Source organism: Strongylocentrotus purpuratus, unplaced genomic scaffold (genome assembly GCF_000002235.5).
Source record: "Strongylocentrotus purpuratus isolate Spur 01 unplaced genomic scaffold, Spur_5.0 spur5_scaffold_14, whole genome shotgun sequence".
Lineage (NCBI taxonomy): Eukaryota > Metazoa > Echinodermata > Echinoidea > Camarodonta > Strongylocentrotidae > Strongylocentrotus > Strongylocentrotus purpuratus.
The window spans coordinates 35712830-35857008 of NW_022145599.1; the positions used below are offsets into that span (position 1 = coordinate 35712830).

General features: G+C 38.1%; 1 protein-coding gene and 1 long non-coding RNA gene across 2 annotated transcripts; both read right to left on the reverse strand.

Annotated features, from left to right (window-relative positions):
- Positions 1-8344: 8344 nt before the first annotated feature.
- Positions 8345-40428, reverse strand: LOC105446965 (toll-like receptor 3). The gene is made up of 5 exons (XM_030985264.1): positions 39985-40428; positions 21827-22399; positions 12968-12993; positions 11083-12500; positions 8345-8715 (listed from the first exon to the last, which is right to left on the reverse strand). The coding sequence occupies exons 1-5, from the start codon at positions 40426-40428 to the stop codon at positions 8345-8347; spliced, it is 2832 nt and encodes a 943-aa protein (XP_030841124.1).
- A 1466-nt stretch (positions 40429-41894) lies between these two features.
- LOC105443167 lies at positions 41895-72156 on the reverse strand. Its single transcript, XR_004064047.1, has 2 exons — positions 72088-72156; positions 41895-42365 (listed from the first exon to the last, which is right to left on the reverse strand). It is a non-coding gene; the product is annotated as an uncharacterized LOC105443167 (long non-coding RNA).
- Positions 72157-144179: the final 72023 nt, after the last annotated feature.

Below are 144179 nucleotides of genomic sequence, written 5' to 3' on the forward strand. Positions count from 1 at the left end.
CTTATCTGAATTCAGTTCTCCCCTTCCCTCGCGAAGTGCGGAAGTTTTGACGTTTCATTAAATTATTAGATACAGTAGAGAGTAGACGATTCGTTGAACCGTGCTCGACTCTTAATACTTGTCTGAATGAAGTTTCTCCATCCCGCGCGAAGCGCGGAAGTTTTGACGTTTCATTAGATTATTAGAGAAAGAAGACGATTTGTTGTACCGTTTTCGACTCTTAATAAACCCTATTTGTCTTAATTCAGTTTCCCCCTCTCGCAGACGATTCGTTGTACCGTTTTCGACTCTTAATCCTTGTCTGAATTCAGTTTCCCCCTTCCCGCGCAAAGCGCGAAAGGCTTAGACGTTTGATTTATTTATTATAGAAAGAAGACGATTCGATGTCCTGTTCTCGACTCTTTATCCTTATCTGAATTCAGTTCTCCCTCTCGCGCGAAGCGCGGAAGTTTTGGCGTTTCATTAAATTATTAGAGAAAGCGATTTGGTGTACTGTTCTCGACTCTTAATCCTTGTCTGAATTCAGTTTCCCCCTTCCCGCGCGAAGGGCGAAAGGCTTAGACGTTTGATTTAATTCTTAGAGAAAGAAGACGACTCGTTGTACCGTTTTGACTCTTAATATGCTCTATTTGTCTGAATTCAGTCTCCTCCTCTCGCGCGAAGTGCGGAATCTTTGACGTTTCCTTAAATTATTAGAGAAAGCAGACGACTCGTTGTACCGTTCGCGGCTCTTAACCCTAATTTGTCTGAATTGAGTTTCCCCCCGGAGTTTCCCTCCTCCCGCGCAAAGCGCGGAAGCTTTGACGTTTCCTTAAATTATAAGAAAAAGCAAACGATTCGTTGTACTGCTCACGACTCTTTATCCAAGTTATCTGAATTCAGCTTTCACCCCTTCCGCGCGAATCGCGGAAGCTTAGACGTGTCCTTAAATTATTAGAGAAAGAAGAGGACTCGTTGTACCGTTCTCGACTCGTCTAAATGAAGTCTTCCCCCTTCCGCGCGAAGTGCGGGATTTTTGGCGTTTCATCACAATATAGAAAAAGGCAGACGATTCGTCGTACCGTTGTTGACTCTTTAACCTTGTTTGAATTGAGTTTCCCCGAAAATTTAAACCTCTGATTTCTTTAGCTGATATTATAGGAAAGTGAAACTTCGAGAAAATACAAGTATTGTAGTTGTAGTCACTCTCGAAGTCGTCACAGTGGATACAAAGTCACAGTTCGTAGGGAAAAGCACTTGTCGGCCGACCGACAATATACATCTCACCGACTTCAAACTTCTGCATTGATATAGTACACGAGGATCGAGCAAGAATACCGACACAGCTGAACCGACACAGCAACATATTTACCCGTGTCTTTCTTGCTCCCTCGACGAGACGACTCCACCCAAAAAAAACCCTCTCTCTCTCTTTTACTCCCACTTCTCCTCTCTCAGGCTCTTACCTCCCCTCTCTCTCCTCTCGTTCTTCCCCCGTTTTTTGTTTTTTTGTTTGTTTCCCTTTTACTATTTTGTTTTCCTTTTCTTTCTTTTCTTTCTTTTCCTTTCTTTCCTTTCTCTTCCTTTCTTTCTTTTCTTTTCCTTTTCTTTTTTTCTTTTCTATCCCTTTCCCTCTTTTTTCCTCTCCCCCTTTTCTCGTTTTTCCCGACGGCGGCGCAATTTTACCAACAATATCCTGAGAGGTGGAGGGGTGTCGCACCCCCCACACCCCCCCCCCCCCCCCTTTGCGACGCCCCTGCTACCATTACTACTACACACACAGAAATATTTGGGTAATCTTAATCAAAAAGGCAAAATAAACTTTGATACTATAGTGACACACTTTATAGCTGAATGCATTAACTCATTAAATTGAGATTAATAACGCACAGGAAAGAGTTTTGTTAATTTGACATTATAGTGACATGGCAAATGAGTATTTTAAATTATTGAGTTATTTAACCTAATGTTGTGAGTAAATCGCTCCAACTCAACTAGTGAGTAATGCTTCAATTACTCAGTAAGTCAGGTTATATCGCCGTTCTTATGGCCCTTTTTCTGCTTCTGGTCTTTCCCGGCCGCGCCGGAGCTCTCGGCAGTGGTGCCGTCAGTGGTGCCTGTCACGGTAGCGTCAAAACCATGTATTTCCATGTCGAGAAATACGATAAAAAAAACCACCAAGTTGATTCACAAAAATACAAAATCGACGTGGAGTAATACAGACCGAGGTCCATTCAACAAATGTTTGTTCAAATATAAATCGAATAACGTCCGAAAGCGGAGATTTCGACGGATTCTGTGCATGCGCGGGTTCTCATATATTCTCGAACGAGAATTATGAAGTAAAATGAGTTTGTATGTTTGTCACTGTAAAAATGGAAGTCCTTCGCCATGCACTCCATACACTTCGGTTGTGCACAAGAAGAGCTTCAAAATTTCAGCACTAGATCTAGATTCTATATCTGATCGGTAGCCTTAACTTGTTTTAGAAAAAGTCTGAATAAAATTCAAGGGATCCCCTTACTACTAACTGATTCAAAATTAAGAAAAATCAAATCTACTTATACTTATTCTGTGGCTCGTCGGCGGCTAAAAACGTGACGATCGGGTACTTACGTAAGATCACGAACGCGTACGAATATTCATCAGCGAAATTACACACATGCAAAGAGTAAGATAACTTCTAAGACGAGTACAGCTTCGAAGAGACTGAGGTTGTTGGTTTTTTTTACTCATACAACGAATAAAGAGTCTGTGACATATTAGGGATAACAAATCCACTCTACACACTTGTGAATATTTTTTCTCATTCGGTCACTAAAGTTGGAGAATACTCACCCAATATTAACTTACATGTACTTTAATGAGTAAAAAGACTCATCGAGAAAATAATCGGGTCACATACTCGTTTTAAATAGCATGTGTGTAACATTTCACCAAGAGAAAGGTGGTGTATTCACCAAATGTGTAAAATAATGCATTTATTAGATATATTCTCTCGACTGAATGAGTGAGCTACGATTTTTACTCACCATACTTAGTGCACCATTTTTTGTGTGTATACTACTACTACTGTTACTACTACTAGTACTACACTCATAACCTTAATTATAATGATAATGAACAAAAACAAAGAACAACAACAACAATAGTGCTATATAGGCCTACTATTACTGCTATTACAATACTATTGAATTCTTTTTCGTGGTTCGTACTCGTTGGAATATAATCCAAATAAAGATGAATGGTATTTCACAATCGCAATAGATATGACACTATTATTTCTAGACATTAACATCAAATCCGTATAATTTCGTTTAATTTACAAATATTATTGATAATTGTATGTTATATATTTTATTCTGTTTTCTCTTCACCATTATGTAAATATTTCAATAGTGATGTGTTAAAACGTACGATGTTCCTACTTTGCATGTAAATTGTTGGCAGTATTTATTAACTATGTATTGTTTAAAATGTATGAAATGGACCTTGTGGCAGATTGCTATACTAATATGCCCTACTAATACTACTTCTACAATGATAATGCCGACAGTAGTAGTGGTAGTAATAATAAGTATAACAATAACAATGATGACGATGATAATAAAACTATTAACAATATTGTACGTATTTGTTAGAGTGATTATTACGGCCATGGCGTAAAATAACTAAAATAATTTTTCAAAAATTATATTTTTTCAACACACAAAGGATTATGTAATCATATAAACATGTAATATGCAATAAGTAATAAACACTCTTTTCAAATAACTATTATGGTATCCTTACATTGAGAATAGTATCTTCGTGAGCGCGGCGGAAAAATTACATTTTATTATAAAGGGATTGTCCGGTCACTCGTCCAATCAGCGTACATCGAACGGTGTAGCCTTGTGGGCGGAGTTAATTTTCCTCGAATAAATTAGGGGAAAATTTCCCGACAATCGAGACAAGCCCGAAGTTGTAAGTATTCTAATGCTATTGTTCATATAAATCACTCTTTAGTTGATTGTATCGTCGCTGTTTTCACGAAGTGACGGTAGTGAAAAAAAATTGCATTCACTTTGCGTTACGATTTTCCTCACTACCGTCACTTCGTGAAAACAAGGACGGTATGAGGCCAAAGACGGCACGATAAATAAATCTAGCAGTTTCTGTAATGTTAAGATGGAAAGTATGAGGTGTCATCTGTGCATGTAGCACCACGTATACACAGACGTGGGATAACGTACGTGTGTGAATGCACAGTTTGTGCATAATCTGTTTGGATTATCGACAAGGTAGATTAGTGTATAATGAGTGATAATTTACATAAAACAAGAGTATGAAGTGTTTTCATTTGTTATAAAGAATTTCGAAGGTGAAGTTTATATTGACAAATGAGGCAGTGATACAGTTTTGTGTTTGCACAGGTGAGCTTCACTCATAAACTTTATTGAAGAAGGTTTCTTTACACAGTGATGTATAGCAGATACAATATGCATGTAAATTAAGGTAATTGTGGCAAGCTAATTGTGCAATACAATAGATGTTTTGTTTATTCTTGGAAATTCATGAATGTAGATTTTTACCCATGCTTTAATATGATTGTTTGTTTTATGTTATTACAGATGAACTGCATCTTATGCAACGTATCCTAACTTGGCTGTCATCGTCTTCTCTACTTGCCTACTGTTGGGCCACTTTAGCAGATTTAACGTCATAAGTAATTTTACTGTACAGAATTGTAAACCAATTGATATTGTAGAAATGCGTGAATGATTGAAAACGATACCTGAACGGCCTTGATTTAGAATTACCAAGATATTCTAACTCTGTTTTTTGTTTTCATCCTAATCTTCACAAGTAGTCTGATTAGTTATAATGTTCAGTCTATTTAGGAACTTTAATTTTAGGTCAATTAGTATCATTAACACAAAATATTTGTACAGAGCTGAAAATCAACCAGATCTAAAGCTGTTTTACAAAATGAATGGCTTATTAGAACACAAGAAGTCTATCACTGCAGTTGTAAAGATAAGAATATACATAGAAACATAACTTAAGCCATATCTTTTCAGGAACACTTAACATATAAATTCTTCAGCGATCCATACGTATCATGTCATTTGTGAACTTATTTTGATGTGAAATATTTTCGAACATGCAGATTATAAACGTCTCATACTAATTAGAACACTAATGAAAATTAATGATATTACAGATTAATTGTTCAACAGTTTAGTATTCTTCACTGCGATTGACTAAAAATTGCAACCTGACAGTATCAGGGCTTACACATGGTACATGTCAATGATTCGACAGAACGGATGAAAAAATAAAAACAGAATACAGATAACTGTCATCATACGTATCAGGACAATTACCCCCTGGGTAATCATCCCCCGGAAAATTGCCCCCCGAAAAAAATACCCCCATAGGACGGTTACCCCCCGGAAAATGACCCCCCGGAGAATTACCCCCCGAGGACAATGACCCCCCGGAAAATTACCCCCCGGAGAATAACCCCCCGAGGACAACTACCCCCCGAGGGCAATTACCCCCGAGGACAACTACCCCGAGGACAATTACCCCCCGAGGACAACTACCCCCCCCCCCGAGGGCAATTACCCCCCGAGGGCAACTACCCCCGAGGACAATTACCCCCCCCCCCCTAAGGACAACTACCCCCGAGGACAACTACCCCCCCCCCCCCCGAGGACAACTACCCCCCCCCCCCCCCGAGGAAAATAACCCCCCGAGGACAACTTCCCCCGAGGACAATTATCCCCCAAGGACAACTACCCTCGAGGACAACTATTCCCCCAAGACAACTACCCCTCCTACTCCGAGGACAGCTCCCCCCAGAACAATAACCTACGGAGGACAACTACCCCCCCAATGACAATCACTGTGACGTATTATGCAAGCTTCTCTTCAAATTGCCATTTACAGAAAATTTCATGAACCTTCATTTTCTTTGTTATTTATGAAGTTCATTTCAGTCTTTGCAAATTATTCGATTTGATATGAGGGGGGGGGGGGTGGCGGTTTGCCCAATTCCCCCGTAGTTTTGCTACCGAGTAAAAAACAGAAATTTAACAATTCACTGCGCGCAGATGAGTACGCGTTACAGCCTTTCTCACCAACAATGGCACAACAAAGAAATTAGGATGTAAGATTTCCTTTATGCATCCTCTGTAACTTTTTTAATCAGCTGATTGTGTCTTTGTCTTTATCATGGATGAGGGCCCTCATCCATGATCCAAAATTAAGGTTTTCTTCACGTTATCTCTGTTGTCATGCTCTCTGGTAATTCATCTCATTTGATTTTGTAACTCCAGCACAGCGTTTTTCAACCGGGGTGCCGCAAAAGAATGATTTGGATAACGTTGATTTTGGATCATGCAGGGGATCTTATGGGCTCGTAGCCATCTCTGAATGTGTCAGATCGTCTTTTGCTATGGAATCCTGATTGTCCACGGGGGTAGTTGTCCTTTGGGGGTAATTGTCATCGGGGGGGGGGGGGTTGTCCTCGGGGGGGGGGAATTATCATCCGGGGGTAGTTGTCCTCGGAGGGTAATTGTCCTCTGGGGTAATTGTCATCGGGGGGTAGTGGTCAACGGGGGGGGGGGGTAATTGTCCTCGGGGGTAGTTGTCCTCGGGGGGTAATTGTCCTCAGGGGTAATTGTCCTGGGGGGTAGTTGTTCTCGGGGGGTAATTGTCCTCGGGGGGGGGGGGGTAACTGTCCTCGGGGGTAATTTTCCTGGGGGTAGTTGTTCTCGGGGGGGGGGGAGTGATTCTCGGGGGGGTAATATTCCAGGGGGTAATATTCCAGGGGGTAATTGTCCTTTGGGGGTAGGTTTCAGGGGGGTGATCTAAGCTAAATAACGATAGTAATACAAATATATACATTTGTTTTGTGCACATATCATTCCCAGGAGTGCCCAACTTGTTCAAGGTGCCCACCAAAAAGTATCATTACATTGGCTGAAGCCCAGCTGCCCTGAGGCGCACAATATTTTCAATCTATAAGTAATTCCTACGAAGTACCCATTTACTACACATGGGTAGAATATGATACATTTAGATAGATGTCTCACTAATAATAATAATAATAATACTCAGTTTTTATATAGCGCAAATTACAATTAAGTCTCTAAGCGCTGTGGAAATAGAAAACAAATCAAGAAGTGAGTACAGAAGAAATGAAATGATAAGAACATAATAGCATGATGAATATCCAAACTGAAACTACATGTACATGTATAATACATTGTATTGTATAAAGAATGGTACACAATTACATTTGAAAAAGGTAAGACTTTAACAGAGGCTTGAATATATCAAGAGAAGAACATTCTTTGATATTAATAGGAAGTTTGTTCCATAGTTGAGGGACTGCATATTGAAATGCTCTATGCCCATATGATATTGTAGATACCGTAAGGGGGACAAACAACTGTCTTGAACTAGAACGAAGCTGCCTAATTGGGTGATACTCATTGAGAAGCTGTTGTAAGTAGAGAGGAGCCAATGTATGCTGACATTTGAATGCTATTACAAGAAGTTTAAATATTAATCTATTTTTAACTGGAAGCCAATGTAAATTACGAAGTATGAGGGAAACTGATTCTCGTGAATGTGTTCTAGTAATGAGCATGGCAGCGGAATTTTGTATACGCTGCAGTCTACAAATCAGTGTATCAGGCAGACCGTACAATAAACCATTACAGCTATCAATATGGCTAATTACAAAAGCGTGGACAAGTCTTTCTGTTGTATCCTGATCAAGGTAAGGCCTTATTTTTCCTATCTTATATAGTCCATAAGCAGCATTACGGCATATTTTGCTTATGTGCATTGACATTGCTAATTGATTATCTATCACAACCCCAAGGTTCCGAACACAATTTGCTGGCTGAAGTCTTGAGTGGTTGAAAATGAGAGGAGGAAGCAAACTTCTTGTTCGATGTCGAGAAGCCAAGTGACTTAAGTGTCGGGGCGGGACTCGAACCGCGAACCATGTGATCCACAGTCCGGTGACGTATCCTTTAGATCACGACACATCTAGTGAGGTAATAATGTGGAGCGCCAGGAGTGTCAAGTCCGATAGACATGAGCGCTATACGAGAACCAATGGATTTTGATCAGTCGTTAATCTATTAATGTCATTTTCTATTCGTTTGGAATCCAATCATTCGTTCTTAGATTTATGGTCAGATATTTGGTCAGTTCATGCCAAAAATACCCGTGTCCTCTTACGTCATCAGTCCAGTAGAGATACGGTCTACCATCACTGAGGTACAACCTGGCTAAGAAAGGTATCTCCTCGTCTGGGATGTCTTCGAGAAAGATCACGACTACAAATTCGGTCTGGGTATCACTTACATGGCGCGGTGCGGAGCTTGAGCATGAACCAGCGATCATGCACAGCGGCTCTGCTGAGCAGAATGATGGTCTTGTAACTGTGGCTCACAACGTAGTCAACGGAGTCCAAGTAATGCATTCCTACAACGAGGTCTCCATCGCCAAAGACGTTCCTGTGAAACTGCGGCAGCTGATCTGCAAGAGCTGCTCGAAGATGCTCCCGAATCCATTCTTCGTCATCGTCGTAGAAGATGAAATTCAAGTCGAACTCAAAGTCAATGTGATCTCGGGCGTCTCGCACCTCCCTGTACCCGAGAGCCGCAAGTTTCAGCAGAAAGATCTTATTCTTCACCTTCCAGCGATAGTGGTGTACGAGTACGATAACTCAAAAGGAGCATGGAAATGTTTAGAAACCATGACTGATTATAAAAGAAAAGAAAATGCATTTGTAAACATTGATGATCCAAAACAAAAAGCTGATCAATTAAATGTTTTCTATTGCCGATTTGACAAACACGACTTTCATGATACTATCAAGGAGCAGGAAGTATTGCTCCGATCAATGAATGACCAGCCGATCTCGATCGACGAGCAAGAGGTACGAAGGCAGTTCAAAGCTGGGAACCCCCAGAAGGCTAACGGCCCAGATGGCATTAGAGGTCGAGTGATGAAAACGTGCGCCAGCCAACTGGCTACCCCGTATACGGCGCTTTTCCAGATGTCCGTTGACCGATGCAAAATCCCGGCATGCTGGAAATCATCCGTCATCACTCCAGTAGCCAAGAAACCCCGCCCTACAGAAGACAACGACTTTCGACCAATAGCGTTAACGTCGATTGTCATGAAATGCCTTGAGAGAATTGTCTTGAGAAATCTCATTGGACCGATTCGCTCTAGTATTGACCCCCTTCAATTTGCATATCAACCGCAGAGATGTGCGAATGATGCCGTTCTTTCTTTTGTGCACACGCTACAAGAACATTTGGACACACCGAGACGTTACGCAAGGGCATTGTTCGTTGACTTTTCATCAGCCTTCAACACGATACAACCGCACCGTCTTATAGAGAAGCTGTTGCATCTGAAAGTGAAACCGTCTCTTATTTTGTGGATAACGGACTTTCTCCTCACGAGAAGCCAGAGAGTGAGAGTAAACAACATTTTGTCCGAACCACTGCACACCAACACTGGATCACCCCAGGGCTGTGTACTTTCCCCGATTATTTTCATTCTATATACTAATGACTGTCTATCCCATTTTAACAATGTTCATACTTTCAAGTATGCAGACGATACTGCCATATTAGGGCTGATTAAATATAATGAAAAGGATTACAGAGATTGTGTAGATAACTTCAACTCATGGTGTGTGGAAAACTATCTAGAACTGAATGTGCAGAAAACCAAAGAGATCCTGTTTGATTTTAGAATCAAAGTAGAAAGCAAACCAAGTGACCACCCTGTAAGCATTAAAGGGCAAGATATTGAAATTGTTACTTCATACAAATATTTGGGTATAAACATTGATAATGAACTGGTCTGGAATGGGCATACAAAAGCCCTCGCAACAAAAGGGAGCCAGCGAATGCACTTTCTGCGAAAGCTGCGTTCATACCATGTTGATAGGACCATACTGTCACTTTTTTATCGGTCCGTAGTTGAAAGTATAATGACCTATGATTCTGTAGTATGGTACAACAGTGCTAGAAAGAAAGACCAAGGAAAACTCAAAACCATTGTCAAACAAGCAGCCAAAATAATAGATAGACCAATGGATCTTGATGATGTTTGCAGAAACAGAGCAGTGGAAACGGCTGTGAAGTTGTCAAGGGATTCAAGTCACCCCCTGAATGGAAATTATGTCAGGTTAAGAAATGGTAAAAGGTGGCAATCAAAGAAATCCCGCACTTCGAGGTACCTGAACTCTTATGTCCCGTATTCTATCCGTCTGCTGAATGAAATATAAAATGTAAAAATGTATCACCCGTATTTTATTTTGTTTTATTTGATTGTAGGAAATGATCAAAATTCCATTTGTATTTATTCTAGGACAAGTATATTTAACTACTTACAATAGCCATCTTTTCTCAAATTAAATGAAAAAGTTTCTATTTCTATTTATACTCACATGTCGTAATATATTGCATGTTTACTAATAATTATCTCATACTGCCTCCAATAGGTATTCATATCTCATACATACTGCACTGAGTGCACTCATACTTTAGGTTTCATTTATAGGCCTGGGACAATAATTGTTGTGGATCTATCAGAATATCAGGATATATACATGGTTATTTTTATTTGTTTCCACCATATAGACATTATGATAAATCTGTTTTATTGTTAAACTGTCTGTGTTTTATGTGTGCCTTGTTATATTTTGTTATCATAATGATATAATGAGTCAAACTAATGATTATAATAACAATTCAAACAATAATAATAATAATAATAGTATTAGTAATATTGATAATGATAATAGTAATAACAGTTACAATGTTATATTGTTTTGGTAATTACTCTGGATACATAAACAAATATTGAATATAATGTAAATTCAAAGAAAATATCTATATAATGTGAATGTTAAAGTGCTATATGTTCATTCTTCTCTATATACTCGTTGTATGTTGTATGTATCATGTTACATGTACATTTTATTTATTCTTCTATGTGAACAATGCATGTAAACGAAACGAATTTCCTTTTGGACCAATAAAATTTGAATTGAATATATTTCAATCAAGCACATGGAAGCGAGTGGAAGCGAGTAGAAGAGGACAATACTGCGCTCACAGAGTTCATCGGGATCAAACTGAAGAAGAGGTCTCGCGCGAGCCGGATCTAAAGATCCTTCGGAACAGATGGTGTAATCTGCATTGATGAGCATAAATTGTCCATTGAGCAAACTGGGGAGCCACTTAAGATCACAGTTACAGACAATTGGGTTCATTGAAAGATCGAGAGATGAGAGGGATGAGATGATCGGTTGAAAAGTGCTTAGTTTGAGATGAGTCAAGTTATTGCATGATAACGCAATACTTGTCAACTTAGGATTGTTCAAAAATATGCTGTCTTCGAGGTATGCTAAATTGTTATCGTCAAGATTGATGATTGTTACTTGCCCCAGTCCTTTAAAGACATTTGGATTCAAGGTTGTCACATCGCAATCGTGTAAATAGAGCTGTTGTAAAGCAGAGAGTTGCCGGAAAACCCCAGTTGTCAAGGCACCTTCACGGCCAAGAAGATGGTTTCTACTCAGGTCCAAAGTCGTTAGGTTGAAGAGTCCGTCAAAAAGAGAGATATTCATAGTCGCATCCCATACATTCAACGTCCCAAGATCCGTGCTGCTCAAATCAAGATGCTCCAGGAATAGTGACTGTTTAAAAGATTCGCTTGGTTTTAAATGGATCCTGGTGTTTTTCAAGGTCAGTGACCTTAGTGTTGATGATTCCAATTGCCAACGGAAAATACTACAATACCGTACATGGATGGTTTGAATTCTACGAAGGTCTGTAAAGGCCGTTTGTTCAAACACAAGGAGCTTGTTATAACTTAAATCTATGAAGGTTAGATTTTCTAAACCGAGAAACGCAGATTGAGAAATCACTGTCAAAAGATTAATTTGCAAGTGTAATTCCAGAACACCTATGTTCCATGTGTGATTCCGGGGGTTGATATGACGTATGCGGTTGTTGTTGAAATACAGTACTTTAATCTTCTCCATGCCGTCAAATAAGTTTGGTTCGATTATATCTATACGATTACCGTACAAGATAAGTTCATCTATTTTGGTCAGATTCGAAAAGACGATGGGATAGACGTAGTTGTCGGTCAGGTCGAGCACAGACAAATATTTATCCAGCAGCGGGTCAAAGAAATCTTTTGGCAATGCATTCAAAGAAGCATTCTCAACTGAAAGATATTCTATTTCAGAATGGGCAACGCCGATGAATACGTTTCTCATCACCTCTGAGTTCAAGGGGTAGTCTCCCAGATGCAATCGTCGCACATGCAGTGATGCAATCACTTTAGGATCGACCGATTTGATGGGGTTTCCTGCTAGAAACAGGGCCGTAGCGTGGCACACAAAGTTAAAACTTTCTACAGTGAGGTCTTCTATTTGATTTCGATCGAAGGAGGCATATCTGATCGTGCCACACACGCTGATGTTTATAAACGAGAGTTCATTGTTGGACAATTCGATAGAATACGGAACCGGGTCTTTTCCCCCAAAACGTGTTGTCCATTGCAGGGCGTCGCTAGGAAGCCGTTTCAAATGTGTGTTTGATAAATTCAAATTCAGATTTCGTGCTAATCGGAAGAGGCCCGTATCTGGAAGCACAATATGGACGTTGAAATTTAACAATAAATAACTTAAATTGATGAAGGGGTAAAACGCAGTGGAGTCAATGGCTCTTATGTCGTTATGTGCAAGATTCAAGTATGTAATTAGAGGGTATCTTGCAAAAGAAGTGCTTGAAAGATAAGTGAGATTATTGAACGACATATCGAGATACTCGATATCCTCATGAAGATTTTGGGGGACCAGAACAAATCCTCTTTTCTGGCACTGAGCTGTCTTCAGCAGAGGATCACCGTCACATTCCCAATAATCATGATAAGAGCTCACAGAAGCAGTCCCCGTTGCATCTCCAGCTAAAATAGGGATGGAGAAGGAGAGAAGATAACAACTTAAGACCAATGGTAGAAGACCTCGCCGGGTATCAAATGCCATTCTTACCAGCCCGTGTCTCAATAGGAAAAACTATAGAAAATGTATATTCTGCACTTATTAAATCAAGGCTGAAACAATGAGAGTTTAACTTTTCTGTATGCTGGAGTAGGACCTTTAGCAAGCAACTGACTGAAGCACTCCACTAGCTCTATTGATATGCTAGAAAAGCGTGGAATAAACAAAATGTTATTTAAAGCAATATGGTAACAAACAATTTATAACGAAACCAAAAGAGCAATTAATATAACCTCAATTATAATGAATTGCAATGACTCGCATTTTGGAGTAGGACCCTCGGCGAGCAACTGACTGAAACACTCCACTAGCTCAATTGATAGGCTAGAAAATTGTTAAATAAACGTAATGTTATTTAAAGCCATAATCATGGTGACAAACAGTTTTGAACGAAACCAAAAGAGCAATAAATATAACCTCAATTACAATGAATTGCATAAATTCTGTATATAAATATTATTGTAAATAGCTGTTATTATATGATGTGAACAAATAACGTCCCTCGAAAGAGGATAAATACATGGGTAGAAAAGAAATATAACCTCAACATTCGATCTATTACACGAAACCGAAAGTCGCTCAGAATTTCCGTCGAAACTTCCGCAAATATCTTATGAATCTGAAGACGCCCTTTTGTATTTCCTGCTGTGTGTAACACGGATTGTAGAGCTAGCAAAAATCCCTACTTCATCCGAATTTTCAGATAAAGCCAAACATTTAAGATTAATTCATAGTTTCTCGTCCGGGTTTTTTCAAAAATGAGAAGAAAGATGTTACATATTGTTTGATGTAACAGATCTCTACAGAAATGCCGTCCGGTCAATTTCAACAGAAATTTTGTGTATTCAGATTTAATTAGTACATGCACCACAAAGGCTTAAAACAAGGTGACCTATTGCATTGACTATTGTATTCATGATTTGTGTTGACCCCCTTATCTCCGTGTCCCGCCTCAGAATTTTATTGATTTAATTTCAAAACAAAACTATCAAATAACAATACCATTTAGGCTGGCATAAAAAGGATGGGGGAGGGGGGGACGAGAAACTAAAGTTTATTTTCATTAGGTCTGTACTAGTAACCTCAATTTTCTTGAATAGTATTAGTAAAAGGATTCTCCATGGTTTAAAAGTCATGCTGGTCCTATTTCCATCTGAAAGTTCTAATTGTTACGTTCGTGTAGTGTCAGAGAATTTTATAATCTTGCTGAAGTTCACCATGTTCCAATAATTGTAAGTACACTTTAAAGGACCCTCGATTACTACTCTATATGGCAATGACTCCTACTGTCTGTGTATATAGGGGACAAACATGCTCAAATTAATGTATACTTCTATATTTTAGTTGAGATCTAAATATCATCATAGCCTCAAGTTGTGAAGAAGAATCTAATGACTTGATACAGACTGAGAGCGAATCTGTTTGTCGCCCTCTCATTCCTTTGCAAAGCATTATTATAGTTGCATGTATCTTTAGCAGTATAGAACATTTCGTAGTTAGTACATGGGTCAAATGGCCCCAAATATCCACAGATCTTTTACTCAATATAGAGAAGTCCCACTTTGTGTATTTTAGAATAATCAATGCCAAAGTCATGTACGTGCTTCATGAAAAGCTTTTGTTTGCCCTCTTGTATCATAGAATGAACCTTAGGTGCACACATGAATATTAGGGACTTTTAGATTTGCGCGGACTGATACGTGTGACGTCCATTCAAGGCAGTGCATTTAAAGGACGTCGATCGTAGCATAGACCTATTGTCTTTGTGCGAATCTAAAAGTCCCTAATGATTACATAACATGAGCACGTATTCATCTCGGTGGGTTTTACAATTTTATCAGAAATGACCTTTCTCTGCCCATGCGCAGATAGTATTTAAGAAATGGCTTGAGAAAACAATAATCCGAACTAAAACTGTATTTTTTTGTGCACCTCATTTATTCCAACCAAATAGATTTATTGACTTGTATTTCAGACTGGACATGCCATAATACTTTATACTGACATCTTGACAAGATTTCGTCACCCGTAGGCATTTTATATTCACAGTTGTATATTTATTGACTTGGCTATTAATGAAGGAAAAATAATAGTTTCACAAAGGGGTATGTATAAATAGATTTGCATAGTTTTGATGCATTATGATTAAAAATATTCTTTAGAGAAATAACAAAATTGTTTTATTTTGTGTACATAGTAAATGGAAGGGGACTCTTCAAGATACGCCAAAGGTATTTTTGTTAGATGGATTGCAACCTAAAAAACATAACTCTAATTTCTACTCAGATTTTGCTCAAACTTGTCACTGATCTTTTTCTCTTTATTTCATACTTTTAAACCATCTATAGAAATGTGGACCTCCACTTTAGGAGAGAGCCTGCTTTCTCAATATATAATGTTATCATAGGGAAAACATGGATTAACCTATATTTTGTCCCATAAATATGAAGTTGTATCACGTCATGTCCCTTGGTTTTACGTAGTCCAATAATATGAAGTGTGTTATATATCTCTGGGGCTTCGATGGAGAAAGTACAACGATCCCTTTTAAATAGATCGAATTCTCTGGCGATATCACCAATTTCATTTTGAAGTACAGTGTATAGATCTTGACGAAATTAACTCGCAAAATTGCTACGGTACACGCAATAAATTGAAGGAAGTTCGATGTTTGTAATCAATTTAAACTAAACAGTAAGAGTAAACAAAATGTATGTGGTTGTTAGGAATAATTTTTGGAATATGGAATATTTGTTTGTTTGAGAGGGTCATGCGTAGGTAGGTAAACATAACTTAATTAGGGGCGTAGCATGGACATTGACATTGACATGAAGCAATACTGATTTTCTTGGGATGCAGTTATTTGGTGGGAATCACATTCGCTGAGCAACACATCTCAAAATCCATATATGTTTTTGTTGGTGTCGTTTACCAATGATTTTCTTCTAAAGTCCATGTTTGTGTGTGTGAGGGTAGGAGGAAGGGGGGGGGGGGGTAAGTGTTCTATCGCATGCACACTCCCCCGATCCATTCCGAAACCCGTCCGATACCAGCTTTTATGTTGCCTCTGTCTTTCTCTATTCCTCTTTCTATTCGTTCCTCTAATTTTAATCTCTCCCTCCCATTCTCTCTCTCTCTCTCTCTCTCCCCATCTCTCTATCTCTCTTCATCCTTTTTCTCTCATTTATATTTCCTATATCCTTGGGCCCTCAATAATTTTGCCCATTTCTTATAACTACAACGTTTGTTTGCGCAAGAAACAGCAGCGTCCCAAGCCGGCACGGAGCAATTTGTGTAAGCCTAGCGGAATAATTCGATTTTTAAAAAGTCGATCTAAATCACATTACAACCATCTTGTTAAATATCAGAATAAAAGTTCATTGGGGAACTTAATTCTTTCATCGATGGGACGATTTCAACTGCATCTCCACCTGGTTCAATGTTTGAGGTCAGAGGCATCTACTAAATGTTCCACTGATTGCATATGAAGCCATACAAAATGAATTTCTAAGAAAGTTGGGGTGTCAAATTACATTTGCGTTTTCTAAGCCAGCCCCATGGATTACTATTTGATCAATACTCTGTAAAAGTCGTTTGAAATATTCGAAAAATCGAATTTGAGATTTAAACTGTTTATACAATTTTAACTAGCCCGTGCATGTGCGATTGTTCTGAAACCATGTTAACTTCAGAAATAATAGCATAATAACACTATAAATATTACGGAAATTAATGTACGTAAATGACAGATAACTTGAATAAGAACAAAACAAAAACAGGGGAAAAACCCGATGGTGTTTCAAAAATTAGTGTTCGAATTACCTCGTCTTAGATAACTTGCACACGTTTTGAATAGTAGCAGAATATTATATTTATTGCATTTTTTTTTCTTTTTCTGCGTTAAACTGCAGCTGAGAATATGCGGTGAAGAAACCAAAAATCGTCATTTTACCGCAGTTTTGTGGATTCACGCCGTTTGTGATAAGTTCTAGTCACAGTTTCGTTCGAAGACATCACATCATCAAAGTGAAGAAACAACGCACAACGTTCGGATAGCAGTATAAAGGTGTAGTAAATAGACTCAGTGACAAAATATCAGATTAGAAAGCCTTTCTCAACTCCCTCTAGGAAAAGACGAAGGAAGAAAACATGAAATTACGATAACACACACGCGCACACACACTCTCTCTCTCCCCCCCCCCCCCCCTCTCTCTCTCTCTCTCTCTCTCTCTCTCAGGGAATAGAACTATCCACTCGAGATGTCTTTTTGTTACAGCACTGTTTAGATTGTTTGGAAGGCAATGATTATGGACAAAGCAATAACATTATGATGTGTACAGGGGCGTACGCAGGGGGGGGGGGGTTGGGGGTTCAAACCCCCCCCCCCTTTGGTATTTTTATGTGTGTAAACCCCCCTAAAAAAACTACCCCCCCCCCCTTTGTTTTTTTTTAATTTAAAAAAAAAATAATTATGCCCACGGCTAACGTAAAGTGACCTTACCCCCCCCCCCCCCAACGAAAAAATGTCAAATTTTCAAATTTGGAGACCAACAAAAAAAAGGGTGTCCGCTGTAAGTATAGCTGCGACCATTAACATCTCAGAATATGTAATTGTGATATATAGTTTCCAAACGGCAATAGCTAATTGGTCGATTCTAGTCATGAAACATTGTTTCATAGCTTAATTAATATCTTGACCTTGGGAGGGAGCTATATAACATAAAGAGTTTATTGTTTACAATGTCATTACTTTAGACTCGATTTCAACCGCGACAACGATCACTGAATATTGTAGGATCGCGTATGCTTCCAATATGTTCATTTGAACCGAATTCATGACCCCTTACCAAAAATTTGTATTACCTTTAAGAGGCATGGTTGTGCTGCAGGGCTCCGTTTCTTGTTCCGTTTCTGATCTTTAAAAAAGGCGGAAAAACGAGATGTAAACATATTGCCGTTTGTCATAGTTTTATCAAAATGAAAGTTATCAAAACAAATTATTGACATAGACAATAAGGATATAATAGATATTTTATTTTCGTTCACCAAAAAAATAAATGCAGTGAGGGATAACTTTTAGTTACTATGTAGCAACACAGTAATACAACAAAAAACTTATACGATTCGATATAAGTTAAGTATACAACCCTTTTATTCTCCGTATATTTCTTTCATGTATTTGACTTAATGTATTAAACCACAATAACCCCACCTTTATAGACAAAGGGAAACTTATGTTTTTGGTTTAATTTTACAGTATGTCGCATATATGTAAGGGTACTAGGCTTATTACGTCATTTATTTTAGGCGAAACGATTACCTATTGCATTTCATGTACCTCATTCGCCTGTTTTGTATAGCATGAGTTATGATTTATTTAGAAAATTCCTATATTAGGTTTTATATATCTGAATCTTTGGATGTATCATGGTACATAACATTATTTCCTTTATACGTAATGTGTCATGTTATTACAAAAAAAAAGATTTATTCTGCTGTATATAACCTTTCTTCCGTTTTGCTACACTACATAGTAAATTGATTTATATGATATATATATGTTTACAAACAGAATATTGGTTTGTTACATTGCATTATAAATTGATTTATATGATTTATATGTTCATAAACAGATTATTGATGTACATCAATTAAGTTTAATAAATACAAAACAAGACGTGAACAGTTGTAGTTTGTTTTTCTTTGCATGGCCAATTACTCGCTGAATCAATGAATGAGGAATCTAAGACCACATGATTTGATTAACCGAATGTAATCAAAATACATGTAAGTAGTAACAAACATGTTAACATGACATTTTTTTGTTGGGAAGGATCACACCAAAGGTCGGAATACATGGGGAAAGATGGCCGGAAACACAAATACTGATCTCGTGGACTGTCAGTCTGTCGGTCTCGTGGGCATAGGATCCAGTGAACCATCGGAAGAGTGACTAGAAGTCCTACGTGATAGAGAATGTTGTTTTTCTTTGTTCTCGGACTGGATTAAACCCCCCCCCCCCCCCCCCAAAAAAAAAAAAAAAAAAAAGACATGTTGTTACTCGTTTCCTGTTGGATCAGGGGTTGTAGGACTCGTCGGAAATCGACTCGTATAAATTACAAATCCTCTGAATATTTCTTATGTAGTTATTTGCGGGGATTTCTCTTTCATATATTGGGAATTAAAATAAAATATGGAAACTAACAACAACAACATTGGAATTTTAATGTGCATAATTGTAAACCAATTGACTTTGAAGAAGAAAAAAAATCCTCGTATTATTTTTCTTTTATTGTGGGGATGCATGAATAGATACGACACCTAAACGGCCTTACTTTGAATTTACCAAGACATTTCAAGACACCTTTTGTATATATTTAAAATACTAATTTTGGCATTTTTTTTTTTGCCATACATTTTTCGGTCGTGATGATTAATATCTTTTTTTAGCCATTATGTGTGGAAATCACTTCTTTGATTAATTGAATATAACTTAAGGATTTACCGCATATGATGGAATTTGTTTTGAAAATAAAGAACCCTATCTGATGAAGGGGGAAAAACAAAACAGACATTCCAACTTTGTTTTCTTTTCTTCATCCTAATCTACACAAGCAGTCTGTTCATGATTTTGTTTAAGAACTTCAGTTCAATGGTTCAATAGAAGACAAGTCTATAGCACTGTAGTTGTACAGATAAAGAATATACATATAGATCCATAACTTGTGCCATATCTTTTCAAGAACACTAAACATAAAAGAATTGCTCAGAAATCCATATGTATCATGTCATGTGTGAACTAATTAGGATTAGAAACATTTTCGAACATGCAGATTATAAACGTATCATACTATTACTAATTAGAACACTAATAAAAACATTTATATTACTGTAATGGGCCCATAATGGGTCGGTGACTATGGGGTCAGAAACAAAATGAAAACGACAGGAGCTCAGATATACAGTTGAAGTCCATTTTATTATTTTTTATAAACTCAGCCGAAGCTCTAATAAAATAATTACAATTAACATTCTCTTTGTACAACAACAACAACAACATTTATTAATCTAATTAACGTATCTTTCTTCCAACCAATTGACCAGGAAGACTTGCAAATGCATATGTCTTGCCCACCTTGCAAATATAACCCAGCCAACAGAATATAATGTCAGGACGACGTTATGCCCTTCCTCTTCTTTGGAGCTGGTATCCCTAAACCTTCAAATCAAAGGCAGGTATAAACATCATCCCTCGATTTAAACTGCTCCCAAACATGGAAGGGTGTAACCGCTACAAGGACAACACAATGACATCCCAAAGTCAACTGGTAATTCTAATAATTAATAACATAACACAATCATATGGTACACAATGCTAACAACCTGTTAAGCATATATTACAAACAACCTACATGCATATATTCCTTAATTCCATTCTTTCCTCAAATCTTCATGAGAACAATTTCAACCGAACAATCACCCCTCCTTCAACACCTTCATCATGAAAACCAAACATCTCACTGGAAGTAATAATAAACATGCCTTATTATATACATGAAATTAACACCTTTTCTCATAAACCTTATGTATCATAATAATCTCAAAATCCCCAGTCTTAGCAATAACCAGCGGTGTCTAATTATCTCATCTGATTAATTTCCAACTTACATTATAATACCCAGACAAATCTATTTTGTCACAAATTATGTATTATTCAATGTCTACTAAATGTAGACTTCAACTGTTTAATTTTAACCTTTTTTTTATTTACAGTTACAAAAAACAAGTACCAACTTGGCACAGGATGGCTTCTCAAAAAAGACGTTAAATAAACTGGTAACAATAATATTGTACATCGCAAATATATGGAACTGAAAGGTTTCAGGAAAAAACATCATACAGGACAACTAATGGAACTGGATTTCCCAGGACCTCCACAGCGTACTCCGTATGATGTCACCTTCTATCTTTACAATATTAATTGTTCACCAGTTCATTATTTCTTACAGCGATGGACTAAAGATTGCAGTCTGACGTCATCGAGGCATACACATGATACATGTCAACGATTCGACATAACGGATGAACAAATAAAAACAAAATACACAAAACTGTCATGATAGTATGGCGGACCAATTTCATTTTTACGAACATTTTCATTGAGTTGGATCAAGCTTTTGGTCCACCAGTATGACTCTGAATTTTGTTTGACTATCATGAAAACTAAACATCTAGGCTAAATAATGACAATAATACCAAATATATACATTTTTGTGCACATATCATTCCCAGGAGTGCCCAACATGTTCAAGGTGCCCACCAAATTGTATCATTACATTGGCTTAATTAAGCCCAGCTGCCCTGAGGCGCTCAAAATATTCAATGTATAAGTAATTCCTACGAGGTACCCATTTACTACACATGGGTAGAGTATGATGCATTTAGATAGATGTCTCACTAAATGATATTAGTGTCGCGGGGGGACTCGAACCGCGAACCATGTGATCCACAGTCCGGTGACGTATCCTTTAGATCACGACACATCTAGTGGGGTAATAATGTGGAGCGCCAGGAGTGTCAAGTCCGATAGACATGAGCGCTATACGAGAACCAATGCATTTTGATCAGTCGTTAATCAATTAATGTAATTTTCTATTCGTTTGGAATCCAGTCATTCGTTCTTAGATTTATGGTCAGATATTTGGTCAGTTCATACCAGAAATACTCGTGTCCTCTTACGTCACCAGTCCAGTAGAGATATGGTCTACCATCACTGAGGTACAACCTGGCTAAGAATGGTATCTCCTCGTCTGGGATGTCTTCGAGAAAGACCACGACTACAAATTCGGTCTGGGTATCACTAACATGGTCCATCGCGGTGCGAAGCTTGAGCATGAACCAGCGATCATGCACAGCGGCTCGGCTGAGTAGAATGATGGTCTTGTAACTATGGCTAACAACGTAGTCAACGGAGTCCAAGTAATGCATTCCTACAACGAGGTCTTCGTCACCAAAGACGTTCCTCCGAAACTGCGGCAGCTGAGCTTTAAGAGCTGGTCGAAGATGCTCCCGAATCCATTCTTCGTCATCGTCGTAGAAGATGATATTCAAGTCAAACTCAAAGTCAACATGGTCTCGGGCGTCTCGTAACTCCTTGTACCCAAGAGCCGCAAGTTTCAGCAGAAAGATCTTATACTTCACTTTCCAGCGATAGTGGTGCACGAGTACGATGATAACAATCAAGCAAATGGTAGCGAGGGGAAGCGAGTAGAAGAGGACAATACTGCGCTTACAGAGTTCATCGGGATCAAACTGAAGAAGAGGTTTCGCGCGAAGGGGATCTAAAGATGATTCGGAACAGATTGTTTCATTTGCATTGGTGAGAATTAATTGTCGATGGAGGAAACTGGGGAGCCACTTAAGATCACAGTTACAGACAATTGGGTTCATTGAAAGATCGAGAGATGAGAGAGATGAGATGATCGGTTGAAAAGTGCTTAGTTTGAGATGAGTCAAGTTATTGCTTGCTAACGAAATACTTGTCAACTTAGGATTGTTCAAAAATATTCTGTCTTCAAGGTATGCTACATTGTTAGTATCAAGATTTATGATTGTTACTTGCTCCAGTCCATTAAAGGCGCTATAAGGAAGTCGTTTGATCCTGTTTCCTGCTAAATTTAACTTCTGTAGCGATCCCAAACCCTTAAAGACATTAGGATTGACGGTTGCCACATCGCAACCGTGTAAATTGAGTTCTTGTAAAGCAGAGAGTTGCCGGAAGACCCCAGCTGTGAAGGCACCTTCACGGCCAAGAAGATGATTATTACGCAGGTCCAAAGTCGTTAGATTGAACAGTTCGTCAAAAAGAGAGATATTCACAGTCGCATCCCATACATTCAACTTCCCAAGACCCGTGCTGCTCAAGTCCAGATGTTCAAGGAATGGTAAATGTTTGAAAGATTCGCTTGGTTTTAGAGGGATCCTGGTGTGTCCCAAGTTCAGTGACTTTAGTGTTAATGATTCCAATTGCAAACGGGAAATTCTACATAACGATAAATCGATGGTTTGGATTCTACGAAGGTCTGTAGAGTCTGTTAGTTCAAACACAAGGAGGTTGTTAAATCCCAAATCTATAAAGGTTAGATTTTCCAAACCGAGAAACGCAGATTGATAAATCACTGTCAAACGATTCGTAGACAAGTGTAATTCCAGAACACCTATGTTCCATGTCTGATTCCGGGGGTTTATATGACGTATGTGGTTGTGGTTGAAATTCAGTACTTTAATCTCTCCCATGCCGTCAAAGAAGTTTGGTTCGATTGAATCTATACGACTATTGGAAACGGTAAGTTGATCTAGTTTGGTCAGATTCGAAAAGACGAGGTGATAGAGCGTTTTGACGTGGTTGTCGGAGAGGTCGAGCACAGAAAGAGATGAATCCATCAGCGGGTCAAAGAAGTCTTTGGGGAATGCCTTCAAGTGAGCATTCGTAACCGAAAGTTCTTCTATTTCAGAATGGGCAACACCGATGAATACGTTTCTAACCACCTCTAAGTCCAAGGGGTAGTTTCCCAGCCGCAATTGTCGCACATGCAGTGATGCAATCACTTTAGGATCGACCGATTTGATGGGGTTTCTTTCTAGGACCAGGGTCGTAGTGTGGCACACAAAGTTGAAAGCTTCTACAGTGAGGCCTTCTATTTGATTTCGAGAGAATTCAGCATTTTTGATCGTGCCACACGCGCTTATGTTTATAATCGAGAGTTCATTGTTGTTACAGACGATATCCTCTAATCGTGTTGTCCATTTCAGGGTGTCGCTAGGAAGCCATTTCAAATGTGTGTTTGATAAATGCACCAAAGTCAAATTTCGTGCTAATCGGAAAAGGCCCGTATCCGGAAGCACAATATTGACGTTGAAATTTAACGATAAAATACTTAAAAAGCTGAGAGGGTAAAAAGCGGTGGAGTCAATGGTTCTTATGCCGTTATGTGCAAGATTCAAGTTAGTAATGAGAGGGTATCTTGCAAAAGAAGTGTTTGAAAGATAAGTGAGATTATTGAACGACATGTCGAGATACTCGATATCTTCATTAAGATTTTTTGGGACTAAATCAAGTCCTCTATTCTGGCAATGAGCTGTCTTCGACTGAGGGTCCTCGTAACATCTCTTATAACCATGATAAGAGCCCCCCGAAGCAGCCCCCGTTGCATCTCCAGCTAAAATAGGGGTGGAGGAGGAGAGAAGAAAACAAGTTAAGACTAACGGTAGAAGTCCTCGCCGGGTATCAAATGCCATTTTTAGCAGCCTGTGTCTCAATAGGAAAGAACTATAGAAGATGTAAATTCTGCCCTTATTAAATCAAGGCTGGAACAATGACAATTTTATAATTCCGCAATTTTGGAGTAGGACCATCGGTGAGCAACTGACTGAAGCACTCCACTAGATCAATTGATAGGATAGAAAAGTGTTTAATAAACGTAATGTTATTTAAAGCAATAATTATGGTGACAAACAGTTTTGAACGAAACCAAATATAACTTCAATTACTACGAATTGCAAAAATTCTGTATATAAATATTGTTGTAAATAGCTGTTATTATATGATGTGAACAAATAATGTCCCTCGAAAGAGGATACATACATGGGTAGAAAAGAAATATAACCTCAACATTCGATCTATTACACGAAACCGAAAGTCGCTCAGAATTTCCGTCGAAACTTCCGCAAATATCTTATGAATCTGAAGATGCCTGTTGTTATTTCCTGTTGTGTTACATGGGTTGCAGAGTTAGCAAAAATCCCTAATCCATCCACATTTCCAGATAAAGCCAAACAAGTAAGATTGATTTATAGTTTCTCGTCTGGGTTTTTCGTAAATGATAAGGAAGGTATTCCATATTGTTTGATGTAACAGATCTCTACAGAAATGCCGTCCGGTCAATTTCGACAGAAATTTTGTGTATTCAGATTTAATTAGTACATGCACCACAGAGACTGAAATCAAGATGACATTGCATTGACCTTTTCATTGACCATTGTGTTCATGGTTTAATCATTGATTTAATTTCAAAACAAAACTTTCAAATAAAAATACATTTTAGACTGGCATAAAAAGAGTGGAAAAGACTGGGAACGAGAAACTAAATATTAATTTCATTTAGTCTGTACTAGTAACCTCAATTTTCTTGAATAGTATTAGTAAAAGGATTCTCCATGGTTTAAAAGTCATGCTGGTCCTATTTTCATCTGAAAGTTCTAATTGTTACGTTCGTGTAGTGTCAGATAATTATCTAATTGCTGAAGTTCACCATGTTCCAATAATTGTAAGTACACTTTAAACTTTAAAGGACCCTCGATTACTACTCTATATATATGGCAATGACTCCTACTGTCTGTGTATATAGGGGACAAACATGCTCAGATTAATGTATACTTCTGTATTTTAGTTGAGATCTAAATATCATCATAGCCTCAAGTTGTGAAGACAAATCAAATGACTTGATACAGACTGAGAGCGACTCTGTTTGTCGCCCTCTCATTCCTTTTCAGAGTATGATTATAGTTGAATGTACCTTTAGCAGTATTTTAGAAAACCATAATCCGAACTAAAACAATTATTTGTGTGTGTACCTCATTAATTCTAACCAAATAGATTCATTGACTTGTAGTTAAAACTGAAAATGCCATAATGCTTCATATTGACATTTTGAACATATTTAGTCACCCCGTAGCCCGGGCATACTATATTCGCAGTTGTATATTTATGCACTTGGCTATTAATGAAGAAAAAAATCATTGTTTTACAAAGGGGTCTGTATAAATAAATTTGCAGAGATTTGGTGCTTTATTATAACAAATATTCTTTAGAGAAATTAAAACAAATTATTTTGTGTACAAAGTAAATGGAAGGGGACCCTTTAAAATAAGTCAAAGATATTTTTGTTAGATGGATTGCAACTTAAAAACCATAATTCTTATTTCTACTCAGATTTTGCTCAAACTTTTCACTGATCTTTTTCTCTTAATTTCATACTTTAAAACCATCTATAGAAAGGTGGACTTCCACTTTAGGAGAGAGCCTGCTTTCTCAATATCTAATGTTATTATAGGGAAAACATGAATTAATCTATATTTGTTCCATAAATATCAAGTTGTATCACGTCATGTCCCTATAGGTTTTACGTAGTCCAGCGAAGTACAGTAATATGAAGTGTGTTTTATATCTCTGGGGCTTCGATGGAGAAAGTACAACGATCCCTTTTAAATAGATCGAATTCTCTGGCGATATCACCAATTCAATTTTGAAGTACAGTGTATAGATCTTGATGAATTTAACTCGCAAAATTGCTACGGTACACGCAATAAATTGAAGGAAGTTCGATGTTTGTAACCAATTTAAACTAAACAGTATTAAGAGTAAACAAGATATATGTGTTTGTTAGGAATAATTTTTGGAATAAGGAAGATTTTATTGTTTGTTTGAGAGGGTCATACGTAGGTAAACATAACTTAATTAGGGGCGTAGCATGGACATTGACATTGACATGAAGCAATACTGATTTTCTAGGGATGCAGTTATTTGGTTCTTTGAATACTGCCCCCGTTGGACCTGTCGATACAAACAAAATGATGGCAAATTGGTGAAATTCGCTGAACAGCACATTTCAAAATCCATACATGTTTTTGTTGGTGTCGTTTACCAATGTTTTTCTTCTAAAGTCCATTTTTGTGTGTGTGTGAGGGTGGGAGAAAGGGGAGGGGGTAATTGGTATACCGCATGCACACTCCCCCGATCCATTCCGAAACCCGTCAGATACCAGCTTTTATGTTGCCTCTGTCTTTCTCTATTCATCTTTCTATTCGTTCCTCTAATTTTAAACTCCTCTCTCTCTCTCTCTCTCTCTCTCTCCCCATCTCTCTCTCTCTCTCTCTCTCTCTCCTCCCCATCTCTCTATCTCTCTTCATCCTTTTTCTCTCATTTATATTTCCTATATCCTTGGGCCCTCAATAATTTTGCCCATTTCTTATAACTACAACGTTTGTTTGCGCAAGAAACAGCAGCGTCCCAAGCCGGCACGGAGCAATTTGTGTAAGCCTAGCGGAATAATTCGATTTTTAAAAAGTCGATCTAAATCACATTACAACCATCTTGTTAAATATCAGAATAAAAATTCATTGGGGAACTTAATTCTTTCATCGATGGGACGATTTCAACTGCATCTCCACCTGGTTCAATGTTTGAGGTCAGAGGCATCTACTAAATGTTCCACTGATTGCATCTGAAGCCATACAAAATAAATTTCTAAGAAAGTTGGGGTGTCAAATTACATTTGCGTTTTCTATGCCAGCCCCATGGATTACTATTTGATCAATACTCTGTAAAAGTCGTTTGAAATATTCGAAAAATCGAATTTGAGGTTTAAACTGTTTATACAATTTTAACTAGCCCGTGCATGTGCGATTGTGCTGAAACCATGTTAACTTCAGAAATAATAGCATAATAACACTATAAATATTACGGAAATTAATGGAGGTAAATGACGGATAACTTGAATAAGAACAAAACAAAAACAGGGGAAAAACCCGATGGTGTTTTAAAAATTAGTGTTCGAATTACCTCGTCTTAGATAACTTGCACACGTTTTGAATAGTAGCAGAATATTATATTTATTGCATTTTTTTCTTTTTCTGCGTTAAACTGCAGCTGAGAATATGCGGTGAAGAAACCAAAAATCGTCATTTTACCGCAGTTTTGTGGATACACGCCGTTTGTGATAAGTTCTAGTCACAGTTTCGTTCGAAGACATCACATCATCAAAGTGAAGAAACAACGCACAACGTTCGGATAGCAGTATAAAGGTATAGTAAATAGACTCAGTGACAAAATATCAGATTAGAAAGCCTTTCTCAACTCCCTCTGGGAAAAGACGAAGGAAGAAAACATGAAATTACGATAACACACACGCGCACACACACACTCTCTCTCTCTCTCTCTCTCTCTCTCTCTCTCTCTCTCTCTCTCTCTCTCTCTCTCTCAGGGAATAGAACTATCCACTCGAGATGTCTTTTTGTTACAGCACTGTTCAGATTGTTTGGAAGGCAATGATTATGGACAAAGCAATAACATTATGATGTGTATCATATGTATTCTTGTTATATAATTGTGGTGACGAGCGTTGTCGTTCAATAAGCTGCCCCGTCCCAAATCCAATATGTCTAGAGTCAGTCGACTGACACAGTTACACTGTAGATGTGAAGAACACGCGAATTTGCACTTTCTAATGGGCGGTTATACGCGTAGTAGGAAACATTAATGCAAGCTCACGTATCAACTCTCAACCAGTAATTTGATTGGGATCTCCGCCTTTTGTACGATACAGCCATGCTCCTTCCCAAATCTGCATAGATTTATTTTCAACATCGTTCGAATTATTGACTTCATTCCTTGACTATACACTATATGATACCCAAATCTAATCCTAACCAAGTCATAACGTAAAACCAACTTACAGTTCTAAACCGAAACCTGTGGATGTGCCGATATACAGAACGGAGCAATGGCACCGGAGCAAATTTATATAGGATACATCTCTGTCTTCATTTGGTTTAAACAAAAACAGAAACACATCACAGTATACTGGCATGCTGGCATCATTCAAATAAAAATGACGGGAGATCGAGATCTTGGCGTGAGAATATGTCCTCAGCTTCACCCAATGAAATAGGTTAGAGCGATAGATCAACATTTACCCGAGCAGGCAGGGTAGGGAATGGCGAAGCTTGATTTAAGCAAATTGAAAAAGTCCACGGCGTGCACCCAAATCAAATTTCATCATAGGCACAGGTATAACAGGATCCCGATTGGACGTCTCTTTTTTCTAGTCACGTGGCGTATAAAGTACATTTCATTTCAATCGTGTCAATATGCGCTTTTTAACAATTAAGTTAAGCACCGTGTTTGCAGTATTGGTTCCCAGAGTTACAGAAAAAATATAACCGGAATATGGGAGGGTATTTTGGCATGCAAAAATGAAATAAATTGAATATGGTATGACAATTTCAAAGAGCATACGATTAGGAGCGTCGTTTTTGTTGAAATTGATGGGATGGGGCAGTGTCGTGGCTTAAGCGCCCCCTATAATACCAGTATCTATCAGCAAGCATTCTCGGAATGTGACGTGTGTGACTCATCGACCTTGGTACCCATTCCCTAAAAAATTGTATTTAACGATATTCATGTTCCGTTTATTCATATTTTTTATCGCCTTCCCTGTATTCTTTGAAAGTTTCAAACGTGTAGTTATTTTTTGCCGAAGTCGCAGAATGGCGGATAAACGATTCTCCCCCCCCCCCCCTATAAGATGAGTTAATCGTTCTAGAATCACACCTGCATGACGAATTTGGGCATTCTCTCAGATGACACGTCGTATAACCGTGGACAATACCTATTATTATCCTCTTAGGATCGGCCTACGGTGAGATTGATAGAATACCATTCTTTATCAGTATTAAGGAAAGACAGATAACCCTGTGAGTCGCAAAGGCTCGACCACAAACTGTGATGCATACTAGTAATATACATAATACATAATAATACATAATAATATACTATATTTATCTATCCATCGATACAACAAGAGAGGTTATTCCCATGTAACACAAATTAATAAAAAAAAATAATAACCCTATGAACTCTTAGGTTATGGCACCACGCAAATTAAGAATATGTGTAACTTATTTATTGATATTGTTTTCATTACAATTATAAAGAAATGTCAACAGTTGGGAAACTGTATCCGCACTCCTTAGGTAAACATGGTGAATAATAGGTCTCGCTGTTAGTGTTTCTGTTTACATTGCCTCTCAACCAAAACCACTTGGTAACAGAAAATGAGGTGTTTTGTTTCAATTAGGTTACCAGTAATTACGATTATCATTTCAAGTATGAACTGCAGGCTCTTAGCAAGAACGGCATTGATCCCGATCAAGTTTCCCCGTAAGATAGTATTGATATATCAGTGGTTTTCTGATTATTTGTTTAATAGAAAACAATATGTGGTGGTCGATGGTGTCGAATCTGATTATATGGATGTAAATACTGGAGTTCCGCAAGGATCGGTTCTCGGACCACTTTTATTTATCATATATATTAACGATATAATCAGTTCATCCAAATTACTTATGTTTTCATTATTTGCTGATGATACGGTTGTATATTATTCTCATTCTAATGTAGCATGCTTAGTTTCTATTTTAAATGAAGAGTTAATAAAAATGAATGATTGGTTTAAATGTAATAAATTATTTTTGAATTATGAAAAAACAAAATATGTAATTTTTCACACAAAGAAAAAGAATGTTCCAAATGTCACCAATCCTGTTAAAATAGCGAATGTAACTATTAAACGAGAACTAAGTGTTATTTTTTTTAGGTACTAATATTGAAGAAACTCCAGATTGGAAATGTCATATTGATTATGTTTGTTCTAAAATTTCTAGAAGTATTGGTGTTTTATCTAGACTAAAGAATTTTCTCCCAAGGAACATATTAATGAATATTTACAATGCAACACTTCTTCCCCACTTAAATTATTGCAATATCATTTGGGGTAATACTTACAAAACAAAACTGTTCAAGATTTATATGTTACAGAAACGTGCAGCTCGGTTAATAACAAATAGTCATTATATGTCTCCAAGTTTACCATTATTTATTAAACTGAAAATTATTCCTGTATATGATTTGATCAAACTTAATACATGTATATTTATGTTTAAATTTCATAAAAACCTGTTACCATCTGTTTTTAATAATATGTTCCAAACAAATTCTTCTGTTCACAATTACCCCACTCGTCAACGTCTAAATTTACATCACCCACTCTGTCGTTCAACTTCAATGTATAATTCTATATCATTTCTTGGGGTACGGGAGTGGAATTCCTTGAATTATAACCTAAGATCCAGTTCTACAATTACCAGATTTAAATCAATGTATAAAAAAAGTATTTTTCAATCCATGGTTGAGTAAGTACTTCTCTTTCCCATCTTTTTTCTACTTTTATCTCTTTCTGCCCTATTTTCGCTTCCTTCTATTCTTTCTCTGTAACCTTTATGAACGTGCGTGTGTGTTGATGTACGGCTGCGTACTTGTATTATTTAAGTCCTTTACTTTGTATTGTTAATTTATGTGCATTATCTTGTTATTGTTTGTTTGCAGGGCCCCGATTACAAGCAGATTTCTGCTTCTTAGGGGTCCTAACCATTATATTGTATATTGTATATTGTATTTTCATTGTAAATTGTTTTTATATTGGTTAAATAAATGAAATGAAATGAAATGATATAACATTGTCTCTATCTCTCCTCAAAAGGTTTCAAAATTCTATCATATGGATATTGGTACTGTACACATAAAAATATGACTCAATCCTCTTAGGTAGCCTTAAAGTTAATCGGTAACATTGTTGAAGGTTGATGAAAAAAAAACTGCCTAGTTTTGTTTGAAATGTTACAATATAATAAATATTCATTTTACTGTACTAACCCTCTAACATGCATAAAATCCTGAAAAAATTATCTAACCAAAAAGATATTTATGATTTTCTTTGAAGGCGTCAATGTGTAACTCCCCCTAACAGTAATAACCCCCAACCCGCCAATGTTTGAATCATCCCAACCATTTTCCATGAAAATAAGACATAAAACAGGCTTTAAAAATGTTTCCAACACTTAAATGTTTGAAATGATATATAGAGTTAATTCATTGCTTTGTGACGATTTGCATTCACCTAAAATTTAATCTAATTATGAAGGTTTGGGAGATTTTGGGAATTGATCAAATCCTCTTTTTTTCTCCAACTTTCATAATAAATAATCGTTTGTTTTCACTCAAAATTTCAGTACATCTTTAATTGTACATTTAGCATTGAAGTCACTACCTTAGGACTATTTTCTCTCATCATCATGAACTTAAACCAGAGTTGACGAAATAAGCGTTATAGTTACGGTTTGGAATTAAACTAAATGCTTCCTTGTGATCGAAGAGGATGGTTTGCCTTGCTTTGCCCCAGCCCTGTGATTTCATATCTAGATTAGATAGGAAATAACATGTCAGACAAGGGTGACGGGTGTGTATGTGTGTGTGTGTGGAGAGAGAGAGAGAGAGAGAGAGAGAGAAGGGGTGGACAGGAGAGAGTGGGAGGGAGAGGGAAAGAGAGAGGGAGAGAGGTAGAGAGAGGGGGAAAGAGAGAGAGAGAGAGAGAGAGATAGTGATAGATATAGAAAGAGATAGTGATAGAGATAGAGAAGATTGGGGTACTAGGTGAAAGAGATATGAAGCATGTGAAAAGGTAAGTGTGATAGGAGTTCGGAGAAAGATAAGGGGGAAAACACAAAGTGTCGGGCAGGAGCTTTTACAGGAAAAACTACTACTTTTGAGGGAGAGAGAGAGAGATAGATTTGATGAGGAAAAGAGATATAAACATGATACAGAGAGAAGAGGAAGAGACAGTATTTAAAAAGTATATAAACTAAGAAAGAAAATGATAGAGAGAGAGAGAGAGGATGAGTAGGGGGTAAAAAAGAGAGAGAGAGAGAGAGAAGATGAGTAGGGGTAGAGAGAGAGAGAGAGAGAGAGAAGGAGAACATAGACCTTTTAGTAGGTCCCTAGAAAGACCTTGCTGGATTTGGAAAGGAATGTAGACCATCTATATCACATGGAGCTTATACCGTACCCAACATAGAAGCCGATTATAATATCAATTCATGTGCAGCAATCTGATCCCTTCCGGGCCCACCGTGGAAGACTATGCATGGAGTCATGGTGTGCCCTGTCTACAGTGGCGTAGCTAAACTGGGAACAGGGGCACGTCAACCGCCCCCGACGAAGTTAAACTATATTCTTGTAACAACAAACAATATGGGAAATAGGGACAAAGACAAAAGAAAAGGATACAAACCACCGGCACCCTCAGCTTAAAGGCAACGTTTAACAATGTTAAATCTGAATGCAGAGCCCTATGTGTTAGCAGTGTATGTGAAATGGTGTAATATTGAAGCCCTAAAAAATATCGCGCTTCAAAATGATCAATAAGTGCCTCAAAAAAAGGAAAAATCTTTGATTGACCGGTTTTACCATACTCATTTCCCCCCAATAAAACCGTTTGGCAAACGCAAAGCTTGGTTTCGATTTCCAATCATAAATATCTTGATAATCAGACAGGCGATCGGCTTGTAAAAGTCATTGGGTTCCTGACTGACCTAAAGGTTTATAATTATCATTGCAGTATGAGCTAAATCCAGGATTTTGTTTCAGAATCTGAGACAAAGTTACTGGATCCCTTTAATCAGAACCTTCTCCCATTTCATTACTTCTGAGTATGATCGGTGCCCCCTCCCCGTGCCCCTGCGTGATGTGAGTAGCCCCATCTACACCTGGGGTCGCACTACGCTCCTGTCTGTTCGTGTCTGCTCATTCCTGCATGATCTAGTCCACTCCCGTCGCAACATTAAATACCAGATTCATGCCGCTGCTCTGTCACATTCCTGTAAATTCAAAATCAATTTACATACTACATTCAGACTCCACAGTGCAAACGTTAAACGAAATGCGATATCATGGAAATATTTGCTAAGGCCCTCCCCCCCCCCCCCCCCCCTCAAGAAAAATCGTCAGATTTCGTGATGGTGGTGGTGGTCACGAATTAAAGGTGCAATCAGTTCTAAGCTACTCTTCTATTTTTTTTTCTACGTAAAGTGAAATATTAAAAACTCGAGATGTGACAAATATTTTTATCTCGTAAGAGGACGTGAATCCCAACGTGATGCGGCATAGAGTTGAATTGTGCTTCTAGGTGCAGACGGTAGCCGGTAGCCTCACCAAAGACTTAATTTCCAGATATGTGCATTAAGATTCGTCGGAAATAATCCCAGTTTGGATGTATTTAATTGGAATATATTCAATCCATACACATTACTCCCCAGGAATACACATCCGCTCTTATATAATGTGATGAAGCGTTCATAATATTCTTATCTTGGAGGCAAGTAATATATTTATGATATGAATGTTGTTAACCTCCTCTCCGATTGACGATGACAAACATGAACATAAAGGCATCAGTACATACCTTTACAATGCAGTTGGTACACATGATTATGATCAATGTCTTTCTACACCGTACCGCACCCCTATCCTGACATGTTTGTACATGATGGCCAGGAATCAAATGCACATGTAGAGTGAGTATGTCTCTTAAACCAGTCGGTATTCATTATCCATATCGTGTTACCATGTAACAATTTTTTTCAGGATTCTAAAGTTTACGACGATTTTCGGTTATGAAAAGTGAGACAATGGTTGAACGGAAAGCATCATTTATGGTCTTCATACATGCACTCTACACAGTCAGGAGCGTCGAATATTCTGATATAATCCCTTGATTTTATTGCTCCCGTCAGCATCTACTTGTTACCATGACGACGTCGTTATTTTTGCTTTTCTTTTCTCTGAAACACAATTTAGACGATGGTCTATAACCATCCATTATTCATGGGTCGTGAAGGCGATACGCTAAAGCTATTTTAAAAGATCTAACTCCTTTCAACCCGTGAATTTTTTTTCTAGTACAATTTAATTCCCAAACAGATTGGATATCCTAATCGATGAGAAGTGTTTCTGACATGGTTGATATGATAGTGGGAAAGCCAAAATGACTTCAAGTTAATTTTGGTTAGTTTGTGTGCCTCGATAAGTTGTTGTGGAGAAGTATAAAACATATGGGATTATATGCATCGAATACTCCGTGTTCTTTATATGCTACTACTACTACTACTACTACTACTACTCAGGGCGGATCTAGCTTTTCGCCACTACCTACTACTGTTTTACTACTACTCCGCCCACCGCCGAAACACTATAGATCCGCCCCTACTACTACTACTACTACTACTACAAATACAATTACCACATGTACTACAAACAATGATAATAAATATTACTAGTAATAATGATAATGATGATGTTTGTAATGATCATGATAATAATTATAACAATAATGATGATAATGATACACTAATACTAATACAAATAATTATGATAATATTAATGAAAATGATACTACTACTATTACTATTCCTCGTCCTACTACTACTACTACTACTACTTATAATAATAATAATGATAATAATAATAATAATAATAATAATAGTAATAATAATGAAAATAATTATAATATTGTTACAATTATTATTGATAGGCTTAACTCAATATGATTCCACCCTTTTGCTAATATTTATGTAAACAGGAAACGGATTGGAAAGATACTAGGCGGAGAGAAGGAATTTCCCAAACAGGTAAAGGGACAGAAAAAATTATAGAGGAGGGAAAAAGAAACAAAATTATCACTGAACCATACCTTACACAATTTAGGCAATGTAGGATCGTCGGAAACGTCCTGGCAAAAGCTACAAAACAATTATCCTGAGTCCTCGACTTAACTTCTTTTCAAATTGTTACTGCTGCATGTGAATTAGGACAATATTGAATCCCCCCTCCCCCCTCCCAAAAAAATTTAATACAAAATAATAATATTTTATACTAAATGAAAATGAAATGAATAATCGAAATTATTACCCCTTTATAATTGTTTAGTGTAATTGTGACTCTGTTTGTAAAACCAGTGACCAACGAATTTTCATTTTTTAGCGGACAATAAATCAATTCAATTCAATTCAAGTAACATCGTGGCATAATACGAATCAGCTTGGTGCTTGTAATGCACACTACCCAATTAATACATGCAAAAGGGAGACTTCCAGCCTGTCGCTATTTTACACGGTTGCACGTGCTACTTCAATTTACAACGAGGGTGGCGCTACACCAGGTATACATTTCTACCCCTGGGTAGAGAGAAGATCGATACAAACTTTCATACTACAGTGCAAACCCGTAAACTGTTAGTTATTTAAGTCAAATTGCTCATTGATTCTACTTCCATTGGGTGAAAATTTATATTTTGTCCTCAAATTTTAGGAATTATATTACCACATTCTAAGACATGATTATCAAAACATGAAAATATGTAAATGTCAAACTGTGCAAAGATAAAATTAATTACTACAATCCAATTACTTGTATAAGTTACAACGTTTAGCAAATATTTTGCCATGCCATTGTCTAGGCCTGCCATTACAAAAATTACACTTTCCGAAAAAATTCATGTTGAATTATGGCCTTTGTTTGAACATGACCCATCAAACTCCTGCACTATTGAAATATTCACAGAGCTTCAATGCATCATGCAATATTATATATAGGCCTATGTTTTGTATTAAAATGTTAGGTCAGCGTTACAAACAAACAAAATGTTCACACTTAACTACACGAAGTAAATTTCCAGGCTGTGTTTATGTATATATGTGTGTGTATGTAGCAATTCATCTTAATTACAGAATTATGAAATGCAAAATAAAAACGCCATTCAACAGTTCTTTTAGTCGCTTCAAAAAGTTTATTGGGTGATTTCACCTACTCCTCTCGATTATCATATACATGTATCTTAACTCGTATGAAATACATCAAAAGAAATAATGAAAGGTCCCATTTACACCACCAGCCAAAAAGCGCGGTTTTGGAAAAATCGCAAATTTGGACAGTTGTGTAAATGACCCTCAAGTGGGCGTAAGACATAGGAAGGACCGTGAGCAGCTTAAAAGCTACACACCCAATTGTCTCATCCCCAAATGAATTCATAGGACAGAAGGGTTCAAATATTGTTTGCAATTAAATTGCCAGCGAGTTTGCGATCAGATGTTGCCATTTTGCCGAAGGGGTAAAACTGGGTAGGCAATCTGGAAAATTAAACTTTCTAGACCTCCTTGAGACTGTACGAGTGATCATTGCGATATTACAAACCGATTGCCAGAGGCAACCACTCTTTTGTAGGCGTATACAAAAGTAATTACTTTACAACAACAAATGTACTTTGAAATCGATTTTTGTAATTTCACCAAATGATTTTCTTATTTTCCATGCAACGCTTGTACCTCTGGACATTACCTATGCCCTTTTGTTTCACGAGTCAATATGAGGCACATGTACATGTATGTGGGAAGTGTTTCTTGAAAGTCAACGACATAAACAAGGAAAGAAAGAAACAACAAACCAAAGATATAAAAATAAAAGCATAAAGAATTTGGAACTCTTTCTCCCAATCCTTTTTGACATTTCTATTACTCCCGTGTTATACCATGATATATACACTGAAAAACGGATAAGAACGGACTGGGTTTGTGTGTGGTATCATGGATGTTTCCTATATACATACATTTCAATACATTATGTACATAAAATAGGTTGAAGACTGTAGGTTACTTGTCGTTTTACAGAAGGCTCATAATTCCGAAGGCTCTTTTTATTTTTACCCGAAGCTTCATATTTCCGAAAGTTCTTTATACTCAGATGGTTCGTAATTCCGAAAATGAAAACAAAGTTCATAATTCCGAAAATGAAGTAGGGTTAGCAATCTCGAAAATTGTGACAGGGTTCATAATTCCAGAGATGATTATGGCTTCATAATTCCATAAATAAAACAATTGGTTCATTTTTCCGAAAATGAAATGAAAAAAATAACAACCTTCAGAAAAACGAGTAACCCCGTGCCAAGACCTCTTATCCGATGCTACAATAATAATACGCCCTCTAAAGTTCAAATATAAAACCTTTCTCTTCGTATTAGTGTGAAAAATGCAAAGGTGTTTGTATTTTTTATGCCAACATTAAAGTTGGGCCACTCTGCAGATAGCAGTCGGTGTCAAATGTGAAGCTATTGAATGCAATCAACACTGATGTAGTTTTAATCCCTCCTTATACCAAATCTGCACTTCTATGACACATCAACAATCAGGTTTCTTTTGTAAACTACCCTTTCTGGCGCCACAAAGTTTACAAATACATATCACAGATTTCATTTGATGAGACAAATTTGAATATACACAAACGGCCATTTGCATGACATCGAAATAGAACGAAACATGTATGTTGTACATTTTAATCTCTGTTCTGTTGTTCTCGTTATACAGTGTTTTTAGCACGGTCAGAAAGTGCAAGATTGATTGATGTAACAGTTGAAAAGGAATTGATATAGATAAATATCTAAACTGAAGGGTTTACAGTTTTATCTAAAATTGTGTGTGTGGAGAGGGGGTGGGGATAAATGAAAACAACGTTGCTGTTTCGATCATCAAGACAATCAACAGATTAATCATCGGGTGAAATGTGTCAAAATACGGCATTATTATGCACATTTCTCTTTCAACGCACTTGAAAACTATATTTTTTTTTATAGTCAACACGTTTTCAAAATGAATGCTGGAGCAGTAAAGAATGGATTTAAGAATTATTCAATCATTTCTCACTTCTTAAAATAGAAAATGCTAATGGCACTTTCAAATTCAAAACCCACCACCATTCTCCCGTATTCCTTTTCTTCCCTTTTGTGTAAGACACGATTTCAGCATCAAATTCGCCCAAGGCTAGTTTCATGAATATTAATGTTAAATGGAAACCACAAGAACACAACTATTTGGCATGTCCACGTTACCAACTTGAACGATTTCCATCCATTTAAAAAAAATAGCAGACTTTATACTGTGAACAGAAATGGGAAATTTAGTCGAAGGATCCTGATTTTCCCAGAAAGAAATACTCTCCATCGTTAATTACGAAGACAAATACATCTAATACTTCCGACGGATATGAAATATCAGCTGTTTCGGAAGTTCCGTTGTTAAACATGTTTGTCTATATAATCTGGCAATACTTTTTTGTGTGTAAATTCACATGCATGAAACCATATTCTAGAAGCTTATGATGTATTATGACATTCCTGAGACATTCACGAATCAGCCGTGGCAAAAGGTTGGAAACAAGTAGTCTTGCAAAATCATGGTAGCAGCAGTTTTTGCATATTATTAATATTTTCACCAGCGTTCTAGATTATTCTAAACTTTATGAATTATGTTTTACCTTCATCATGTCTCCAATATCATCCAGAAGATTATTATTGACTATTGTAGATTTTAAATCACTGTGGTATAAAGTTAGCATTATAAAAAAAGGTAATAAAGAAATCGATCTTGATTAATCAATAGAGAACAGTGCATGTATTGACAAACGTCGTTAAGGCTACAGGATCATTATGTGGTTTCCTGTCCACTTTCTTGCCAGGACGGACAGTGGAATGCCATTACAAACCATCTTACAATCTTCAAACAGAGATTTTCATGAACTGTTAGTGTACCCACCTCAAGACGCTATAAACATATCTCTAATTAATAAAAGAATGTATACATTTATAGTGCCTTATCACTTTGACGAATTTTGTGTGCTTTAAACAGACATTATATCCAAAGAATTCTAGGAGATGTACTCCAATCCACACCTCTGTGCAATAGTTTCATTCCTTGAAGAGTGAGCCTTGTACGTGGACACCATGAGAGTGTAGACATCGACACTTAGGCGTGACCGTATAGGTCTTCACTAAGCCAGGTATCGATTTCCCTTCGGCGCCGTATCAGGAGTTTCAAACCTTGATCCTCGAATCCATAGCACCACGCTTAATCCACTACATCATGATCAGGGTCATAACCCTGGCGGTCTTGAGAGTACCCCTGACGCTCTTGTGATGTCCCTGCCTGACGCAACAACAGAACCGCTGTAGCTATCACGAAGCTGCATTATTCAGCGGATGGTATATGGCGCACGAGCGATCAGGCGGTTGTTCTATCAAGACGATCACCGATCGACAATTGTTTGTGGCCATGGAGGTCGATGACGTGACAATCAAGTCCAAATCGCCATCGTTCGATCGGTGACCTGTTGTATGTCATACCTCAGCTTCGGCCGAGACACTACTGGTCTGTCCGCGTCGGTCGCTCCCCCTGAGCGGCGACATCTTGTGGTAAATCCTTCTGATGGAATCCCGTTTCTTTAGTTTAGCCTCCTGCTCGGCGCGATCGAGTTCTTGGAGCATCTTCATCTGGACCGATGCTGTGATGATTGGTTCCTTCAACCAACATCGGCAGCCGAGACCGACAATGACCGCTCCGACGACGAAACCTATCAAACAGACAGCACCGTAGGGCCACCATCGGAACACATTATAGAGATCGGTGAATACCCCGATAGATATGAGTGAGGCAAGGATGAAGGCCACACCTAAGAGGATAAGGGACAGACGGCCACACTCGGGTAAGAAGATTGGTACATTCCCGCTGGGAATCGCGTGCTCAGGGCTGCTTCCTGAATGCTTTGGTGATTTCCTTACCGAACCCATCTTGTTAATTTAGTCTTCCTCTTCGTATTCAAATAAAACACACTCGTTTGCAAAACCGAATTGATTTCTTCTGATAGAATCACGGACGAAAAAATCAAACACTAGTGTTACAAATCTACCTTAACTTCTTTCTGACACTTCCTCACTGTGTTTCTCATAATATTTTCCAAGCCTCGAAAATCTGGTTACTGTATCGCTGTCGATTATGTGATGGATATGTCCCTTTCGCGCTCGACAATATCCGCTTTCCCACCGCAGAGACAGGGGGCAATGATTTATCAGGTAACACAACTCTCCTCTCCAGAAGAAACTCAATTCGTCGCCACAACACAATAACTACCACGTTACTTAGCATCGAATGCTAAACAGCATGAAATCCAGATTCTTATTGTGTCATAATCGTGAAAAGTACACCATGTGTATACAAAGCACAGCCTGGTGAGAACAGGAAGGGAGAGTTGGAAAGGGGGGTATTGATGAGACTGGATAAGCACTCCGTTTACCGTTTGGGTATAAACATCTGCGATCACTCGGTCATTAGCCTAATTCGTGTCAGGAGCTCTCACTCACTCTTGGGGCACGCTTCCGTAATTGAAATCAGATAATAGCGGTCGTTTACACTCCTCGTAAATACAACGTGCAGCTGCAACATGGACTGCTCATCAATCGCTCAGAAAAACGGAAAAGTGATAGAACGATTGTACTTCAGCATATTTTGAAAAAAATATCATTAATACGTTCTCACAAAATGTCATACAACGTGCAGTACATGTCCACTAAAGCCAAGTGAAAGCTTCGTGGAATACAGTTATCGATTCGCGAAAATTGAAATCGATTCGATCCATGTTTACTTGATGCAAATATCAAAGTTTCCTTCTCACTGTGCACATGGTGTGAATGTTTTCATCGGTTTATGATTGCTGGTCGCTGTCACTCATCATAAATGCTCGCACTAAATATCATACTCAATTCAAACTCCAAATTCATACAGTGCATATTCTCGAGAAAAGGTTACTAGAAGACAGGGATGCCGTGTGTTAAAATAGAAGTCTTATATCTGGATTTACAATCCAGACTGAAATTCGACACTGTTTAATACCGCCTGAAGTGTCGCCGCTTAGAATGCCTTCCGCTCGGTTGTTGTTTTTGCCTCGTAACCGGAGACACAGGAACTGCCGTTAACACTTTCAAATAACACTAAACTGCTAACGCGGGAAGAAATGAATAGAATTTGTCTCAAGCAGACGATCTCCTCACATCGCAGTTCGCAATCGATGTACGTCGCGATAGTAATCGGAGCGCAGTATCACCACGTATAACACGTTCACATCTAACGCAGACGACAGATTTTACTCCCTAAACCGGATAGAATTAATTCCCGCCAAAACACACAGGCGATGACTAACAATTGCAAAAGGGAGAGAAACTCGACGATTTCTGGCTGTGAATCAGTAGAGGGAAGTAAAGTCGATAATCTGCACCCTGCACTTCTCCGGTTGCATTCCGTTTAATTTCCCACGTGATGAAGACGAAAGCCAAACCCCTCTTGAAAGATGAAAACAAACCAACTCTCTTTTTCTTGAAAACCTTCAAAAGAGGAGAGTGTTTCCGAGTGACAGCGTCGTACGGATTTACGATCTTGATTAGGTGGAAATGTCAACTGGGCACGACGCACGCATTCGCCTCGCCGTTTACCGTAGCTCCATTTATGACGGGCTTTCCAAATTAGATAATAGACCCCAGCGCGAGCCTGTCGCAAGGGTAAATCGATGCAGAGCGCGAACCCCTCGGTGATCCGCTCCCTCGTCCGTCCAACTTCGTGAAGGTTTTGAGCAGGAAATAGGGTATTTCAGCTTAGCAGTAATCAAATCAAAGGCAGGCGAGGAGGATGGTGGGTGTTTTAACCGACGTCAAAGTAGATAGAGCGGAGGTATGACCTGCATTGGGAAGAAAAGAAGTAGGTTGAAGAACAGAGTTAGAAAACAAATAATTAGCAGATATTCAGACATAGAAAGGACAGATCTGATCAAACCCTAAGGTGCCGCCCACTATCCTCCTGAAGAAAAACGAAACATTACAGATAATAGAGTTTAAATTGTTCTCGGTCGAGTGCGTAGCCATTAAAACAATGAAATTATGGTATATAAGAACTATCAAAACCACTAAAGCCAAAGAAATAGTCTTAATCCTGTATATCCAATAATAGCTATGAGGATTTTATTTACGCCAGGTCGACATTATTATGAACATGACAAACCTCGAAGATTCCAAATGCATACATATCGAACATTTCTTTTTAACTGACAGATTAAATCAAGAGGGTAGAATAGAGAGAAAGCCATTATAAAAAAAGGAAAGATGAGAAGAGAGATAAGAAGAAGAAGAGAGAGAGAGAGAGAGAGAGAAGGAGAGAGAGGGATAAACAGACTGGTGGTTAAAGAGAGAGAAAACAGAGAGAGATGAATAGAGAGAGATAGAAAAGAGAGAGAGAGAGAGAGAGAGAGAGAGCGCGGGAGCGAGAGAGTTCGAATGGAAGAGAGATACATAGCTACAAAGATAATATTTGAACCATGTCACAGAGCGAGCAAAAACCAATACTTTTCAAACCTCGCGAAACATCCATGTTCAAATAGTTGCGCATGACTCGCATCACCCGCTTATAAAACTGCATTGGCGTTCTCATCGCCCCGCTTCATTGTCTTTGCGTGTTTCCAGCCCAGAACCTAATGTTTAATATTTGCTTGAATCAACTTTCCATGTATACTTGAGAGATGGATTCAATAAAACTAGCTAAAAAGAGCGTGAATGGCAGGCGGGAAATAGCCATGTGCATTACTTCCAGTTTGATCAATGATGGCGCGTTCATTTAAAGGGAGGAAACGTGGTAGAGTAGATACAATGACACATGCATTTTAGAGGTTGTTTCCATATTATACTTTTCTCAGCTTGTCTGTACTTCACTTTCCTGCAGAAATCTACTGTTCGTGGTTATTAAGTTAAAACTGGCCTAGTCTATGATGAACACATTCTAAATGTCCCTCTTAATACTGTGCGTAGGAAAAGTGTATTTTATAGCTGTATTCAATAATTCAGAATAAATTAGAAATCGCAAAAGATTACGATAAAGGCGAGTTGAGAGATGGCCTATTTCAGTTACGAAAGATTTGGCTTAAGTGCAATTAATATATTTGGCAAATGTAACCTTTATATTGGTCGAGTGTGGGTGCAGGTAGTTAATAAGATAGGGGGATTAACAACAGGGGGCTCTGCTACTTGGGCCTGTATACATAAATAGAAAGGAGGCGAGTTCGCGCAGTCGGTAAACCGTCTGCCCGTCAAACCAAAGATCGTGGGTTCGAATCCAACCCCGTTCTCTTTCGTCATTATATATCATAGAGTCTAAGACTGCACAGGAATATATTGAAGTGTAAAAATAGTTATTTTACAAAGAAGTAAAACCACATTACAGAGTAATTTTGCTGTGGTTTTGGAACGCCCAAAAACAAAAATACAAACAGACAAAAAAAAATGACAATTTTGTCCGCCGATGGTTACTTCTTTGAAATTACTTTATTGCTTATCAGATAGAATGCGGTTTTTTGATAGAGAAACAATCATGACAATGATCGAAACTGTTATCCCTTCGTGACTGCAAAAACCCGTGCAAGAAATGTCGGCCATCTGAGGCGTCGATGAAGGGGGTATGATTACAGAACCTGGACTACTTTAATTTTTGAGTACCACATAATAATCTTCGTCAGAGATGTAGGGTTAGGGTTAGAAACACATGCAGTTGGGTTCGGGATGGTGTTATATGTAAACATGTTTGGTTCATGGTGAAGTTGAAAATACTTTTAGTGTTCACTGCAACTGAACAAATTCACTTATCTTGCTAACATATCAGTTCACCTGATGTGATGTAAACATGTTTGGTTCATGGTGAAGTTGAAAATACTTTTAGTGTTCACTACAACTGAACAAATTCACTTATCTTGCTAACATATCAGTTCACCTCCCCCCCCCCCCCCTTTCCGGTACCATAACAGTGGACAGACGCCCATATCGCTCTGTGATTTCGGCGTTGACCGCAAGCAGGACGCGAGAACGATTCCCGATATCAAAATACTTCAGTGCTCTTTCGATTTGTTTTTGCTAGTACCAGAGAAACGCGAGCGGACCGACTCAAGATCATTCAGTAACCCTTCTCAATTTTCCAATCAAATTCGTCCTCCAAGAGAAATCCAAATAAACAAACAAGATACAAGATGAGAGAAGACACACATAGATTGAGAGGAGAGAGACAGATATATAAAAATAGAGAAGGGGGAAGAGGACGAGGGGGGAGAACGAGAGGAGAGAAGCGGAGGTGACAGTGACAGAAGTGATGAGAAAGTGGATGCGACGTTTAGGTTGATATTCAAACTTTAGAACAAGAATGATAAATGCATGGGAAACAGCGATAGAGAGAAGGGAAGATGGGAACAAGAGAGAGAATGGGAGGGTCAATGCAGGGAGATAAAGAAGGGGTGAGAGAGAGAGAGAGAGAGAGAGAGAGAGAGAGAGAAGCAGAAAGATTAAAAGAAGGGCAAATGGTAATAATAATGATTATAATAATATTGATTATGTTGGTTTGTGCTGCCAATGATGAATGGCAGCGTTTAATGTGGCAGTGAGGATGTGTGAGGATGTGTGAGGATAAATGATAAGCCAAGGAAGGATTAGGGCAAACAACAATTTAACAAAAAAACAAACAGTAAAGACACAACCCGCTAAAACAAAACAAAACTTTAAAAAAAGTCATCACCGTCACCCTATTCAAAAACGGAATGGTAAGCGGGGTAACAGGCATCGGGAATAGGGGCAACCTATAATTGTCGTCAAATCATTCCGGTTCAATATGTAGGAGAATGGGCTGTCTATCCCCCCCCCCCCCCTCCCCTCTTGAAAAACAAAATGGAAAAATAACTATCAATCAAAATTCAAAGATGATAGTTTTGTTTGTAAAACAATCTCCAACATTTTGTATACCTTTATGTTTTGACATTATGGAGGGGACGAGGGATCCATAGGTTGCATATAGAGCCGTGAGACACGCTCTTCTATAAATACCAATAAGGATGTAGGATGTTCATAACGGAAAAGTGGCAGATGTAATATGATTTTCTCATGTCAAGAACACTAGGGGAGAGCTATAGATTGTAATTACAACAAGAGGAAATTACTATCAAAATCGATTGAAATCGGGAGAGACTCTGACTAGTTAAATTCGATACATTGAGAAAATGCAAAAAAAAGGGTAGGACATAGAAGATAGAACATTCTTGGGTGTATATAAGAAAAGTTCGAAAAATATAACACTTAATATAACCTCTACAAACCCCTCCTCCCCCCCCCCCCCCCCCAATCCCAATAAAATGTGATAAATTATTAAGAAAATAAACATTATTATAGACATAGACAAAACCCCAAAATGTAAAAATGTTCGTTAGGCCTATATAAAAGAAATTGGATCTTCCAACCTCCACAGCCCCTCCCCTTTAGGGTACATGTGTCTGTAATGCATCCCAGCGGGTATCAGCACGGTGAATTGAATATCGATACTCTGCCTCGAAGCGAGGCCGGTATGATACGTGGGTAGGGCTTATGAGGATAAGAATAATCGAACATGAGGGCGGAGGGCTACTGTATTATTAACATGTTTTAGGGCGGTTGGCTTAACATGAATAATACAATGCTCTCCCCTGGCGATACATTTCGGTTCTGCTCCTTCACCCCCCCCCCCTTCTCTCTCTCTCTCTCTCTCTCTCTCTCTCTCTCTCTCTCTTTTCTATCTATCTCTATCATTCTGTCTATCTGTCTGTCTGTTTGTCTCTCTCTCTCTCTCCTTCTGAGAATACTACTTTCCAAACATTATTCCAGTAAAATAAGGACATCTGTAACGCGATATGATAACACAACAGCTCCAAACACAAGCTTGTGTTTTTGTAGAAAATAAAATCATGGTCGTCGATAAGATAATCCTGAAATCAAAGGTGCATTTCAGAAATTGCAATATCCAGGTATAGACCGAAATTACAGGGTTACCTATATTAGCAGTTCATGTTTATCTCAGCTCACAGATGTATTACTGTGCAATTTTCTTTTCTTGGTAAATCGTAAATAAATATATTTCAGGTGCATCAGTCTACTAAAGCAAGCTTTTTAGTGTTATATATAATACTTTAGGCAAATTATGAACTAGCTGTGATTTAAAGTCACTTCGACTTGTCAAAGAAACAGGTGTTTACAGCCCCGAAGAGATTAAAATCCATGTATAAACTTGTTGTCTGTCCTATAAACGCACGAATACTTCACTCTCAAAGGCACATAAACCTCCACTCTACAGTCATATAGTCACTGAACACTGATAAATAACTCTAAAATGATGATATTGTTAAACATAAGACACAGAGTCGATTGTATTCATGAACACAAAATACATCATCAGAGTGATCCTTGTTTGAAAAAAGTCCGAACCTCATATGCGATTGACCTTCAGATTTCTCACACCTAAGTAGTCATTACCGCCGCAGTATTGACCGACCTTAAGCTGGGCAAAAATAGTGACCATTTGCCTATTTCCCAATTTCCCCCTATAAATTGCAATGCAATCTTTCTTGCACCTGATGCACTGGATGTTCTAAATTTATCCCAAATACGCCACGATGTCATAAGTTGACTGAAATTGAATTTGCTTTTAAAATACACTGCCCTCTTTATTTGTTTACAGAAATTATATTCTCCGACATCAGGGGGAAAGAGGGTGGATGCATGTTCAAGATGGTCTCTTGTTGTTGTTGTTGTTGTTATAATTAAAGGTTTTGTTGATGTTTGTGTTGTTGTTCTCGTGGTGATAGTGATGTTGTTGTCGTCGTCGTTGTGGCTGTTTTCAATTTCATTATTTTTACGTTGTTGCAAAGTAACTCATAACTCAAATAAGCTTCCGTTTCTTTGTAACTTGTTAAACTAAATTTCTAAAAAGGTCGCCTACTCTCCTGATAATCAAGACCTACCTGTCGCACCCCTTCAGCATTTTCAGATTAATGAGACACATTTCCAAGATCCCCTCACGCCCCCGAACAAAATGAAGTTCAGACATTTATTGATTGAGTCGAGCCCTCAATAATTTACACGCAAACAACAATGAATCATTATTAATTTACAAATAGCTATGTAAACACGGTGACCTTCAAGCTAGGAAATCATCGCCATGCGGCATCCAGGAGAAAGACACCAGAGTCCCTAATATTGATTTGTCTAATAAATACGTACTTGAAATCACTGAAGAGACAGCATCCGCCGTTCCAATAGAGATGAAAACATTTATATTGCTTTCACTAGGTTTTTTATGTTGTTTTGGGGTTCAAGAAGTAAGCTATTAACTTTATTAAGAAAACGCACATTCATAATTGGATTAAAACAGTCGTGAAAATAAGTCTCTGAATTGATGGCCTTCACAACAGCAAACAACAACGCGAGTAGCCAGAAGACATCACCTCGAAGATATTGATTTATTTGATAACTCTTCTCGAAATCATTGGGGGAAATAACGAGCTGAAGGCTTTCCAGTGATACCTAACCATCTCGACTCTCTTCCACCGAAATCAATTCACTCCCGACCCTTTAATAATCTCCTCGTATATTTTAACATCTCCAATCTTGGCGAGCCATTCTTGCCCATCTCCAGTGCAACTCTATCTATTGATTACCATAATGAAGCTTATCTAGCAACATTTGGAGTTCCTTCATCACGCGGTGTCATTTTCCGCCAGGCGAACACATGGCGCCAATGCGAGAAGCCGTACGCATAGACCACGTGACGAGCCACCGTAGCTGATTAGTATGGTAGCCGCACTCAAGAGCATGAGAAGGGGTATGGGCTTTTCACGCGTGGCGCCGCGCTGCGCAATGAAGGACGGGGTTGGGAACCGCGCAGAGGACGAAGGCGCCATGTTCCGTGCATACGTGTGAACAGCTTACTGCTTTCTAGACATACTGCAAAATGTTCTAAAAGGATGCGTATACATGATGCATGGTATCGCTACTATTCCCTATACTTTCATAACTTCCGAGCATACATGAATGCTTCCATAACACGAGTATTAAAACCAACCAAACATGCAAATAATTACGGCATTACCGGAGAAAAGCATCCAAATATTTGGATAAAATGGAATAAAAGAAGCCGTCCTATGATCCGGTGGGGCGTAATGAAGACCTTGCCTAAGGGATGAGATACGATGGAGACTAATGGAAGAAGATGGGATAGGAATCGTAAGCAGGGGAGTTAATGGTCCACCCGGGCCCTCCAGCTAAAATACATCTCAAATACTCCGTCGTATTGACTTGTGAGAATATGCTGAAAGTGCAGGGTCGACTGAGTATGGGCTGGGTGGAAAACTCAGGATCTCATGTGTTAGATTAAAATGCAAATATTCAGGTACTGTAATAAGGAGGTAGGATTCTGAAGATGATTAATTCCAGGGAAGAGTGTCTGACATAGAGGGATGCGGGATGGAGAAAGCACGGTCATAAAGTTCATGAAATAAATATAGAGATGGAACACCAAGATGCTGGTGATTAAGAGGTTGACTACCGTGATAATAGAGATGATGATGATGGCGAGGATGGTAACATGGTGATGATGATGATGGTGGTCATGATGATAACATGGTGATGATGATGACGATGGTGATGATGATGATGATGATGGTGGTGGTGGTGATGATGACGGCAATTATGATGATTATGGTGATGATTGTAATAGTAATGATGATATTGATAGTGATGTTGGAGAAGATGATGATGATGATGGTGATGGTGAAATTGATAAGGTGGTGATGACCTTCCTATCTGAACGATGTGTTACGCTACTATAACAGTAGCATGGATTCACCTAAAAGAAGAAAACAAAGAAAGAAGTAATAAATAAGCAAACCAACAAACAAAAGAAACAACAAGAATCTCCACAAAAGGGGAAAAAAGAAAAAAGAAATATAAAACTCACAAAACGAATAAAATAAGCAAGCAAAACAACAAAAGAAACAAAAAAATCTCCAAAGAAAAAAACAGATAGAAGACTACACGTAAAGCATATCACCTTATCTCCATTACCATGGCAACGAGAAGACGGTTTTTGTGTTCATGATATCCACTCAGCCTAGTATGCAAAGCACAGGTTTTTGGTTTCATTGTAAGTGATCATGTAGGCCTGTCTTCTACTTTTGTCTATTTTCTGTTATTCTGTTTATTCGTGGTTAAAGGAAACGTCACTGTAGGAGATGGAAAAAGAGCGCTAGAGTGACAGAGCGTGATAATTAATCAGCGGTTTTTATCTGAAAGATATATTATTCGCCCACGTGAATACTAAGTGTTTCAAAACGCACAGAAAGTTACTCCTTCACTTCTAATTTCTGCCCACTTCCTTCCCCTCCCCCCTTTCCAACTACTGAAATAAAATGGTTGAGTATGATCTTTTTCCCCTTGCAACATAATTATATATTGTAAAAATTATTTGATTTCAATTATTTTATCCTGTTGATAATTATTGTCTCGTTGTAGAGTGTTAAAATAGCGGAAATATGTAAACTAGAGTGCTATAAAAACAGTCATGTTAAAATACACAGCTTTGTGGTATCCCTACTACAATTATGCGTACTATACGCATTGGTGAAATGAAGCCATGTTCCGTGTACTGTGGCGTATCGTGAGAGTCAACTTAATCTTTAAAAACATTCACATACATGTACAATCCCTTGAATTTCAAGACTCATATTCGCGTTATGTCCAGGAGTTATTACCGTAAAGGAAGGAGAATCTATACATGACCAGCGTTACTGTAAAAACTTGAAAAACATGTTTTCCAAAACAACTCAGCCCTACATCCGGCCCAGAAACCCTTATCTGATACCATCTCAGTAGCCCCAAAACATTGTTTTAACGTCTTACCTTCGGCTATGAAGCCATCTCTAATCTAAAATGACTCTTGAAGGCAATAAATAAATATACCTGTCCATTGATATGTCTATCTATCATGGGATCTTCTCACAGCTCGGAGGCTGATTGCAACATTTGTTCAAACATCACTGTTTTCCGCCATTCTATATCACCCTATAGTGTTATCTCACTCAAGGTCTTTATGTTCTCCTCACAGTTGGTTCTCGGCTTCTCTCTCGGCAAACTTTTCCTTCTATCAAAATGTTTGTCATAAATCGAGTATTAGATAGGAAGTTGGTCCGAATTCTAAGTTTTCCTTTATCGGACGTAAGGTTAACAGTGCTTGGCCTATAACAGTCCGAATCTGATGTTTTTCATTATTTATTTTCATTTGTTTTCCATATACATCATCGTAAATATATATATTTTCAAAATTGATGGTCACATAAAATCGTACATGAAAAAAGGGTCGTCATATAAGCACAGCTTGAGCTGACGTCATCATAAGCAAAACATGTTCATGGAATAATCACTTAAAGAATGCATAGTGGAAAGCGGACACCTCCCCCCCCCCCCCCCCCAAGAAAAAAATGATAGTGATGTTATGATGTAATTTTTTCATTAAAAAATGAGGACACCTAGTTACCAGCTGAACTTTAAATGCACGGCTAGGGTATCTGTACCATTTGCATTTGTTTGCCATTTATGTCATTATCTCTATATCGCTTTTTACATCGTTAAATAAAATAGAATAAAATCATATCAAGTTCTCTATTATCATCACATGGAATATTTTAGAAATTATTTTCCAGGAGGGTTCGATCTTATTGCTGTAGACGGGGTACAGATGTAAAATGACGAGATTTGTATTTAGGAGGGTGCATGACGATGATCAACATACGCAGAACGCACCTGGAAACTAATCTAGTTTCCATGGAAACTTAGGACGCATTCGCAAGATTTAGGAGATCAATCTAAAGTCATTTTGATCTAATAGGGAAAAAGAATCATGAGATGGTTGTAAATTTTGAGTATTTTCAAGTGGAAATTTAATAGCTAATTAATATGGAGATTGGACGTAATCCCTAAGTTGAGATACGTACTTCATGACGTTCATTGGCTGATTTTCAGCAGTGATCAATAAAAATGTTGTAAACCGTCGAAAAAAAGACGAACAAAAGTCGTACTTTGAGCTCCGACTGACTTCATTATCTCTCTCTTTATCTCTTTGTCTCGCCCCCCCCCCCCTCCCCTCTCTCTCTCTCTCTCTCTCTCTCTCTCTCTCTTTCTTTCCTGCTTTCTTTCTTCCATGTTCTTCTTCTTTGCAACCCCCCCCCCCCTCCTCTCTTTCTTCTATCTCTTCTTCAATCTAACTAAAATGTCTTTTTTTTTTCATATTGCATTCCTCTACTTCAAATACATTCAGAAATATCATCCGACATTATACCACATGGTGTCGGTAGAGAAAGAAAATCGATTTAAAATCATATTCTGAGCTTGCCACTACACCCCCCCCCCCCCCCCCCCCCCCACCTCCCCCCATCCGCTTTCGGTCAAATCACCTTAGACTAAAAATACATATTCTAGAAATACTGCAGAAACAATATCCGGCAAATGTTTAGAATATCATATCATAACTATAGCCATGTTGCCACTGCCAAATAAATATGCTCAAGAAAGATTTTGTATACGTGTTCGTTGCATTGAAATTTGAATGTAAAACGAACTTTACGTTTATGTGGTTTGCTTATAAATCAATATGCAGTAATTACAACTATTGTCTACAAAAGACAGGACAATATTTTCGAAGATACACATAAAGGTAAAACAATGGCAGTCCAAAAAGTCCTTGAAGTTCAAAGTCATTTTCCCTACTTATTAACATGTTCATACACACGCGTGCGGTCGTGGATTGTGTATTCCTTTGGTAAGGCGGTAAGCCCGACATTTACTCGCTCCGGGCTAAATTGAAACATATTGGAATTGATTCATTCAATGAAATGAATTATGGTTAAGATACACAGGATGACGCACGGGACAAAAGATGCGATACGAGAGAGAGAGAGAAGGGGGAAAGAGAGAGTATTTCTTTTATTTGAAAAAGCAAATCTAATCAGATGACATGTTGGTTTAAGATGCCGTGTTACGTGTCTACTAACGCTGACGGACGGGACTAAGAACGAGAAGCTGCAGTTTCGAAGGGCTTTATTCATTGAAAGTGAACGGCGAAAGGAAAGAAAAAGTTAAGGTCGGGGAATCGCGAATGAGGAGTGATATACGTATTAAAGGTAAAGACTACACATTTATGAAAGGATGTATTTGGAAATCATGCTGAACCTACTGCCACAGTCTTTCCTCGAGTCTGAAGAGAGCACATAGTGAATATTTGGGGACTAGAAATGTGACGTTCTCGCTATTGATCGAGAAAAAGCAGAAACGTTCATTCCCATGGAGGATTTTTCCTTACAATTACCTCACCATAACGTTTTCCCTACTCTAAACAATCTGGCACAGCCGAATTAAATAATTTGATTTATCAAATTACATTTTATGATTATGTATCTCAGGGTTTTGCATCATGGAGATTAACCACTTTAGATTTGTGACTTCTATGCCTCTTGTAAAATAACTAATTACACATTCCTAGGGTTCACGTTTTGTTTTCTCAAACATGTTAGTAAACCATCTAAACCCCTGCAGTGATTAAGATGCTAGAGCCGTGCAGCGATGGCATGTTTTACCAGGCAAAATTGCGATATTGTTTTCTATTAATCATTAATCTAGTCTAAATTAATTACGTTCAAGTGAATGGGATGAGACTCAAAGTCCAAGTACACAGAACAGCGAAGAACGGCAGAAGCAATATCTCGATCTGTATCATGGAAAATACAAATGAAATGAAATGAAATCAGAATAGTATCAATGCAGAAAGCGGGACGCAAGTTCTCGGCTTCTTTGATCAAGGGGCTTTTAAATTGAGATTGGCCCGTTTTCTTTAATGGACTCGACGTCAAATAGAACCAACGTCAGTATTCTGCTCACGTGTCTGAAGAGAATAATTAATTTGTAGACTCGAGGAAATGGACCTAATGAAATAATAAATATACCAACATGATCCACTTTATAAATCTAAAGACCAAATATGAATATATTTTAATAGGATATATTTCAATTAAAGAAATTGGGATGCTTAAATAAACTTCTAATTAGTATCAACAAAGTAGAAGGTATATTAAAATAAATCAATTGGAACAACAACACAATTTGAGGAGTATAATATTAAATGCATCTAGAACAACTGTCGTATTCTAATTAACAACGAAACTATTTAATGATATATTATAAGACATGCTTTAAGGAAAGCGATTGGTTTAAAACAACAACAACGAAACGATGTAATGAGTGGGCACCCAAAGTAAATCGTCGAGTTGGCGTACCTGTCTCGCTTCTGTCAGCATGCAAGAGAGATTTTGAGATAGTTGAAGAATAGGGGGGGGAGAGAGGGAGAAGTACAATTGCAAGATGACTCAAAAGAAAACGAGTCTGGACATGGTTAACATTACGAGTGAAACTGAAACAGATTTTATAGGAATGTTAAACTTTTCGAGAAAAAAATGTTTACAAAACAGTCTGAAAGGTTGAGGGAAGCAGCTTTTTACCACAGACGATTTCGAATTCTCTTGAAGCTATCTAATAATTATGATGATTGTTTTTTTTTTAATTCGTATGAACAAGTACATCTGTTTGTCGCATGATTATTGTATCACTGATCTTAGATCAGCAGTACTGTTTTGCATAACGTTCGGGATTTGTTAACCTTTTAAGACCAGAATAAATCGAAACTGTTTCACGACTGTGTCACATTATTAATATTACATTTTTGAGATAACGTTTATAAAACGAATAATAATAAATGCATAGCAGATGGATATAACAATTTCATTCGACTAATATTACAATTATAGAACAAGAATAATGAGTCCAATCCGCGGAAACATAGCTTCGTGAGTTCATCCACATTATCGATCCTCAAAAATATAAAAACATTAAGGAAATGTGTGCAACAAAGTTAACCTGGACTTTCAAGAATGATTTCAACCTCGATAAAATATAGAGCCATGGCGGAAGCGAGAATACGGTCAGTTTTCTTAATGCATTTGGACATCCGTCCGTTTCCATTTATAGAAAGATTCTCTCTTCATCACAAAGATGCAATTTAAAGTCATGTTTATGAATACAGAGTCCCATGAAAAGTTAATGCGGGCTGACCTTAGCTTAGCCTTGAGACAGAAGAGGGTTTTTTTTCCTCGAAAGAAAGCAATTATGATGAATATTTGAGAGCATTACGCAACTATGTATAGACTGAAATATGTATTTCAGAAGGCTGGAAAGGTCCTATTTTCACATTCCCTTTGCTTTTTTTTTTCTTCTCATTTTCCCTTTCTACCCCTCTCCACCTCTTTTTCTCGTTCTCATCTCAAGATTGAGGGGCACGTATCTACACACAGTGAAGTACCATTTCGGTACATGGGAGGTACAATGGGATAAAAAATAAAAAAAACAGTTATGTAGTCTTTTCAGTCCAGACTTAGTCAAATTCATTTAATTCATAAGATGGAGGCGTTTGCTCGGGCTGACAGCTAGACTAGTTTGACTGACGTGTTACCGTGTGAAAAAGACGGATGACAATGATGGCGATGACGCCGGTAGTATGGAATATAATGTTATCGACGACAAAAATTGCCATCTGGTTGTTCTTAAGCTGATAAGAAGTCACGGATTTGCACCATTTATTTATTATTTTCTTGCATTCGCGATCAATTATACAATCTAGATATATATCAATAGAATAAAGTGAATGAAAAACAATGAAGAAGACAAAGGAAAAATCTCGACTTTTTCAGAAAAAAGGCGTTTTGGTTCGTGCTGTTTTTTTTTTTATAGAGAAAAGGAACTCTTTCAAGAATGATGTTTATTATCGGATTATGTAATTTTGTCAACACTATGAAGTACATATTAAGCAATATGAGTCTCCATCATTTTGTCTTCTCTCCCCCTTTAACTTTTTCAAATTACTCTTTTCTTTTCTCCAAGATTGTAATCCGGGAAATTCCCTTCGCTTAATGTGCACGGTTTAGCTCCTCGGGGTCAGGCAAAATAGTGTTATAGGGGATTAGTGTATCGGGTTTGATGAATATTCAATTTACAAAGCTCTTATTGGTTTTTTTTCATGACACCTACTCATTTTTCCTCTCGTCACCAACCCCCCCCCCCCCCCCCCCCTTGTACAGACATTTCACCTCTCCTTCAGACATGTCTGCTGTAAGCTTATTTAGTACACGTACATTATTTATATATATTTCTATTATTTTATCCGTTTTTCCGTTTACTAGTCTACGTCAGGTCTATTTGTTGTTAAAGCCATTCCCGTCTGTTTCCGATATACCCTCCCATACCACTATCCATCTCCCTCTCTCTCTCTCTCTCTGTCTCTCAGTCCAAATCTCTACCCTACTACCTTTCCACTCGCCCAATTCAATTTCTCCCCTCTCTCATCCCCTCCCTCTTGCCCCACCATCGTTACATTAATGTGAAGGCAGGGGAGATCGAGATCTGCATCAGGGAAGTATATAGGGCGACTCTTTCGCCACTCACGCGGAGTCACTATGCCTCTTATCCCGTCCGAAGGGAGATCTGTAATACTTCTCAGAAATCTCAAATGTATCGCTTCAAACAAAAGACATTTCTTTAAAGGTATCATTTAACAATGTTAAATCTGAGATGCACGGCCCTACATGTTATCAGAGTCCGTGTTATGGTGTAATATTAAAACCCTGAACATATTCCGCTTAAAAATGACCAAGAAGTGCCTCAAAGGAGAAAACATCTTTGAGTGACCGGTTTACCATACTCGTTTTCCCCAATAGACTCTAGTATTATGAAAACGCAAAATTTGATTTCGATTTTCAATCATAAATATCTTGATAATCAGACAGAAGATCAGCTTGTAAGAGTCACTGACCTAACGGTTTATAATAAATATCATTGCAGCATGAGCTAAATCCAGAGTACTATATATGAAATAAAAGACCCGTAACGTTTCGTTACAGGAAATACCTTTCAAAACGTAATCGCTTGACCAGAACTCTACTTTGAATGAAAACGAAAAAAATATCACGACATGATTCCGACTACCATGGGGACGCAGTATATGGTGGCACAGCGAGAGAAAGTATCAACATCCGCAAGAAAAAGGGCGCGAATAATTCAACGGGGATGAAAACGATACGAAGAGATTGCTAGGCAGGGTAACTGAATATCCTCCGCAGTGCTCTCGCACTCTCCTGAATGTTCATATCTTCTCGCGATGCTCATGGCTTGCATAAATTCATAACAATATGAAATATGTCACAAGCGATATGCATTTGATCCGAACATCCTGCAGTTAAAATGGTTCATCAGGTATCAAAATATAAATGTATATTGTGTACTTTATTACATTTATGTCCGGTTATTACGGGGTTGGTCAAGTCCATAAAATTGGTGAAACTGTTTTTTGCTTCTTCTATCTTCTTGTATAAGACTAAGTCGAGAATTACTGAATTGCTTTACTTACCCCTGGATGACAGATTAAAGAAGATATCCGTTCAGTGAGAAAATGTGTTTATCTTATCCCTTTAATGTGCCTATATAATTCAGAATGAGCTTCAAAATCAAACTCTGCCTATGAATTATATTCGCGTCGGAAAGAATATTCCAGTCAGTGACGTATTGTAAATAATTATAACATAACATTTTTCTGCTATAATTTTTTTATTTATCTAGCATTTTTGTGTATTTCATCGATTCCGCGATAACACGAGAAACCTAACGATATTGTATGATATATCAATCATAACTTATATCATATATACTATAACACTATCGTCAGCTTTTGACCATGCGCTTGGAAAACGACAGTAAACGAAATAAATGCATTTATATCAACAAAATGACTCTAAGTCTAACCACTTCGATTCAAGCTTTCAATTTGATTAAGCGTTTAGCGTGTGAACTTTATCCAATTTCATTTTTGCTCATAACAATCAACGACACAAACATAAATCTATAGAGAATATGTCACTTCTACATAAATCAAATGATAATCAAAATGACGATATCTTAGCAGATAGCTACTCAGTGTATATTCATCTAAGCATTTATATTTTGTTATTGCTGCATGATATATACATGGTTTTAAACACATCAGAAAGGAACCAAGTCCTGTCATTCCAGCGTACAATCCTGGATGCACCGAGTTTTATTAACTCTGACGATAAATCGAATTGGCTACAGAAAACAAAAATTCCGGCCGACATGTAATGAAACCAATCGAATCACGATTTATGCTTTTCAATTCACCAGGTTTGCAGAATTTAGGAATAGCAGCTGTATCTATGAAATCAAGACTCCTTTTTCGTAGAAATTCAATTTCGGATGTCAACAAAATTTCAAATGACTCGCACATTTGTGGCGGGTGAGGAGGAAACGCTTTCTAAACCATATGCCGTTCAGTTACAAATTTGAGAGCATTTAAAGGTACCCTTCTACTGTTTTACAAGCCTTGTCATGTACTTTAGTCGTGACAAAAATCAAAATATTATATTAATAACTTGTAGGCAAACTTGTAGCTAGTAGAATGAAAGGGGAATAATATTTTGTATGAAGAAAAAAAAAGTCGGACTTTTTCTGCTTTGCCTTAATATAGAACACCATGATTTGACTTAACTTGTAATAATCATAAAATTCTACTTAATAAAGACATGAAACCGGTCCGTCTTTAACATCGATTGTCTTTGGTTAAACTTTTTGATTATCAATTTCTGGGCCGATACAATTTAGAAGTGAATTATTATATATTTTAGTCAGAAATTCCTCACTACACAATATATATTTAATATTATAACAATCATCTTGTACCCCATAGAAAAACAGTCTTGTCTCTATTGCTTGACTGAACTGAGTGTCCTTCCGACGTCATTGTTGTCTTCTTCTTTTCTTGTTTACATTGTATATTATGTGTGTTTAAAATGTTTATTTATATTATGTTGTAAATGTTCTGTATGTACAGTGTATATCATGTTTTTATTGTGAATTCGGAGAATAAATAAATCAAATCAAAATCAAATCCCGGTCATAGAATACAACGCATACTCTTTGTACAGATACCGGTATATTATATTTTGTACTTAACATTTATAGATCGTAGACCATTTATTTAAAGGGGATACAATCCAAAGTGCATCAATCATTTGTCAGAAGTACTCTGATAGGCTTTTCTTTTCAAAATTCATTGCATTAAATTTCCATACCCTACAGCAATAAAGGCTTTCGAGGCGTTACTTTTAACAAATTGCCTGATTCTGAAATTTAAGATTGGTTCGAGTCATTTATCATCCTGCCATATGTAGGCCTATTATTATTGTAATTCTCTTCACACTTTTTTTCTCCCTTAAATGTCTTTACCATTTTATTTCTCTTCGTCGTCTTTTACCCCTTCCTGTTCGTTCTGTCTTCTTTATCATATTCTTGTATAGTCAAAATAAATATCAGTGATTCTAAGTTCATTTTTACCCAGGAAAGCACTATCAGTATTAATACTGCTCTTGATGACGGACCCTGCAATTATTAATCAATACTACCCCAGTACTGTCAAGAAGCCATTTAATACACCGGGGTCGAGAAGGACGACCTCAATTCAATTCAGGTTCATTCGAACATGTTACGCAGTACAAAGATTGAATTATACATGTTTTACACAGATTAAAATACATTATAAATACAAATTGCAATTGTGAATAAAACATATTGAATTAAGTACCAAATTCCATAAAATACTTTATATTGATGAAATTAAAGGTAACATGTTCAAAGATGTCGTAAAAAAGTATTAATAATGCATATACAATTAAAAGATGATTACATGTACGTTCCCGATATCAATTAAACGTGGGTGAAACACCTCGTTCAATTAGCCTAGGATGGAAGCACCGCGCATGGATCGAAACTGGGACCTCTCGTATCAGAGTGAAAACCTTCAACAATATCGAACTTAAAACAGTATACTCCAGCCCTTATAATCTCCTTGATCCATTAAAACATTGGATTTTATTTGATGTACTTTATAATTACCGTCAACTTTTCTTTGTTACCATCTGCAGTCGATTCGACTACGAGATATTCATAATTTACCATTAATCAGTTGCAATCATTCATCTTAATAACCAACTCAGTTATTCCAATCATACGTTTCAGATCTTCATTATTGCCTCTAATCTTTACACCGGCAACTGAAACATGACCTGCAATAAAGCTTGAGGGTGGAATTAGCTCCGTTTATTCATAGATGATTGAACTTTAATTAAGTGAGGCTGTCGGGTATCACTGGTGCAGAGACCTGGCTAATGTCTGGACTGGCTGGACTAATTTCTCCAAGGTAAAGGGTAATATGGGGATGGGGGGGGGGGGCTACATAGGGTTGAGACTTGAGACTGGTTAAGTCAGTCAAGGAGATATACTGTCTCGCGTGACAATGTTCTCTCTCAGCTTTAAAGCGAAGGTTGATTAATGTGGTAGAGGTAAAGCATAATTTGTGAACATTCTAATTATAATTTATCATCACCATTGCTGTGTGGGAGATTATCATGAGTATCAACGAAGACATTAATCATAACATGAACAAATTTAAGATACATAATTATGCATTCATAATCAAATATAAGGTGTTTTTTGTAATAGTTGGAACTTTCAACCAAATGTTGACGCCTAGCGTGTTTTTGTTGTCCCATATACCCTAATCTATCCGTGTCGTTGCACTGTAAAGGATTTCATCAATAGTGGGCCAATTTGTTAACATTCTAATTTTGATGATTCTAAATCCTCAAAATACACACTATATTTGTATTTGTTATGTGATCATCAACATCTACCAGTTCTTGTAAAAGGATTCTCAATCCAATGACCGGCTTTCAACCTCACCTTTGAATTTATCATCAGTCAATTTATAGATCAAGGAGGATTAGTTATAAATGAATTTTATTGGAAGAAGGCCCAAATACGACATACCTAGTAAGAAATCGATACTTGGGGGCGTGTGCTAAATGCTAAATGTCCATGTAACATACGATGTCATACTCCACGTCCCAAACCAGATGACATAAATCCTTGGCTAAATCTTGAACAGGTGCAGTGCGCGATTCTTAGATTATAAATCAATTATCAGAAATCGGAGCGGAAAGGTAAAAGGGACAAAGTGGAAGGGTGAAACTCATCTGATTATAAATGTAAATCAATTATCTATGAGTATCCGCCATCATGCATGTTAATGATTGATGGGAATCATATTTGTTATCTAATGAAGATGTGAATGTATCCGGATCTTTGAATTGATAAGAATCTGAAGTCCTCCTCTTCTTCCTCCTCCTCCTCCTCCTCATCTTTATTCTTCCTTTTCTTTTTCCCTTTTCTTTTCCCCTTCCTTTTCCTCTTCCCCTTCCTCTTCTGCTTCTTCTTTTCCTTCTTCTTCTTCTTCGATCTACTTCTTCTTCTTCTTCTACTTTTTCTTGCTCTCTTTCTTTTTCTTCTTCTATTTCTTCCTACTTCTTCTTCTTCTTCTTCATCGTTTTGTTCTCCTTCTTCTTCTTCTATTTATTCTTCTTCTTCTTCTTCTTCTTCTTCTTCTTCTTCTATTTCTTCTTCTTTTTTATATTCTTCTTCTTCGTCTTCCTCCTCTTCTTTTTTTTCTTCTTCTTCTTCTTCTTCTTCTTCTTCTTCTTCTTCTTCGTTTTGTTCTCCTTCTCCTTCTTCTTCTTCTTTTCTTCTCATTCTTCTTCTTCTTCACCTTCTTGGGGTCGTGTTTAAGAATCTCAATTCCCCTAAAGAGTAATAGGAAATATTTCATCGGTATGTTCATCATCTTCGTCCCTGAATTCGTAAATCATTGGAGACCGTAGAGCCTTCCCACATGATAATACTTCCCTTGAGGTCTATCCCCTCCAAGGAAAGGGGAATTAAAGATGAAGTTGAGTTCTGGTCATGCAATTGCATTGTGAAAGAAACGGTGTGGAATCGACCAGAAAAGGTTGATCATCTAGCATATAAGAATTTGTTTGTATTGCAAGGTTCTGGGATCATCAAAATGATAAGAAATTTGGCCAAGTCTTGGTAAAGTTACAAACACTGTACACAGAAATATGTATATGGGACTACACGAACACGTGGCGTAAAAATCCTACCCCTCGAGTTTTACGATGTTACATGTCATATTTAGAGCATGAAAGCATTTGAAGAGCCATGCTTTTCAGGGAACATGTCTTATCTGATGTTCTTCCACACTTGCATAATAAGAATGATAACGCTCACAAATTATTTTTCACCTCTTTCCAGAACTCAACCTTCTCTTTAAGCGGTAAAGCACAAGCAACCCGTCCCAGTTGATCGCTGATGATGAACAGTCAAGAGTTTGATTAACAATGTGGTTAGCAACATGATGGGGAGAGAGAGTGGTAGAAGGCCGATGTGCATTAGAATCCTCCCTAAAGACTCTAAGCATTGATTGGTTCGCTGAAGGGAAGGCATGCTTCCTACCCAAAGTATCTCTGTGGTTTAAACACGGGGAATCGATACGAGGGATTGCTTTTTTTTCAGGAAGAAATATACCACAGAAAATATTGTATGTTGGCAAAAGAGCTGTCAGACATGAGCTAGATAAGAGAACGATCTACAGATAATGAAAGTATATGAAACACTATCGGAAAGAGACTATGGTATTGTTTAAATGACAAATCCAAATGTCTTTTTTAAGGAAAAAATGTGTTTTTCGTCGATGATTAAATTAAACAATTCGAACAGACTTCGGCAAGTCAGGAAAGAGCTAATCAATTCTGGAGCAATTCTTGCAACATAGCATGCATTTATTTTGTATCTAAAAGTAAAAAAATGTCCCTCCAATAATGAAGATTATTAGTATCACTCCCACAGTGTTTCACAATATCATTCAAATATCCATGTCAAATTACAAGCACTTCCGTTTCCCTACATGTTACTATTTGTAAAATACTGAACGGACTGAGAAAAAATGGGACGATAAATAATGCACCTGTTCGCCTCAACCTACTTTACTCTAAACAAGTCAATGACTCTTCGCTGGCGCAAAATCCACCATCATCCCAATCCCCATTTCACGCTTTCTACACAATACAATCGGAAATTAAACACATCAACAGGTAATGAAAAGACCAGTCTTTTTGTACTAATGTGCCCCTTCAGTCAGCCGTCATATCCTCAAACTCCAGAAGGTGTAATTATCATGATTACATCTCTTGTCTGGCATATAGTTCATCGCTCTCCTTACTTCAAATGGCACGTCTTTGATATATTTGGGGGTCTTAAATGAACTCGTCACGTGAACGGCAAACGCAATATTTTATGAAAATGTTGATAACACTAGCCCCCACCATTGCTTTTTTTTTGGTGAGACAGGGTAGATTTCCGCAGGAGTTAAACGAAGTGAAAATGATATGTTGATATCTCTCGACCTCTCTAGCAGAATAGACAGTTCATCACTCTCTCCCTTTCCAATTTCACGTATATATGGTGCTCTATATTGAACAGATTCTGGAATAAATCAGTCTTTTAATAAATCTATGCACAACCCTCTCTCCCCTCCTACACACACATGTGCCCTTTTCGAGTATAGGAATTGGTTTCCCTAGAGTTAAGTATGATTTTATCTTTTTCAATTTTACGCATCCATGGTATTGAACGAATTCTCGAAGGGAAAAATCTTTTAACAAAATATGCATGACCCACTTCATACATCGCCGGCTGGTTTTCCAAAAGGTTCAGGAAAGTGTAAATGATATCTCTCGCCAAGCACAGAGGTTTGTATGACGCTCTTTCCTTCCAATATTGAGTTTTATGTCTTTTATTTGTGCTGTTCCAGAGTAAACACAGTCCAACGGGGAAAATCAATTTGTAACAAAAATATGTTCCATTTCTCTCTCTCGAGTCCAGTCAGTTTACCTAGGTTACATCCTACATATGAAATTGTAAATGGAATAATCCTTCTCTGGCATACAGCTTACCGCCACCTTCCATTAGAATATTAATTCACTCTGCTGCTCCATATTGAAGGGGAATTATATAATCTTATAACAATTTTAGCATCCCCCAACGATTCCAGTCAAATCCCTCCACGGTCGAAGGAATTGTAAATGATATTTTCGCACATAGATCTCTCTTCTTACAACGCTTGTTTCCCCAAGTATCGATAGAATCAAGCAGAAATCTATCAATTTCTTGTCTCTTAATCCCCCTCCCCCGATTTGAGATGAATTGCTCAAAGAGGTAAAGAAATTATAATTATATTATTGCATTTGGAACACAGCTCATATTCTCCGCCCTTGTATGTAGCATTTATTCTGCCGGGACTTGCAATCGCCAATTCTGTTAGATTTTTCCAAGAATCGAAGAATGTGTAAATGATATGTCTCGTCTTCTGGGACATAGCTCAACATCAAGTTTCTTTTCACAATCAACAGAATCAATGGAATTCTTGAATAATTTACTCCCCCCCCCCCCGAAAGTGTTCAAGAAAGTGATTATGTTGTCAGGCTCAAAGCTAATCATTCTCTTTTCGTGCAACCCTTATCCTACTGAGAATTGACAAAATCAATGGATTTCTTGAATTACCCCCCCCCCCCCCCGAGAACAAGAAAAAGAAATCTCTTGTCAGGCTCACAGCTCATCATACTCTGCTTTGTTCGTGCAATGCTTGTACCACCAGGAATTAACAGAGTCAAAACAAACATTTGATTTCCTGACTAAATATCACCCCCCCCCCCCCCCCCGATTCCAGCTACATTTCCCCAAGAGTTGAAGAAACTGTGAAAATGATACCTTGACCCCGGCACACAGCTCATCATCCTTTTTTGTTTTCCTTGCCGTGCAACAGTAATTCCGCAAGGAATCGACAAAGTGAACTTGTGAAAATAAATTCCTTGACTTCATATCACCCCCCCCCCCCCCCCGATGCCAGCTACTTTTCTCTAAGAGTTGAAGAAAGTGAAAATGATATCTCGACTCTGGCACACAGCTCATCTCTGTAAGAGCATTGATTGATATACCAATCCCGAGACGATCTACCAACGAATGAAGAGGATGATGGAAATGAAGAAAGAGGAACCGGAGGAAGAAGCAAAGGGGAATTGAAGATGTGATGTAGACGAAAAGGGAAAAGGAGACCCCTTATCATGTCACGTAAGTTGTTATATCTTCATTATCACAATTCTTTGTAATTTCCCGAGAGGACCCGTATCGCGCGCTTCATCCCCTTTTTATTTGCCTTCTCACGCAAACGATCTCCATATATCATGGGCATGGTGTGTTGAACTCAAGAAATCTGTGCTGAATGCTCTCAATTTCTCACAAAATGATCAAATAACGCCGATATCACATTTCCAGATGCTTATAATTAGAAAAAATTGGCATTAGTAAATTATTTACACAAAAAAGGTATTATTTGACAAACACAGTAGGGGTGCAATTTTCTTAGATGATATTAAAGAATTCATGGTTATATAAGGGGGTGAACCGCCCCCCCCCCCCCCCCAATGTTCTACACCACTGCAATGACTGCACTTCAACAAACTTCATTGTTCTAGAAAAATCTTGAACTGTAGATCTAGTGATATGATGAAGGGTTTCATTCACTTGAATTTGAATTGGGAATTCGAATCCTTGCCCTGTGCGTATTCCTTTATTTAGATCGTTCTCTCTTTAAGTGTATTCGAACTGGTACAAGGGCCTCCCATATAAAGGACTATTAGGGACTTTCAGATTTGCACGTCCTTTTAAGGCACTTTGCCTTAAAAGGACGTCACACTGAAACACGTAATAGCGGTCCACTATGTCGACGTGCAAATCTAAAAGTCCCTATTATTCCGGATCCTACGTCAGAGTAATGATTTACAACACGTATAATTGGTTCATAATTGTACAAGTTCCATGCGATGAAAAAATGGCATGGTAATTAGGCAACGGAATAAGTTATGCCAGCTAGACAATGCATTTGCAACATCCAAACCTGATTGTTTGTGGCGTCTCATTATCCCATCTAGCATCTCGGTCAAGTTCACACTGAGTCTAAATGCATCCCATTTCTTCTTCTTAATGATCAGGAATTAATCGCTAATGAGGAACCGCATTGTCTTAGAATGTTACTAACAATCATTAATTGCCGAGAATGCATTAATGAGCTCCGTTTATCTAGACCACTAGCTTTGTATTGCTTACAAGTAGTCCATACAAATATAATTGATAGCACGTTTTGGGAGTGCATATCACATCATAACAACGTCTACATGGTCTTTATCTTTATCATTGTTCCGCCAACCGTAGCAACTTATGCTTGCGAGGAATAAATCTTACCAGGTAATAATAATTGTAAATTTGTAATTATAATAATAGATGAATTTATAACGCGCATACAGTGTGTTGAAACGTTCGATCAAGGCGCGATAATGAATAATATCGATTATCGATTGAAGTCAAAATACACACGGTTGTTCCCAATTTCCAATTTCCATAATATAACAATAGTATAAATTATTATTTCATAATTTCAATCAATAAAGAGAAGCAACTAGAAATTTGCAATTTACCACAGGGCCCGTCAGGAATAATACATTGGGGAGGTATACATGTGATGTGAGAAAGAGAGAGAGAGAGGCATAGAGAGAGAGAGGCATAGAGAGACAGAGAGAGTGGGAGATAGGTGTTGGGTTCCATCAGAAGTGGTCATATATCATATAACCCTAAATCCGACACCATAATTTGATTAATTTCATTACAAGAAACAAAATAATAAAGATATCGACTGCTCACAGCCGCGTGCTTGCTCCCCACTGTCTTGGCCCTTAAGGCCCTAAGTAGTCATAACAGTTTTTATTTTTCGTTTTCTTGGAATCCCCATACACTCGCCTTGTTCGGTTTCGTTCCTAATGGATTAGATATGTCTGTATAATAGATTCTACATTTAGGTAAGTGGTAAACACAGCGGTAGGACTTACGTTGGGTTTACACGGCAATCCGTTTACTTTAAGTTTACGTTGTGGCCCAAAAGGTAAAAACCAGTAGTGTTAAAATTGCGGTTCAATATTGTTTAAATATTGCCTTCAGAGGTTTAGGTGGCAATACTTCAACCTGAATTCGCAAAAAAACAGAAGTAATTATATGCCCGAATATCTATCCCGGCCGGATCGATATGATAATTTACCAAATGTATCAATTAGTCAAAATTTGTATCATCACGTATTAGTCAAACCATATTCTTTCACAGGATTGGTAATAAGAGCTTCCATTTTATTTTTGAGAGGGGGCGTTTCCAAAACTGGTCTATACCTTTAAACTTCGAAGTCATCTTGTAGATAGGGATCGTGTCGACACACTCGTGGTTATAATTTTAGGAAACTACCAACTTCGAGCTAACGCCAGCTTGTAGTTTAATGATTGCTTTCACGGCTTGTATAATCTTTGATGATCGTTGTTTCGATCACATGTGAAACCTCGTCGATGTAAGTGGGTTGTGGGTATAACTTAAATTTTAAAACTACCTGTACGACAGTCTCGTGTAGACATAACTATAGTATGACGCTCTTAGGCTTGTAAGAGAAACTCGATACAATCTTAAAAACCTTAAGTTCGTGTAATTAATACAGACACAACAGGGAAATCTAAAGGGTAACAGAATCTAGTGTATGCACGGATTATCGCATCTTTAGAGCCCGAGTGTTACAATATCAAACAGATTACCTGTTAATTACAAATTTAAAGAGGATGGGAATTGTATTTTATACTAGCATTTCTCATGAGAGTTTATTGAAGGTTTGCAACAGCTTTACGCCGGCAACTATTATCATGATTTTTTTTTTCTTAAAGAGGGAAGTATGAAGAAGAAGAAAAAATAATAGGAACTCAAATTTTAGGACTGTTTAATTTCTCCTACATACAAATTACAATGGAAAATGTAATGGTATGCACTATAAAGGGTGAGTAAAGTATATAGTGCCTTATTAATGACGTCGAGAATAGCCACAATAACACACAGTGAATGGAGAGCCCTCATCGTTCAATGTAAGGCAGAACTTCGGGATGGAAGACATAAAAGGCATCGGGAAAGTCAGCCAGCTGCTGATATACATGTTTTAGAAAATATTCTGCCATGCATGGCTCAATTACATGTATCTTAAAACTCCTTGAATAATATTATTACTAGAAAAAAATTGCAAACTTTTGAAACAGCATTATACATATGCATAAATGGGGACACACTGATGACGCGGACACCGTCTGCGAGTGTGGAACATTCGTGCCATCTATGTCACACTTATGAAGATGCCCACTCCAAGTTGGCCAATGCTGCCTGGAAGACATGTGGCAGCAAATGAGAAGGCTCTTCAGTGTGCAAAAGCCTGGCAGAACATTTATTTTAAGCACAGATAATGGACACGAAAGAAGAATTTTAAAAATTAAGTGACTTCCCCAAGTATTTTATGTCTTGCGTTGCAACGTTCTGCCTGACTGATAAGGTAATGTCCCACTGATTATTAACGCACGTTAGACCTTGAGACTATACCACGCTCTGTTGCATCCACTTTTATAAACTCGACTGTGGCATTGACCTTATTCCAACGACTAGGTCGAGTGCGTGTGGGGCGAGGGCGTTCAGGGCGAGAGCGTGTGGGCCCGTATGTTACCCGTATAGAAGTTGACTTCTTTTGGGGGTTTAATTTCAGAAATGAAAGCCGACCAATGTAAATGCAATGACTGTCGTTTCATTCTGAATATAAACAGCATATTCCTCATATTTTGGTTCGTAATTGAGAAATAAAACTAGAGCGATATTTTTGTCTTTGAAAACTAAGGAGAAATGTTGGCTAAATGTATTCCGAAGCGAGTTCAAACATTCACATCGCTATCGGTAACAGCAGCACGCTGTATTGATCACAGGACTACAGGATTACAGATCGAGAACAATGCCTTTGTGGAAAATCAAACGCGGATTTTGTTTCCAAGAATCTGTCCAAAAAAAAACCAAAAGCAGATGGATTGGAAAGTATTCTGAAGATTCCATGCTTAAATAAACAGTGGATTCATTTCGGTTAAAGAATCGATATGATGATAGCTTGCGGTGTCGTCTATTTTTATTGTGTCGATGTAGGTCGATAATGGCGTAATGAGATTTTGTAATGCGCGTTACACACAAAGGTGTCATTTTGCTTTCCTTACACAGGACGGCGTACGTGCTAGGTGTAGTGTCTGACGCGCAATGTGACAGTGATCGTATTTTGAAAAGTGAGGGCAAATTGAAAAGTGCACGCGTTGCGTTGAGTTGCTGACGCATGCACGAATTGCTTTCAAAGGCTTGATTGGCGCAGGTATAATTAACGCAAATGAAACGGCTCCTCTTTTACAGAGCTAACGATTTGCTGCGTCATATATTTTAAGAGTTTCTTTTTCAAAATTCTAAATTTCTGATTAATGAATCGTATGGTAACGATTAATATCAACTATTTAAATATTCAATAGCATGACACGGTGTTAAGCATCGCAGTGACGATTCGCGAGAGAAACCATTGATTAATAATATCGAGTAATCAAATATCTATTTAAAAAAGGGGGATGAAGCCTTTGACCGAAAATAAAAAGTAGAAAGGGGAGTAACGAAGGAGAAAAACGACAAAGTGAGAGAGAGTGAAAGAGAAAGAGAGAGAGAGAGAGAGGGCTAGATAAAGAATGAGAGAGAAGGGGCCTATATAAAGTAAGAGAGAGGGATAGGATGAAAGAGAGAGGGGGTAGGAAGATAGAGAGAAGAAAAATAGAGGTTTCAAGAGGGAGAGAGAGGGATAAAGACCGAGAAAGAAAAAAATAGAGAGGAATCTGAAAGGAAAATGGAGGAATGTTTCGGGAGAGAGAGCTGGGAGAGGCGGAAATGGGGGCAGATCGAGAAACAAGCAGACAGCACCTACAAAAATCCACCCTAGGAAACAAGAGAGGTAGCAATTATTATACGATTTAAGAGTTGCTAGAAGCATTGCCTCGTAAATAAAAGAGATAATAATCACCAATCAATCGTGTGCATCACAGCATGCAGTTACATTTCCCGAGTAATTACTCGCTCGGCCTAGTTACCGGTCATTCGTTTATATCGCAATGATGCGCGTGTACAGACATGTACTCACAATCTTCACCCTATGTGAGTGCCTAAGGGTTAATGTCCTACTAAAAGCGTGAAGGGACTGTGATTGGGAACCAATGAAAGTGTCAGGATATGTCTTAGCCAGACACATTACACATTGCCCGGATAAAATGGAAGATTTGGACACCTCTTTGAGCTTCGATCCTGGCACCTTTATGCTTTTTTGCACCTGTATATAGAGATACTACATGTAGAAACGTTGGGCCTTCACAAAGTGCACTGTACCGTCGATTCGACAGTTTCCTAGCTATCGTATGCTTTTTAAAAAAGGTGACAGTTCATTACTAACGTCGACCCATTACAACAATTGTCGAAATGCGAGAGGGAAGCGTAGACTTTTACAATTTAAGAGTGGTTTGTTTTTTCACTAGGCAGTGCTTATTTTATCCACCCCCCCCCCCCCTGCCAGTTTAAGATTTGCCAGCACGAATGCAAATTATGTTGAAAGGTCTGAAGGGAATGTCGATCACCTGCCCACTAAACGTCCCTCATAAATTTGATTTTAGCATTAACATCAAATCAAAATATGTTTAGAATATTTCACTTGGCGATTTATTCGTTTCTTCTTTCTTTTCTGCTTTCTTGCTTTCTTCCTTCTTTCTTGCTTTTTCATTTTACACTTCCAGGCATCAAGCATTACCGTGCGCATAACAATACAGAGAAGTAAGAATGACTGTAATACTCTAGTTATCTGATTTTAGATGTGTAACTTATAGCTTATACTTCTAATGTAGATTCTATCTCAAGATGCATCGACTGTTTCATTACAGGAAACTTGGTGGAGATTATCCTAAGGAGATGGATATTAGGTGTCTGCAACTGCAGAGGTTTTTCTGTCATTTGGCCAGACATCTGAGTTAATGGATGGTCAAAGGAAAGGTGCACTGATAAACTGAACCAGTTCATGTTGTAATGCTACTCTGATGAATGTTATACTGATTCCTTTGGGCAGATACTGATCGAGGGGCATAGTAAGACCTTCTAAATCGAGGGGGTGTGGAGTGGAGGGGTGGGACCACATTTTCCGACTGCATCAACTGTTGCCGACAGAGCTCTACAAATTTCAAATAATAATGCCGACAGAAAATTTAGATGAGGGTGGGGGGTAGTCAGAACCAGGACCAGATACTCCTCTTTAGCTCCTAATAATTCTATATTTCACGTGCCAAGATACCGTTACATACATGACATCAAATGATCCTCCATAAGCATGTACAGCCAAATAGCATTACTGATGTAAATTCGAAATCCTTAAAGTCTGATAATGTTAAGCTTGAAGACTTTAACAACAAAACATAACGATTTAATAAACACAAGAAAGTCTGGGAATATCATACATGAGTATCCCTTGATATCACTCATTTTTATCGAACAAAACCATAGACTAAACGCCGCAGGAATTTTGTAGTGTGACCATAATTCAACATAAGTTTTAACTCCCAATAAGCTCGAATGATATCGAGGAGTAAATCAAACTCCTCTGACAAGAATAGATGAGACAAAGCAGTTCCTTGGGACTACATCTTATGACCCATTTACTTCAGGTTGCGACAAGTAACGCCTGAATTAGCTAATGGTACGATCCATCATGATTCAGACACAGACGGCATGCAGTGGGACAGCGTGGATGAGAGTGATCAAGGGATGAGAGTGACGGAGGAGGTGGACGACGGCCACCATGGTTACGATGATGCTGGAGGAATAATCTGATTTTAAGACTAAGGAAGATGGCCACGGTGGCGATGATGATGATGATGTTATACGGTGACGGCGAGAACAATGATCGAAACGTCGGGTGGTGATAATGAATATGAGAATGGAGGTGATGATGATGATGGTGGTTATAATGATGATGGTGTTGATGACAGCGACGAAGCTAGGGATGATGATGATGGTGATAGTGAACTGATGACGATGGTAGTGATGATGAAATAGAGATGATTTATGACGATGAAGATGGTGAGTATGATTTTGGCGAATATGAGGATGACGGAGATGACATCCTGATAAAGATGTTCATAGGCGAACAAGACGGGATAAACGATGACAATGCGGTTATCTAATGAAGATGCTGACATATTCGTCTTCTGTCTTCTATTAATCTCTCTATACTGTATGCAGTTTATTTATTCTCCCTTTCTCTTTGCTTTTTTTTTCTCCATCGATTTTTTTTACAACGTTCTTACGTCTTCTTTTCACAGCTTGTACGTCATCTGATAAGGATGATGACCATTGTGATGTTAGTGACTACGATCGCGATATAGCGTAGCGAGCTTTTTACTAGATGAAGAATTTTGAAATGATCAGAAAAATAAAACGATACACTACTGAGTCCCAAAGCACGGTATAATGAATTGAGAAATGTATTTTAAGTATTTCATACTCACAAGTTCTATACCGTAGTCGCCCTCATCGGGGAAAATCGTCCCTCAAAGAGACAATTATTGGCAATCCTCTGCAGATCTGACATGAAAAGAAACAAAAAAATAATATATTAAAATATACATTTCATCACTAACTCAACCTCTAAACTAAGGACCATTCAAAAATGTAAAATTAAAGGCATCTTTGATTTCAAAAGGCGTCTGAAAACGCTCCCCAACAACACAGTCATAATAGCCTGTTGAGGGCGTAACTGAATCTGCCTTGCAATTTTACTTGCATCCTGAAGTGATATTCAAAAGATATGTGGATAATACCTTAAACAAGTATTACATGCTTCAGCACAAGCACATCGAGGAAAAATGTATACTTTAATAATGGATGATCATACAAATCCAACAAGAAACTGGAAGACGATCAGGACCTTTTCGAGATCTTCAAAATCATCAAAGAGACGAACATCGTTTGGAAAACTTCGCAAGGATTGCTTTCTTTTATAAACTTTGAAAAAAGGTTGTATAGAAGTTTTTGTTTACTTGCAATACGATCGGGACCTTATGAGATGCTCATGAATAACAAGAGAAAAATATCGGTTTAAGTACTGCGTCACGACTGTGGAAATACTTTGCATTACTGTGAAGGAGATGTTGAGTTTAATTTCGAATTCTTATCAGACTGAATGATTTGATTTCTTTCTCCTTCTATGAATATAAATTATGGTTGACGTCTTCTCTCGACAAATAAGACGTTAAAGAAATCTGTTTCCAGAATAAGCGTCGTGAATGAGGCATATTAATCATTAATCAGTTATTTAGCATATATATTGAGCGCGTTTAAAGGTAGTCTTTGGGTTGACAAAATAACCCTAGATACAATGAAAAATAATTTTAAAAAAAACAAAATGACGGTGAATGACGAGGTCTAACGGCTCAGAGGTACATAACACTGTTCTCGTATCCAGAAGGCCTAAGGTTCGAAACCATACCAAGGCATTATTCCTGAAGCGATGTATCCAACATGCTCCTTTCTATTCGTATTTTGCTCACGTTTTTATTCTTTGTGTTTAGATAGTATTATAGAAGGCATGTTCGTAGAAAGGGATTGCATAGCAAACGCCCTCAGCAGTCCCATTGACCCATTATGTGCAGTGGATCTGCTATTCATCAAAATTGAGTCAATTTCTTTTCATTTTGATCATTCAAAGACACCATAATATACAGTAGTGCATAACCAACAGTCCCCAATAACTTCTTAATAGTTTCTTTCCCAGTGCAATCCCACAACCAGTACTCATCTTTATCTTCAAGTGATATAAACGGGGCTAACAACAGACTGGGGTGAGACTAGCTATGCTTGTCCTCTAGAGGGCGTCACATGAGCCTGGTTTGCATTCGATGCATGAAGAGATCAGGGAGAGGGGGCAATTATCACATAAATCATTTTGACATTAACTCGGCATTGGATGGGATGACGAGAACATTTCTACTTGAAGGAGAAGGCTTTCTTTGAAAAGGAAATTTACAAATTGTAGGCCTATAATTTAGATCAAGACATGTCGATGGAAAAAACACATACATAATTATGTTCCTGTTGATAAAACAAAAGGGCAATATTAAATAGAAACGTATACATCAAAAGACCTAACGACCAACAATACTGTCAGAAGTCTTTCCTAAACAATAATATGTTATGATATACGTGAGATTAATGCATAACACATACAATCCATTTTTCCAGACATTATGTCATGATAAATAGGAGAGCTAGGAAAGGGAGCGGTAGGTTTTAAATCTCCGATGTTAATTCGCCCCTTCACGTTTAGGCTTTGACAAACTCGATGACGTTAATGGAAGACGAAAAATAGACATCCGAATTAAACATTCATTAAAGGTAGAAACTCTGAAGCATATCAGCATGCATAGGAAATGACAAGGGTGTTGGATTATGCGGAGATATTCAGCAGAGGTTTGTTAAGTAGGATAAAACAAATCCTCTCAGCTCAAACCCTGGGAAATTATCAACATTCAAGAAGAAGATGGGGGAATATTTTGAGACATGCGACGATATGGTATTCATGATTGTCATGATATATCTAGCCTGAGATCCACCTGACGTAGGCTCTTTTACCTTTACTACCATACACCATACTTTTATAAGATGATGACTATTCCTCTAACCATCGTTAGCTAATCCCCCCTGTCATGTGTTCCTGGTATTCCATGAATATTGACATTTACAAAGATTTCGACAATCTGAATTATGACTTGAGGGGTTACTAAGCAAAGGATGTGTCCATGCGGTTTTTTACTGATTCTGATTCATCTGCCATGTCTGCGCACACACAAAACAATGGCATGTTAATAAAATAAAATCTCATAGTGAAACCCAGTTCAATAAGAGCTGGTATGAACACTGGTATCTGTCAGGGCCAGATGTTAAACATCATTCAGTAAATTTTCAATGCATTAAATCTTTCAAGCTATACATTGTATCTAGTTTTTGAAGAATGAATCGCAGTAAATCACAATTTAAAATTATTCGATCATCAAAAAAAGATAATTTTGGAGAAATGTTAACATGCAATGCCTTTAAAATCACCTAATACCAATGAATCAATGTTCCAAACTTGCGTCAGCTTTGTCATCTGATGTGCCGTCTTTATGTCTGCTCAGTATCTATCAGGGTTTTCATACATGTTTGCATATTTTGTCATGACAATTGTCAACTACAACAAAATTATTAAACGGATTTGCTTTGGATACTAAGCCTATAAATCATGTAAGCTTGTTCCCCGCGCTATGACTATTAGACAATGCTCTCCCAAATTATTTATGATCACCATTTTATTCATTCCTCGTATTTACCTTTGGTCATGCCCTTTCGCTTTGCGAGGGGTTCAGGGTGGGTGGGTTTTCCAAAAATAAGTTCCTGACTTCTCCAATCCGGGGGGCTGACACATTTTAATTTAATATACACCTATTATAGACCAGAACATGAATGTTAAGTGTGCGAACGTGCCTAAAGCTGTTTAGCCAACTATGTTCGTAAATTGGAGAAACATTTTGTCCAATCACGCGCGCTCAGCTGGTGAATTTATTTCTCAAATATTAAGATGTTCCCGCGAAATACATATGTCGTCTGTCGTATGTCTGTCTGTCGTCTGAGCGTTCTATAGCTAGAATGAAAACAATGATAGTAACATTGATGAATAGATGGAGGAACGGATGGAGTGAAAGGTAGAACCCATAGAAGGCTAAATCGGAAGGATAGATCAGTAACTAAAGAATTTGTAAATAAAACCGTCTGGCCAACCGATATCAATTTCTGAGTTTGCCTTAAAGCCGATGCAGTTGATTTAGTTAGTCGGCAGTCCGTCGTATTTGAACAGCTCAGTTCCAAAAGTGAGCTTTTTCTGCATGTCATTTTGATGTGGAGTAATGTCGTAGTTGAAACGTTCTGTGAGGACAATTGATCTGCAAAGGCTCTCATATTCGAAACACGACCGGAGATAACATAAACTGTACCTTAAATAAATAGGCTAACTTTAGAAATTCCAATACCAAAGTATGAGAATATTTCATGGAAAACAAAATAGCACAATTATTATGTTCCCCAAATACCATTCGCAGTGCTTTTCATTGTAGGTACATTATGATTCTGGGCAAGACTGAGCCAATAGTTTTATCTACTTGATGACATCAACACAACTAACCTTGTCCTTTTAAACTGCGTAACCATCCTTCCCCTTTAATTTCTGGACAGTTTCTTTTATTGTTTAATCACATGACCAGTTCGCGACCTTAATTGGCAATGCAGCCACTTCTAGTAAAAACACCGTGACGCTTCCCCGTGGAAGTCAAAGCATTTATCTAACCTTTCCCAGGAGACTAACCCAATTATTAGGGCGGGAGAACAAAGTCAGTGTTTCTTTAACCTAGGTCAACCTATTAATGTATCGTATGTCCCCAGACGTGCACGTAGGTATATGAAGACGAATGACAAAATGTGGTAATTTCATTACGATTGAAGACGATTGGCTACCAAAACTAAACGTTCTTCTTTTTACTAAGGTGGGTCGAGGATTCCTTGAGAAGGGGAGGAAGGGGAGGGAAGGTGCCTTGAGTATGGTTCCAAACATTCTGCAGGCACACACCCCTCCCCCTCCTCCATGGTAAAGAAATGAACACAATGTTTTTGCATTCTCACAGCCCGTCGGGGTGGTTTTCACTTTCTCAATAAAAGTAAATAAAAGTATATTCATGACCGCAATGCAATTGAATTGTACCGAGTCTGAAGTGATCAAACTAATCGATTGCTCTTCCTATCTCTCAAGAGAATAGTTTACCTACTGCAAAATATTTGACAGTAAAACATAATTCATTACGCTTCGAAGGCAGGCTAGAGGTTCAGAGCTCATTTTACATCGTAGTTTAACATAGTGAGTATTAAAATGTTTATCTAAATGTTTATCTATTAAAAAGAGTATCTAATCTTATCTTTCTAAAAAAAAAATACTCCCCCTAACACGAGAGCAGCACATGTGAAGGAGTTGTGCCCCAAAGTTAATCTAGGAGTTAAACTAAAACAAATAGTCGCACTTTTGTTGGTACACGGTTTGAGATATTTAAGGTTGCATACTGTCATTAAAATCAGACACAAGCTACAAATAATTAATCGAAGAAAAAACAATCGTGATCGAGAATAATTTGCACAATAAAGACGTATCTGTTGGATAGGAGAATAATTAATCGACTAAATAAGATATACTCAAACGAACTCCCAAAAGAAATGCAAATGAGAAAACATTATTTCTCATATATCTCCTCTCCAGCGAATCCAAAATTCAGCAGCTAGATTGATCACATTAAGTAGGAAATATGACCATAATATATGACCTTGGGGTGTTTCATTAAGTGTTCTTAAAGTTACGCATGACTTTACGAACGACTTGTATATGAAAAGCCAAATGGGATGCTCAATCATTATCAAATACATCAAATAAAATTGAACTGCGCAGATGTAGATTAACATTCTTATGCTAACAAACGTTTTTATTGCAAAGTATTTTTTTTGCCATAATTCAATTGAGGTCATTGAAAATATCAGAAAAAACTTTGGGCATCCTATCTGGCACTTCATATACAAGTCGTTCGTAAAGTCATGCGTAACTGTACGAACAGCTTCATGAAACACCCCCCCCCCCCCCTGTACTTCGCTCCCTCATTGGCTACCGGTCCATTTTCGCATTACTATCAAAATCCTACTTCTTTCATAAAAAATAACACACAACACAAAAATAACATAACCTTGCCCCTAAATATCTTCTTGATCTAGTCTCCCTTCGATCCTCCTCTTCTGAACGATCCCTCCGTTCATCTTCCTCCATGCAATTAATTATCGGCCCACGAACAAAAACCCGATTGCCCCCGCCCTCTGAAAGAAACTCCCACCCCATATTCAAAATGCCCCATCTATTGAATCATTCAAAACCCTTCTCAAAACCCACCTTTTTAACCAGTTGTATTATACAGGAGGCGCACACAAGTAATTAATTCGATTCAACTCAATTGTATTGCATAATTTGTATTAGTAATATTTATTTTATTTTGTTGCTTTTGAACATGTTGAATAATTGACAGAACCTTATGTGCGCTTAGAAACGCCTGTATAAAGCGCCCTATAAATGTAATAATTATTATTGTTATTATTATTTTCTGTATATTGATGGCTTTCATGATATGCGACTTGATCATATTAATACAAACATCTTGGATGTCTTTATAGCCTGGAATCGATATGCACCTAACTGCATTACTCCGACATTCAAGAGTATCGTGTGTTGAATCCCGAGAAAGGCGAAAAATATCATTTGTGCTTTCTCCTCATTTACGATTTCAAGTGATTGAAATGGATTGGTCCTGAAATGCTTTCATATTTCACATACGGCTTTGCACTAACCTTATATATGATGCAACATATCTATGTGAAGCGTTATTAATCGTTTGTGATATTCAGCAAGATTCGGTGGCTTCCGAATTCGAAATTTACAACCAACTGCAGGGATAGCACGATGTCTCAAAATGTGGATTAATCATTGATCCTTACAGTACGACGAGTAGTGATTTACAATTTTGACATGACAAAGCGAGGGGAAAAAACTAGACGTTTTATAACGAAAACTTTTTTTGTTATTACCCAAAGTATGGCGCCATTTCTCATTTCATCCACGCAGCACGCCATGTGCATGCAGTAATCTGTTCACGTGACACTAAAAGAAGGCGTCATGAGAAACGCGCAGAGATACATCACAATCATGCATCAATACATTATACGTACATTTGACCATGGTTTCTGAAGAAAAAAATAAGACGAAGTGCATAACCTAACAAAACAAAAACCACTCCAACATAATTTTCATGATACAGTAGACCTACTGATGCATACAATATGCTTGTATAGCCTCGAGATAATGGGGGAATTTAATTTGAGGAACAGAAAGAAAGAAAGAAATGGGACTTTGCAGTCATGTTTACTCACATAGCCTGATGATATAATTTTGATTCGAAAAGAAGGGGGAAGGTTGCCGCAGGTTATACACGCACCGAGACACGGTGCATCATTTCAAACGAATCAGGCAAGGGTGATATGTCACTTCAATAACAATACATCGAACGCAAAAATATTATATTTCTTTACAACGGAACGGATTCACTTCAAGATTGAATGGGTTAAATTGGAAACCACTGCTGAAAAACGCCAAACGGCAGTCATCAGTGCACCACGTGAATTACTAAATTGTAACTGATCAATAGTTTATAGTTGTACGTAATAAATAAACACTTGTTTGTCATTTGCAGAATTATTATAATGTGATTATAATTAATAATGTAGATTAAGTTTGAAGAGAATTGAAACGCTAAAATTCAGGGCCCTATCTCAAAATCGAAAATCGTAAACATGCGGAACTTACAACCCCCTATCTTAAAATAATGTAAGTAAATAAATGTTTAAAGAACCCAGGTCTTCAAGATACAAATAAATTCATTCCTGAACTCATTTTTCATTCCCCTATATCTCTCATACTTTCCAACGACAGAAACACAAATATGTACATGATGTACTATGATGCTGTGCATACATAAATGTACAACCATGTGTAAACACCACTGTCGTATACGTCATAATAAGGAACATAAAACATCTTTCTCACGCGACAATAATAAACCTTTAATACAACACTGTGGAATCTCTTTTCCCTCCAGATCTATCCTGCATGCGAAGAGAAGCAGATGTTTACCTTTACTTTCCAAAGTTACGCTACAGGTACCAACCTTAACAAAATTAAAGGTTTTAGGTAACTTTGCCTCTGATTCTAAACAAAATCCATTTAGCTCATGCTACAATCATAATTTTAAACCTTAAGATCATAAATGAATTTCATGACTTTTACAAGCCAATCGCATGTTTGATTATCAAGATATTTATGGTTGGAATTCGAAATTTCATAAACCGTTTTTCACATTGTTTTGAACAGTTTTTTATAACACGACAGTCCATTGGGTAAAATGAGTACTGTAAAACCGGTCACGTACTCAAAGATTTTTACTTTTTTGAAGCACTTCATGATCATTTTGAAGCAATTTTTGTAGAGCTTTAATATTACACCATATCACAGACACTGAAAACACGTAGGGTCATGCATCTCAGATTTTAAAACTGGAGGAATTGTTCGACAATGCTTTAAGATATTCTGTGGCCTTCTTCATGTAATACTTAGGATGGCAAAACTCACCTTATCACGATATGTGCAGGAAACAGCACAGCCACGAACCATAGGAAAATGCTTTATGTATCCAGCGTCGCCGTCCTAATAACATATCGTTAGGAATAGATCATGATGGCTAGGACCAACAAATATCGTACCAAGCCGACAACGGCCCTTCATAAGAGACAATAAAAACTAGTCGATCGTAGAAAACGAGGCACTCCTCTGTCTGTTAAGATCCAAACAGGGAAGTCTCGATCTTAAATGGACCATGCTAAAGTCTCTTTTATGTATGCCGTAAATGATCATAATAGTCAAGAATCTACAATTACCAGGCTACTCGAGACACGCAAACAAGAAAGGGGTGTGTTAACATTGTACTTATGGCGTAATCCGAAAACTCTTTATTGACTCTGGTGTTTCTACATGGCTGTGTTCCTACTTTTCTGAATTAGTTTACCTACAGTGCAAAGAGGTGTCACGTTTGACATTTGAGCCTACCCGTAGGATTCCCATTTGCCAGTGTATCCGTATCAAATTACCTCCATCTTCGGTGTTAACCCTTATACGTTTTACTTATTTTGTTAAATCTATTTTATTTTATTTTGTTATTATGGGCGAGTCCGTACCATTGTTTCTTTTCCGGTGTGCTACCCCAACTAAACGTTGCGGTATACGATGTGATACGTCATGTCGCGCTTGTACAGGTATTAGCATGTTTAGCATAATGTTATAGTTTATACATACTTGTTTACAGCGAATGCGAGTACGATGTCCAAACAATGTCGAAAGTATCGTCTTGTTCTGAAAGTTTCTAAACAATGACAAAACACTCCCCGTATTGAAGAGAAAATGGTCGGACATGGGTAATCAAATCATGATAAAACTAGTATGGACATACGCAAGGGCGTGACCAAGAATTTGCAAAAGAGTGGGCACAGTGTATGGTACATGTATTCTTAAAAGGGGGACAACTGGCTCGGTTGTATGGTATGGTATGGTATATTTTATTAATTCACGGTTAAAAACAAATACAATAAATGTGCCCGCATTCAAAAATCGAAGCCCTTGGTGGCTCTGCTAGTTGACGTATAATCGATTTAATTGTTTTTTTGTATAAATGTCACTGTCACTTTGCGTCTAAGCCATTTGTATAAACGTGTTTGTCACTCCACTCTATAAATCTCACACAAAATATATTTTGGAAGGTGCTCCAATACACATAGAGATGTATTTGCCATTCGCTCTACTCAATATGGAATACTTCAAGGAGGTTATCATCTTTTTTTAATTGACTATGCCTGAAAGGAAATATGCTGCTACCTCAGGGCTAATATAAACTGACATGTGAGTTTGCTAATGGTACTCACTGTTAATACATTGTACTAAGAACTTTTAAGAACCCAGGTAAACAAATCTCGTCGAAGAAAGATCAAATAAAAGCCGCCGACGAAGATAATTGGCATCGAGTCCACGCATTATCCATGGTTTTATCGAACAGGTGAATTAGAAGGCTTGCGGCATGAATGTTCGAGAAGTTCCTGGCTAAAATATGTGTAATACAAAGAGTTTTGGGTACACGCGTGTTTTGAGGAATTACATAAAAGACAATCAAGAAGCTCGATGACTACTTACATTGTGATTAAACACCCCCAAAAAAGTATATATGTAAAGTGCTTAGAGACATCGTAGATGTATTTAGCGCTAAATAAAAGCGGAATATTATTATTATTAAATAATGATAAGTGTCGTAGGCATCGGGCGTCTCGGTCTAGTGGATAAGTCATAGGATTTCAAATCACAGGAAGCGGAGTTCGATCTCCCGCGACTTCATTGATGTCCTTTAAACAATAATTGAGCCTACATTTGCCACTCACCATCCAGGTGGAGTAAAAGGATAGCCAGCAGAAAGAAATAATATTCATTGGTCGATAATAAGCCGGGGTGATAATGTTTGAAGGGCCCTCCGTCTCTGAGAAGTATTAAAGGGAGGTGGTCGTCACTTTCTATAATATATGAAGTAGGACATAATTCGCTTACACCAGTCTTGGTGGAAAAACCGTTAATGTGTGTACAAGTCGTGCACGCAACTAACCCATGGTCCCATCGAGAAATACCCCAAGTCTCTCAAAGAGTCTTAGGGCGAGGAAAATGTAAGATAATGACTTTTCAATCAGGGGCGATTGGGGGTAAATGCAGAGCATTACATAAAGGGCCTGCTGGTCATAGAACTGAAGGCTAATCCTGGTGATTAACAACATCTCTAATCGGGTAAACACCCGAATGGTGTCAAATTTCCCTGGAGAGCCCACTACTATGCGTCTTTAATAATTATGAGGCTACATTCGGTAAAAAAAAGGTGAGGGCAGTGACATAGCCGCTAGTCCGGCCTTTGAGAGGACACTGGCATAACGGGAGGGGGCGGAGGTCTCACTCGAAATGCAGCTAAATTATAACGCCTTTGAATAAGAGGGTGGTGTAAGAGGTTTTTTTCTCATTACCCCCCCCCCCCCCCCCCATTTCTCCTTTTCCTTATTTTCTCTATATTCTTCGTCATTCGAAAGCAGCACGTGCCCACTTCATCTACGCTACTGAAGGTGACACACAAAATTATGATAGATATGATAAATAGAGCAGAAAGGGGATAGAGAGGATAGTTGGATCAAGAAGTTACTAGTAACTTCTTGGTTGGATCAGGGACTTGGGAGACAAGTCCCTGGTTGGATTGAGTTGGTGCATCTTAACGAAATAATCTACTGAAAACATCTCAGACAGATGTCTGTCAAAATCAAGGTCCAGGATGACATGTCAAAGAGATCGGGTTCTGGTAAAGATGACAAATAATGCTCTGACCTTCCCAATTCTTTTAACGTCAATGTGGTAAAATATCTTAATAGAAAATGAATATCCTGAAAATAATGTGTCTTAACCCCCCCCCCCCCCCCTTACTCCCCTATTTGTGTGTGCAGTACGTGCATGTGACTTTCAGCCAGACTGAGTAAGTTTCTTATTATTTTGATAGTTCAAATATTTTTAAAAAATCACAGTATAATTGCCAAATCTTGCGTGTTACACAATGAACATTCTCTAATTGTTTCGAGACAGATCGTTTCCCATAGTGGTTATGGCCGACCAATACTCAACGTTATCTCTGAGTAACAGTTGATCAAATCTTCAACTCTGAAATCGTTGTTTGAAACGCATCACGTGATTAAACATGTTACAGCCCAATGCAACAGTATCGGCTCCTCAGGGCATTATCGTGACATCAAAACCATAACCATTTCACCTGGGATGGATACATGACTTCCACAAGTCGTATAGGCTACTCCAATAAGCTCCTATAGCTAGGGGCGGATCCGGGATTGTGTAAAATGGGGGGATAGGGGCACGACTCCGAAAAATATGCACTTCTCATGCAAATGGGGCACATTTTGTGTGATGTGTGCATAATAAAGAAATCACGTGATAATAGTTACTGTCATATCATACACATATCCGTCTCAGGAGATGTTCCAGGCCCCTACAAAGTGATAGTATTCTCCTGTCTGCTGTTTTTCAATAAGGGGGGGGTCACTAGTCAGTTGCCCCATACTCCCCGAAATTCGCAACTACTAATCCAAAGCACACCACTTTGGATTTCCAGAGAAAAGTATTAGGATACAAGAATCATAGCACGTCTTTTCAATTTGACGTCTCTGTTCGTTTGGTGTTTACGTGGAGCTTGTGATCCCTAGAGTTATATGAGTAAATGTCAAAGAAAATAGAATAGAAAGCGAGAATATAAGAAAGAGAGAGAGAGAGAGAGGGAGAGAGAGAGAGGGGGAGATGGATAGAAAGAGAGATAGTGGGAGCAAAGAGAGAAGGAAGAGCGAATGGGGGCAAACATAGTAGATGAGACTGAAAGACAAGATACAAGAAGTGAGAAATGGGAAAAGGAGAAGATCCATGTATTAGAGGTGAGGGGAGAAGATAAGAAGAGAGAGAGAGAGAAAGAGAAGATAAGCGTGATAAAGTAAAGGATTACGGTCCCCAGAGTTATGTGAGCAAATGTCACAGACGTGGTGGCGATCATGAGGAAAAGGGGCAAGAAAAAAGATTTTCATACAGATGTTGTGGAAAGCAGAGAAATGGAAAAGAGTACGATACTGCAGGTGACGAGAAAATCAAAGACAAAATAAACACAATATAAACAAAGGTGCAAAAAGATGAAGCTTACAGAGAGGGAGAGAGAGACGGAGAGACATACTGCTTTCGAAAGAAATAAAAGAGAGAGAACATATCTCGAGGAAAGGGTCGGTGTCACGAATTTAAAGTAAAGCTTTCTTCTGACTCCAAGGTTACTTAAATAACAATAGAACATGAAAGAAAGAGGTCTATGAAAGTTGGGAAGAGAAATAATAATGTGCTTGAAAAACAAAGTTATGAAACAAAAATGGAATCTTGGAGAACACTTTGTACAAGTGCAACTCTACAATTTACAGGTAAATAATATTATTATTTGGCAGGATGCAGATACCATGTTACTGTTTGTAGAAAAATAATATTTTCGCACAATGTATGCGTATAATCGATAGCAGTTCTAGAGATAATATCTTCATTATCATTGAATGTTAGCGAGGAACATGCAGGAAATGAATGCAAGAACGTCAAGCCCTCCAAAGCCGCCCTAATTATTATCCTAGAACCAAGGCTTCGTGTAACACATGGAGTCATGCAGAATGTTTAAAAGTTTAGGGACAGGTTTCAGTTGAATTGAGTTTGAAAAATGGGAAAATTAAGCGCGGAGCAACTTTCACCGGAGCATGTGTCACACCATGGACCTACTAAGAAGTCCATGTTCACACATAACCTTGGAAAGCGTGCGTCTAACCAAGGCACCTCCCTGGTCTGATGAAGTGCGTGCCAAAGACAGGAAATAGATATGGCGCAGGAGACAGACACAAACATGACATAACAAACATTCACGGATGCTGTAGCCTCAGAAACATGCTTTTGATACATTATTGACATGCGACGATAGTCTGTTTTACAGATGGTAGTGATGGAGACGTAGAAAGTTATGTAGTAATGATCGTGAGTTGAACATACGTTGCAAAGAAGTAGAAGCAGCGGCAAAAAGCGTCTGCCGACCACTCTTTGCCCATAACAGCAACACATTCCTCACAAGACAGTGTTCACTCCTATTTTCTATGTTCGACTGTCTTTTTAATTATGTCTGCAAGCCTATCTGTCTCTCTGTCTCCTCTCCCCCCCCCCCCCCCCCTTCCTGGTTCTTTACAATCTCCACGATATCTGGTTTCCTGTTTCTCCATGGTATTGTGTTTGTCTTCATCCCTGCAGATTCCATGCATTTTCTCTTCCAAACGTTAAGTAAAATGTGTCTTTTTCGTTAGCTTTTCTCACCTGAAAATGCTCTTCTCCCCAAAGTTTCGAATGTCACAGAAACTGAAACCTAAGGATGCAGTTACCATGGCGATTAGCTAAACTAGAGACACGAGCCATTCTCCCAAAATGTTTCCCCGCCATAATTCTGTTTTTGTATCAGAATATTTAAGGCATGTTAATGGGGTTTTTAAGCGGGGCTATCCATTATCAACGGTAATGAATACCGACTAGTCGAATAGGAGAGGGAAAAGTGTTGAAAGAAAAAAAGTGGTAGAAGTGAAGATTCAGTGGTAGCGGCGCCTGCGAATCCCCCCCCCCCCCTGCCCCTCCCCCAATCGGACAGGGGATAAGGAAGAGAGAGGGGAGGGGAAGAAGAAAAGGAGAAGGGAACAGGAAAGTTGAAAAGAAGTTGATGAGGCGCCCTCCACCCCATCTCCAGCCCCTTTTGATGGCTTCAAGTTCATTACCCCCCCCCCCCCCCCTCATGGTGCACTTGCCCTTTTTCACTACGCCTCTGGAAATGAGTTAAGAGAAAAGGGGTGCCTGATCTATCTGACCGTATATAACAACAGAAAGAAAACCCAGATCAAATAACAACATCCTTTTCGTCTGAAAGGAAATTAAGTTCGGGATATGTTTATGTTACATACTGTAGATATCAGAGAAGAAATCAAACCATAACACATTTGAAAAACAACTGTAATTGAGATACAGCAGATGAACATTCGTTTTCATACACCCCCTCCCCCCCCCCCCCCCCCTCGTCCTTTCCAAAATGTTCTAGCAACGCCTCTTTATGTTTTGTCACCTATCAAACTCTCCTTTCTAAAAGATCTTACTTTAGATGACATCACGTTGACGTCAGATGCCCTGTCCCTTGCTTTGCTTTTTTTTTCTATCATTCACCATTCCCCTTTGAAAAAATAAAGAGAAATGGCAAAGGTAAAAAAATCCTGTGGAATTTTTGGATTGAAAAAGCCCAAGAAGGTATTGTTAGGCATGTTGCGTCATTTATACACGGGGTATTGGACAATAAATTGCCATTTTCACAGGGTTGACTGACCCAACTTCTGAGATCTGAGACAAATGAAGAGAAATGGTCAGAGGGGACGTGTTACGTGCTCAAGCCTGAATGCGGACAGACAAAGTCTGCAAAAACAGCGGAGGCGCATCGTAGCAAGGTTGAAAGGATAAGATAATCTCAGCATTTGGAAATGAAAAGGAGCTATATATATTGGATCATTAATCTCCAAGAAAACGGCTGGATTTATTATTCAGTCCAGACAAACCTCAGCTTAATCTGGTGGGTGGACTGAGGGTACAATTTTTACAGTTCGTAAACAAACAATCATAGAAACAAATAAATTAAAGTGCGAGAAACTCGAATAAAGATTAAGAAGGTAAGATTTGTTATATTGTCAAGAAAGTTATATTGGGGAAGATTCTGCGACCAAGCGACTATGCAGCCATGATGTGTGGTGCGAAAAGAAAAAGAATTCTCTCATTTGTGGCGCATGCTTAAAGGTATAGAGCAGTTCTGGTCATGCGATTGTATGATGAAAGAAATGTTGAGGAATTGATAAAAAAAAAAAAAGGGTGATCATCTACAATATAAGTATTAGTGTGTACTGCAAGGTTCTGGAATCATCATAGTGATAAGAAATTTGGCCCAGTTTTGGTAAAGCTACAAGCACTGTACACAGAAAGATGTAAATGGGACTACGCGATATTATATCCAGTCCGGATAGATAGAATAATTTACCAAATATATCAATTTGTAGGCGGTTTCCCGGTAAAATTTGTATCATCACGTATTAGTCAAAACATATTCTTTCACATGATTGGTAATAAGAACTTCCATTTCATTTTCTGAGAGGGGGCGTTTCCAAAACTGGTCTGGACTTGGTAACATTGTTCAGATGAGAGATAGTGGTTCTAGGGTAGTGACTTCAATGCTAGATGTACAATTAAAGATAATCTGAAAATTTGAGTGAAAACGGACCATTATTCACGGTACAAATTCGGAAAAACTGATCTGATCGATTCCTTAATTCTCCCAACTAGGTCTAGATCTAGATCTATAGAACATTTAGTTACATTTTAGGTGAATGGAAATCTCACAAAGCAATAAAATGGCTCTACATTCTATTCCATACATTTAAGTGTTGACAGATTTTTTTTATAGCCTGTTTTATGCTTTTTTTCATGGAAAAACGGTTGGGAAAATTCAAAAATGGTTGGGAGAATTTACTGTTAATCACTGTTAGAGGGTGCCTCACATCGACGCCTTCAAAGAAAACCATAGATATCTTCGTGGTTTGAGAATTTTTTCAGGATTTTTTGCCTGTCAGAGGGTTAGTACAGTAGAAGGAATATAGTAAGTAACATTTTATACAAAAATTAAGCAATTTTTTTCATCAACCTTCAACAATGTTACCAAGTCACTGTAAATGCTTGATGTAAAAAAAAAAAAACGCAAGGTGATGGACGTGTGCAAGGAGAGTCGTCGGCGCCAATAATATTAACATGAAAAACAACAAAATTATATCTTGTATTCACGAGTATGGTTTGTATTGATAATACATGTCGCACTCTCACCTAATGCAATAAAGCATCACATACCGCCAGGGGCCATGCATATTATCTTTACAGGTATCATCCCGAATTTGTACCCACATCCATCTTGTGGTCTGTAATCCAAATGTCATGGTTTTAACTCCCACCTCCGTGGAAATACAAATCTAGAAGCATTTTTTTCTTCTTCTTTCCAAATCTGCTTTTGCTCATTTTAGTCCTTTTCTCTCACGTTTCTCTCTTTTTCTTATCTCCTTGGTCATCTCTTAATAGCTCCACGATCTTTTCTTTACCACCTCTCTCTCTCTCTCTCTCTCTTGTTCTCTTACTTCGTCTCGTTTTTTCGTCTTGTTCTTTTTTTTTTCCTTATATTTTCCTTCGTGTTCAATTACTCCTTTTTTGTTTACCTTACCTCCCTTTTTTGGTCTTCTAATTCTATTTCTTCTTCCTCTTATTATTATTGCTATTATTATTATTATTATTTTAAGTAGTAGTAATAGTATTTCTTTTTCTGTTTCTTTAAGTTATTCTTCTTGATCTCATTCTTCTTTTTACAATCATTTTCCTTGGTAAATTCCCCGAAACAGGCACCCTCCCCGTATCCATCATGCTATAATTACGTCTTTTCAAGTAAATTCAGTGAGAATCATCGCTCCTCTTTCCCTTGTCCTTTTCCCTTTGTACTAGTACCTCCTTACATCCCTTCTTCCTATGTTCATATTGGGTGAACTGAGGGAGAAAAAAAACACGAGAAGGACCGTGTCAATAATTCCCATCGCTTTGTTCACCCCTTCTCTTACAACTGCAATATACCTGCATCTCCAAACACAGCCTGGCTAGACTAATAACACTCAGTACATTATTTTCTGTATGATTATTGTATTGACGACGATGCGGGGAAAATCCCTTGCCTCCATCATCAATAATCGCCTCTATGCATTCCTCTGCTCGATCATAATAATAATAATAGTGAGTTCTTGCATAGCGCTCATGTCTGTCAGACTTGACATTCCTGGCGCTCCACATTATTGTATGACGTGTATGAAATTACACATCAGGCGGAAATTTATTCTACATAAAAATCCATGTTTGGCGCGAAAAGTTCAAGCGAAAATAACTACGTCTGCGTGCATGAGTGTGATGAATCAACCACATAGATCCATTTTACAAAGATAAACAAAATCCCATGTGATGATATGTCAGTGATTCATTCAAGCTTGCTTAATTGCAATGGATTGTAATAAAAATGGAGATGTGTGCGTAATTGCTTGATGTACGAAGACGCATGTGAAGAGATAACATCAATTGGACCGTGATATGAGCCTCGTTACATTCAGCGCTCAAAGTGTCGCTTCTAATAGGTTCGACGCTCGATCTATATTTTCACACTTCAACTAATACAAGTAGGTGTCACAAATATAAATCGCATGTACAGTGGCGTATCCAGACCTTGGCCTACGGAGGGGGGGGGGGAAACATTTCTGCCTACTGTGGTTCATTTACATTATCCAGCAAAAGGAAACTTGTTTTAAGGATCCTTGTTTGCGGACGGGGGCGGGGGAGGGGGAGGGGGGGGGGTATCGCCTCAAATGGCTCATTTCTATTTTAGAAGGGCATACCTGGAAATGTCTTTATATTTATTTCGTTTCCGTGTGAGATCGTAGACTTTTTTGCTTATACCTGCGAGAATACAACAAATGGCTGCATTTTTTCTTGATCTGAAACCCGTTAGCGGGGGCAATTTGCCCCCTTGCCCCTCTTTCAAATACGCTTGTGTGTGTATATGCATCATTCGCTCAATGACATGAACACCGGCAGGTGGACGCTATACAAGTAACCACTATTATGATTTTATTATTATTATGATGATGATGCGTCGGTATCATTAATGAGCCAACATTAAGCTCATGTGAGTTCCCGGAACCATGGAAGCACTGACGAGCGACGGGGTACGCCCCCTATCATCAAATGGCAACACAAACAATAGAAGGGGGAAGAGAGAGAGAGAGGGGATGGAGGGAGAGTAAAAAGGGAGAGTAAACAGGGAGATTTGCAACATGAAAGGAATATGACACGAGCTTTCATTTCAGTCATTACCTTGATCTCTGGAATATCATGTACCTAATGGCTGGTCCTACATGATATACCATCTCCTATATAGCGGGACAGTTCGTAAAATGAAGAGCCGTCTGGAGTATACGCTCAAAGACATTTTAAGAAAGAGATCATCTTAAAATGCAAAATACCAACACGGCATACAGTTATGAAACTATAGTAGGGGTCAATGAGTCCAAAAAAAAACCTACAATATTGATGTAGTATAATTTTTAATCTTTTCAGCTATTCTGTTTTTTAAACCGTATGCACTAACAAACTGACCGAAACGAATTACAATTTTAATAAGAAGAAAGAAATCGTCTTTCTTATATTTAAAAAAATAAAGCCAAACATTAGTGTGTATTTCATAATCAATCCATGTGTCACGTTTGCTTAACTACATACTATATTTAGCATTAACTTCAATAATGTTCACCCCACTTCCCTATATAAATATCTGTCTCAGAAACGAAGGGATTCTGAAACTGTAGTATATAAATACACTAGACAGACATCTTTCAAGGGCATAAACAAGACACGTTAGCTTCTCGTGATGGATGACACACTACTAGAATAAGTTGTGTAAATGCAGATGATGGGAAAAGGACAGTTTTGGTTTCGACTTTAGTTGCGACTAAGATATTTTAATGGATTGTTTTCAGTTTCCTGTAAAACGACACACATGAAGGTCACAAAAAAACAGTTCACGCTGTTTTCAATAAAAATCATGTGAATGAAAAACAAATATCCTACTGTGAAAACACAATTCAATTTCACAGCACGGTTTGTTACCCAAACGATTACGCATTGAAAAAATAGTTCGAATTGGCACTCAAAAAACTGCAACACGGTATACTAGAGGTGCGGATCCAGGATTTCTTAGGGGAGGGGGCCCAACTTTTTTGTTTTGCTCCCGAAAATGTGAAAATCGCGGACATTTTTTTTTGTTTTTTTGGGAGTCCCAAAAGAAATCGCAACGACTCAGCCAGCCGAAAAGTCGCTCAGTGGGGGGGGGGGGGGGGGGGGGGGGGGGGGGGGGGGGGTAGTGAGCACAATTTTTTTTTTGGTCCTCGAAAATTTAAAAATTTGCACCCCCCCCCCCCCCCTTGAGCGACAGGGGGGGGGCCCAACCCCCAAAAAGGTAAAAAATCGCGTGATTTTGCATGGTTTTTTTCTCAAGGGGGGGCCCGGGCCCCCCCCCCCTGGATCCGCCACTGGTATACTATACAGCATTGGCCATGAATAACCAGTTCATGCTGTTCAATAAAATCATGTGAATGAAAAAGAAATATCTTACTGTGAAAACACAATTCAATCTCGCAGCACGGTTTGTTACCCTAAACCATTACGCATTGAAAATGGTTCGAATTGGCACTCAAAAAACTGCAACACGGTACTGTACAGTAACATCCTGAAAATCATCATGAAGCACGTATGAATCTGTTCTGTGAGCACAATTAGTGAGCACAATTTTTTTTTGGTCCTCGAAAATTTAAAAATTTGCACCCCCCCCCCCTTGAGCGACAGGGGGGCCCAACCCCCAAAAAAGGTAAAAAATCGCGTGATTTTGCATGGTTTTTTTCTCAAGGGGGGGCCCGGGCCCCCCCCCCCCCCCCCCTGGATCCGCCACTGGTATACTATACAGCATTGGCCATGAATAACCAGTTCATGCTGTTTTCAATAAAATCATGTGAATGAAAAAGAAATATCTTACTGTGAAAACACAATTCAATCTCGCAGCACGGTTTGTTACCCCTAAACCATTACGCATTGAAAATGGTTCGAATTGGCACTCAAAAAACTGCAACACGGTACTGTACAGTAACATCCTGAAAATCATCATGAAGCACGTATGAATCTGTTCTTGCATTGAGATTCTGACTGAATAGGGTGCAACATAATTGAACACCAAGAGGTGCAGATATGCACCCTTTATTGCGCATCATTGCAACTAAAATACTTAATTGTTTGCACCCTGGGGGTGTTGCTATGAAACCTAATGGGGGTAAATTTTTCAATCTTTAGTATGTATCTCGTTATCGAGATATTTTAGATATCTTTAGGCCACAATACTGTGTAATTAAATGATGAGTCAATTGAATGACCACCGTTAACCAAAACATGTATCACCTTTCAAAAGCAGAGATATACTTGCAGGATTCTTATCATTATTAATATTTATATTCTTCTATTCTCAACAATATTGTCATTATAAATACTATCATCATCATCATCCTCCTCCTCCTCCTCCTCCTCCTCTTAATCATCATCATCATCATCATCATCATCATCACCATCATCATCATCATCATCATCATCATCATCACCATCATCATCTTCATCATCATCGTCACCATTCATCATCATTCATACATTTTTTACAATAAAAAAACCCACTAGAGATGACATACGGAATATTGTAAATATTTTATCATTTCTGGCTACCGCAAGTACGGTGTCGTATGTGTATGTAATCATGACTACGTAATAAGAACATTGCACGTACTTGAGGCTTCATAAATAATGCATGAACGAATAAATTCAATCAAACCTAATTGATTTTAGACATCATCGAAAATGACTGTAAAGCATTTATGAATGATTGATGAACAACCGTGACTTTTGCTAATGGCTCAAAACAAATACGATCATCAATTGACAGTGACACAATCGCTGTTTTATGAATACGAAATCAATGTAATATTATTCCTGTTAGTAGGAGCGATCCTGTCGGGCTCGAGCCACCCTCTAAAATAAACAAAATGCAAAAGAAGAGAGAGTGAGACAGAGAGACAGAGAGACACAGAGAGAGGGGAGGGGGAATAAAAAGGGAACATTAAAGGGATCCGGTAACTTTGTCCCAGATTCTGAAACAAAATTCTGGATTTAGCTCATGATGCAATGATAATTATAAACCTTTAGGTCAGTCAGGAGCCCCATGACTTTAACAAGCCGATCGCCTGTCTGATTATCAAGATATATATGATTGGAATTACAAATTTTGAAAACCGTTCGCCTGACGGTTTTCATAACACTACAGTCTATTGGGGAAAACGAGTATGGTAAAACCGGTCACTCAAAGATTTTTACTTTTTGAGGCACTTCTTGATCATTTTGAAGCGCAATTTTTTTAGGGCTTCAATATTACACCATATCACAGACACTGATAACACTTAGGGCCGCGTATCTCAGATTTAACATTGTTAAACGATCCCTTTAAAAAAGCCCTCTCCGTAATCAATTCCTCTGCTTACAATTGCTCCCTGAATGCGGGGAGGAGGGGGTAAAGGAATGACCTGTTATAACTGCTGTCGATAAACTTAGATAAAACAAAATTACTTATTTCCTTACTATTTTTGGTTTATTTCCAAATATTAGGACTTAATATCTTTCGTCTGTTTGTTTATTTGCTGGTTTTGCTGGGAATTGTTTTCAAAAAAATCAGAGGATATCTTGTAAAGTGAAAGAATCCCCTCAATAAACGTATACAGTGGACATTTGTTCTAGTGTGTGTGTGTTGGCTAATTGTTGTCAGTACAAAATATGAACCGACAGCCCCCCCCCCCCTTCTTTGCATTTCTTTTGACGCCCCTGTGCTCGAACGAAACGACTCCTCCACTTCACTCCTGCATGAATAAAATTATTGAAGGGTTCGTGTATAGGCCTCCGAGGCTTACAGTCACAGCAGTGATTAAATGCATTGCTTGTCGATGACTTTGCCTTCATGGTTAATGCAGATGAAATGGCGCTTGACAATTACACTAGAATATCGTGTCGAAACTCGAAAAGGCAGATGATTTTGCTGTATCTTAATTGCGCCCTATATCCTCGCCATGATTACTTGAATCGTTTGTTTGATTCATTTTCAATTATTTCATATGCATTTATTTATTTATATAATAAGTAATCGGTAGTATTTACTATACAGTCGATTTGTACATTAATTTAGAACAATAACATTTTAAAAAGTATATGACGTTTATGAATCATAACATTTTGTTTGCTCCTTCCCTTTGTATTTTTCTTGTTATCGATCTTTATCTGTATATCATGTTTGTATGTTTTAATGTTTTTATGGAGAATGAAATAAATGAAATGAAATGAATGAACATAAATAAATTTACCTAGATTAATTATGTGTAAATGTGGAGGGGATTGGGTGAGAGGTGTATACCAACCCTTCCCTTGGCCTGTCAACGCCCCTTACGCAAGCTCTTTGTTAAGGGGGCGCTGATCCACAGTGTAAAGGTGTTCAGCCGCCCTGCTTCTACAGCAGCGTAGCAATTATTGTCAAATCTCAAGAAAATTAGCACAATACCAGGATAGCAAACTGCGGGGGTTGGGGCAGCGTTTGCTTGTGTTGGGGTGTTCCGTGGGTCTTATCAGAAATTGTATTGTTGTTTTGATTCTGAAGTAAAATTCTACTCCTCACAGAAATGGAAACCTTAACTTGTTTCTTTGAGACTTGTTGAGGCATCCCTAAGTGAAAAGTGTCCCCTAGCTCTCCCAGGTACGTGTGGCGTTATGGCATTATGATTTAGAACGTAAACAACCCTCCATTACCCATTAAAGTATTAAAATACTTGGACAGACCAGGGTTCTCATATCCGGCACTTTACCTTTCATTAAACGATGTAAAATTAAACCCTTATCACCACTTAATCTCGTAGTCGCAATATGACCATATAGTTTCCAGTAATTGCATGCCATTTTCGGCTTATTTTACCAAACTACCAAGGCATCATGATGTTTGATTGATTATCAACTGTTGCCTTGACATTTTATTAACACCCTCGGGCATGTTTCACGAGCCGTATTTGTTACGATTTTTCGCATGCAAAAGTTAGTTCACGGCTACTATAATACATCACAAAACGTTAACAAAAAACAATGGCTAATGTCAATCTGAATATGATGAGTGTAGGTCCCTTGGGCTGGAAAATGTAACGGCAAAGAAATAAACAAAACAAAACAAAACAAAACAAAACAAAACAAAACAACACAAATAAAAAGTACAGAAGTAACTTGTTAGCAATTCAACTTGTCTTTAGGCAATTGACACGGACACGCATGGATGGGACTACGGGATTATCAACTTGATATAATTTTTCTTTGGAGCTCCCCGCCCATTTGCTCTGTACTAAAAGAAATCAGAAACTTGTATTTCCTCAATAAAAGGTTCATTCATAAGTGCATCTTAAAAATAATCATTGCAAATAATTATGTTTCTATATATCCCCTTTACGGAACAAATCTATATTCCGTCATTAAAAATGAACGAATTAAATTTGTGAAATTTTAAGTACAGAGCAAATTAAAGAGATGTATCGCAGTGCTGCCAAGTTGTGTTTAAGTAATTGCAACTTCAATAATTCATTACTTTCTTATTTTCAATCGGAATTTGTTCAAACTTTCACTGACCCGTTCCTTTCATATTAAAACCAACTTAATATCGAGGCGGACTTTAAGAAATACTTGTGAACCGTTTAGAAGTAGAAAAAATAGGAACGAGATCAGAGAGACCTCCATTATCCGGTTTAAAAGTTATTATACAGATTAACCGATTAACTATTTATTATACGTATCATCCGGTTTTAACTCGTCCTTTTCAAGACATCACCCAAAAGAATACCCCCATTCGTACTTGATCTACTTCTCTCTGAACAGCGTGAAATGTTGGTAGATCCAAGCTGGCTGCTTGAACAGTTACGATCGATCGTAGAATCCAGATGTTCCTAGTAGGAGTACCCTTAAAGACGAAGTTGAGTTCTGGTCATGTGATTGCATTGGGAAAGAAACGGTGTGGAATCGACCAGATAAGGTTGATTATCTAGCATATAAGAATTTGTATGTATTGCAAGGTTCTGGAATCATCAAAATGATAAGAAATTTGGCCAATTCTTGGTAAAGTTAAAAACACTGTACACAGAAAGATATATATGGGACTACACGAACACGTGGCGTTAAAATCCTACCCTGGATTTTTACGATGTTACATGCCATATTTAGAATATGAAGGCATTTGAAGAGCCATGCTTTTCAGGGAACATGCCTTATCTGATGTTCTTCCACACTTGCATAATAAGAATGATAACGCTCACAAATTATTTGTCACCTCTTCCCAGAACTCAACCTTCTCTTTAAGTGCATCCAGGGCTTTACAGATGCAAACATTATTCTGCAATATAGCGCAGAGAATGAGCAGCATACAAATTGCATTGCCCTGTCAGAAAATTGAAAACCAATCCATTTAGAGCGTGACTCTCGACATGTCGTTCACAGGATGACAAACGACCTAATAATATTCAGGGGGTCTCTGTAAAATAATTTAGATGTGATCAAGGGCGTCAGCGGACCATTTCGAATGAGAGAGTATATAGGGCGCGGAGGGTTGATCAAATTTTCAAGTTTGCCGACCAGAGTCGGAACTCGAAAGTGATCGAATGATGACATTTGCTATAAGCAAAAACAAGAAGGAAATTAGCAAAGATATTGACGGCAATTCTAAAAACTTCAAATTCGCAGACATTTTTTTAAAAAGGGGTCACCGCCAAATAACCCCCCCCCCCCCCTCCTTGCAGCAACGCCCCTGAATATCATGATAGATTTGTGGTCCTCGGTATCTATAACGACAACATCCAAATGTACACACACGTATACGTCAGTGTTACGCAAAATCTGGAAAAGAAGCCCTCGAATCTGTCTGGTTATCCAATTCGCCTCCCCCTCCCCCGCCACTTGAACATGATATGTTTAGCAAACATTTTCACCGACATCGTCTGATGGGGTAATGGTTCAATAACCGAACGCATGATGACTTCTTAAATTCAATACTTTACAAAACCGTATCAGATTGAGGAGTCCAAGACAATTATTGTATTTGGCATGAGATTGAACGTGTATTTGCAATTGTGTTACCGTGATCATCAAAACCAAGTCTGCACACAAATGAAAGAAAGAGCCTTTCTTTTTAGTGTGCAAAGCGAAATACAAGGAAAATTTTGAATGAATGATGTAAAAACAAAGGGATATTAAAGAACGAGAAAAATGCAGCATGGAATAATGAATTAAAACCCGAAATGACGATAGAAAGGCAAAACCAAAAGAGGAAGCTTTGACAGCATGATTCATAAATTCATATTTGGTAAAGTACGATCAGATTTCGTGTCAAGAACGTAGCATAGCATAAAATAATAGTAACAATCATCATTAAATCAACAGTGCTCACACTGCTCAGCAACCTTCGATCTAAACAATGAGTGTAGGGGACGTGATTGCGTGACCAAAACCAAACAATCAAATGACTTTTCCCATCCATAATCATTAATGTCTTTGATGTAATGAATTCAGACACGTTACTTCCGCACGTCTAACAAATTATACCCTGTGTAGTATAATGATATTTCAAAAGCCTCTTGCTATCATTTATTCTGACCGCCAATCAAACGCAGTCCTTCATTACTGATATCAACATTTTCTTATTACAGTATGATGACTATACTGCGTTAATTAAACGTCCATGACTGTTTAAACAGTAGTCATATTGTACTTTGAATTGTTCTTTGTTGTTGTATTTGCTCTTTTATGAGTTTATTTTTGATCCAGTTACATAGTTTGTCCATGTCTCGTTTTACTCGTTACATGCTATATTTATATCGCGCATCAGCCTTCGAGTACAGCATTGTATATATGCAACAACTGCAAAGGTCAACCATGGCAAATAAAACGAATATAAATGAATCAAAGAAAATATTTGTGCCAGTTTAAAAAGCCTTCTCAGAAACTGGCGAGCGAAGGCAAATCCCTAAAGGGAGAAGGGATATGCAAAATTACATGAAAAATCCTTACAGCCTGCAAGCCTGACAACAACAATTCAACTCGTTCTTATTTTGTATTACAGTTGTTTCAAATAAAAGTGTGCCTTACTACCTTGTCATCATAGAATTTGACTAAAATTGGGGATTCCTTTGTGCCGTGCTACTGATATGAATTAAATTATAGTATTTTACTATTTATATGCCAATCTTTCTTGATAGTGTATTACTAAAGTGTTTCGAGTCAAGGCGCTCAAAGGGTTTTCATAAAGCTATTCAAGACCGGAAACGGGCAATTTTGCAGAGCCATTATGGTGCCCAAAGCAAACCTTCCGTCAATGACTGTTGCCTAGTAACATACTTTGTGCCGATGTGAATTCCTGGCAAACGAGCGCCGTGCTGATTTGCACCTATGGCAATTCAAAGGTAACCCATTTAATGGTACAAAAACACACTTCAATTTTGAATAAATTTTGCTTAAAATTAATTGGCAAATTTCATGTCGCCTATAGTCATAAATTGTCTGCCTGCATAGGAAGGAATACTCGTTTGAACTGTGTAACAGTGAGATGATGGAGAGGATGAACGTTAAAGCTTATCAACACTAGTGTGGCTAGGAGGGATTAGACCACACAGCGAGGTCACTGACAAGTGGCTATCTCATCAACTCAGCTCTCAAATAACATAAGAAAAAGAGGAGCATGTGGGACCAACAGGCACCGATTGGGAAGTTTTCTATATAGAGGGAGCAAGTAGCTACAAGTAGTACAGTGGCCCTTTAATAGTTTGATCTAAAGGGAACCGGAAAGCTGTTAGCCATTCACACTATAGGGTTAACTATTCTTCCAATACTTTGCCTAACAATTTCACCCCCCCCCCCCATCACCCACCAAAAAATTATATTGCAGATTCCATTCGGATATAACATGGAGCTACGAGAGAGCAAACCATGTTGATTACTACAGTTGGATGTGACCTCACCCATCACACCTTTTAATTAATCTTTCATTTTTCAATAAAATACTTGGTTCATATTCATATCTCATTATTTTATGAATATAAGTGATCCTATTAACACTCTTCTCGAATTGTGCTCACAACAGAAGGTTGTTAACAATCTTAACAAATGTGAATCAGATTGTTGTTCCCACTTATTTGTAACACGATTATTAGGTGGTCTGTCGATGACAGATCACCTATTGATTTCGTTAGAATTTTCTTTCTTTATTCTTTATTCTTTATTCTTTATTCTTTCTTTATTTATTTTTATTTATTCCGTACACTTTTTTTGTGTATACGTTTACTCGAACTCGACCTGGTCAATTTCCTTCAAATTTCTGCTAGTCATCAGGCCCTATGATATGAAGTTCCCGAAACCTTTTTCAAGTTCATGGGGTCATCGTGACGTCATCCAGGCGCCATTTTGTAAAAATCAGGTCATTATCATATCTCAATAACGAGTAATCAAAAATAAACCATATTTAGTATACATCAACTTCCGGTCAAAGGTCAACTAAAAATGTCAACAAAATCCGTGCGCGCACCTCGACGCGCACGTACGCCCGCTTAAAATTTTTAAAATGCTCCAATTCGTCCCAAATTTTGTTTGCACACGTTTCAGGTCATTTTAAGCATTTCAAAATTTTCCGTCCGTAAGTGTCCCCGCGCGCGTTGCGCGCGCTCACAGCGCGCGTAAAAAGTCAAATTTAATTTTTTTTTACATGATTTAGATTCCTCTTACCGTAAATGACAATTTACATTAATTTCAGTCACTCTTGACCTTTCATAAGGCCGTGAGCGCGCGTCAAAGTTCAAAATCCGCGCGTGCTGCTATGGGCAATATAATGCAAATTTGATCAAAACATGCCATTTTAAAAATCAAAATAGCTCTTCAGATAGTCCATTGACCCCCAATTTTTATATCATGGTTGGAAAAAGCATGAGTTGGAGATATGAATTCATGTCTCATTTGATCCTCAATTAACTCATGACGTCATCATAATGGCCTCCGAACTCAAAATTTCAATTTGCATATTATGACGTCAGCAGATTTTTGAAAAATTGATTGTATCTCTGTAAATATTGATCAATTTTCTTTCAAATTTTGATATGTTCTACCTGAGAATATTCTCTACAAAGGCAGTTGACACAATATTTCATTTTGACAATGGTATCATGGCGTATTTTTGCGATTAAAGGAGGCATGTCAATTTTTCACATTTTGCGTGTATTCTCTATGGGACATGACTTTTTCTCAAAACTGGATTCTACATTCTCGTCTTTCGCGAGCCATATCTCCGTCGTTTTATCTTTGTTTACGCTGAGCTTTGAGTGTGTTGTAGCTGAGACAATAAGCTATCACAAGTGTGCCCTTTATTTCTCGATCAGATGCCGGGATCATGCTCATATCTCACATACAAAGTGGGATTTGATAATTCCATTTTCCGTTTACGTGTAATCTCTATGGGAAATGTTTTGGTATATCGGTAACGCACTTGACTTCCGACCTCGAGGTCCCTGGTTCGAGTCCGGGCGTCTCCAACAATTTTTTTTCTTCACTTTTTTTTTCTTTTTGACCTTTCACTCTACCATCTCCTTTGAATATTAAAACACGTACAATTGCAAATAATGCAATAAACAACCATATTTACTTTATTATTACCCTATTATCACTAGATCCATTACTTTTGGCGTGTAATCCTTATGGGAGATGACTTTTTCTCAAATCTGGATTCTACATTCTTGTCTTTTGCGAGCAATATCGCTGTTATTTCTGCTTGGTTTTTGTTGATTTTTGAGTATGTTGTAGCTGAGACTATACGCTATCTAAATGTTCTCTAATTTTGTTCAGTCTGATGTCATCGTGGTCTGTTGATGATAATCATCAACATCATCATGATCATCATGATCATCATCATCGTCATCCCCATTACTATCAAGATCATCATCATCATGATCATCATGATGATCATCATTGTTTACATGTCTATATAACTTCTCCCTTTCTCAATATAGTAAATATTATAATCTCTCATAAGACTTGAAGACAGACCACCTAATTCGTCCCCATGACGAATTAAATTTCTAGTCTTGTGTTTGCGCTTCGTTGAGATAACAGACGATCATGTTTGCATTTTAGTATTGATCCTTAGTTTACATGCGACGTTTACTCTACCCAGGGAGTTCAACTCCTTGCTCTATCATACCATTCGATACCAAGGTGGTCGATATTTACTCTGAAGGGACTCATTGTAAACACACGCTATTCAACTAAAGACAGGCATAATTATAATGGAAGGCGTGTAATAACACTGTCACGACAGTCAGTGGCCTTGCCTTAAATTCCAAAGGGCAAAAATGAGACGTTCATGGACGTGGAAATGTGGGTAGAAACAATACGTTACGAAAACAAGTCTCATACATACCTTGCAACAGTGTAGCTGTAGTTTCACAATGGTTTCACGCAAACGTGTAGGGAAAACAAGGAAGCATTCAGTGTTCCTCGCTGTTGCATATACCCCTCGGGCCAGGCCTGGGGAGAAACACCCACTCAAGCCGCTGTTCAAGACGCAGCAGGCAAGATAGCTGCTACCTTCGATATTTCGTCCCTAGTAAAGAAAGACAGGCGGAAAAGTGATCCGTTGCCAAAGAATCAGAATTGAGTCACACTATCCGTACCGTAAAATGCCACTAGATGAATAACAAGCTTTACAAGCTTGCAAAATGCAGTACTGAAATTGCTCGCTTCACTCACTTCGATACGGGAAGTATATGAAATGTCAACACAAAAGTGCGCACTGTGGTATGCTACCCATCAATATCTTCTCATGATCGTATTGAAAGATAACTTATTTCTGCGATCGCGATCCGTCGACGGGCGAAAGAAATACGGACGAGAGAAAGAAAAAAAGCGGGCGCCGAAGTCGACACGCGAACTTTTTATAACAGGTCAGCTTTATTGACATTGCATGCAAGATATCCCCCACTTTTAATCTTTTTAATCATCTGCCAGAACAGTATGTTCATTATAGCATGTTTTTCCCTTTTCGGCCCTGGATTTCATCGATTTCGCAATTTATTTCTCCAGAACTCCGATGAAATAGATTCTCCCTTAAACCCTTATTTGTTATGTTTATTGCAATAATCATTAAATCATATAGTCAGGGGCGGCGATCCCGGTGGGACGGAGGGACACGCCCCCCCCCCCCCCTCCTAATTCTTTTAGGGGGATTGTTCCCCCCGGAAAAAAACTTGAAAAAGTACACAAAACAAAATTAATGTATAGCAAATACTGACTAAAGACTGTAACACACTTTTAGGCGCTGGAGGGCTCAAGAGTGCAGCGTTTAGACTAATACAAATGCAAAAAAAAAATCTTCTCGCTCGGTCGCAAAGCTACCTCGCATATTATCGTTCAAAATGTGCAATTATGTATTGTAGAGAATGTGTTTTCCGTTGATATTACGTAAGCACAGTTAACACTATGCTCCCTCGTTCCTCGCATGTAGTCCCCCCCCCCCCCCCCCCGGTCGTGAAAAGAAATCGCCGCCCCTGGTAGTAGTTGATGAAATGCTTAAGATCATTAAGGTGATAGAATGATTTTAGGTTTCCTTACACGATCCTCATTTCTTGTCATTAATTAATATCCCTTTCCTTCCTCGCTCCGAATGTTCGTCTCATTACGGATTAAAATGATTGCCTTGGTAATATTTTATTCACAAAAAGACTTACGCATTATATTGTTACAACCCTCAATTTAGATTTGAGTAAATTATTATCTTGGTTCAAATCCAATGATGTCTCTCTAAATATTTATGAGACTAATCATATTTATTTTAAAAACATACACTCTAAACATGTACTTCATTATAATATTTGTATAGATCCCATATGCCCATAATTTAAAAACTTCTTAGGTGTACTGATAGAATCAAATCTTATTTGGATTATAGTAATATTAATAACATTTGCATGTTAGTCTCGAGAGAGCTAAGGCATTCTATATAAATCAAATATTATCTTTCACAAAAGTCACTATTTATGCTTTACAATTCTTGTATTTTGTCATACATACCCTAATATTATAGTGATAAGATGAAAATTATGTTAATAAATCGTCTCCAAAAGAAAATAATCCATATTTGCACACATTCACATTATTTGACCGATACAATGATCCAATACTTTATAAACTAAAAACATTAACAATTGCTGATATTCACATTTTTCAAAATGCAATCTTTATGTATATAGTGTGGATAATACTATACCATTGGCATTTCGAAATATTTGTGTTTACAATAGTGATATACATTCTTATCCTACACGACACTTATCTGACTTCCATTTAACTAACCCAAAAATTATTATGGCCTTTAAAGGCATCGTTTAACAATGATAAATCAGAGGTGCGTGGCCCTACGTGTTATCAGTGTCAGTGATATGGTGTAATATTGAAGCCCTAAAAAATTGCGCTTCAAAATGATCCTGAAGGTCCTCAAAAACATATTAAAAATATTTGAATGACCGGTTTTACCATACTCTTTCACCCCAATAGACTGTAGTGTTTAAAAAAAACATTAGGAAAACGGTTTATGACATTTCGATTTCCAATAAAAAAAAAAGTTATTATCCGACAGACGATCGGTTTGTAAAAGTCATGGGATTCGTGACTGACCTACAGGTTTATAATTATGATTGCATAAGCATGAGCTTAAACCAGTATTTTGTTTAAAATCTGAGGCAAAGATACCCAATCCCTTTAAATCGATAAGACACCATGGTCCAGATATTTGGAATGCTTTACCTGACAATATTGGCACTCTGCACCTCTTATTTCATTCAAAGCATCGATGAAAAAATATTTAATATCAAAATAATCATAAACATTATAGGGTCTTAACGATTTTAATTGTTTGTTTATATGAATTAACTTAAGATGACCAGTTTATTAACAATACAAATCGAACACTTACTTCACCTGTACACACACACTTGCAATAAATTGCAATATTTTGACTTTCTTGACTTTCGTCCCACTTTTTATTTAGATACTTTCTGGAACAAATCATTATACGAGACACTCTATTCTCCTACATACTCCTATAACAGCGCCATGTACCCCCCCCCCCTTCCCGGCTGCTATCGACTCAAGCATTCATGATTATAATAGTTGGTCTCTGCATTCATCTTGATTCTTTGACAAATTACCTCCATATTTCAAGTTTTCAATTATACAACAATTATTATTTGCATTCTTTTGTGTATCTACTTCAGTTGTCACTTTTTATGTAAATCAATATTATACTATAATACTATTATTGTTATTTGTATATATATATATATATATATATTATATATATATATATATATATATATATATTTAAATAAATGCAGAAACATCTGCTAAAAAAATATATTGCTGTCTTCACAAGTACTTTGGAGTTATTGGAACTAAACCAACGCCCCCCCCCCTCCCCCCCCCCCAAAAAAAAAAAAATCCCAAAGAAAATTGAACAGTTTACAGTAATAGACATTCCTTTAATAAATATTACCAAGATTATCATGCAGCGAGCGAGGATGACACAAACGACATGGTTTCTATAGAAATAGATGTTTATGATAGACAGAATATAAGAGGGGTTCTAGAGGGCAAACAAGCGAGCTTGTTGTTTCCACCTCATGTAATAAACCATGACATCGTCTGTCAATCATGACCCCTGGGGTACAACCTCCTCGATAATCCTGTTAATGTATTCATCCTTAATCCGTTCAAAGAAGATGGTATTCAACATGTGCAATGTCCCTCGAGCAGAAGAAGGAATATTTAAGGGCATCTCAAAGGATGACAACGTGAAGTATCGAGGGGAAGCACCCCCCCCCCCCCCCCCCTCCCCCCTCGTGCGCAACTCCTGAATTAACATGCACTCAGATTGTGCGCGCGCCCCTGTGTTTTCAAGCCAAATCCTGCGAGTTATTACAAAGTTTGGCTCGGTCGGGGGAAGGCCCTTCGACCCTCACCCCCTCCCTTCCCCAACATCTTTTCAACAGGAGTACATATTGGAGTGTATTAAATGAAATATGTCATATGAGGGCATTTTCTAGATAATAATTAGATTATTAAAAAGTAACATCTCTACAAGCCTTTAACGATCGTCATTCTTTCTCTCTTTTATTCGTTGGATGTCTTTCTCTCAGCACGAGTACTTATTTCCTAATACAGAGGCAGTATTTTTGGTGAATCACTTTGATCTCCCAATCAAGTAGTAATAATAATGGTAATAATGATAATAATAATAATAATAATGATGATAATGACAATATGGTACATGAGCAGTTATAGTAGTGTGTTGATGATTATGATGACGATAACAATACTAATATCAATCAATAGTAATAATACTAAAACTACTAAAAATAATGATAACAATAATAATGATTATAATTATAGGAAGAAGAAGAAGAAGAAGAGTGATTATATTGGTATAAATATTTGTTGTTGTTTTTTTTACTAATCATATCTTAATAATCACGATAATACTATCATTTAAAAAGAAATTTGAGGAGAATCGTCAGCGTAATTCAACAAATCTGGAAATAGAGCAAGAAGAAATAACATGCCAATAGGTATACACAAAAATCCTTGGAATGACAGATCTGCATAAGTTACTATGGTAACGAGTCCTTTTCGTAGATCCAATATCATGAATACATGCAAAGATTTCATGGTTTGAATTTACTAGCTCTGCTGTATAGGAATAAAAAGTTGTAATGCATAGTAAATCCAATTCTCTTTCAATCTTTCCTGGAATGTTTAAACTTTACTCAAGCGAAGAAAAAAAAATTGAGATAAACCGAGATAGATGGTATTGAATACTAAACACGTATTACTGCAATGTGAAAAAAAGAGTATATTGCTGATTGTGGTATAAAATTCCTAAATCATATCAAATTTACTCATTAAAGATGAAATAGACCCCAAACTGGAGACACCACGAAACAAAGACAGGGATGGTTATTAAAGTAATAACATTCATTATAACAACGCTACTATAGATAACTTCAAGTATCAATAGAAGGAAAATTTATATCAATCATTTTCTTCACCAGGTATGTTAACCTAATATTTGTTATAAACCTTTAAAATGAGAAACTAATGTACAATGACTGTGAGGGATATGTTTACTTATTCTCGTTTACCTAGATGACACATAGCCTACAGTTCGTGTTTCTTAATGGTGTCTATTAACTAAAAGGTGTAGTGAAAAAGACAAACCAACCGTTCATTGCTTTAAGAAATAAATGAACAGTATAATGTGTATTCGTTCCCTCTCTCCGTTTCTTTTTCCTGTTCTCTCTCTCTCTCTCTCTCTCTCTCTTTATCTCTCTCTATCTCTCTTTCCTCTTCTCTCTCTCTCTCTCTCTCTTTCTCTCTCTCTATGTCTCCCTCTTTTGATCATCTCTCAACCTATACATCCTCTCTTAATTACGCTCACTCGCTCACTCCTCTCTTTTCTCTCTCTCTCTATCTCTCTCTCTCTCTCTCTCTCTCTCCCTCTCTCTCCCTCTCTCTCCCTCTGGCTCTCCCTCCTTCACTCCCTCTCTTCCCATCCCAGCGTTGATACACGGCCTGACAGGTTGGTTGATTCAGCCTAAAACCCCAGGGCCCTGCTACGTTTGGTCAGCTTGGCAGCACCCCATCTGAAGTAATATGAAACACTCTGAAAACATCCCACACCCATGGGGTAGGTATCGCCACAACATTTTTATTAAATATATCGAAGAATGCGCTGCTAAATCATTAAGTTTCAGTATCGACCGACGAAGCACAACAAAAGTTTAATTGTTTCCATCCCTCTCCCTTGTGATAATTGTGTTCGATGGAATGATATTCCCCAAAGATGTTTTCTTCTTTAGCTAGAGCAAGAGAGGGTATAGGGAGGTTACTGTTGGGAGGAGGACATGCGTATTAACGAATAGAGAAAGATGAAAACTTGATATTAGTAAGAAGGTGATATACTTTTTGAAATGAAATGGAAATATGATACATAATAATGATAATAATAGTGGCTTCTTGCGAGCGCTCATGTCTGTCAGAACTAAAACAATTATCATATCGGCTTTAGCATGGCTGTCATAACTGATGCTCTAGCATTTCAAGGAATTATCCTGCCAGGTACCCATTTACCTCACCTGGGTCGAGTGTGGCAAATGTAGATTAGTGCCGATGGGGGACTCGAACCGCAAACCATGTGATCCACTGGACCACGACAGCTCTATATAACAAAGGGCACATAATCTGTTGGCTAGGTCCAACCAAGGGCGTCAAAAGAACATTCGAAAAGGGGAGGGGAAGGGTCGGAAGACTTTTTTGTTTAGCCAAAACCAAAATTTGTAAAAACACACAGTCCTCACATTTCTTTTTTGCCTCTTGAATGGGTTTGAAAATGTTAAGAAAACTTCAAACGAGCAGCAACGACAAAAAAGGTTCTAAAATTCCATATTTAACAACAAAAGTAAAATATCTTTGTCCTTAAATTCAAATATATTCCGACAACGGTAATAAAGTTTGGCGACGTGTATTTTAAGTGTGGAGTGTGGATATCCACTCTGACGCCCCCTCCCCCCTCCCGACCCCTGCCACCATCAGTAACACCCCTGCTTCCGTGTTTCCTGCTGACTATCCGACATACACGCCGCATTTAATAAGAGTGGTACATACACACGAGACATGAGTGAAAAACCCTCAGCTTTTATTCAACCGGGTTCAAGTGTTTCGTCCCAGTTATTTAGAACGAGGACGTTTCGTAGCATTCCTCATTGTCAACGACATCGAAATAGTATACGTGTCTCATGTTACGCATCACTCTCTGAAAAGAAGACTTTATACGAACCTGGACTGAAATATCACTCGATTGATTGGTTAAAAGATTGATTACTTCAGTAACATAATTATAGTATGATGTAGTATACTCATCCCATATTTTTTTTTCTTCGGTGAATCTATTCCAATCCTTCAGCAGTAAACGCTGTCTTGTATAAAGTGGAATTGACAAAAATTGTGACGGCGTTTTTCTCCAGATGCTCTTGTTCCTTCACCCCCCCCCCCCTCCCCCCCCCCCCCCCCCCCGTACTTAAACTTCTTTACATTTAAAAAGGGGGATGGAGGTTCTGTCGCCAACTTTGGGTTTTCAACCCTTAACCATGTTAACGTTAATTAAGTCTAAAACTAAAATGGAGGTTGTTATTGTTAATTAAAGGCATCGTTGAACAATGTTAAATCTGAGATGCACGGTCCTACGTGTTATCAGTGTCTGTGAAATGGTGTAATATTGAAGCCTTAAAAAAAATCGCGCTTCAAAATGATCAAGAAGTGCCTCAAAAAAGTAAAAATCATTCAGGGACAGGTTTTATCATACTCGTTTTCTCGCAATAGACTGTAGTGTTGTGAAAACCGTTTGGCAAACGCTAAATTTGGTTTCGATTTCCAATCATAAATATCTTCATAATCAGACAGGCGATCGGCATGTAAAAGTCATGGTATTCCTGACTGACCTAAATGTCTATAATTATCATTGCAGTCGGGTCGGGTCGGGTTGTCAGGTTACGCGAACTCTCGTATATAGTCGAGCATTTTATTTCCTGAAGGGTCGGGTATAACGTTAGGGAAATACAATAATTCGCCAAAGTGTTGCGTCCAGTTTATCCAACACTTTCTTAAAAAACGTAGGCTACAGCAAATCTTCAAAAACTCGCGTCTCGACTCGACACCTGCTAATACGATTTAAATAATCAAAGGATTTCATAAGAAAGCTAGCGATCGACACTTCGTCCTTGTATGGACATTTTTGGAACAAGTGCATACATTGGGTAAGATAATTATAGTCTTAGCTTTAAAAAAAAAAAAAAAAACATATTTAATCAAATAAAATGTAATTATAAGCATTAAATTTACTCGACCTTTCAGGAAATATAGTGCTTGATTATATACGAAAGTTTGAGTAGCCCGACAACCCGACCCGACGCGGAAACCCGATGGAACGAAATAAGCTCGTAGCTACGCCATCGATAGGGATATAGATTTGCGTGTCGGTTAATTTGAATGGACACAAATGGGGGCTTGCTTTTTCATGAATTATTTTTTACTAGCTGGAAGAAGATAATCAACAAAGGTGTCTTCAAATTTGACACGTCATGTAATAACAAACATTTCATAAAACAGAATTGAAACTTAAGAAAATGGTGTAATATGTATTTGTAAATACATTCGTGTTATTCAAAATAAGTCAGCTTTTAATGATCTACCTAGGTATTCAAATACAAATATGCTTTTCAGAAAGAGGAAAACTGTCGATTTATTTTGCATGTAATGTGACATAATTCAACAGTCTCTGCTGGGAACGATATCTGTACACTCTCTTTGTAAAAAGATTTTCTTTCATTACAAAATGTTATGACAAAAAATGATTTTTCATTGCTAACAAACATTACCGGAATGACTTTTCATTGTTATTAAACCAAATAGTTTTGCGAGTATTTCTTTCCTTTATACTTATTTCATTTATAATAATTGAATACATACACCAATGAGTCATATATAATTTCATCCCTATTGGTGACAAAACAATAAAGATTTATTTGATACGAAATAAGCATGTAGGGGTTAACTGGGCGCAAGCCGAGAATGCTAGAACTGATATTGCTTTCTTGGCACCATCTATCAAGAGCAGTTGCTCTACATCCTGCTATCCATAACCCGGCCACCGGCTAATGTTTTGATAGCTTCGAGAATGTTCCAATGAGAGTGATCTTTACACAATGGGCATAATGAGTAATTGCCATATCAACTTAAAGGCTAATCTTACAGGAAACACCCGGCCCCAATAATGATAAATCATTATAAAGAAGGATTTTGCAGCGTTGGATAATACTATTTTATAATTCTTCATCTCCTCCGGAACAGTAGCCATTATGGTAGTTGGTAAACCCGGCAGTGCTTTGTCTGAGTTTCAGGAAATGTACATGTATAAATTATTCAGATTAATTAACTGAATCAGTAAAGCGCCGTTGTTTGCCCGAGCAATTAGGGACTTTTAGATTGAGTGGACGAGAACACGACGAACGCCGACTGATCATCCATGTCAACGTACTTAACCGCCCATGTTGACTACAATTAGAAATATTTTAGATTGCACTCGACGATATACATGCATGCAGGAAGTAACACTATGAACATGACGGACAAAGAAAGAGGACAAAATATACAGTTCCTCATTCTACCCTCAACAAAAGAACATCCCTTCACTGCTATTATGTAAAAATGTGTAGAACAGGTGAATATGCACGTGACACCTGTTCTACACATTTTTACATAATAGCAGGGAAGGGATGTTCCTTTGTCTACTTGAGGAACTGTATATTTTATGCGCACGCGGCATACTAGTACCTTGAGCATGTAAAGGCGCTATATAAATACCAATATGTTTGTGTATGTACTAGATTTAGGAAAATCAAGGTTGACGCATTCTCGATCGCCGACTGAGACGACGTAACGCATGCGCAGTGCCTTAAAATGACGTCACATGTTGCAGTCAAAGCTGTCGACGTGCAAATCTAAAAGTCCCTATTATGGCGACTTTCGGACTTGACCACAAGATCTTATTGGCTCAAATATGTACAACAATTTAACCATAAAGACGGCGCATGTCAAAATTGATGAGATCATTCATGCGTGACAATCGTCACAGATAATTATGGCCGATAAAAATGCGTATCACCCCAAATGATTCCTTTGTCACATAAATTTTGCTGAGGTAAAATTGTCGTTGATATATTAACAACGTTATCGTATTACCCTGCAGGCTAGCGAAAAAGACATAAACAAAAAAAAACATGATTAGTTCATTTGCTTTAAATAAAAATCGTTATGAATTCTATCCTCCCTCTCCCACTCCCACTTCTTCCCATTCCATCTCCTCCCCCTTCTCCTCTCCTCGCGGGACATATTCATCATGGAAATATGTTTCATGTTGCCTGTGGTGGTGTGCGTGTGTAACGGCGTTGGTTTCCTGTTTACATGTTAGGATTGCGGCCCACCAGACACGGCAGGTGCTGTGCCCCAAGGAAAGCAATTTGTGTCAAATTTAGCAATCCTACGTCATCTTTGAAATCCATTAAACCTCCCTGATCAATCTTCAAAGAGAGCGAATGAAGGAAAACAGGCAACCCCCCCCCCACCCCACACCCCCTTCCCCGCTTCCCTCGCGCCCTACAAAAATATAAATGAAAAGACAGCGAGTCGAAAATGTGTTGTCGAGGTCGATTTTTATTAAAAAGCGACAGTGCATTTACTAGACCAAAAACATTAGTTTATTCCTCTTTGCATTCACGGGCTATGCTTTTAATCAGTAATTAATTACAAGTTCGAGTTCCAGTTGGTGAGAGAAAATGTGTCAATCCATTGAAGTGAGCGTCCTTTATGACGCACAAATTGAAAGGTACAAAGTGAAAGTACAACATGAATCTTTTTCACTGAATCTCCATTGGTTAGTGAAAATGATCTTCAAGCTTGTTTTGCGACAGTCCCACTTCTGCCCTACTAATATTCGAAACTTGACTAATTGACAGGGGCGTCAATCAACCATTTAGAAAGGAGAAGGGACTAATAAGATCCCCTGACAGGGAAACAAATGTCCAAAACAGGCCAAATACATCACCAATGTTAATTGAGTGGGGTACGTGTCTGCGAAAATGTGCCAAGTGTTGGGTGGTGTTACACCCCTCCAGCTTCTAAAGACGCCTTTGGCCATGATGACAGTGTTGCTATCCTTGTGCAACCCCGCAGTGGCTCAAGTGAGTTCGCCTGGAGAAAACATGGATACATTTTTCCTGACCCTGTTTTCTTATAAATAGACCCTAATTTTGCCGTCTCCAGCTAAGGAAACCCTTCCAAGACAGAGAATTGCATCCATTATCCACCCATGTCCCACTCCAATGCCTCGAGGGAACCTGCCCCGGAGTTCATACGACACGGGTTAAAAAAACTTACTTCATAATAATTTCCCCTGCCCCATGTTTTCTTCGAAATATGCTCGAATTCCGCCCCTCCTGAAACCTACCCGTTCATAAGTCTGTCAAACATTGCACCATCTCTATGCGACCCCGTTTTCCCAAGACAAACCACCTCGGGCTATATAGGACGGGAGTTCAAGAACGTACTTTTGAGATGAATTTCCACCATTACTGTTTTATTTGTAATGAACCCTATATTCTGCTCCCCCCACGCCCCCCCCCCCCCCCCTGCCCGAAAACTACCACTTCACAAGAGGCGCCACCTTGTGCAGTTTCTGTGCGGCCTCGTTGCCTCACGAGATATTGCCTGAGGGTATGTAGCACGAAGGGTTCAAGAACGTACTTGTAGCATGTGTAACGGAAACTCATGCGGATCACTTAACTACATTTCAGCTCGGAATGGCGCGGTATGCAATGCGTTGTTGCAGGTATACTTCTTCTGGCCAGTGAGGGGATTGGGGTGTCCAGTAGACCTTGCCCCCTTTTACCCCTACCTATAACTCTCCCCCTCCCTTTCCTCCCCACCTCATACAAATCCACGATCCCGTTCCTTTTCGTGTCTTGAAATTTAAAAGAAACATGCTTTGTCAAATATTTATCTGAAAACTGTTAGATATTGTACGACGATTATCATTGTGATGATAGTGACGGTGTACGCTGGCGTACTTCGAGAGGGCTATGATGATTTAAATGAGTATATGGGGTATTGTGATGATGGTGGTGGTGGTTGCCTTAATAACGATGATGATGAGGACAATGATGATGATGATTATGATGATGATGATGATGATGATGATGATGATGATGGTGATGGTGTTAATAATACATTATGTACGGTGACGGACATGAGCGTTCGGGGAAAGACTCATTTTTGAAAAAGATTTTCTTTAGATATTATTGATATAATATGTGGCATAATAATTCATAGATTCTGATAGTTTTTAAATATACCAAGTTTGTTAATAACCATTGATCCCGATGTTTCAGAACCAAAATTTAAGAAATGAAATAAAAACTGCAATATAATAATAACATGTTTGATAAGACAAATCCCGTGACAAGCTTAAAGAACTGTTGTACACTATCATTTCCTGAGGTGGAGATCTATGACTTAGGTCTTTATGTCAAATTGCAATCCTTTGTAATCCATATTGGCGCCATGGTTCCAAGTATTCGCTAAACCTTAATCTGCTGTCGTCTGCAGTTACCATGGTTACTCTAAAGAGACAGTAAGAAATCATATGACCTTGTCATCAATACCCGTTTTATGAAACTGATTTGATTTAGTAGTGTTAAAACCGTGAATCCTTCAACAACAAAATCATTTCCTAAGAAATATACTATCTTTTTTTTAACACTTACATGTATATAATCTGCAACGTAAACTGCAATCAAATCTTAAAGAGGAGGTTGAGTTCTGGGAAGAGGTGAAAAAAAAAGTTTGTGAGTGTTATCATTCTTATTATGCAAGTGTGGAAGAACATCAGATGAGACATGTTCCCTGAAAAGCATGGCTCTTCAAATGCCTTCATATTCTTAATATGTCATGTAACATGGTACAACTCGGGGGTAGGATTTTTACGCCATGTGTTCGTGTAGTCCCATATACATCTTTCTGTGTACAGTGTTTGTAACTTACCAAGACTCGGCCAAATTTCTTATCATTTTGATGTTTCCAGAACCTTGCAATACACACAAATTCTTATATGCTAGATGATCAACCTTATCTGGTCGACTCCACACCGTTTCTTTCACAATGCAATCGCATGACCAGAACTCAACTTCATCTTTAAATTTCGTATATAGGTTTACTGGTACAGAGCCTTTCAAAAAACTTTCAGCATTGAAAGGCGCTTTCTTTGGAAGGAATATTTTGTTGGGAGCAGGGGGCTGAGGGGCGGGAGGGGTTTCGGGGGAACTTATGGTCAACAATGTCCCAAAATGTTTCCAGTAGCGATTAAGATCATTATACAAGCGGAGACATTCATGCAACATTAATGACGATATTCTCCTATCCTTTTCTCTCTCTCTCTCTCTCTCTCTCTCTCTCTCTCTCTCTGTATACCACATTTACTGTCACCTACCACGCTCTGAAACATTAATCTTGCCTTAGCTGGTGGTTTACTCGAAATAAAATGTTTGGACTCGTAAGTGGTAAAGAATACTTGAGCAGCTGGCATCTATTTCCACAATGCTTCCGTTTCTGCATTGCATTAGCCTATTTTTTCCTGAACCTTAATACGAACATGTTCAATAATATGGCTTCCTTCTATGAAACACTATAGTAACAACAACATTTCCAACCAATGATAATATCAGCCTTTTAAAACCTTTTTTTATCGACGTTAGGGCTCATTGTAGTCTGATATATCTTTCATTTTCATCCTATGACTGATAGGCTACGTCCATACCAACTTTTGGTTATCCAACTTTTCAATAGTCTTTATACTCAATATAAGTCGACCTCAATATAAGTCGCCCTCAATATTTTAGGGGGTGTTTTGATGTCGTGTAAGATGGCACAACTTATGGACTCTGGCTCATCAAATTAAGACAAATAGAAGTTTGAATATAGACCTGTTAATACGTGATTCGTAACATATTCTCTACTTAGTTTACCCAGAAATGCTCTATGACCTTACATAATAGTCTGGCTACAATTTCTCAGGGTTTTACATCGTCAAATATATAGAGTTAGGATTAGGGTTGCAACTGAGTTTTAGGCTTTGGAAGTTTATGTTAGGTTTATAAAGACATGATATAATTGCGATACGACATTCGCTCCGACGACAATTATTGCTCTGGGCTCTTTTTTGTACCTTTTACATCACCTGGATGGAGAATGTCAACGGTAAATTGATACTTTTCCAAAGCTAATGTCAATTAGTGCAGCGGCGGGACGCGAACCGCGAACCATGTGATCCACTGTTCGGTGACGCACCACTAGACCACGACACCTGTTAGTACGCCAAACCAATTCAAAGAGGGGGAAATATACATCCGTATGAACGCGTTCAAAATCTTGAGTTGACAGTATATATAGCAATCCCGCTGGATTTCAGCTATCGGATCCTACCCGCGGTTTCATTCTAGCACGGTTTTGCGGTATAGCGAGGAAGGTCCTTTAAAGGCAGAGCCCTAGCTTCCGCTAGGAAACCCGATGACTCGTGTGGAGTCGAACAAACTGCTCGAGTTTCATCGCCATGAATAAATATGCATTCTAGTAAACCAAGGCGGTAATCGTAAACAGGGACCAGTGCCTTTCTCTGTTCGGTTGCTTATAGTGTGCATGTTTAGTATTCACGTTTTGTGAATCTCAGTCGTCATGAATGAAATTGAGATGCGGAAGGGGTATCACATACAAGCTCTTCAAGATCTTGAACTTTCGGACGTATAAAAAAAGTGAAAATTATGAATCGATCTTTGATTGGTACCGTCTATATTTTGTGATATAATTTTCTTCGTTATAACAGGCTTCATGATCATATCGTTTTTCACTTGTCTACTTCTTTTCTCCATCGGCGATATTTTATTGTGACAGAATAAATGTTTATTGAATTGAAATTGAATTTTGCGATATATTAATCCCATTTTTACAGGAAGAATGTTATATTTCAGAGTGCATGTAGTTTATCTCTCTTTTGCTTTCCTATTTCGCTCTATTCATTTCCCTTTTTCTTGTAATCGTTTGGTCCCACACCCTCTAACTTTCATTTTTTAACCCATCCTCTCTATTTCTTTGTAAATGCATTTTATTCTTTTCTCGTTATTTCCTTTGCCCCTCTCTCTCTCTCTCTCTCTCTCTCCCTCTATGTTTCTCTTTCTCTTTTTCTACGTATATATATTTATATATCTTCAATCTCTCTCACTCTCTCAATCTCTCTCTCTCTCTCTCTAGGCGTTTCTAAAAGGCTTGGTCATTAGTAAGTACAAGTCTTTATTGTCTCCGTCTATTTTAAGTTAACCCTGTCTTTTAATACACTTTTGTCAATCTCCTTTTTTTTTCACAGTCATGGCCTGCTATGTTAACATCTTCCGTAGATGACTAAATTATCAGGGGATGGGGGGGGGGGCTAGAGCCCGCAAGCACCCCTCTGGAGCCACTACTACAATCAACATTTCCATCACGACCACTTTCACCACCACCTCCACCGCCATCATCATTATCACCATCATCATCATCATCATCATCGTTGTCTTCATAAACAAATCATCAGCAGTAAAACCAATAGCGTTGACCATAGATACCATATAATACCGCAAGATCTGCCAATTGCCATTCACGATACAAATAGTATTTAGGACATTTTGATGATAAGGGAAAGAGGGGAATAGAGGTACGAAAAGACGGGGAAAGAGAGCCTTTTAGAAAGATATACAGAGAGAGGGAGAGAGAGAGAGAGAGAAATTTAATGAAAAGAAAACGAAAGAGGAAGGAAGGAGAGAGATAATGAGAGAGAGGAGAGACACCGCGAGTGAGTGGGAGAGAGAGAGAAAGAGGGAGAGAGAGAGAGGAAGAGCGAAGTAAAGAAGAAAGATACACAACGGGAGAATGCTTGAATGGTTGCATTATTCGTTTTTCCACAAAATTAGGTAAAAGGGTTCTAATATGTGAGTAAGTGACCGGACTCGCCTGGACGTTTCAGCAATCTCGGCAAGATGTGAACATAGCAGGACATGCGTACATCAAAGGGACCACGGTGTAACAAGGTGTTTACTGCCCTGCAAGGATATCTCTAGATGATAAGAGTGACAGAGACAGGTAGAGAGAGAGAGAGAGAGAGAGAGAGAGAGGGAGAGAGAGAGAGAGAGGGGGGAAAGAGAGAGAGAGAGAGAGAGAGGGGATCAGAAATATATATAGAGAGAGGAGGATGAAGTGAAGATAGAGTTGGGGAAGAGAAATTGGAGAAGGGGTAAGGGAGGGGGTTGGCGATGGAGAGAGAAAAGTGACGTTGAAAGAAAGAAAGAAAGAAAGAGAACAAAATATGGAAGAGATAATTATGGAGAAAAAGGGAAAGGCATTTTTTTTTTAACAGAGAGAAAGAACCACAGTGGGACGGCGAAAGAGACAGAAAGAGGAAGAGAGAGAGAGAGAGAGGGTGGTTTGAAACTAGAACTTTGGGAGGAGGAGGAGGAGGAGGAGGAGGAGGAGGAGGAGGAGGAGGAGGAGGAGACAGGGTAAGAGAGGATGACGAGGCTGACGAGGATGATGATGCATTGGAGTGATCTTTTGGAGGTTTGTTTCTCGCTGCAGGGATGAAAACATCAAAAAAGCCAAGCCGCGTTCGTTGCTTTAATTCTTTATTACTAGCCCCTGGGTGAATCAGAGGGCCTATTGCCTGGCAGAGAGAGGCCATCGAAATCATGTCGATAATCTGAACGTGAGACGAAGGGCATGATGGGCGAGAGAAAGGGTGGGGATAAGACGATGATTAGGAAATTGGATTTAATAACATGTGAGCTCTAATCATAATCCGTGTTTACAGCAATAAAAAAGCTTAGTAAATTGTGTTGGAACCATCTTCTTTTGCAGTCGTAGTCCCCCCCCCCCCTCTCTCTCTCTCTCTCTCTCTCTCTCTCTTTCTCTGTATGCAAGTGTGTTCTTGGAAAGGTCTATGTATGAATGTACGTAGGGGTTGTATTTATGTGAGGGTTTTTGTGTATGTGTGTATATATCCATGTAGTATCCACCTATCTTTCTATGCATGTAGTTTAGTTAACATTTTACTAAGTTCATTTACTTTTGTATGACATGTTAGGTAAATTAGAAAATTATAACCAGCATGGAAAACTTAAAAAGTATATCACTATGCTGATTGAGCATTGGAATATAACTCCATTTAACACAAGAGAAATGTATGAAGGATTTAACAAAACACTTACTTTTAGTTAATTATGTTTAAACGTCGTCAACTTCTTTTATCCAGATTTTTATTTTAAATACATCATAAATAGCCCCAATTACCACCCCCCACACACACACACACACCCACACACGCATACACAAACAGCCCCAATGCTGCCATTGCCCTATTCATAATGAACAGGAGGATGGAAAATTACGGGGATTACTAAGAGCCCAACAAAAATAAAGGATCTTTTCCGCAAAATTATTTTGGTCGATAATTGCCAGAAATTCCCAAAATAAACCACAATTATCGATGGATGTATTTGTAAATTCAACTCTGGAGCAATGAAAATATTCTGGACTTCATCCCACGCGATCGCTCGATATGATACCCCTGTTTCTCCGGTTCCACTTCCATGTTTCCTACACGTAGAAAGACAGAACACCTGGAAATGTATTTTGCTGCATGCATAATCATTTCTTCGATAGAGGTAGAATGAATGAGGAGACAGAACAAAGAATCCGGGTTCATGTGTTTGAAAGAAAATAAGTTCATTCTGTTCACTCGAATATGACAAATTCACGATTGCCTTCTAAAGAGAGTAGAGCTTTTAAATGGGACGAATGAATACGTATAAATTATCATCTCTAACCTTCGCAATGTTCTTCATTTAAGTGATTTGGAAATCATAGTTTTTTTTAATATGTATTACTTTTTCCATACTTTCATCTCTCACCATACGTGAATATTATCTCTTCTCATTTTTGTCTGCTATTTCTATTTAATTCATGGTCTCATCATGTTCACTTTCTCTCATTTTACTCTTTTATAATTCCTCCTCGTCATTTGTTAACATAGAATCAACGCCCTTGGGGGTGCCAGACTAATTTAATTACCGACGTTAATATCAACCTTTGTTAAGGGGCTCCTGCAAGGTTATGTGCATTCATTTAGCCCCCCCCCCCCCCCCCGCCCTATTACCCTTGAGAGGAAATGCCCCCTGCACCCCATCGTCGATCAGCCACAAATGTTAAACAATTCAAAAGAAAATTACTCTAAACACCGATTTGAATCTTTCACCTGATTGGCAACTTAACTTTACCCTCATCATGATCATCATCATCATCATCATCACCATCATCATGAATGGCGATCTGTAGAATGGCAGGTTTAGCTGATTGGTAACGAACTCAAGTTTTTGTATGACGACAAAATGCCTTCCTTCCCAAATGACCTATATTGAGCGAACATGTTCATCCTCCTTATCTCACTCCTCGACATTCTTTAATATGGCATTAATATCTGTGTTACCTTACAAAAAACTGGGCAGATCAGTGGTTAAATAGTCTTGTCTTTCTTGTGTCAAAAAGGCTTACTGGAGGAAGTAGACGAGAAATGTAACCAGGTCAGACTGGTAAACAAACTCAATATCTACATAGGGAATCAGTGAATGACTCGATTCATTCTTAACTTTTGAGATAATGAAATGAGAGCAGTCTACAAGGCGGCGGTATCGTGTTACTTACATCTTCACATACAATCACCGACAATCTACAATCTATTCGCCATCTTCCTCTTCCTCTCCTTTCACTATACCATTCCTCATCTTCCATGCGTTCCCTTGGGTCTTGCTTTCCTCGTCTTCACGCCTTGAATTTATCTCCATCGCTATTTTCTATTTGCAGTTTTCTTCAGCGACGTCCTACCTCTGTGTTTATTTTGTCCAATTTCTTGAACGACTTGGCGAATCCAAGAGTTTCAATTAAATGGGGGCGCATGCTTCCAAAACGACCTGTTGAGGGCCAGAATGACATTAGCACACGTATGTGAGTTGACGCCTTTCAGTTTCCAGCATATTAAAGTGTATGCTTATATTGAGTTATAACATAGGAACGGAAAGGGATGTGATGGGGAATATGATTATGAGTTATAACTTGGAAATGGAAGGGGAGACCTTAAACATGCAAGCTATAGGAACTTTTAAATGGGTGAAGGGCTCCCCATTCTGTGCCCATGCCCCCTTGCAGCCCCGCCCTCCATCCCTCCCGGGACCCGCAACTTCAAACCCGATACGAGATCAGAAATCGGCCAACTATACTTCAAAGGTCTTCGATAGCTCTGAAATGACTCCGGTCCTGTATCCCATCCTACTAGACGACACTTGAAAACAATCTACAGATCTCTGATAGCCTGGCATTTAGCACTAGAGAATGATCTCAATCAAACACTTGATTTCATCATCAGGAGGAGGCGTAACCAGGGGTAACTAGCATCCACCAACATCACTATTTCCATCTCGTTGTCACACTGATTGAATTAAAATCAGATCAAACATCAGACACTATCAGACACCATCAGAAACATCAGACATGTACGAGATGGATAATACTGATATTACGGTATTAAATTCTTCGAATTGTAACTTACTTATCGGATTCGTCACATAATCCTCAAGAGAAAGATAGGAAATGCGAGCTTAGTAAAATTGCAGACGTTTATTTCTTTATGTGATGATGTTAGCTAAAACCAGAAGTTTGACAAGCCGATTCAAACGACAGATTAATGCTACAAGCTGAGAATTTGATTTGAAAGAAGAAAAAAAAACCCAGTACGAATCAAGTTTTCGATTATTCATAGCAAGTTGTATTAACTAATCCTTCATCTCCTAATTTTCTCTAACAGCGATTTATAAAAGCTAGATGAGCTCCTATATAACAAACATTCAAAAATCCGAGAAGGATTTCGAAGATTGAGTATTAGAATCTCAGTTCCGGCATATTATCTTTAGAAAGGAAACAGATGAATGCAGCCTATATTTATTGAAGAGGAGAATTAATATGAAGGAAAAAAGACAATGAATGCACATGGCGTAACAGGTGCAATTGACTTTAAAAATAGATGTTAATTACTAGACGATTCTTGTGAAACAAAAGCTTTCATTTAAGATTATTATCATTGTTATTTATGTTGTATTGAACATTTGCACAATTTCATATGTTCGTTGGGATGAAAATGGGAGAAAGGATAGCAGTTGAAGGAGCCGATGACACATTCATGTCATAGAAATAAAATATATACATACACATTTATATATTCCCCTTTTTGGACGACCAAAAAGTCAACTCAAGAATGATAAAAATAGTACAATCTTCAAGCGAAAACATAATACAACATATTGCAATATGCATGAGCAATCATGCTCTATCGAATGGCTTATACGTTATACAGCACTATGCTATAATGTCATAGAATTATATGTAACGTTTACCTAGCGAAATTTTCACGTATTAAAAGCAAAACTTCCCATCAGAATTAACGATCGCACGATCCATTTCTGGATAAAAAGTACTTACAAAAATGACATTTCATCAGCCGGCCATTTAGCCGTATGATTTGTCCGGGTCATCTGTTACTAGGACGCGTAAACTATGTGGTTGTGTTCCCACGTCATTTTATCATTTCGGAATCATCAGAATGCTAAGAAAACATTAAGTCCCGTGTGGACATTGAGGACAATACGAATCGTGTATGGTTTTAACGTAAGAACACGACACTCAAAGGTGTCTCTACGGGAATAGCTCCACAAAAGGTTACTCGCTCGCCTAAATGTCTTGTGGTGCATGTCTGCCCGGCATAACTTTATTCTCATGAGGGAATTTACCCCTCATGTAAACCGCTCGCACTCGATTCGGTGATATATCACACTGTCTTTCCCAACAAGCACGTCTTACATTGCATGGAAAGTGAAGTGAGATGAATGTCCGCTGTCTATAAAGAATATCTGAATGAAAAGAAAAGCATTAAACCTCGTGTGAACATGCTGGACAGTAAAGATAATACGAAACAGGCTAATTAAAGACATGCAAAGTTCCCACGTAAGAACGCACACACAACACTCACCCACACACTTTTTCACAGTAATTCTTATTTTTATTTCATTAAATATCAAAACGATACAAATGATTTTTTTCGAAATCATTTTCGTTGACATTAACATTATTCAATTAATGTTCAAATCATGAATTATGATCGAATTTTGTTATTGAATGAAATCGGTTATAATAAAAACCAATTATGGCCTCCTTCCTTACTACCCGACCGCAAATAAAATCTACAACCATCTGAAACTAACTCATCTTCACAAGTACAAATACACACTCACACACAAGTGTACACACCACACCCCCTCCCCCCCCCCCCCCACACACACACACACACACGCACACACGCACATTTTTTTCTTCTTTCTGGTTTATGTTACATTCCTCCCAATAAACATAAAACATAAAACATCAATAACAATTTCGTGAACATAATTACGCATCATATACATGGATGTTCCATTACAGAAAATAAATTACATATAGGCCTAAACAAAAAATTTACATCACATAATTGTGAACTACGTATACGAATAATGAAAATTTGATGTTTATAAGCTAAGATTAAAAAAAAAAAAAACATCTACAATACCGACGTGTTAACACAGCTAATAAGATCTTCTCTCTATGGAATTACATCGGGAGGAGAGGCTCCAGGGCTGCTCTTTCCCTCTTATAATACAAAGAGAACAAGAGTGATTAAAGTAAGCGTGTTTATGGATATCCCAACGTAAAAACACAACACAAACCGCCTCCCTACTGAATTAATACACGTATCCATGCATTAGATGATTTGACTCTGATTGCGACAAAAACAAGACTTCGGACAGCAAAATCTATAGATGTTCTATTTATAATTTCAAAGGGGTAACTCCACTGGGACAGCTCACTGGCCGTGGGTAATTATAGCGATGACCATTACAAGGGGTCATCCTCAACTCTTACGAAAGACGGATGAAGCAAGTGTTTACTTTTTTATTATGATTTCAAGTGATAGAAAATTATACGGTCACAAGGCCATATCTGTTTTCTCATGAATATGACCTTTTATTGTACACTAATAATCTTTCACTATTTTATAAATATTGTTTAAATTCTAATTCAAGCATTATACTCTAGATGTCATCATTATTAAATTTATCATGATTATGTGTATTATCATGTTCATTATCATTTATCATTGTTATCATTATTGTGATTGTTAAGATTATTGATATTAAGATTATCATTATTATTAGTAGTAGTAGTTTTATTATTGTTATCGTTATTATTATCATCATCATTATTATAAGTATTAGTGTTGGTATTATTAGTGGTAGTATTGTTATTGTTATTATTATCATCATTATTATTTTCATTATTATTGATATGATTATTATTTTCATTATTATCAAAATGAACGGTATAAGTAGTAAGAGGAAGAGTATCATTCAAATCTTCAATGTCATCATTTAGACTGATTTCTTCAGTTTATCAGTACTCGAAATCATCATCTATTAAAGAGAAGATTGAGTTCTGGGAAGAGGTGAAAAATAATTTGAGAGCGTTATCATTCTTATTATGCAATTGTGGAAGAACATCAGATAACAAATGTTCCCTGAAAAGCATGGCTCTTCAAATGCCTTCATATTCTAAATATGTCATGTAACATCGTAAAACTCCAGGGTAGGATTTTTACGCCACGTGTTCGTGTAGTCCCATCTTTCTGTGTACAGTGTTTGTAACTTTACCAAGACTTGGCCAAATTTCTTATCATTTTGATGATTCCAGAACCTTGCAATACACACAAATTCTTATATGCTAGATGATCAACCTTTTCTGGTGGATTCCACACCGTTTCTTTCACAATGCAATCGCATGACCAGAACTCAACTTCATCTTTATCTCTAAATAACGATCATTGGAAGTTTTCTCTTATTTTGATAACAGCTGCATCATGAACATTTCAAATAATTAGTTCTTTATAAAACATTATCAACAATCACGACCATGACGGCCATGATGGTATATAATTATACATCTATATATCTAAAGAAAATCATTTAGTTATCTTGATAATCTCTCAATGTTTCACTATATAGATTAAGAACGTCGCGTTGCATCTGTGTCATCTTTGTTTCTCCTAATACTAAGAGTTTATTGTTTTAACAGACAGAAAATATAAAAACCCACAATATATAGTGGGTGTTTGCTTGTCAGACTGATTGGTCTAGAGGGAGCTGTTTGATTGATGACGTGTGTAAATCCTATCGTACCAAACACCCATCCCTGGGGTACCATCGGCATAATTTCCAAACAAAATGACTTAAAGCGGTGATTCAGTTCAACAAAAAGTGAAAAGCAAGCCTTTTATGAGCTTTTTATTTTTATTTATTTTTTCGATGCGGAAGAACATCAAAGTAGCTATGTAATTTTGCAACTAATCGACTTCATATTTCAAAAATGATTTGAAATAGTTTAAATAGCTTGGCCAAATGTTGATGCTAAAAGTATTTGTAGTCCCATGTGCCCTTATTCGTGTGATGTTCTATTCATGGCAAGTGATTTTTAACAAGATAGAATAATTTTATTATGATTTTGATTATTTATTTCACACTACACAATTGTTGATAATATATAATCAGCCTTTCCTATAAACGTCACGACCGTTTTGCTTCACGGTTCAAACACATGACATCCACTAGGGTTTATCTGTTTGGGCCCAAACTTCTGAACTATGAATATGTACATGATCGATTCCCCCCTCCTAAGACCCTGATTCTAGGCAACATAAATTCATGACCAGCACTCTCTACTTCCGTTTGCTCTAGCAAATATAATATAAATTTCTATTTTAGCCCTAAAGAAAATTTTCCGATCGTACATGGACCCTAAATATAAATATTGCAAAATACAGCTTCTGTATGACACAAATCTAACCCATCATCAATATTATTTCAGAGAAAATGAAATTGTATCAAATGTTCTGTACTGAGCAATCGGATTTTGCTCAAACTTCCACTAATCTTTTTTTTTTCCTTCTAATTGTATCAATACCAGCTAATTATTAGAGTGGACTTCCACTTTAACAAATGTAATTTGTTCAACAAGTCACTTGATACAGTCTAAAATAATTGCAATCACCGGAAGAACTAGAACTCAACACTGCATAATACCTTTAAGAAACGAGCTAAGCGCTGGTGATGGAAAACTTGCGCAGGCAAATCGGACAGGACCCATTACCTACTCCCGACAGCTAATCAATAGCCATAACTAACACTGAATAATTTCTTGTTAAGTATTCCTGTCGAGCATTCGTCTCCAAAAAAAGGGTTCAATCTGATAATATTTATTTCGTTACTTTAAACTAAGACAATGATTAGATAAAGATGTGAAAGATGGCGAAAGAAATTGAGTTAAAAAACAGGAAACTATGAGGTTAGGTTACGTGAGCGCAATGTCAAGTAATAATCAAGCACAAACAACCCATCATCTTCATCACAACATTCTTAAGGGACGATAACAAGATTCTATTAAACAAAAAGCAAAATAAAGCGCTCATCTTAATTAAATACAATTAAGGGTTCAGAAAATAAGGTCTTGGGGCATTGTCGGCAAAATGCGATGTATGGTGATTGTTTATTTATTTGTTTACATACTGTATATTCAAGTAACTACATATAAATGTACAACATTGTTGACGGAATAGACCTGTTTCACACAGCAGTTGTTTAGAAACATATTTGCAATACTTATTTTTAGGGTGAATTTAGATTTACGAATTTCTTTAGGGAACATTTATTTGTTTTAATACAGAGCAATGAGAGGGAAACTCGCAAGATACGTTACAGAATTGCCAACTTGTGTTTGATTGATCGCAACTTTAACAAAAAAAATATAACTTTGTTATTTTTAATCGGATTTTGCTTGAACTTTCACTAACCTGCTTTTCACATTTTTCTGCTTCTATTAAAGGTAATACAAAATTTTGGGAAATTTTGAAAATTGGGTGGATAGTGATTCTTTACTATTTTGATATATTTGGATGCCCCTGTGGATGTATTATAAGCACTAGAAAATTTAGTCCCTAAAACACTTCTGCTTTCGAGAAAAATTGAATTAAAAAATTAACGGTGCTCCCGGTAAATTTTGATAAAATTTCAAATAGCGCCTAGGGCCTTACAATGGTAGCTGCGACCATGAAAATCTCAGAATATGTAGTTGTGATATATAGTTTCCAAACGGAAATAGCTAACCGGTCGATTTTAGTCAAGAAACATTGTTTTATAGCTTAATTAATATCTTGACCCTCAGAGGGAGCTAAACAACATAAAGAGTGTATTATTTTTTTAGACTCGATTTCAACCGCGACAACGATCACTGAGTATTGTAGGATCGCATAATGCTTCAAATATTATGTTCATTTGAACCAAATTCATGATCCCATACCAAAACCTTGTATTACCTATAAACTTAACTTAATATCAGGGTGGACTTCCGCTTTAAAGGAGATCTACAATATAGAATGTCAGACATGAAGCATCCATTACATACGGATGTTCCGTGTAATCACCGAGGCCGCCAAGAAGTGTAAAAGAAAAAGGGAAGAGCGGGAAAACCCCGAGCATTAATGTTTCGAGTACATTTCACATGGTGTCGTCTAGGTTGAAACAGACGCCGGTTAAAAGATTTATATGACTCCCTCGATAATATTGCTTCTAAAAGACTTTTGAATAATAATAGACCCATCTCTTAAACAAAGTACCAGTCCAAACACATTTGTTTCATAGCTGACAATTACATTTTTAAACGCATATGCATGAATGTATGTGTCGTCGCTGGACAGCAGCATTGTTGACATTGGTAACACGTCGGCACGCATGAATCTCGGTTTGTTTGACTCTAGACTCAATCTCCCTCTTCCTGATGATGTAACCTCCTCTTTCTAGAGCTTTGCAAACATTCATTTCCCTTTTCCATCTTTCTTTCCTTTTTGCCTTTTTCTATTCTATCCCCATGTTGTTCTCTTCTTTTTATCTCCTTCCCCATATTTATAATTTCTTTATTGTTACATATTTTTTAACTTATTTATATCTTTGTATACTTTGTTTTCAAGACGTATTGTAAAACAGCCTCTATGGAACTAACGCTTCAATAAGCTCTGATTTTACTTAGTTCCTTTTTTTCTTGTGCCATTTTGTTTTCATTGTTTCATTGTATATTTGTTTGTAATATACTTAATATTACCACACCCTCATATTCATTTTACTCATGTTTTTCATTTCTCTCTTTCCCGACTTTCTTTTTCTACATTCTGTCCATTACGCTGTTTTTAAAAAAAATCCGTCCTCCTCTTTCGATTTCTTTCAACATCTCTTTGGGTTTGCGCCAAGTTCAAGTTTACTAATGACATTCCATTTAGAAATGAATAAGAACAAATATAATCATCTCCGATTATTGAATATCCTTAGGATACTGTTAGAATCCACTTCGAGGGGTTGGGTGTGAAATGCACTGGGCAGCCCTGTGTGGCGTAGGCATGCTCTGGTCATTGTGGTTTATTGGTATTAAAGGCTCTTGATTGTCATACGATAGGTCCCAAGTTCGATCCTTGCTCGGTGAAGCCTACTTACATCATCGTACAAAGTGTTTAACATACAGTGTACTAAAGCCAGGTGTATGGGTGATGCTAATGGAATATAATTTATAATTGCACTATTGTGGGGCTCTCAGAAAGGGCATTATCAAAACTAACCTGGGTAAAAACGGTAAATGAAACAATTATTATCACACGGCAAGTACTTATTATTTTGTATGCTGGGTCTGAAAATAGAGAAAGAGAGAAAGAGAAAGTGTGAAAGAGAGAGAGAGAGAGAGAGGGGGAGGGGGGAAAGAGAGCGAAAGAGGGAGAGAGAGAGAGAGAGAGAGAGAGAGAGAGAGGGGGAGGGGTGAGAGAGAGAGAGAGAGAGAGAGAGAGAGAGAGAGAGAGAGAGAGAGAGAGCGTGTGCCTACTTAGTGAAACCTACTGATAGAAGGCCCAGAAAATAAACTCCATTAGCCTCGTTGTAATGTTGAATTCTTCGAAGAAGCCAGTAACATTTAGGGAATTGTAAACGATATGAAGACGCCTATAATGCTATGTGGATAGAAGTCTTTGAATTTAAAACGGTATGATGATGACCACTGATACCCAAATGCATGCGATAGGAATCTCGATGTTCTGTTGGGGGATCTTAACACAAATGGGAACATCCGATTAAAGTTACAGATTTCTGTAAATGATATACATGTATTATATTCTATGTCGAGTCCCCTCTTCCTCTCTCAGCTTTTTCTCTGTTTCCGTCCCATTCCTTTCGTTGACTGTCCGATCTCTTTTTCTCTATCCCAGTCTGTTACCTACATTTTGTTCTCTATCTCGTTTTATTTATGTTTTGCTACAACGATAACGACGATCTTCAACTGAATTTTAAATACACCATAAGTGCATATATTTTTGTTTCTTTTAAATGAGCACCTCCCCCCCCCCCCCCCCCCCCCCCCCCTCCTCTCCCAGAGCAATTTCCTCTTTATCCTATCCTTGCCCGCTATGAGAAGGTGAGAAAACACCTGGATCCCCAACCGTACCCCAATCTCTCTCTCTCTCTCTCTCTCTCTCTCTCTCTCTCTCTCTCTCTCTCTCTCTCTCTCTCTCTCTCTCTCTCTCTCTCTCTACCTCTTCCTCTACCTCTGCCTCCCTATCTTTCCCTTTCTCCCGGTTGTAATCACTCACACTCTGTAAAATCCGATTGTTGTCCTCGCTAGTGGTAGATGTTTATATTCCTGTTCGACGACTTAATGTGAAGTAGTGAATCGAAGGCGTCGTAATCCTATGAAAGCAGCTTGGAACATGAATAAAACATCCCGGTAAGCACTCGAACCCTTTGAATCCTATCATGATGATACGTCTCGATCCCGCATATGACGGTCCGCATCCATTTCCATTGGGACTCCGGAGTATCTAATGCAGATGTTAACGTCGGAGGCAGGATTGCACGGGGACAGTAAACTGTGTTACTGATTGGAGGCCTTTAAGCGATTTTGGGTGCAGGTATATAGTTTGAGGTGGTGGTAGTGATAGTGAGGGTTGGTGGGGTGATGGAAGTTGTGATGGTGATGAAAGTGGTAGTGATGGTAGTGGTGGTGATGGTGAAGGTGATTGGGATGATGGTACTGTTGGTGATGTTGATGGTGGTGATGAGATGATTGTAATAGTGATGATGGTCATGTTAGTGGCGATGTTGATGGTGGTGATGAGATGATTGTAATAGTGATGATGGTCATGTTGGTAGCGATGGTGGTTGTGATGGAGATGATTGTAATAGTGATGATGGTCATGTTGGTGGCGATGGTGGTTGTGATGGGGATGATTGTAATAGTGATGATGGTTATGTTGGTGGCGATGGTGGTGGTGATGGTGGTTGTGATGGGGATGATTGTAATAGTGATGATGGTCATGTTGGTGGCGATGGTGGTTGTGATGGGGATGATTGTAATAGTGATGATGGTTATGTTGGTGGCGATGGTGGTGGTGATGGTGGTTGTGATGGGGATAATTGTAATAGTGATGATGGTCATGTTGGTGGCGATGGTGGTGGTGATGGTGGTTGTGATGGGGATGATTGTAATAGTGATGATGGTCATGTTGGTGGCGATGGTGGTGGTGATGGTGGTTGTGATGGGGATAATTGTAATAGTGATGATGGTTATGTTGGTGGCGATGGTGGTGGTGATGGTGGTTGTGATGGGGATGATTGTAATAGTGATGATGGTCATGTTGGTGGCGATGTTGGTGGTGATGGTGGTTGTGATGGGGATGATTGTAATAGTGATGATGGTCATGTTGGTGGCGATGTTGGTGGTGATGGTGGTTGTGATGGGGATGATTGTAATAGTGATGATGGTCATGTTGGTGGCGATGGTGGTGGTGATGGTGGTTGTGATGGGGATGATTGTAATAGTGATGATGGTCATGTTGGTGGCGATGTTGGTGGTGATGGTGGTTGTGATGGGGATGATTGTAATAGTGATGATGGTCATGTTGGTGGCGATGGTGGTGGTGATGGTGGTTGTGATGGGGATGATTGTAATAGTGATGATGGTCATGTTGGTGGCGATGGTGGTGGTGATGGTGGTGGTGATGGAGATGATTGTAATAGTGATGATGGTCATGTTGGTGGCGATGGTGGTGGTGATGGATAAGAAGGAAGAGTTCAAACCATGAATTTCTTTGGTGTCATTTCTGCATTAATCAATAGAGTTTGCATTTGCCACTCCTTACCCAGAATACAAATGGAAAGCAATGAGCACAGACACTGAACTCCATAGAGACTGGCTTAACATCATTCTGCTCTACATGAATTAACTGAACTTTGTTCACGATTGTTGTAGAAATGCTCCTCGTTAATAATACACATTGCACACAGTGTCATTATAAGGGCTATACACCGCTTAGAAATTAGTGTTATGGAATTGAGTGCAAATCCTGGGTTTCATGACTTTTTTAAAACTACAGTTCCAAGTTATGAGAATTCTATACCAAGTTTTGGAGAGCACTAGTACGTGAATATCATGCAAGTTTGCAATAGTTTGGTTAAACTACAGATCCAAGTCATAAGATTTCTAAAGCGGACTTTAGGAGTGAACTTTTTCACCCCGACCCTGCTGCGCACTTTTTTGGATTCTAAACTGATAGAGGATATTGAATCTCTCGAAGAAATAATTTATTCATGTGTCCATCATTGTATGCCTTACCATGGTTTGCGGGCCGTATCTCTTTCACAGACATGGGATATTAATAATAGAATAGTACATGGCGACGTGAAAGTTCAGAGAGATGTTGCGGAGATGTAATGATTGAAATGATGTAATCATGCATTAATATTGTCTGATTTTGAGTTGAGTATCAGTTTGGGAGTTGGAAGTTCAGAGGGGGGTGGTAATCTTGATGCTCCTCCTAAATGTCCTATATAGCTATTTTAGCTTACAACAGGAATTTACTGACAAAGTTAATATATCTCACCCTTTTCCGGTAAAAAAATGGTTAAATCATTCCAAGCATCTTCAAATGTTAAACATAGACTCTTGTTTCTGAATAAAGGTAAAATATCATCGTCAGACAGTAAGACTAATTGCATAAAAACTTTATTTTTCTATTAAAAAGTACACGACAATTGAGTGCATGTTTACACATTATTGAAAACGTTTCATTGCTGAGGATTGTGTTGTTTATTTTTTCAACTGCTAAACAGCCGAATTAAAGGGGAACGATAACAAGCATGGTAATCTAGTGAAGATTGAACAGGGCAATGAGGCTGATTCATACGCTCCATTAACCCGTTTTTTGAAAGAATAATCGATTTAATGACATAGCATCCTAGCCCGTGTGACTATGAATGTATGTCTCGGTTCTGTACAACCTAGCGGCGTCCATCCATGTCTTAGGCTGGGGAGGGGGTGGCACCTAGATATAAGGAAGTCAAGATTCGAGAAGGATGTTACTGCCCCAGTGCCCTCATATACCCCTTCTCTGTATAGGATCTTGGTTTATCTTGGCTCTGTTCACGAATGAGCTCTTCAACCTTAATCCATCGATCGAATGGATCAATAATGGAAATGATGAGCAGGTGATGATTAATGTCTGTGCAATTGATGGGTGGATTGGAGACCGAGTGTCACCAAAACATGCTCTTGTATAAACATTGGAATGCACACTGAAAACTCATGGAATGCGGAATAGTGGCGTCTTTTGTAGAAGGAAAAAAAAGGTACTACCAACATGATGGTAGGAATACAATCAAGTGAGATGGCAGACAGCAAGATATTGAGATAGTCCACAACAGGGTAGATTCCACTATAACCGCAATATAAAGGTTGATTTTTCACTCCAGACCTCTGGATCCTAGAGAGTAGGATCCGGGCTCTAGCTGTCTGCATCGCACATGAATGAGCTCTTCAAACCTTAATCCATCGATCAATAAATGGAAACGATGAGCACGTGATGATTAATGTCAGTAGAATGGATGGATGGTTTGGAGGCTGAGCATCATCAGAACATGCTCCTGACTTTATAAGCAAGGGAAAGCAAACAGAAAATAATTCTGTATGATGTGGAATACGAGCGTGGTTAGGACTCCTCCGATCGGGAAGGGGGGGGGGGGAATGGTGTCGGATGAATTTTTCTGGCAAGTTCCCTTTAAAGCCCGTTTGTACTAGTTTGGCCAGGGGGGTTAGACCTCCTTGCAAGGTCACTGGCAGGTGGTTATCTCATTAAATCAGCTCTCAGTTAAGATAAGAAAAAGAGGATCATGGGGAACCAACAGGCACCGATTAGGCATTGTTTGCTATAAAGAGGGCGCAAGTAGTTATAAGTAGAGCAGTGGGGCTTAACAAAAATAACACGGTCGCAAAGAGTTTCATGAAATCAACTTACGGACAAATTCCGTACCCTATATAGTCTAATAATGTTTCGATTACTCATAATGGCGTTGTAATGTTTGTACCTGGCAGGAGGTCACATGATGTCCAAGGCTATTGAAATTGCCTTTAGATTTGTGAAAGTCTCTGCGATCATGTTAACCATAATACAATATGTCTACTCATATTTCGATATTTGACATCAAGGGTACATAAACTATTGGCGACAGATTTTTGAATTTTGAATGAGGGATGTCTAACTCATTTCACCTCGTGTCATCCCTGTCTTAAAGACTGGTAAAAGTCACTCCGACTGGAGAAGGCCTGTTTCTATCTCCCAACCCCTCTCGAATTCACCGTATTCTATTCCTGATAATATCCCTTTACCCGCCCTCACCCCCTCCATCCCTCCGTCTTAAAAACTCAAACAGACTTCCAAACTTGAGCTTGTGAGCAATGAGAATAAAAATTGATGCCTAAATGAAGTAGTTATGGCAGTTGCTTTCCTCGCGCGCGACAAGAAAGTAATGCATCAGCAATGCATATTGCCTTCTTTAGCTTTTAAGATTCGTCGAATTCTGCCTCAATAATTGAGCACACGATCTACTGCTTTCAGTCGCGATTAACTGACATCATCTATCCATCACCAAAGACAGAAGAACTTTTATCTTTAATTACCTTTTTGATTAAATCTCTAGTGATTTTTGGCACGTGAAAGTATCTCCGTTGCGAATTATCTATGCAGTAGCGTCTAGGCGGGGTGATGAACGAATAAGACGGGGAATTGATATTGACAAATTAACCAACACGAATGACAGTATAATGTGCAAGTGTATGTCGCCTGCTGTTGCACCGGGCGATTCGTCATTTTCCATGTAACAATATTCAGGGGCGGATCCGGGATTTTCTTAAAGAGGGGCAAATCATTCCTAAATTTTGATGACAGCACAACAAAGGACTGGGTGGAGGGCACAATTTGGACTTGTGTAGTGAATTACGTATCCCTTGTGTTTGAAAGGGGTGGGTTTCCCTAAATCTGCCACTAACTATTTAACATTGATAAAAAATATGGGTGACGAGAGTGCACGGTGAAACTGAGAGGATGTGTCGTCTGAGGCTATTCCCAAAACCATTATCAATCATTTTGTAACCGCTAGAAGGGAGGAATTCAATATTTCAATAAAACCCTAAGAGCGCATGACGGCAGCATTATGGGAGTTTATGAACAGAACCGCATCCAACCTATTTTATTTATAATATTCAGAATCAGTTAGAATTAGTTATATTCGGATCCCGCAACATGAATACAAATTGAGGCTTTTTTAAATCGGCTTTCCCAGCATTTGTGAACAGAATTTCCATTGTTTAATATGCAATATTTCAGAACGCTTAAAGCAGAATACGTGAGGGATCTACATCTAGCATCTTCTGAAACCTGTTTTATTCATTTTGTACACTCATGTAAAAAAAAAAAATTGGAATTGAAGCTGAATTTAAGAGGAATTAGTTAATTTTGTGAGATGGCACGAGTTAGACTGAAGCAATGGCTAATAGCTGTTTTTGTTCATATAAAAGGTAGATAAAAGGAGTAAGTTATTTTTGTGTTAATCCTTTTAAATTGAAAAACACTGTAAAGTAAACATCTGAAAAGGAGAAAGAGATAGAAACAGGGAGATGTGGAGGGAGAAGGAGGAGAGAGAGGGAGGAGAAAGAATAAAGGGAGCTGGGGATCGAGACAAACGGAAAGAAAGTGATAGAGAAATAGAATAGTCATAAATAAACAAAGAAACATAAGAAAAAGTATGAGAGGGCTAGAAGAGCAAAGGAAGGAACATTATGAATCCAATGGTGTGGGTGAAAAGGGAGAAAGAAGGGAGAAAGAGGAATAACAAGAGAAAGAGGGAGAGAGAGAGAGAGTGAGAGAATAGGATATGGTACGAAACTTAGTTGCATGCCTACAAAGATTAATTTTTCCACAATTTTGTATATCAAATATTTACCCCTATAACCCCACACCCGGCACCCAATCGTTAAGCGCTATGACAGGATTAAGGATTATAGATATATGAGGTCGGCATGATCGTCTTCGATTAATATGATTAAAAGACACATTAAGCCTGGTATTACGACTGCTTATCGCGGGCAAATTGCGGCAAAACGGAGCCACCGCGCTCCTAAAGATTAGAAGAAAAGAAAGCGTCGTATCCATACCCTCATCCGTAGGTTTTCATCTGAAGTTATGTTTGCAATGCATTATATCGTGCAATAGGTGTAATGAGGGGGGGGGGGGCAGTGGCTGCGCCGTAACAAAATTAAAAAAGAAAATGTGATTAGGAATAAAAGTAGTATATTCAAGGGAATCAGCTCCCCCCCCCCCCCCCCCCACTCCTCTCCCGTCCACGTTTAAATTCGGAACTTAAAAGAGCCGACAATATTTCCTAAGTAATATTGCTAAAGATCATCCAAGCATGCATTGGTGCTCCACCATTTTTTTTTGTATGTACATGTATGTGACTCTCTCTCCCTTTACCAACCTTATGAATTTCTGGATAATATCGAGATAATATCATGAAAAATAATAATAGTTCCATTTTTATTGTCTGTGTATCCATCCCAGGGGATGCTCAAGGCGCCTACAAAGTAGTATTACTACCCTGCTTTAGACCAGCTGCCCTAAGGCGCTAAACAGCATTATTTTAAGGATTATAAATCTACCAGGTACCCGTTTTACAACATTCAATTTGTTGAGAGTGGCGCATATAGATTCATGTCTTGCTAAACAGCATATACGAGGCACGTGGAGATATTGCATCGGAATCTAACCACCCCTGATAGATGTTCACTGATAATATGTCATGTCTGTGACTATCATGTCTGTTTGTACAGCTTTCCAGTCGATGTGTGCATTGGTGTACAGTCTTGTTGGATGTTAATAAGCCAACGTAACTAAACAATATGCCATTTAACATGCAACGACTGAGAAACAAGTATTTACTTGATGCAGCGGGCTTCTAGTTCATCAAGGTCTCTTTGATATTCTATTAAAGGTAAAGACCAGTATTGGAAACGCCCAATTTCAAAAAAATGAAATGGAAGCTCTCATTACCAATCATGTGAAAGAATATGTTTTGACTAATACATGATGATAAAAAATTTGCCGGGAAACCGCCTACTAATTCATATATTTGGTAAATTTGTTTCTCTCATGGTCTGTGAGAGATATAGGGAAGTCCCATATACATCTTTCTGTGTATAGTGCTTGTAACTTTACTAAGAATGGGCCAAATTTCTTATCATTTTGATGATTCCAGAACCTTGCAGATGCTAGATGCTAGATGATCAACCTTTTCTGATCGATTCCACAACGTTTCTTTCACAATGCAATCGCATGACCATAACTGGTCTTTACCTTTAATAACTATCATAATAACATCATATTGATAGTAATTATAATAATAATATATTAATAATACAACTGTGATTCTTTTTTCTTCTTCAATCTTCTTACGGATGTACATTTCATACCCATTACACCATCGCAGAAACTGTATTGTATTGTATGCCCTATAGAAATCGCGTTCGGATTAAAAGTTATATATGCTAATGTATGATTGTATACAATGCAGCTAATTTTCTCTTTGTAGACGTTGTCTTCTTTTAACATGCCATCCCGTCACTTGTCAGGCACTGTCCTAATGTTAAGACCGACCACGGAACCCCAGCGGACAGTATGATGATTGCAAACCACTCGCATTGCCATGACAATTTGAGAACAACGTCCAGAAGAATTTCAATCTCTTCAAAAGAGAAGACGCAAATGAAAAAAAACATGGACGCTTTCCACACTTCAAAAAACCCATTACGCAACGGTAGAACTGAACGATTCGGTAAACGGGTTCGGCATTTTATGTCACTGGGGTTTAACTATGGCTATTCTGAGGAAAATTCGGAAATCGAAAGAAGAGAAAAAGGACATCATCAAAAGGGCAACGTACTAAGGCTTAGCTTTCATATCAGGGTGTGCCCCAATTACTTGGGTAACACTACGAATGAGGGACTCAAAAGGGAATACATGGACCGAACAAATGTAAAACTAACCCCATTTTAAAGACCGAAAGAGGTGACCTTTCGCTCGCTTGCATGGCATTAATGCGCTCTGACAGGCAGGCGAGCTGTTGCATCTTTACCTGAGGGCCTCCGTCATCTAGGAGTGGCGGGTGCAGTGGATTTCGTGCGATGGAGGGGGGGGGGGGGGGGAGAGAGAGAGAGGCTTCACGTGCCAAACGTGATATGATAACGCCTGTAGAAGTGGTACATATTTTTTTTTTAATGAAAAATATTAAGATGGATGCACGTGATTGCAAAAAAAAAGAAGAAGTAGTAGGAGAAGAAGGAGAAGAAGAAGAAGAAGAAGAAGAAGAAGAAGAAGAAGAAGAAGGAGAAATAAGCCCGAGTTTCTCGTCGTAACCAAAGCCCTTCGCTGCACCAAAACTAGAGATATAAGCATGATAATATCACTTCTATACCGGCACTGCACCGGTGGCGACTTATGGCAAAGAGACAGAAACTCAATGATAAGGTATAAGAGGCATAATTATATCCGAAGATCTCACTGCAATGAACAGATTTGTCAGACCGATTCTAGAATAATAAATGGAAGGGAGGTCAACTCCAACTCCTACACCCCATTAGACGCCCCCCCCCCCCCCCCCGACAAAAAGAAGGTGAGTGGGGGAGGGATGGAGGGGTGAAACTTACAAGAGTGCACCCACCCTCCCTTTCGCCTGCAAGGTACCAATATGTAACTGGACTATCTGTATAGGGTATCTTTTGGATCAGATGATATCGCGAGTGAGATGGAGAAGGTAGATGAAAATAAGACACTTCAATTATACTCTCGACTGTCTGCATGTACCGCGTGCGCTCACGGTGCTTGCTTCAGAGACGAGTGTGCAATGAACAACTCCTATTCATAGGTGGAAAACCGCCATTGATATAAGGGACTATATTCATAACCTCATGATACTTCCAAGATTATGTATATTAATCATTATGAATAAAATATAGGAAGAACGCTCTGAACAGTAATGTACATTTTGGTGCACAGTTCTCAGCCGAGCGAGAAACTTCGCCTATCATGCAGGGTGGCCCAATAAATAAAACAGACGAGCATACTCCCGATAATGGAAGGGGGGTCAAATTTATTGGTTTGGTACCAGCGAAAGCAGATTTTCTCACGAGAAAAATGATACCAAGATTGATAAATTCGTATTGAGGATTTTTTTTTGTCAGGTAGCGCAAGGTATAAATTCTATTTTTCAGCCCCCCCCCCCCCCACCCCCACTCAGTAATCATTCTTCAAATCAACGATTACTTTTTTTGTGTGCGTATACATTTTAGTTATAAAAATAAATAGCTAAGCGTATGAAATATAAATAGTATCAACTTTTTTAAAATGATTTAATCCTCAAACTCAAATATAAGCTATTTTTAAATAAAAGAAATCATAAAATGAAAGAGCTCGGTTTAATGATGATTACTAATATTACCAAAATAATTTAACGTTTATTGCTCATCTACAGATATTAATTGATTTATATATTCTTTATTTATTCATGTATTCGTTTACTTATTCATTCTTTAATTCATTCGTTCGTTCATTCATTCATCCATCAATCGATTCACCCATCCATCAATCCATGTACTTTTGTTGGATATCTTTTGTCAATCAATTGTCTATGTACAAAGTACAAAAACAGAACAAAACGAGACACAACACAATGAAAACCAAAAAAAACAAAGAAAAGAAAACAAAACGATACAAAGCAAAAAAACACAAAGAGGCAGACTGAAATTCAGTCATCTTTTGTGTGAGAGAACATACATGTTTTATAAGCTTGCAAATAAAGTAATTGGTTTTGTTTGTAATACAACACATCGCAACCGAAACATGGGAAATGATTTATTACAATCTAACGCAATGAAACATTCATATTCGTCTGGTGGAGGTGACATAAAGCTATCTGAGTAGCTTCCCGGATCATCATAAAACGGTATGGGGCATGTTGGACCATGAATCTGTCAAGTAAAACGTTATGGACATGACGGAATGTGAACATTAAAGGATCTTAAAGTGACTCGGTAACATTGTTGAAGGTTGATGAAAAAATTGGTTAATTTTTGTATTAAATGTTACTTATTATATTCCTTTTACTGTACTAACCCTCTGACAAGCAAAAAATCCTGAACAAATTCTTAAATCACAAAGATATCTATGGTTTTCTAAGAAGGCGTCACTGTGCCACACCCTCTAACAGTGATTAACAGTAAATTCTCCCAACCATTTTTGAATTTTCCCAACCGTTTTTTCATGAAGAAAAGATTAAAAACAGGCTATTCAAAATCTTTCAACATGTAAATGTCTGGAATGATATGTAGAGCCAATGGATTGCTTTGTGACAATTTACATTCACCTACAATGTAATTAAATTGTAATAATAAAGTTGGGAGAATGAAGGAAGCGATCAGATCAGTTTTTTCCCAATTTGTATCATTAATAATGGTCTGTTTTCACTCAAATTTTCAGATTATCTTTAATTGTACATCTAGCATTGAAGTCACTACCTTTGCGCCACTTTCTCTCATCTGAGCAATGTTACCAAGTCCCTTTAAAGGTACTATGTCCCTTTTGTAGCCAACATCAAATTTTGTAGAACTTTGCAGGAATTATGAATATGTCATGTATGTCCTATCTGTGAAATTTAAACGTTAGCAGTGTCCTCATATTCAAATTATGCAAGGAAACCAGTTTACTTGCTGGACTTCACTGTCAGACACTATTGAGTGACTGACTGGCTTTTTTCTTCTTTGGTAATAACATACATGAAAAGAGTTGTAAAGGGTACATGAGCATTTGTCTACACCAATGGCCAAGATTAAACTGATTGAATCTTTGTGCAGCATAAAACGTATGACCATTCGGTACAATTGTCTGAAAATCAAGACTATTACTTTTGGGCTCTATAGCCCTAAAGTCGATTTGACAACTAATAGTTGTTATTTTCCCACTTGAAGACATTTTCAAGCCCCACCTTTTGTAGGGAAGTTCTAAATTAGTATTATCTTTCAAATGCAGTTGGAATTTAACTTTTTCATTTTTTTGGCCTGCAAATGGGACATATTACCTTTAAGAAATAATAAACATTTTTTTTAAAAGCCTGGTTACTAGCACGCTCAATACCAACACGGTTCTTAAAATAGTTTGATAGTACGTGCAACTTCTCATAATCATTATTTTCGGTATGACGTCAAACTTTTCCGTCAAGTTTAAAAAAAGGTTACGACTACCTAGAATATGCTACATTTGAGATGGAAAATATAACGTCTTCAGACTTTTACGATACAATTCCCCCTATTCGTTATCTCCCCTTTTTAAGAAGACTTTGCATTTTGCACTATAATCACTTTTCATCATAGAGACTCCATTTCTTTTCTTTTCTTTTCTCTTTTTGTTTGTATTAAGTGAATCATTTGGGAATGTGTTTCGAGCAGTTTTGATGACACAGGCAAATCAAATGCTGATATAATATCCACCCCTTTTTCATGTTGTTCTTTATGGCGATAGACAGCGTTAAAACGTCTTTGCAATTTTTGACATTTTTATAATATCGATAGACGATCGCTACAGATGTTTATCTAGGGATAGGCTACCCCAACCATGTATTTCATTTGCCTCTTCTCGATATTGTGTACATAATAATTATTCAATGTTCAAGAACATTTTGCGAGGTTGCGTAGCGACCGAGAAAAGGTTTACATGTTTTTTTTTTTAATGTAAACTTCATAGCATAGTGCGCTCAGAACTCAGAGCCTGAACAAAAAAAGTGTGTTCGTTAACCTAAAAAAGATGAAACACGTACATGTAGATCACGAGGACTGGAGGAGGTCTTTAAAACATTTTCAAGAACTGATATGCTTCTTTTGACCCCCTCCCCTTTTTCCTCTTGCAACTTTAGTTTACTCGAGTAGCGTGGGTAATAAACTGTTTGCAGTTATGATTTATCATCGACGCTCTGCTGGATAAACAAACATGCGAAAACAACATGAATCTTAACTCTGTCTTGAGAGGAGGCACAGTCTAATGAGAGCCATTTTTCAGAATGTTACGAATCACATCTTTCATCATGAATTCATCTTAGGTCCCTCTTTCACTTCAAAGACCGCTGACGAGACATCTGTTTATCGCTCGCATTCATCTTCATTATAAGGCGAGTTTAATATGGTCAGACGTTGTCGGCACTTTGTTAAATTCCAAAACAAATAGCGATCGTTTGTTTGAATTTATTTGATATTGCCCCCAATTGCCTTTGCTTCATATTATTGTTGGGAAGAAAACAAGAGCATATATCATTCCAAATGATGAATGTTTGATTTGATAGAAACTAGAGCAGCGGTTTTTAATACCGAAATTGATATTATGAAATGAAATCCTAATTAGAATAAATTGAGTGATGTCGTGAGCCGGAACTTAATTTGAAGAGGTTGATTTTTAGAGAAACTCTCTTTTTTGAAAAACAATCTTGTGGTATACTTTGGTGGTGTGCTCTTGCTTTGTCATGTAAATTCTATCCCCCCCCCCCCATGATCATTTTCCAAATGTGTTAAATATTTCAAACTTTGCCAACAGTGGTTCAGAAAAGGGGGATTTATATTCGTCACTAACTGGAGATAACGACCCAGTAGCCTACAATACACCTGTTATTAAATGCGCCAACATCACAACTATGTTCTTTTTTCAATCGAGATACCCCTTTATGATGATCAGATGTAATAGTTGGGAAAGGGGGTGTTTCTGTCTGCACTTCTTCCCCCTCTTCTATAGACGTGTGCCCCCCCCCCCCCCCCTATTCCCCGTTCAGAGAATCAAAGACTATGGTAAAATGAACTGCAGTTCGGTCAGCATGGATGAATTGACAGGTTTTTACAATGTCCGCGGGTTATGCCAGTCGGATTCTTCGGGAATTTCCCGTTCTTGTTATGAGTGTACGACGGTAACCATGGTAACGAACAGATCTTTTCTTGATTCTCAGTTTGGATAAAGCCAAAAGGTGGCACAAAGCGAGAGTACATCGCTAAAAGGCTGGGGTAGCGGCTTGTGTACACAACTTTTCAATTGCTGTTTATTAGTATAGTAAATATCTATTTTTGAGAAGCTACACAATTCATGTTTTATTGAACAGTTTTATTTACGATCATAAATGGGTATTAAGTCCTCCAATGCAGCTTAGTTCTTCCTCCTCATATCGCTGTAAGATGGTTCAAACGAAGTCCTTAGTTCTGTGATGTGATTATCGATTAATACCTCGCTGATAAGGCTCTAAACATTAAAACCTTGCTGACAGTACATTTCGAAAGAACCCTCCATAGACGCTCCTGTAAGTTAAATAAATATGCAATTATTTGTTGAGCTGCCTTTGGGACCTACATGTAGGTTTTTTGTTTTTTAATGCGGATCCTCAGAAGTTGTCTTCAATGCTGAAAATAATTTAAACCCGCTAGCAAACTACAAGAAGGAAATTCATATTACCTATTTCTAGTTTCATCGAACCTGACAAAATTAAAACGCTAATACCTTCATTATTAGATGGATCGAGCGGTCGGAGGAATTAAAAGCGAATTTGAAGTAGCTAATCGTGCCCCGGAAAATCGGTCGCAGGTCAACACGTTTGCTTCGAGGGCACGTAAGCGATCATTTTGTTTACATGTAATACACATCCTTCTTCGTTATTTGAAATTGGAGCCGAAATATTAGCCGATAACGCTTGCAGTTCATATGAAATAAAAGTGATTACATGTCAACCACTCGCGGAGATGTCAAGGATTAATTTGTTGATCTTGAGCAGACGAGCGATATTGAGTAGGGCGGACTCGAGCTATCGTATCGTATGTCCAATTTGAGTTATCGTCTGTGAGAAAGCGCGCCAAATTGATCAGGGGTAAATTACGGATGTGTGATTCGGAGGGTTGGTTTCGAATTTTTTTCTTCAAATAAGGAAATATTGTGATTGAAATGACGAACTTAATACTTCAATCGATTATTCTCTTTGGTTGCATAGTTATTGACTCAACGGGATAAATTATTGATGGCTCAGACAAATTGAATTGTCCGCGGAGAGTGAGACATGCATTGTGAGCTGAACAGTTCCGCCATCAATTCGGTTACATGCTGTTTTTTTTCTTCAAAGGTCCGTTTTGGCCGAAGGTTCGTAATTCTGAAAATGAAGTTGTGTTCATCATTCGGATATTGAAGTCGGTTTCACAATTCCGACATTTACAACGGTTTGTAATCCTGAAAATTAATAAGGGCTTATAATTCCGAAGGTTCATCATTCTGAAAATGAAATCGAACCCTGTATTGTTTTCGGCTTCACGAATCTTCGGAAACATCAACCTTCGGGAAAAGGTTTAAGCGCAAGTCTAGGCTTACTTTTTCTTGTGCAATAATGCTTAATACTTTAATCATGAAATGAGCTAAGAATCTATGCCATTTTATTGTTTTGAAGTTCTGTCCCAGTTATACTTCCGGCGGGTCTTTTTATTGCTCCTTACCTTATGAAAAAACGAGTGTTTATTTGAGTACTGGTATATGAACATCACGTTCAGATGATCATATCGATATCAACTTCACCAAAGCCAGCAGTGGCCTAGACTTGACTCTATCATCGACCAATATACGTACATGTAAATCATTTCCCTTTGTGAAGTGCTTCACGCTAATCCATCGCATCCAACCTTAGGCTGTCCGTTGCAAGTTGCAAACACGAAAGCCCTTTGGTGAAAAGGTGCACAATATAATTGCAATCGATATGGACAAAATAATGTATGTCTCCTGCCTACTTATTAAACCTAAATAAGATTCCATGGTTCGATTCGGTAAGGGCGAAGCATCCATTACATAATTGCCTAAGTCCCTTTTGAACGATCGCGTTATTAAAAGCGCGTTCATACTGTTTGATCCATGTTGCTTTTGGAGACAGTTGTAGGCCAAATCAATGTCCCAAGAAAAGGAAAGAAGAAATTGAATCTCAATATAGGAATTCACAAGACGTAATCTGCCCGGATTATCGTTTATTTTACATGGGCTTAGGGGGAAAAGTTTTGCTGGGGTTGACATTATAATAACTTGCCCGAATATCATCTTTCTAGTTCGGGCATCCCTAGCTTATAGTTACAAATAGACATGCTCTCACATGCTGGCAGATCTATTATGATTTGAAAGACAGTAATCTGTTTTTATCTAAATCGTGTAATACGATGATTTATTGGCCTACATTGATTAGCGAGAGAGGAAAGCTACCGAACAAACTGGTGAGAGTTAATTTTATGCTAACAATACTTGGCGGACATCTATCATGTCAAGACTTTCGGTATCGTAAAGATATCCGGGGAAGTACATGCAAAAGACCTTGATGCTCAAACAAGAAGTAATAGTTTGCTTGAATACTGGAAATTGCAAAATCCTCAGGAGAAGGAGGCATTATACGCCCACCCCTCCACAACTTTTAAAGTTTGGCTTGTTTTAAGTTTTAACAAATGAGATTTCTCGGCGGATAGGGCACTCATATTCAAAAGTATGTGAATCATGAAGTTTTGAGTTCTTGCAAAAATGATGGTGTCCATTTGCTCACAAAATGATGATGTTCGCACTTCGAGGAGTTCTCGGCGACGGCCTGAATTATGAGCAACGCCCGCAACGACATGATGACTGAAAGGCAAGCCCGTGTCTGAGCTGAGGCGAAGTGCCTTTAACCGATTAGCGGGATGATGACCTTTAATGGCATCGCCTGCCATCGATCGGTGCCTCCATCTAGCCAGGTGTTGTCGACATCGGCGAGGAAATCGATGTCGCTTGAGTGGTTCTTGGGGAAAGACAGACGATCAAGGAGGGAGGAAAGAACACAAGTCGCGCGCGACAGACTTGTTTGCTAGATGATGACGGGTCCTTTTTCTTCTTTTACGTTTGGTCTATCTGACGGAATGACTTTCTTTCTTTCTTTCAGAAAAAAGATTTCTGATAGAAAGTGGGAAGGCGTTATTCCACCAGGTGTTTTTTTTTTTCTTTCTTCTATCTTATTTATATAAGATTGTGATGAGGAGAGAAGGAGACAGAAGAACCGGCAGATAGAATGAGAAAGGGAGCGAGAAAGGTGAGAGAGAGAGAGAGAG

Excerpts from the sequence above, each read along its gene's own strand:
- LOC105446965 (XM_030985264.1), bottom strand. The coding sequence starts at position 40,428 with ATGGGTTCGGTAAGGAAATCACCAAAGCATTCAGGAAGCAGCCCTGAG. Across the intron at positions 12,994-21,826 it reads ATCTCTACTGGACTGGTGAC|CTGGAGATGCAACGGGGACT; the intron begins GTAAGAGGACAC and ends TCCCTATTTTAG. Across the intron at positions 8,716-11,082 it reads GCTTCCACTCGCTTCCATGT|TTATCGTACTCGTACACCAC; the intron begins GCTTGATTGAAA and ends GCTCCTTTTGAG.